The 143800-nt window shown below is 42.9% G+C and overlaps 4 protein-coding genes, 1 long non-coding RNA gene and 1 pseudogene across 16 annotated transcripts in view; 5 read left to right on the top strand and 1 right to left on the bottom strand.

Moving 5' to 3' along the window:
* Positions 1 to 22648: 22648 nt before the first annotated feature.
* ZNF709 (zinc finger protein 709) lies at positions 22649 to 48176 on the top strand. Of its 4 annotated transcripts, none has more exons than XM_054539808.2 (5): positions 25490 to 25782; positions 29272 to 29316; positions 42506 to 42632; positions 42837 to 42894; positions 43789 to 48176. In XM_054539808.2, exons 1-5 carry the CDS (start codon positions 25591 to 25593, stop codon positions 45356 to 45358), a joined length of 1992 nt encoding a protein of 663 aa, XP_054395783.2. In that variant the 5' UTR covers positions 25490 to 25590; the 3' UTR covers positions 45359 to 48176. The 4 variants fall into 4 exon arrangements, with proteins under 4 accessions (XP_054395782.2, XP_054395783.2, XP_063576043.1 ...); XM_054539806.2 differs by having other exon boundaries at positions 25496 to 25782; positions 43621 to 48176; XM_054539807.2 differs by lacking the exon at positions 29272 to 29316 and having other exon boundaries at positions 22649 to 25782; positions 43621 to 48176.
* ZNF443 (zinc finger protein 443) lies at positions 25708 to 78301 on the top strand. 4 transcript variants are annotated; one of them, XM_054538354.2, is made up of 6 exons: positions 42609 to 42632; positions 42837 to 42894; positions 50975 to 51120; positions 74762 to 74888; positions 75522 to 75582; positions 76026 to 78301. In XM_054538354.2, the coding sequence occupies exons 3-6, from the start codon at positions 50977 to 50979 to the stop codon at positions 77848 to 77850; spliced, it is 2157 nt and encodes a 718-aa protein (XP_054394329.2). In that variant the 5' UTR covers positions 42609 to 42632; positions 42837 to 42894; positions 50975 to 50976; the 3' UTR covers positions 77851 to 78301.
* LOC134760691 (uncharacterized) lies at positions 74558 to 76144 on the bottom strand. Its single transcript, XR_010138570.1, has 2 exons — positions 75996 to 76144; positions 74558 to 74992 (listed from the first exon to the last, which is right to left on the bottom strand). It is a non-coding gene; the product is annotated as an uncharacterized LOC134760691 (long non-coding RNA).
* A 23578-nt stretch (positions 78302 to 101879) lies between the features above and the next one.
* Positions 101880 to 113696, top strand: ZNF799 (zinc finger protein 799). Of its 2 annotated transcripts, none has more exons than XM_024237336.3 (4): positions 101880 to 102411; positions 110391 to 110517; positions 111151 to 111211; positions 111608 to 113696. In XM_024237336.3, the coding sequence occupies exons 1-4, from the start codon at positions 102409 to 102411 to the stop codon at positions 113247 to 113249; spliced, it is 1833 nt and encodes a 610-aa protein (XP_024093104.1). In that variant the 5' UTR covers positions 101880 to 102408; the 3' UTR covers positions 113250 to 113696. The 2 variants fall into 2 exon arrangements, with proteins under 2 accessions (XP_024093104.1, XP_054395785.2); XM_054539810.2 differs by lacking the exon at positions 101880 to 102411 and adding an exon at positions 103776 to 103932 and having other exon boundaries at positions 110362 to 110517.
* Positions 113266 to 123999, top strand: LOC103893063 (zinc finger protein 799-like; annotated as a pseudogene).
* Positions 122363 to 143800, top strand: part of LOC103893060 (zinc finger protein 442) — a 31093-nt gene continuing 9655 nt past the window's right edge. Inside the window, exons 1-2 of one of the 5 annotated variants that reach the window (XM_054539812.2) lie at positions 122363 to 122454; positions 130969 to 131087. Coding sequence is in view for 2 of the 5 variants with exons in the window: in XM_063719977.1 (XP_063576047.1) it covers positions 139110 to 139166; positions 141126 to 141149 (81 nt within the window). In the remaining 3 variants the exon portion in view is untranslated. Of the gene's footprint in view, positions 122455 to 122968; positions 123048 to 130968; positions 131088 to 138992; positions 139167 to 141125; positions 141150 to 143800 lie in introns of those variants that run through there. The other 4 variants (XM_054539813.2, XM_063719977.1, XM_054539814.2 and 1 more) reach the window with 4 other exon arrangements.

Here is a 143800-nt window from a genome sequence, read left to right as displayed (position 1 = left end):
CTAATTGTTCATGAGGCAAAGAATGGGAATTTGGAGAGTGTGTGTCTGGCCTTATACATAGGTACACAGTGACATCACCTAAGTTGTAATGGGGAGGGTGTTATTTTGTAGTAGCCTCCTTCTCTAGATCACAGAAGATGGTGGTAGTGGTGGGGTTGCCGTTACCTACAGAACTAAGGTAAAATTCAACATGGTCAGCAGTTTGGTCTTCCATCCACAGAGCTGATTTAGTCAGAGTGTAATTTGTGCAAAATGAGAACATCTGTAAGAGTCAGACACCTTTGGGTTCTGTCTGCTAAAGAAAAGCTTTACGAATTTAAGAGTTTATTTGCGGCCGGGCGTGGTGGCTCATGCCTGTAATCCTAGCACTTTGGGAGGCCGAGGCGGGTGGATCACCTGAGGTCGGGAGTTTGAGACTAGCCTGGCCAACATGATGAAACCCCATCTCTACTAAAAATACAAAAAATTAGCAGGGCATGGTGGCAGGCACCTGTAATCCCAGCTACTGGAGAGGCTGAGGCAGGAGAATCGCTTGAACCTGGGAGGCGGAGGTTGCTGTGAGCCAAGATTGCACCATTGCAATCCAGCCTGGGCAACAATAGCAAAACTCTGTCTAAAAAAAAAAAAAAAAAAGGCCAGGCGTCGTGGCTCACGCCTGTAATCCCAGCACTTTGGGAGGCTGAGGCGGGTGGATCACGATGTCAGAGGTCAGGAGATCGAGACCATCCTGGCTAACACGGTGAAACCCTGTCTCTACTAAAAATACAAAAAATTAGCCAGGCGTGGTGGCGGGCGCCTGTGGTCCCAGCAACTAGGGAGGCTGAGGCAGGAGAATGGTGTGAACCTGGGAGGTGGAGCTTGCAGTGAGCCAAGATCGCACCACTGCACTCCAGCCTGGGCGACAGAGCGAGACTCCGTCTCAAAAAAAAAAAAAAAAGGTGGAAGCTGTAAGGAATGTGCAAGCTCCTTGTAGGGAGTAAGCAAGAGATTGATCTTTTAGCTAAAGTCTTTTTTGGGGCAAGGCATTACCCAATCAGGTATATCTCTTGGAGTTCTGAGCCACTGGGGCAGAGCAGCTTCACACTCATTTTCTTTACAGAATATTGCTGCCATATAATTATAGTTTGCTGAAGCATTCAATAATTTTATTCCATGATTTGAGTGTAAGAGTTTTATTGTCTTGGTTGAAAATCTGGTTGGATTGAGTCATAAGGTCTGAAGAAGCAAAGAGAATTCTGGAAATAAAATACTTATGCTTAGTTTAAATAATAATATAGGCCAGGTGCAGTGGCTCACGCCTGTAATCCCAGCACTTTGGGAGGCTGAGGCTGGTGGATCACGAGGTCAGGAGTTTGAGACCAGCCTGGCCAACATTAGAGAAACCCTGTCTTTACTAAAAATACAGAAAATTAGCTGGGCGTGGTGGTGGGCGCCTGTAATCCCAGCTACTCGGGAGTCTGAGACATGAGAATCGCTTGAACCTGGGAGGCAGAGGTTGCAGTGAGCCGAGATCACACCACTGCACTCCAGCCTGGGTGACAGTGCGAGACTCCGTCTCAAAGAAAAAAAAAAGAAATTATAATATAAACACCCACAGACTCACCACCCAGGTAAATAGGCTGTTGGCAGCACTGGTATGTGATCCTGATCTCACATCCCTTCTGCACCCAGAGGTGACCATGATGGTGATTTGCTGTTGTTATTCTTTATAGATTTACCATCTATTTACATAAAGTAGAGTTTTGGCTATTTTGAGTTTTCACAAGTTAATATTAGTATTACTATTACAATTAATGTTATGCGGAAAGGTTTTTTTTGTGGTTTCTTTGCCTCAGTCTGTTGCACATACATTGCTGTCTGAGGCTTCATTCTATTGGTTGTGGACTAATGTTGTTTCAAGTTTATTTTTTGATCCTGATGACAATGTCATTCTTGTTTATGTCTCCAAGTACTAAATTATAAATTTTTTACATATTGGGAAAAAATTGCTGGTTGTATATTATGGATAAATTCATATTTAGTAGGAAATACTGATGGAGTATATCAATTAACTATTTGACCACTCGTGCATGTGTGTTTATTCCTTGCAATTTGCCAATGCTTGGAATTATCTAACTTATTTATTTGTGCTCCTCTAGTGTTAAACACAATCTCTGTGTAATTATATATTGCTTTTTACTGGTTACCATTGGTGTCGAACTTTCCTATGTGGTCTTTTATCTTCCATGAAATAGTTTTCAGGCATTTTTTATGTGTAATTCATTTGCATGTTTATTGTATTATTTCTTTACCTTTTTTTGTTATTTAGTTTTTATTTCATAATCATAAATTTAACTTGGCAACCCAGCTAGGCATGGAAGGGAATAAGGAAAACATGGAACCTAAAGGGAGCTGTAGCAAGAGCACAAAGATTCTAGGATACTGCAAGCAAATGGAGTGGAGGGGTTCTTTCCTGAGCTATAGAAGGAATGGTCTGGTGGGTGGTTAAGATAAAACACAAGCCAAACTTATTAGAGTTGTCCACAGTGAGCAATGGTGATCTTTTTGCTGGTCTTGCCATTCTTGGACCCAAAACACTCCACGGCCTCCACAATATTCATGCCTTCTTTCTCCTTGCCAAAGACCACATGCTTGCCATCCAACCACTAAGTCTGGGCAGTGGATGTTGTTAATGCTAAGAGAGCCCCTGTTAATGGCCAAGGGCTAGGATTTACTAGATGGTACGCATGGATTTGCTGGGTCATTAAGTATTGTCTTGTAGATAAAGGCTCACTAGTAGTGTAAAAACATATGCTCGGATTAAAGCTATGACGAATTCAAAAATGGTTAATATAACCAAGATATAAATGTGACTGATGCTGTGGGTAGGTTGATTGATGTTAATACTGCATGGTGCCTCCAATTAAATGAACAAGCAGAGGGCCAGCTGTAATACTGGTCACACAGCTAAGGCTATTGGTTAAATGAAGAGGCTGGTGGTTTCTATAATTAGTAGTACGGGAATAAGTAAAATAGGTGTTTTCTGTGGTAGAAAATGGGGTAGGGATGCTTTTGTTTTGTGGTGCAAGCCAGTAATTACTGCTCCTGCTCATAGTGGAATAGCCATACCTAAGTTTATTGACAGTTGAGTAGTTGGTGTGAATGAGTGAGGTAAGAGCCCTAGTAAATTTGTTGAAACAATAAGATCAGTGAAATTAGTATAAGGGAGCAGGTTCAGCTGGGCGTGGTGGCTCACACCTGTAATCCCAGCACTTTAGGAGGCTGAGGTGGGCAGATGCCTTGAGGTTGAGGCTACAGCGAGCCATGATGGTGCCACTGCACTCCAGCCTGGGTGACACAGCAAGACTCTGTCTCAAAAAAAAAAAAAAAAAGGGGGCCGGGCGCAGTGGCTCACACCTGTAATCCCAGCACTTTGGGAGGCTGAGGCGGGCGGATCACAAGGTCAGGAGTTTGAGACCAGCCTGACCAACATGGTGAAACCCTGTCTTTACTAAAAATACAAAAATTAGCCAGGTGTGGTGGTGCACACCTGTAATCCCAGGTACTCAGGAGGCTGAAGCAGGAGAATCTCTTGAACCCGGGAGGCAGAGGTTGCAATGAGCCGAGATCATGCCACTGCACTCCAGCCTGAGTGACAGAGCAAGACTCCATCTCAAAAAAAACAAAAACAAAAACAAAAAAACAAGGGGATCAGGTTTGTCCTTTGATATTATGTATTATCATTATTTTAGTATAAGTTGAATTATTAATAGTCACTATTGTATAGAAATTAGCCAGTTTTTTTTTTTTTTTTTTTTTTTTTGAGATGGAGTCTCGCTCTGTCACCCAGGCTGGAGTGCAGTGGCGCGATCTCGGCTTACTGCAACCTCCGACCCCCAGGTTCAAGCGATTCTCCTGCCTCAGCCTCCCAAGTAGCTGGGATTACAGGCACGCTGTAATTTTTGTATTTTTAGTAGAGACAGGGTTTCACCATCTTGGCCAGGCTGGTCTTGAACTCCTGACCTCATGATCCACCCGCCTCGGCCTCCCAGAGTGCTGGGATTACAGGTGTGAGCCACCACGTCCGGCCAGAAATTAGCCAGTTGTTCATCAGATGGCTAGGTGATGGAAATATTTGGAAACAGGATAATTAGAATAACTATAGGCAGGCTGGGCGTGGTGACTCATGCCTGTAATCCCAGCACTTTGGGAGGCCAAGGCAGGTGGATCACCTGAAGTCAGGAGTTCTAGACCAGCCTGGCCAACATGGTGAAATCCCGTCTTTACTAAAAAATACAAAAAATTAGCTGAGTGTGGTGGTGGGTGCCTGTAATCCCAGTTATTCGGGAGGCTGAGGCACCTGAAGGGCAGAGGTTGCAGTAACCTGAGATCACGACATTGCACTCCAGCCTGGGCAACAAGAGCAAGATTCAGCCTCAAAAAAAAAAAAAAGAATAACTACAGGCAATTCTACTATTGTTGGGGTAATGAAAGAGAGTTCATTTTATTTCTCAAGGGGTTTCATGTTTCTATATTTCAAAAGCTTTTAGTGTTGAGTTTGTTGGGTAGATGAATTTTGAAATTTTTAATTGAAATGATGATAGGATTATGGATATGATAGTAATAAATCATGTGAATGTGTCTAGTTGGGGCGCTTCACTGTGGAAAGATCATAACTCAGTCTTTAACTTAAAAGGTTAGTACTGATTAGCTTTACAGTGATATTACAATATAGATGCTGACCAGTTTTGAAGTGTTTTAGGGGTACTAAACAAGTTCAAGAACAATGGGTATGAAGCTGTGATTATATCCACAGATTTCCGAGCACTGATCGTAGAAAGGCCTGATTGTGTAAATGTCAGGATTGCTTGGTTTAAACATCCTGGCATTGCATCTGTTTTTAGGCCTAATGATGGTAAGGTTCATGAATGTAGGACGTCTTTTGATGAAATTAATATTTGAATTAATGTTTCTATGGGGAAGGCTACTTGATTGTCAAATTCAGGTAGCTGCAGCTCTCCTGGTTTTAAGTCTGTTGTAGGAAATCTGTAGGAGTCAAAATTTAGGTCTTCATACTTTGTATATTCATAGCTTCAATATAATCTATATATATACCTATATTTTTTCAAGATAGAGTCTCACTCTGTTGCCCAGGCTGGAATGCAGTGGCGTGATCTCGGCTCACTGCAAGCTCTGCCTCCCAGGTTCACGCCATTCTCCTGCCTCAGCCTCCTGAGTAGCTGGGACTACAGGCACCTGCCACCACACCTGGCTAATTTTTTGTATTTTTAGTAGAGACGGGGTTTCACTGTGTTAGACAGGGTGGTCTCAATCTCCTGACCTCATGATCCGCCTGCCTCAGACTCCCAAAATGCTGGGATTACAGGCATGAGCCACCGCGCCCGGCCTTTTTTTTTTTTTTTTTCGTTGGGACAGACTCTTACTCTGTCGTCCAGGCTAGAGTGCAATGGAACAATCTCAGCTCACTGCAACTTCCGCCTCCTGGGTTCAAGCGATTCTCCTGCCTCAGCCTCCCAAGTAGCTGGGATTACAGGCCCTGCCACTATGCCCGGCTAATTTTTTGTATTTTTAATAGAGATGGGGTTTCACCATGTTGGGCAGGCTGGTCTCGAACTCCCGACCTCAGGTGATCCGTACACCTCGGCCTCCCAAAGTGCTGGGATTACAGGCATGAGCCACTGCGCCTGGCCAGTATCATCTATAGTTTCCATGGTTAGGGAGGGGTTATTAATTTCATGTTGTATACAGAATATATAACGATGGAAGAGCAATTAAAATAAAGATAATAGGTAGAATAGTTCATACTGCCTCTACTTCTTGGGCATTTATAGCAGTAGATCCTACTGACAGGACATAATGGAAATGTGTTACAACGTAATATGTATCATGTGGAATGATATCTAGCGATAGTATGATTCCAGTTAAACCTCCCACTGTAAATTGGAAAATGAAGCCTAGTGCTCAGAGTATGGCAGCAGATCATTTAATATTGCCTCCAGGTAGTGTTGTTAGTCAACTAAAGACCTTACTCTCTGCAGGGATGGCAATAATTATGGTGGTAGATGTAGATCTGATCCTCCCGCCTCAGCCTCCTGAGTAGCTGGGACTGTAGGTGTGTGCCACCATGCCTGGCTAATTTTTGTATTTTTTGTAGAGATGGGGTTTCGTCATGTTGGCCAGGCTGGTCACGAACTCCTGACCTCAAGTGATCTGCCCGCCTTGGCCTCCCAAAGTGCTGCAATTACAGGTGTGAGCCACTGTGACCGGCCTAATTTAACCTAAATTTCTAGTTTATTGTTGAAAGTATTGGTGAGGGCCAGGCATAGTGGCTCATGCCTATAATCTCAGCACTTTGGGAGGCTGAGGCGGGCAGATAACTTGAGGTCAGGAGTTCGAGCTCAGCCCTGCCAACATGGTGAAACCCCATCTCTACTAAAAATACAAAAATTAGCCGGGCGTGGTGGCACATGCCTGCAATCCCAGCTACTCGAGAGGCTGAGGAGGGAAGATGACTTGAATCTGGGAGGCAGAGTTTACAGTGAGCCGAGGTCACACCCCTGCACTCCAGCCTGGGCAACTGAGCAAGACTTCATCTCAAAAAAGAAAAAAAACAAAAAAGAGAAAGTATTGGTGAGAGTGAGAGTGGTAGGAATAGGGTCCATACAGTAATGAGTGGTGATAAAAAGAGGGCTTGCTTTATAGTTTCTTTTTCTTTTCTTTTTTTTTTTTTTGTGACAGGGTCTCGCTCTGTTGCCCAGGCTGGAGTGCAATGGTGTGGCTTCCTGAGTAGCTGGGACTACAGGACTATTCCACCACACTTGGCTAATTTTTTAATTTTTTGTAGAGACGGAGTCTCACTCTGTTGCCCAGACTGGTCTCAAACTCCTGGGCTCAAGCAGTCCTCCTGCTTCGGCCTCCTAAAGTGTTGGGATTAGAGGTGTGAGCCACCACACCTGGCCTTATATTTTCAAATTGTCATTTTATTTTTATGTTATTAGTTGTTGGGAATATCGCTAGTGATGTGGAGTAAATTAGGCGTATGTAGAAACATTGATTAAATAGCACTATGACAGCTCTATGTGTGGGTATAATAAGGCTATTTTGTTGTTAATTCTTGAATGATAACTCCTTTGGGTATAAATCCTGTAAGGGGGATTAGTCTCAGTAGGGAAAATTGATAAGAATTGTGGAAGTAGTAGTGGTAACTTATTTCATATATAATGTAGTGATAATGTTATAGTACTTGTACTTAGATTAAATAATATAAATACTGTAATTGTTAGGGTTATGTAAATCAATAGATTTAGGATTGTGATAGAAGGGTTGTAGGCTAAAATTGTGATTATTCAGCCTATAGGAGCAACTGATGAGTAGGTGAAGATATTTCGGAGTTGTGTTTGGTTAAGTCGGCCTCAGCCCTCTTCGGGATGGATAGTGCTGCAATTGCCAGTAGCATATTTAGGTCTGTTAAGGGTAGACTTGAAATATGATGGAGACTGGTGCTAGTTTTTGTTATGTAAGGAGGATTATACCTGATGTTAATGAGATCCCTTGTGTTACTTCTGGGATTCAGAAATAGAACGGGACATAGGGCGCAGTGGTTCACGCCTGTATTCCCAGCACTTTGGGAGGCTGAGGCGGGCAGATCACTTGAGGTCAGGAGTTCCAGACCAGCCTGGCCAACATGGTGAAACCCCGTCTCTACTAAAAATACAAAAATTAGCTGGACGTGGTGTCAGGCTCCTGTAATCCCAGCTACTTGGGAGGCAGAGACAGGAGAATCGCTTGAACCCGGAGGCAGAGGTTGCAGTGAGCCAAGATCGCTCCATGCCACTGCACTCCAGCCTGGGCAACAGAGGAAGATTCCATCTCAAAAAGAAAAAAAAAAAAAACGAAGTAGAAGGGGGCTATTCCTAATTTTATCACAAGAGCTATGGTAACTTTAGGAATGCTGCTTGGTTTAGTATTTTTGTGGTTTTCATTGTCCAGAGTACATTATATTGATAATAACAGCTATGATTAGAATTGTAGATGTGGTTGCTTGTGAAAGGAAGTATTGGTTCAATCTAAATACACAGATAGGTCCTGGCCAAGACATGCACTCAGGAGCGCTTTCAGGAGGGATTCAATCCCAAACTCCTGCTCCCAAATGCCAAGGAACTATCCAAACTGCCAACTCAAGTCAGCAGAATGTAGAACCCAGGCCTGGCAGGGCTCAACATGCAACACAGAGCAGCACACTCAGAGCACCAGCTCCCCCAGCCAGCAGCGCTCACCCCACATGCCAGCCACCACCTGGCAGAGCGAGTTAGTAATTCCAGCAAGAGAACACAGACCAATAAGGTGATAAAGGTCTAGGCATCCTGTGCACGGCACCAATTGCCATGGTCACCCCAGAGGCACAGTTCCAATATTGACAGCGATGCCAGTGTGGTTATGGTACACACATGCTGAGAGGGTATGAAAAGGTTTAATTACTAAGATGATTGAGGTCTCTGAGAAAAGCAGGCCAGGCCCCTCAAGCAGGCAGAATGGCTTGAGAGAATAAGGAAAGGAGCCTGGACTGGATGTTTACTGTGATTGGGGGTGGGGCAGTAGGAGAGTTCAGTTCCCCTCGAGGGGAAAAGCTTCTGAGGTGGGACTCTCCAGCAAGGCCCAAGGAGGGAATGCCTCAGCTTTCTCAGCTTGTCCAGGTATTGTAAACAAAAAATAAAATCCAAAGCACCCTCCTGACTGAACAGACCCCTTCTTGGCCAAGGGAACCCCATAAAAACCCTAAACACTGAATTCCCAGGCCAGGTGCAGTGGCTCACACCTGTAATCCCAGCATTTTGGGACTGAGGATGGCTTGAGGCCAGGAGTTTGAGACCAGCCTGGGCAACACAGTGAGACCCCATCTCCACAAAGAAAGTAAAAATTAACTGGGCATGGTGGCATGCACCTGTAGTCCTAGCTACTCAGGAGGCTGAGGTAGGAGGATAGCTTGAGCCCAGGAGTTCAAGGCTGCAGTAAGCTATAATATGACTGCCACTGCACTCCAGCCTGGTTAACAGAGTGAGACCCTGTCTTGAAAGAACAAAAATAATAAAAACTGAATTCCCAGCCATGGGAAGGAAGGTCAGACACACCCTGTTATAACCCCTCCCCTTTGGAGTTTAGGCACAACTGACCAGCATTAATCTTAAACTAGAGACCATAAAACTAACAAAACTCTTTATGACAATAAGATACCAAATTATAAATAAGACCTAAGGCCATGCTCTCCAAGGGTTAAGTCACAAACTCAAGGTCATTCTGACCCAGTGTATTGGTTAACAGATTTTCTTATCTTTTTTTTTTTTTTGAGACAGGGTCTCTTGCTTTGTCACCCAGGCTGGAGTACAGTGACATAATCACTGCTCACCACAGCTTGGACCTCCCCCGGGCTCAAGTGATCCTCCCATGTAGCTGGGAATATAGTGGGAATATAGGCATGTGCTGCCACACCCAGCTAATCGTTTTTACTTTTTTTTTTTTTTTTTTTTTTTAAGACGGAGTCTCACTCTGTCGCCCAGGCTGGAGTGCAGTCGTGCAGTCTCGGCTCACTGCAAGCTCCACCTCCTGGGTTCACGCCATTCTCCTGCCTCAGCCTCCCGAGTAGCTGGGACTACAGGCGCCCACCACCACGTCCAGCTAATTTTTTGTATTTTTAGTAGAGATGGGGTTTCACCGTGTTAGCCAGGATGGTCTCCATCACCTGACCTCGTGATCCGCCTGCCTCAGCCTCCCAAAGTGCTGGGATTACAGGCATGAGCTGCTGCGCCCGGCCTCATTTTTACTTTTTTTTTAGACAGAGTCTCGCTCTGTCACCCAGGCTGGAGTGCAGTGGCGCAATCTCAGCTCACTGCAACCTCCACCTCCTGGGCTCAAGGGATTCTTCTGCCTCAGCCTCCCAAATAGTTGGGACCACAGGCACACACACCACACCTGGCTAATTTTTATATTTTTAGTAGAGACAGGGTTTCACCATGTTGGCCAAGATGGTCTTGAACTCCTGGCCTCAAGTAATCCACCTGCCTTGGGCTCCCAGAGTGTTGGGATTACAGGCATAAGCCACTGTCCCCAGCCTAATGCAATCTGTGTGCCACAGCCTCCCAAAGTGCTGGGATTATAGGCTCCTGAGACCAGCTGACTTCCTTAAACATTCCTTTCTTTCTTTCTTTTTTTTTTTTTTTTCTGAGACAAAGTTTCACTCTTGTTGCCCAGGCTGGTGCGCAATGGTGTGATCTCAGCTCACCACAACCTCCGCCTCCCAGGTTCACGTGATTCTCCTGCCTCAGCTTCCTGAGTAGCTGGGATTACAGGCGCTGCCACCATGCTGGGCTAATTTTGTATTTTTAGTAGAGACAGGGTTTCTCCATGTTGGTCAGGCTGGTCTTGAACTCCCGACCTCAGGTGATCCACCCGCCTCGGCCTCCCATAGTGCTGCGATTACAGGCGTGAGCCACCGCGCCCGGCCCAAACATTCCTTTCTAATGACTCCAAATGTTTAGACACAGCTTTACTCCTTTAGCCAACTGTAAATCAAAGAACCTCTGAATCTACCTATAACCTGTAAGCCCCCGCTTCAAGATATTCTGTCTTTTCAGGCCAAGTCAATACCTCCCTTCCATGTACTGACTTATGTCTGCCTGCAACTCCTGTCTCTCTAAACTGTAGCTGGGTGCTGTGGCTCGTGCCTGTAATCCCAGCACTTTGGAAGGCTGAGGCCAGCAGATCACTTGAGGTCAGGAGTTCAAGACCAGCCTGGCCAACATGGCAAAGCCCCATCTCTACTAAAAATACAAAAAATTTAGCCGGGCATGGTGACGCAGGCTTGTAATCTCAGCTACTTAGGAGGCTGAGGCACAATAATTGCTTGAACCTGGGAGGCTGAGGTTGCAGTGAGCTGAGATTTTGCCCCTGCACTCCAGCCTGGGCGACAGAGCGAGACCCTGTCTCAAAAATACCAAAAAACTGTAACCTGGCTGCCACTGGTGCACTTTCTCAGGACTTCTTGAGACTGTGTTTTCTGGGCCGTGGTCACTCATATTGACTCAGAATAAAGCCTCCTTAAAATATTTGAGAGTTTGGTGTTTCCATTGACAGTGGGCAGCTGTTAGAAAGAAGAGGGGGGTTGGCACTGAATCTGCCAACAGTCAAATACCCAAAAGGGTGGAGTCCAACTGCTCATTAGAAGAGCAAACATGGATGAGAAAAACATGCATTTGCAATTGCTTGTTTTTGTTGTTGTTGTGTGAGACGGAGTTTCACTCTTGTTGCCCAGGCTGGAGTGCAAAGGTGTAATCTCAGCTCACCACAACCTCCGCCTCCTGGGTTCTAGTGATTCTTCTGCCTCAGTCTCCCGAGTAGCTGGGACTACAGGCGCCCGCCACCACGCTCAGCTAATTTTGTATTTTTAGTAGAGACCAGGTTTCTCCATGTTGGTCAGGCTGGTCTCGAACTCCCGACCTCAGGTGATCTGCCTGCCTTGGCCTCCCAAAGTGCTGGGAATACAGGCGTGAGCCACCGCGCCTGGCCAACAATTGCTTGTTTTAATAAAGAAACACTAATAGGATGCACAGGGAATTACCAAAAGTTTTTACGAAGGGCAGGGTGGCTAGAGCAAGAATCCTGGAATGAATCAGGATATGCTAGACAGTGAGTCTTATGTTAGATTTTCCTGTCTCATAGATTTTTTTTTTTAACCTTCACATGTATTATCTCTCTAAAATGAATGGAGGCCTGGTGCAGTGGCTCACACTTGTAATCCCAGCACTTTGGGAGGCCGAGCTAGGAGGATCACTTGAACTCAAGAGTTCAAGACCAGCCCGGGCAACCCTGCCGGTTGGTGAAACCCTGCCTCTACAAAAAATACAAAAATTAGCCAGGCATGGTGGTATGTGCCTGTAGTTCCAGCTACTCAGGAGGCTGAGTTGGGAGGATCACTTGAGCCGGGGAGGCTGAGGCTGCAGTGAGCTATGATCGATCATGCCACTGTACTCCATCCTGGGTGACAGAGCAAGACCCTGTCTAAAAATATATATTAAAAAGGCCGGGCACGGTGGCTCACGCCTGTAATCGCAGCACTTTGGGAGGCCGAGGCAGGCAGATCACCTGAGGTCAGTAGTTCGAGACCAGCCTGACCAACATGGAGAAACCCCATCTCTACTAAAAATACAAAAAAATTAGCTGGGCCTGGTGGCACATGCCTGTAATCCCAGCTACTCGGGAGGCTGAGGCAGGAGAATCACTTGAACCTGGGAGGCGGAGGTTGCCGTGAGCCAAGATTGTGCCATTGCACTCCAGCCTGGGCAACAAGAGTAAAACTCCGTCTCAAAAAATAAATAAATAAATAAAAAAATGAACGAAGATATTTATCTGCACTATATTTTACTATTAAAGTCTTTAAATAATGTAGTTTTTTTTTAAATTTTAAGTTGTCTTCATTAAGATTTAATCCTTTATACACTTTTAAAAGTGTAAACTATACGAAATGTAAAATTTCAAATCTCAAACAAGAGAATCTGCATCATAGCATGTCTGTCCACTATATCTCACACTGAGGGGTATTTTCAGGAAAGAGTAGCATATTATAGACTGGGCGCAGTGGCTCACGCCTGTAATCCCAGCACTTTGGGAGGCCGAGGCGGGAGGATCACGAGGTCAGGAGATCGAGACCATCCTGGCTAACACGGTGAAACCCCAGCTCCACTAAAAATACAAAAAAATTAGCCAGGCGTGGTGATGGGCACCTGTAGTCCCAGCTACTCGGGAGGCTGAGGCAGGAGAATGGCATGAACCCGGGAGGCGGAGCTTGCAGTGAGCCGAGATGGCGCCACTGCACTCCAGCCTGGGCGACAGAGCGAGACTCCGTCTCAAAAAAAGAGTAGCATATTATAACACATTAGGGTTTGGATATAACCATTAAATGTAGTAGAGTTTTTCAAAGAGTACACAAGCTTTGAGGAGTAGTTTTCCTCGTATCAATTAAAACAGGAATCCATTTGCCCTGGGAATAGTAGAGCCTTTGAAGTTTCAAAGTTTTCTAGGGATATGCACACACACAAACTAACGTAAAAATAAAAATGCACTTGAGAAGTTAAAATAGCCATCTCACACCATGAGCTTCTTTTGCCTGAAAGGAATAAAAATTCCATTTGGTTCCAGGATTTGCTTCTCTTACATCATATTTCTCAATCAACTTAAATTTTCAAAGACCAACAAACAAAATCCTACAGACTCATACAGGGAATAAAATTACAAAATGCTAAAGGAAACTGGAGTTAAAGTGCTGCAATATTCAACAGAAAAAGGAATCCAAAGGAAAGAAACACAAACATTGAATCAGCTCAGATAAGCAGCCTGCTTCTCCGCAATTCAGAAGAAAAACCAACATCCAGAAGGTTAAACACATACCAAAGCTTGGGGTCCACACTCTCTCCCTGTTGGGGTATAGTACCTAGAGTGGAATAGTCCCTGGTGACAGTGAGCAGGAACACCTGAGCAGCCACAGGAATGAACTCCGGGAGCAGAGAATGCCCCTTCCCACTCGTTCTCGTAAGTGACGAAACTGTCAGCTGGATTCAGATGAAGGTTCTGACACAAATGAACTCCCAAAGTCATTAACACCCATGTCCAGGAGACAGAACTTGTAACTTTCACAGACTTTTTCAATATGGAAAAATTACACCACGAGTGTACCCTAATGTGAAAGCAAAACTCAAACCTAACGTCTAAAAGTAGACCCAAGGAAACTACAGTTACAACCTAGACAATTACAACCCTCCCAGTTCCCCTAAAACCGCGTGCGGTTCCCAGCATTCCAGTGCTCTGTAGCTTCTCTCTGTATAAAGAGCTCCTTCCTTGGTGGGTGTGAGCAAGTAGGACACTTGCGAGGAAGGCTCCCCAGGAAGACCCATCTGGGCTTTCAATGACCTCCCTTTGCAGGCTCAAGAGTGGTCTTAGCTTGGAGTCACTAGTCTCTGGCTGCTGCTCCCCTGTCGTGTGGCTTTCAACCGCTATTGATGTTTATTTTTTTGAGACAGGGTCTCCCTCTGTCACTGAGGCTGTAGCGCAGTGGCGAGATCATAGCTCACTGCAGCCTCGACCTCCAGGGCTTGGGCTTAAGTGAGCCTCCCACCTCAGCCCCCTGAGTAGCTGGGACTACAAGCACAGGCCATCATGCAGCTAATTTTTGTATTTTTAGTAGAGACGAGGGTTTCACCATGTTGGCCAGGCTGGTCTCGAACTCCTGACCTCAAATGATCCACCCACCTCGGCCTCCCAAAGTGCTGGGATTACAGGCGTGAGCCACCACGCCGGGCTGAAAGACGGGAACTTTCAAAGTTGTTTTTCTGGTAAAAGTTAAAGCAGAGGGGACTTTCCTTATCATATTGGCTAAAACTGGCCTGTTGGGGATTTGACCAGCATCTCTTTCTCTCCTGATAACTTGTAAGGTCAGATAAACAACTTAGTTTCAGCTTGGTAGCGAGGAACGTCCCCGTGGGTAACTCATTTTGGTTTGGTCTGTTGGGTCTAGTGCAGGAGCTCAGTCTAAACTAATGGCTTCCTGCAAATTGTATTTAACAGGGCGAATAATAATATTGTGAATTGGAGAGGGAAAGCTTCATTTGGAATTAAAGAAGGAATTGGCAAATTAGGGATTTCCTGTCAGTCCTAGGAAGAGCTAGGCTGGAAAACGGGGTCGTGGATTTGAGATCCCGTTTTCACACGTTTGTAAAATTAAGAGGCAAACCGGTCCCCCTGGGGAAAAAGAAGAGACGGGGGACCCCACGGACCACCGCTCCTCCCACGCACGAACGCCACACCCGAGCCGGGATTCCTTCTCTACCCTGACCCTCCCGTGATCCTCACACAATCTTGGAAGACGCGGGGCTACGGGCATGGAGCTGCCCACAGAGGGCTCCGGGACCGGGGCCGCAGGAGCCGCGCGGGGACAGGACAGGACTTCCGGGATCCTGGCTGCCGGCCCAGCTTCACTCTGCGGCGGGAGGAGGCCGAGGGCCGAGCTGCGCCAGGGGGACTCGGGTCCACAGACCCAGGAGTGGCCGCGGGCAGGCCGGTTTCCCGCCACAGCCGGTTCCGGCCAGCCGCTCTTCAGGTCTCGGGATTCCAGGCCCCGCACATTCACCATTTCCCGGCTTCCGCGGTGTCCCCACGCCCTAACTACGACTCCCTCTGCCAGTGCGGGTCCCAGAGCGACAGAGGCTGCGGCAGAGCCACCTAGCGACGTTCGAGGCAGGAGAGACACAAACCAGAACTCGCGCCACGGTATCCACGCGCCTTTGTACAGGGCGGCCCCACCCACCGCTCCGGCGGCGTCTCCAGTTGGACAGTTTGTGAGGTTCCACCCCCTGTTGCCTGAGTCACATCTCAGCTGGAGGTCAGGTAGCTGAGCGATCCCGCTTCCACTTTTGTCCCTGAAACTGTCCTGGCAGAGACATTTGCATTATACCAGAACTTTATATGCTAGATATAAAGGCCCTCAGACCGGACACTGGCGTTTACCTGAAGAACCTTCTGAACGGGGACATAGGTGTGCGCACAGGGAATGCCAGACAAGAGTTTCCAGATAAAGCGAACCCCTTGATGACTGACTCTTTCATGAGTAAATCCACAGCAAAAGGGCCCTGGAGGCAAGGCCATACTGGATCAGGAGAGTCAGATATTCTCCAGAGGACAGTGGCTTGGCATCATGCTGCCAGGACACTCAGAGCTGTGACCCCGTAGGTTCACAGAGACCAGGCAATGTTTACATTTTTAATTTTAAATTTTGTTGTGGGTACATAGTAGGTGTATATATTTATGGGTTACATGAGATATTTTGATATAAGCATGCAATGCTTAATAATCACATCATGGTAAATGGAGAATCCATCAACTCAAGCATTTATCCTTTGTGTTACAAACAAGCCGATTATACTCTTTTAGTTCTTTAAAAATGTGCAACCAAATTATTTTTTACTATAATCACCCTGTTATGCTAGCAAATACTAGTTCTCATTCATTCTATTTTTTGTGGCCATTAACCATCCTTACTTCCCCTTCCCCCAACCCCCGCACTACCCTTTCCAGCCTCTGGTAACCATCCTTCTACTTTCTATCTCCATGAGGTCAATTGTTTTAATTTTTTGCTCCCAAAAATAAGTGAGAACATGTGAAGTTTGTCTTTCTGTGCCTGGCTTATTTCGCTTAACATAATGATCTCTAATTCCATCCAAATTGTTGCAAATGACAGGATCTCATTCTTTTTTATGGCTGCATAGTACTCCATTGTGTATTTGGAACATGTTTTTTTTTTTTTTTTTTAATCCATTCATCTGTTGAGGGACAGTTAGGTTGCTTCCAAATCTTGGGGATTGTGAATAATGCCGCAATAAACATAGGAGTGCAGATATCTCTTCAATACATGGATTTCCTTTCTTTGGGGTATTTACCTAAAAGTGGGGTTGCTGGATCAAATGGCAGCTCTATTTTTATTTTTTTTTTTTGTGGAACCTCCAAACTGTTCTCCATAGTGGTTGTACTAATTTACATTCCGACCAACAGTGTACAAAGGTTCCCTTTTCTCCACATCCTCTCCAGCATTTGTTACTGCCTGACTTTTGGATAAAAGCCATTTTAACAGGGGTGAGATGATATCTCATTGTATAATAGTTTTGATTTGCATTTCTCTGATGATCAATGATGTTGGCCTTTTCATGTAACTGTTTGCCATTTGCATTCCTTCTTCTGAGAAATGTCTTTTCAGATCTTTTGCCTATTTTTAATCCGATTATTAGATTTTTTTTTTTTTTTTTTTCTGAGACGGAGTCTTGCTCTGTCGCCCAGGCTGGAGTGCAGTGGCATGATCTCGGCTCACTGCAAGCTCCGCCTCCTGGGTTCACGCCATTCTCCTGCTTCAGCCTCCTGAGTAGCTGGGACTACAGGCGCCTGCCACCACGCCCAGCTAATTTTTTTTTTTTTTTTTTTTTTTTGTATTTTTAGAAGAGACGGGGTTTCACTGTGTTAGCCAGGATGGTCTCGATCTCCAGACCTCGTGATCCGCCTCCCAAAAGTGCTGGGATTACAGGCGTGAGCCACCGCACCCGGCCTATTAGATTTTTTTCTATAGATTTTTTTGGAGCTCCTTATATATTCTGGGGTTTTTTTGATTTTGTTTTTGTTTTTGTTTTTTTGAGATGGAGTTTTGCTCTTGTTGCCCAGGCTGGAGTGCAACGGTGCGATCTCAGCTCACCGCAACCTCCACCTCACGGGTTCGAGCGATTCTCCTGCTTCAGCCTCCCGAGTAACTGGAATTGCAGGCATGGGCCACCATGCCCCGCTAATTTTGTATTTTTAGTAGAGACGGGGTTATTCCATGTTGGTCAGGCTGGTCTCAAACTCCTGACCACGTGATCCGCCCGCCTCGGCCTACCAAAGTGCTGGGATTACAGGCCTGAGCCACTGCGCCCCGTCTATATTCTGGTTATTAATTCCTTGTCAGATGGGTAGTCTGCAAATATTTTCTCCCATTCTGTAGCTTGTCTTTTCACTTTGTTGTACAGAAGCTCTTTACTTAATGTGACCCCTTTATCTATTTTTGCTTTGGTTGCCTGAGCTTGTAGGGTATTACTCAAGAAATCTTTGCCCACTCCAATGTTCTGAAGAATTTCCCTATATTTGCTTTTAGTAGTTTCATAGTTTAAGGTCTTAGATTTGAATCTTTAACTGATTTTGATTTGATTTTTGTATATGGTGAGAAAGAGAGGTCTGTTTCATTATTTTGCGTATGGTTATGCAATTTTCCCAGTCTCTTTATTGAAGAGACTGTCCTTTTCCCAATGTATGTTCTTGGCACCTTTGTCAAAAATGAGTTCACCATAGATGTATGGATTTATCTCTGGCTTTTCTATTTAGTTCCACTGATCTTTGTGTCTGTTTTTATTCCAGTACCATGCCATTATGGTTACTGTAGCTCTAAAGTTAGGTAATATGATTTATAGTCATATTTAAATGATTTAAGTCAGGTAATATGATTCCTCCCATTGGTATTTTGATTGGGATTGCATTAAATCTCTAGATTTCTTTGGTTAGTATGGACATTTTAACAATAGTGATTCTTCCAATGCATGAACATGAGTATCTTTTCATTTTTTGTCTTCTTCAATTTCTTGCATCAATGTCTTATAATTTTCATTGTAGGTATCATTTACTTCTTTGGGTAAGTTAATTCCTAGGTATTTAATTTTATTTGTAGCTATTATAAATGGGATTACTTTATTGACTTGTTTTTTAGATTGTTTGCTGTTGGCATATAGAAATGCTACTGACTTTTGTATGTTGATTTTGTATCCTGGAACTTTACTGGATTGGGTTATCAGTTCTAATGGTTTTTTGGTGGAGTCTTTTTTTTTTTTTTTTTTTTTTTGGAGACAGAGTCTCACTCTGTCGCCCAGGCTGAAGTGCAGTGGTATGATCTCAGCTCACTGCAACCCTGCCTCCTGGGTTCAAGCAATTCTTCTGCCTCAGCCTCCCGAGTAGCTGGGAGTACAGGTGCACGCCACCATGCCCAGCTAATTTTTGTATTTTTAATAGAGACGGGGTTTCACCATATTGGCCAGGCTGGTCTCAAACTCCTGACCTCGTGATCCACCTGCCTCAGCCTCCCAAAGTGCTGGTTGGTGGAGTCTTTAGTTTTTTCCAGATATAGGATTATAATATTTGCAAACAAGGACAATTTGCTTTCTTCCTTTCCAGTTTGGATACCCTTTATTTCTTTCTTTTGTCTGATTGCTCCAGCTAGGACTTCCAGTACTATGTTGAATAACAGTGGCAAAAGTGGGCATCCTTGTTGTGTTCCCGATCTTAGAGGAAAGGCTTTCAGTTTTTGCCCATCCAGTATGATACTAGCTATTGGTCTGTCATATATGGTTTTTTTTTTTTTTTTTTTTTTTTTTTTGAGATGGAGTCTTGCTTTGTTGCCCAGGCTAGAGTGCAGTGGTGCGATCTTGGCTCACTGCAAGCTCCACCTCCCGGGTTCATGCCATTCTCCTGCCTCAGCCTTCCAAGTAGCTGGGACTACAGGCACCTGTCACCACGCCCGGCTAATTTTTTGTATTTTTAGTAGAGACGGGGTTTCACCGTGTTAGCCAGGATGTTCTCGATCTCCTGACCTCGTGATCCACCTGCCTCGGCCTCCCAAAGTGCTGGGATTACAGGCACAAGCCACCACACCTGGCCCATATATGGGTTTTATTATGTTGAGGTGTGTTCGTTCTGTACTCAGTTTTTTGAGGGTTTGTATCATGAAGAGATGTTGAATTTTATCAAATGCTTTTTGAGCATCCATTGAAATGATCGTATGGTTTTTGTCCTTCATTCTGTTGATATGATGTATCACATTAATTGATTTGCATATGTTGAACCAACCCTGTACCCCTGGGATAAATCCCACTTGGTCACGATGCATTATATTTTTAATGTGTTGTCGAATTCAGTTTGCTAGCATTTTGTTGAGGATTTTTGCATCAATATTCATCAGTGATATTGGCCTATAGTTTTCTTTTTTTGATGTGTCTTTGTCTGGTTTTGGTATCAGGGTAATAATGGCCTTGTAGACTGAGTTTGGAAGTATTTTCTACTCCTATATCTGGGTGCTCCAGTGTTGGGTGCAGATATATTTACAATTTTTATATGCTCTTGCTGAATTGACCTGTTTGTCATTATGTAGTGACCTTCTTTGAGAGACCAGGCTGTCATATGTAAGAATTCTTTTTTCCTTTTGTTTTTTGAATAGAGACAAGGGTCTCACTATGTGGCCCAGGCTGGTCTCAAACTCCTGACCTCAAGTGATCCTCCCACTTTGGCCTCCTAAAGTACTGGGATTACAGGCATGAGCCACCACACTTGGCTGCATATGTAAGGATTCTTTTTTTTTTTTTGAGATGGAGTATCACTCTGTCATCCGGGCTAGAGTGAAGTGGCATGATCTCAGTTCACTGCAACCTCCACCCACCCGGATTCAAGTGATTCTCCTGCCTCAGCCTCCTGAGTAGCTGGGATTACAGGCATGCACCACTATGCCAGGCTAATTTTTTGTATTTTTAGTAGAGATAGGTTTTCACCATGTTGGCCAGACTGGTCTCGAACTCCTGACCACAGGCTATCCGGCCCCCTCGGCCTCCCAAAGTGCTGGGAATACAGGCATGAGACACTGCGCCCGGCCTGCATATGTAAGAATTCTTTGCCAGATCCAAGATTATCAATATTTCCCACCTTTCTTTCCTAGGATTATTATAATTTCACCTCTTATGTTTTGGTCTGTGATCTATTTTGGTGAATTACCATATATTGGGTGATGTAGGGTTCCAACTTCATTCTTTTGCATGTGGCTATCCAGTTGTCTCAGCACCAATTTATGAAAATAATAGTCTTTGCATACTCTTGGCAGCATTTTGAAAGTCATTTGAGTATATATATATATATATATATATATATATATGAGTTTATTTCTGGGATTTCAATTCTATTCCATTGATCTCATCTATTTGACATTATAATTTTGCATTTACTGGAGACTGAATGACACAAATTGTAATCAGAAAACCATGGAGTTCTTCCCAGTTTGGAGAAAGGTAACAGTCATCTGCATAGTGCAAACCATCACAGGTTTTTCCGATGAATAGGGTGATATCTATCCAAATCCACAGTGATTTCCCAGTTGACAAATCCAAAAGAACTATGGATGTTTAGAGGGCAATTATCCAAGTTAGAATTGCAGCGAGCTACAGACAGAGGGTATCATTTTGATTTTCATCCCAATTTAGTTAAAAATAAGGTATATGGCCGGGGGCGGTGGCTCACACCTGTAATCCTAGCACTTTGGGAGGTCAAGGCTGGTGATTGCCTGAGCTCAGGAGTTCGAGACCAGCCTAGGCAACATGGTGAAACCCCGTCTCTACTAAAATACAAAAGAAATTAGCTGGATGTGGCGGCGTGCACCTGTAGTCCCAGCTGCTCGGGAGGCTGAGGCAGGAGAATTGCTTGAACCCAGGAGACAGAGGTTGCAGTGAGCCAAGTTTGCCACTGCACTCCAGCCTAGGCGACAGAGCAAGACTCTGTCTCTACCAAAAAAAAAAAAAAGTATATTTGACATTTTCAATCTTTAATGCTTTTTTAAACAAGAGAAGTAGCTGGGTAATTTTTGTTTCAATGATCCACAAAGAACCAAAAGCCCATGAAACTGTCCACAGGTATCATTTCCATATGGTAGATCTCCAGCACACATTAGGGAAGATAGAAAAAAAAAAAGTAACAGCTTTGTGTTTTACTAGAGAGCAATTAAAACCTCATTTTTGTCCAATATTTCAATGACATATATGCATATCACTATATGTCATTGGAAATTAATGTGATATAATCATTAGTATTTCATTTGACTAGCCCCATCCAACCATACGTCCTATATTATGAATGAAAAATTTGAAGTATAGGGAGCACAAGGTCTTGCCTGCATTCCCATAGCCCACAGTGCTAATGGAATCTCTCCGTCTTTTTTTTTTTTTTTTTTTTTTGAGATGGAATCTCACTCTGTCACCCAGGCTGGAGTGCAGTGGCGTGATCTCGGCTCACTGCAACCTCTGCTTCCCAGGTTCAAGCGGTTCTTCTGCCTCAGCCTCCCGAGTAGCTGGGACTACAGGTGCACACAACTGTGCCCAGTTAATTTTTGTATTTTTGGTAGAGACAGGATTTCACCATGTTGGCCAGGCTGGTCTCAAACTCCTGACCTCGTAATCCACCCACCTCGGCCTCCCAAAGTGCTGGGATTACAGGCGTGAGCCATCGTGCCCAGCCCCGTAATCTCTCAGTTTTGAAGTTCAAATGTGTGCCACCACCTGTACTGGGCACTGTCAAAAATAGAAAACTCGCCCGGGCACTGTGGTTCATGCCTGTAATCCTAGCACTTTGAGAGGCTGAAGCGGGCGGATCACCTGAGGTCGGGAGTTTGAGACCAGGCTCACCAACATGGAGAAACCCCGTTTCTACTTAAAATACAAAATTAGCCAGGTGTGATGGTGCATGCCTGTAATCCCAGCTACTCGGGAGGCTGAAGCCGGAGAATTGCTTGAACCCAGGAGGCGGAGGTTGTGGTGAGCTGAGATGGTGCCACTGCACTCCAGCTGGGGCAACAAGAGTGAAATTCTGTCTCAAAAAAGAAAACTCAGAACACTGCAGGTACTGTATCAATGTTTACAAATAAGTTGTCAAATTTGAAAACAGGACTAATAAGACTACTTGGTGTTCCATTTATATTACATTCTGAAAAAGGCAAAGGTATAAGATTGTAAAGGATAATAGTGGTTAAGAGTGGAGGAGTGGGCCGGGTGCAGTGGCTCACGCCTGTAATCCCAGCACTTTGGGAGGCCGAGGCCGGCAGATCACAAGGTCAGGAGATTAAGACCATCCTGGCTAACACGGTGAAACCCCAGCTCTACTAAAAATACAAAAAAAATTAGCCGGGCGTGGTGACAGGCGCCTGTAGTCCCAGCTACTTGGGAGGCTGAGGCAGGAGAATGGTGTGAACCTATGGTCAGGAGTTCGAGACCAGCCTGGCCAACATGGTGATACCCGGTCTCTACTAAAAATACAAAAATTAGCTGGAGTGGTGATGGGCACCTGTAGTCCCAGCTACTCGGGAGGCTGAGGCAGGAGAATCGCTTGAACCCAGGAGGCGGAGTTTTCAGTGAGCTGAGATTTTGCCACTGCAGTCCAGCCTGGGTGACAGGGTGAGAGTCTGTTTCGAAAAAGAAGTAATCAATTGGGAAGAGATCTAGGAATTTAATCAAGATATAGTGTAGACTGTAGGCCTACTGTTTTTCAGGAGATAATTGGAGAATAAGATTTTTTGGGCCAGGCGTGGTGGCCCATGCCTGTAATCCCAGCACTTTGGGAGGCCGAGGCGGGCAGATTACCTGAGGTCAGGAGTTCAAGTCCAGCCTGGCCAACATGGTGAAACCCCGTCTCTATTAAGAATACAAAAAAATTAGCTGGGCATGGTGGCAGATGCCTGTAATCCCAGCTACTCGGGAAGCTGAGGCAGGAGAATCACTTGTACCTGGGAGGTGGAGGTTGCAGTGAGCCGAGACCGTGCCATTGCACTCCAGCCTAGGCAACAAGAGCAAAACTCCGTCTCAAAAAAAAAAAAAAGATTTTTTGGGAGAGGGAGGGGGATCTGCAGGTGTCATACTAAAATAGAAATTATTTCTTTAAGCTGGGCATGCTAGTGCACATCTGTAGTCCCACTTACTTGGGAGGATGAAGCAGTCCAGCCTGGGTAACATAACAAGATTACATCTTAAAAAAACAAAAACAAAAACAGAAAAATGAACAGAGCCTGAGAAATATGCAGGACACTATTTAGTTGACCGATATGTGTGTAATAGAATTTCCCAAAGGAGAGGAGAAGAGTCTGGCAGCTCTTCAAAGATTAAAGATAGAATTACCACGTAACCCATCGATTCCACTCCTAAGTGTATTCCCAAGAGAAATGAAATCCTATGTCTACAGAAAAACTTGTACATGGATGTTTATAGCAATGTTATTAATAACAGCTAAAAGGTGGAAACAAACCAAATGCCTATTAATGGATGAATGGATAAACAAAATGGGCTATATCGATACAATGAAATATTGTTTTACTGTAAACAACAAATGAAGTATTGATACAAACTTCAATGTAAATGTCCCTTGAAACAGTTATGCTAAGTGAATGAAGTTAATCTCACAAAGAACACATAGTATATGATTCCATTCCAAGTCTAGAATGGGAAAGCTATATAGCAACCAAAAGTAAATTAATGGTTGCTTAGGACAGAGGCTTGGAGGAGGAAGATGGGAAGATAGGACAGTGACAGCCAAAGGCTACAGGGGTTTCCTTTTTTTTTCCTTCCTTCTTTCCTTCCTTCCTTCCCTCCTTCCCTCCCTTCCTTCCTTCTTTCCTTCCTTCCTTCTGACAGGGTCTCACTCTGTCACCCAGGCTGGAATGCAGGATCACAGTTGACTGTAGCCTTGACCTCCTGGGTTCGAACAATCCTCGGGCCTCAGCCTCCCCAGTAGCTGGGACTACAGGTGTGCACCACCATGCCCTGCTAATTTTTAAAAAATTTTCTTAGAGATGGGGGAGGGGGGTTCCCACTATGTTGCCCAGGCTGATCTCAAACTCCTGGGCTCAAGCAGCCCTCCCACCTCAGTTTCCTAAAGTGCTGGAACTACAGGTGTGAGCCATCATGCCCAGCCCATTAGTAGTTTTGATCCAATATCTTAAGTATATTGAGTTTCCTGGTACATGCCAAATTTACGTAATCTTTTGCAGTTTTTTAAATAATCTCAGTGAAAATAGGAATTAATTGCCTTATTGATATCATAGCCATTTACATTTCAAGGTTCTCTAGGGGCTGGGTGCAGTGGCTCACGCCTGTAATCCTAACACTTTGGGAGGCTGAGGCCAGCAGATCACTTGAGCCCAGGAGTTCAAGATCAGCCTGGGTAACATAGTGAGATCCTGTTTCTACAAAATAAAAATAGAAAGAAAGAAATTAGTCAAGCATGGTGGCACGCGCCTGAGGTTCCAGCTACTCAGGTGGCTGAGGTGGGAGGATTGCTTGAGCCCAGAAGGTGGAGGTTGCAGTGAGCTCTGATTGCACCACTGCATTCCAGCCTGAGGGACAAAGAAGGGCCCTGTCTCAAAAACAAAAACCACAAACCAAACAAACATAAAGGACCCACACAAGTTCTCTAGGGACATAGTCAAAAACTGGTCCGAAATAAATATCCTTCCAGTGTTCAGTTTTACTGAACACATCTCATGGCTTTGGGTTGAACTGAAAAGAATTCCTCACTGGACACGGTGGTTCATGCCTGTAATCCCAACACTTTGGGAAGCCAAGGAGGATCACCTGAGCCCAGGAGTTCGAGACTAGCCTGTGCAACATAGTGAGACCACCCCACCGCCGCCATCTCTACCAAAAAAAAAAAAAAAGGAACTCCTTCTCTCAGACTAGGGATGTGGGGTCCAAACTTCCCACTAGAGCAAAGTGTGGGGGGAGGGAAGGGATGGGTGACGGCCTAAACCCTGTCAGTTGTCAAAGATTAAAACGTAGTCACTCTTTGTTAGGTATGATGAGGTCACTCTGTCACTCTAAGTGTCTGTATTGTAAACAAGAGTCAGAAATCCATGAATGGCCTCGCAGCCTTATGCTAAGTCTGGGAGCATAAGGCTCCGTTCCAGTCTGGCATGGCCCGGGCGCCCTTTTTCGCTGTGGACAAAGAGCCTTTATCTGGAAACTGACCCTGGAATTTCCTGCGCTGTGCACGCTTGTGTCTCCGCGCTCAGAAGGAGCTGCAGGAAGACACCAGTGCCCGACCCCGGGTACGTTAACAAATTCTGCTTAGATGCAAATATCCGTGGCAGGGGAACAGATTCCTGACCCCGGACGAACGCAGGTTGCTTAGAGACGCGACTTCTCCACTAGCTGTCACTCAGGCAACGAAGGCGGGTCCAAGAGTGCAATGTCCAATCAGGGGCGCCGCCGGGAAGGCGGGCGGAGGGGACGCTGCGCAAACGGCGAGGGCGGCGCTGCCAGCCGCTGCGCTCCGCTTTGGGGTCTCCTCACCCCACAAGGGCCTCAGGTGGAGGTAGCACCTGTACTGGCCGCGGGAGAGGTAGACAGGACACCAGGACATCCCAGAGTCTGGGAAATGGTGAGTGTGCGGGGCTGGGGATCTTGAGATGGGGGAGAGGGGCGGGTTGGAACCGGCCGGATCTGGATGTGGTGGGACCCAGGCCTCCCCGCCGTTGTCTCCCGGGTCTGTGAACCCGAGTCCTCCTGGCGCAGCTCGGCCCTCGGTCTCTTTGGCCGCAGGATGGGGCTGGGCCGGTAGCCGGGACCCCGGGCGTCTTGTCCAGTCCCTGCGCGGCGACTGCGGCCCCAGTCCCGGAGCCCTCTCTGGGCAGCTCCGAGCCCGCAGCCTCGCGTCTCCCCAGATTGTGCGGGGGCACGGGAGGGTCATGGGGGGAATCCCGTCTCGGGCGTGGGGTTCGTGCGTGAGAGGAGCAGTGTTGTGTGGGGTCCTCAGTCCCTCTTTTCTTCCCAAGGGAGGACTCGTTTCTCAAGGTTTCCAAGTGTATGGGAAGCTAGATCTCAAACCCACGACCGTGTCCTCCAGCCTGGCTCTTCCCAGAGCTGGGATTAAATCCCTAAATTTCTAGATCCCTTTCAAATGCCAGTGTCTTCTCTTCAGTTCACAACGTCGTTATTTCAACCAGACGCAGTATTTTAATTATCCTTTTTGTACAGAAGAATGGATGGTTCTTTTTAAACGATTTAACGTATACTTTTGGGTATTTACCTGAGAGGAAAACAGAGGAGAAGGACTTGAAGCTACCTCGTGTAAAATGCTTGTGCCTCTCTTGCCAGTATCTCTCCTGGGACCTGACATCCTATGGGAACTCCTTTGGGTTGAATCTCCTTTTTGGAAACTTTTCTGGGAGATCTGTCCTTTCCAGCGCAGCACTTCCCCTCCCTGGGCTTATCACCTTGAAAAGATTTACTCACTTAATTGATTCTCAAAAAATGTAAAATATACGTAATTAGGAGACCTACAGCCTAGCCAACATGGCGAAACCTCGTCTCTACTAAAAATACAAAAAATTAGCCGGGTGTGGTGGTGCACGTCTGTAATCACGGCTACTCAGGAGGCTGAGGCAGGAGAATCGCTTGAACCCGGGAGGCAGAGGTTGCAGTTAAGATGAGATTGCGCCACTGCACTACAGCCTCGGCGACAGAGACTCTGTCTCAAAAAAATAAAAAAATAAAAAAAAATAAACCTTTAGAGTGGATGTAAAATATTTCCAAAGAGGCAAGAAAGAGATGGGTTTCAGAAAATAATAAAATATCAAGCTAGGAGCGGTGGCTCACGCCTGTAATCTCAGCACTTTGGGAGGCTGAGTCAGGAGGATCGCTTGAGCTCAGGAGTTCAAGACCAGCCTAGGTGACATAGAGAGACCTCGTCTCTACTAGAAAAAAAAAAAAAAAAAAAATTAGCTGGGCGTAAGTGCCTGCACTTGTAGTCCCAGCTACTTGGGAGGCTGAGGCGGGAGGATTGCTTGAGCCCGGGAAGTTGAGGCTGCCTTGAGCCTTGATCATGCCACTGCACTCCAGGCTCAGCAAGTTCTCACACCTTGTCTCAAAAACAGAAAATAATAATAATGAAATATCCCAGTATGATATTGCATTTATTAAAAATTTTTGTTTCTCTTTTTGTCTTCTGAGAATGTGTAGCAAGTTCCTCAGGTCTGTTCTTTCTTTTTGGGTGATTTCAAATGGAATTCCATTCTGGGCTCAAGTCATCCACCTGCCTCAGCCTCCCCTTTGATTTCTTCAAACACTGGGTTTGTCTCATGTAAATATCAGTAGTGGTCCAGGTCACTTGACTGGAGAGCAAAGAAGACTCAGGTCAGTGACTCCAAGCTCTAAGGCCAACCCTTGGGTCTGCCAAGGGATGTAATCGAAGGCCCAGTTGTTTCTTCCTAGGGAGCCTCCCCTGCAGGTGTCCTATCTGCTCATACCTACTGTGGAAGGAGCCCTTTGTACTGAGAGAAGCTGCTGAGCACTGGAAAGCTGGGGATCTGAATGAGCATTGGGGGATTGGCTGAATCCAGTGATGCCCTTCCTGAGGGCATAATTGTGGTTTCCTTGGGCCTATTTTTAGACATTAGGTTTGAGTTTTGCATCTGTTGTGTAGGTGCACTCAGTGTAATTTTTCTATAGTGAGAAAGTCTGTAAAGGCCAGGAGATCTGTCTCCTGGACACAGGATGAATGAACTGGGGAGTTGATTTGGGTCGGAACCTTAATCTCAGTCCAGTTGAGATTTTCCTCACTTATGACAATTGAAGGGACGATTTCCCTGTCACCAGGGGTGAGGGAATGTGTGGAGCTCGCAGAGTTCATTCCTTTGGCTCCTCAGGTGCCCCTGCTGCTGTCTGTCACCAGGGTCTGTCTCACTCTAAGGGTTGTTGCCCAACAGCAAGAATGTGGGCCCCAAGCTTGTGTATGTGTTTAGCTTTCTGAGTGTGGGTTTTCCTTCTGAATTGTGGGGAAGCAGGCTGCTAGTCTGAGCTGACTTGAGAGAGAGAGAGAGAGGGAGAGAGAGAGGGAGAGGGAGCGTGTGTGTGTGTGTGTGTGTGTGTGTGTGTGTGTATTTTAGAGGTGGGTTCTCACTTTGTTGGCCAGGCTGATCTCAAACTGCTGGCCTCAAACAGTCCTCCCACCTTGGCCTCTCAAAGTGCTGGGATTACAGATGTGGCTTTCCTTTCCTTTCCCTTCCCTTCCCTCCCCTCCCCTCCCCTCCTCTCCCCTCCCCTCCCCTCCTCTCCCCTCCCCTGCCCTCCCCGTCCCTTCCCTTCCCTTCCCTTCCTTATTTCTTTCTTTCCCCTTCCTTCCTTCCCTATTTTTTTTTTAAGTCAGTGTCTCGCTCTGTCACCCAGACTAGAGTGCAGTGGTGTGATCATAGCTAACTGTAACCTCCAGCACCTTTCTTGGCTCAAATGATCCTCCCACCTCAGCTTCACAAGTACCTAGGACTACAGGTGTGCACTGTCACACATGGCTAATTTGTAAATTTTTTGTAGATCCTCACTGTGTCCAGGCTGGTGTTTTTTTTTTCCCTTTGGATTCCTTTATTTGCTGACTATTACAGCAGCCGAATTCTAGTTTCTGTTAACACTTTTTAGTGTTATTCCATATGTGAATGTGTTAAATTTTGTTTCTTGGGTTTGAAAATGTAAGTCAATTGAAAGGTACGATGCAACTAAGGCAAGAAAATTCTGAAACCGGGCCGGGCTGGGTGTGGTGGCTCACGCCTGTAATTTCAGTGCTTTGGGAGGCCGAGGCAGAGGGATCACTTGAGGTCAGAAGTTCGAGACCAGCCTGGCCAACTTGGTGAAACCCTGTCTCTACTAAAAATATAAAAATTAACCAGACATGTAATTTTTGGTGGGTGCCTGTAATCCCAGCTACTCAGGAGGCTGAGGCAGGAGAATTGCTTGAACCCCGGGTTGCGGGGGAGGTTGCAGTGAACCCGAGGTTGCAGTGAACCGAGTGAGCCTGGGCAACAGAGCAAGACTCCATCTCAAAACAAAAAAAAAGAAAGAAAACTCTGGAACCAAACAGAATATTTGTTTCTTTTAGGCAAGAGAACCTCAAGATAAGAGATGGATGTATTTACATTCTCAGGTACATTTTTCATTTTTAGATCAGTTTTTGTATGTGCATGTCATAGAGTACTTTGAAATTTAAAAGAGGCCAGGCATCATGGCTCATGCCTGTAATTCCAGCACTTTGGGAGGCTGAGGCAGGTGGATTGCTTGAGCCCAGGAGTTTGAGACCAGCGTGGGCAACATGGCGAAACCCTGTCTCTACAAAAAAAAAAAAAAAAAAAAAAAATTAGCCAGGTGTGGTAATTTTAGCTGGGTGTAGTCCCAGCTACTCAGGAGGCTGAGATGGGAGTATCCCTTGAGCCTGGGAGGCAGAGGTGGCAGTGAGCCAAAATTGAGTCAGTGTGCTTCATTCAGCCTGGGTGACATATTAAAACCCTGTCTCAAAAAACAAAAAAACCAAAAACAAAAAAACCTCAAAGTCCATATGATTCCTATTGCAAATGAATTTCCACTTGAACTGAAAGGAAAATGCAATTGAACTTTTTTTTTTTTTTTTTGAGACGGAGTCTCGCTTTGAGATGGAGTCTCACTCTGTCGCCCAGGCTGGAGTGCAGTGGCGTGATCTCGGCTCACTGCAAGCTCCGCCTCCCAGGTTCATGCCATTCTCCTGTCTCAGCCTCCCGAGTAGCTGGGACTACAGGCGCTCGCCACCACGCCTGGCTAATTTTTTGTATTTTTAGTAGAGATGGGGTTTCACCGTGTTAGCCAGGATGGTCTTGATCTCCTGACCTCATGATCCACCCGCCTTGGCCTCCCAAAGTGCTGGGATTACAGGTGTGAGCCACTGCACCTGGCCTGAACTTCTTTATTTGGTAGAATAACTACTCAAAGCTTATATATATTTGAAAATCCTAACATACTTAAGATAAAATGCTAATGCATTATAATATGCTACTCCTTCCCAATAACACCTCCCAGTGTGAGATGGTAGGACACATAATAATGCACCTTGTCATTATAGTTAGAAAGAGATTTGAAAATTTTTCACTTTTGTAATTGTCAGTGTTTAAAATATTAAGGTTTTTTTTGTTTTTTTTTTAAAGACAGGGTCTCGCTCTGTTGTCCTAGTTAGAGTACAGTGGCACAATCATAACTCACTACAGCCCTGAACTCCTTTCACCTCTGCCTCCCAAGTAACTAGAATTACAGACATGAGCCACCATACCCAGCTAATTTTATATATATATTCTTTTTTGTAGAGACAGGGTCTCACTCTCTTGACCGGATTAGTCTTGAACTCCTGGCTTCAAGCAATCCTCTCAACTTGGCTTCCCAAAATTCCCTGATATAAGCCACCATGCCCAGCTGGATTCAGTCTTTTTTTTTGAGACGGAGTCTCACTCTGTTGCCAGGCTGGGGTGCAGTGGCGCGATCTCAGCTCACTGCAATTTCCTACTCCCAGGTTCAAGCAATTCCCCTGCCTCAGTCTCCCGAGTAGCTGGGACTACAGGCGTGCACCATCACGGCCAGCTAATTTTTTTGTATTTTAGTAGAGACGAGGTTTCACCATGTTGGCCAGGATGGTCTTGATTTCCTGATCTCGCGATCCACCTGCCTTAGCCTCCCAAAGTGCTAGGATTACAGGCATGAGCCATCGCGCCCGGCCTGGATTAAGTCTTAGAATTGTTTCATATGTAAGAAATTTTAAATCAAAATTTAAAAAGCAAAAGTAAGTTGATTAAAAATGAAGATTATTAAGTAGTAAAATATGGCTTATTTAAATTTAGCTGTTTATTTTAAAGAAATCATGCATGTGGAAGTTAGAAAAAAATCCACAATAGTTGAGTCTAATTTGAAAAGACTCACTGCCAGCATATCCTGGTCCACTCCAGCCAGGGCACTTGCTCTAGCCACCCCCCAAATACCCACTTTTGATAATTTTTTATTTTTTTTAAGATGGGGTCTTGTTCTGTTGCCCAGGCTGGAGTACAATGACATGATGATAGCTCATTGCAGCCTCAACCTCCTGGGCTCAAGTGATCTTTCCACCTCAGCCTCTTCAGTAGCTGGGACTACAAGTGTGTGTTGCCACTCCCAGCTAATTTTTAAATTTTTTGTAGTGATGGAGTCTTACTATGTTGCCCAGGCTAGTCTTGAACTCCTGGGCTCAGGCAATCCTCCTGCCTCAGCCTGTCAAAGCACTGGTGTTATAGGTATAAACCACTGTGCCTGGCCTTTTAATAATTTCTTAAGCATACTGTCAGTGTTTCTTTTTATAAAAATAAGCAATTGCAAATGCATGTTTTTCATACTCATGTTGGTTCTGTAATGAGTAGTTGGACTCTGCATGTTTTGATTTTGGCTGTGGACATCATAAGCGTCACCCTTCTCTCTTCTCCTCGTGCTGCACACCTGGGCAAGCTGAAAAAGTCTGAGAGCAGGAAATTCAAACCACAGAAGCTCCTGCCCTTGAGCAGGAGCTCTCTTGTAGCCCCACCCCCAAACTACAATAAAAACCCGGGCCAGGAGGCTTTCTTTGCTCTCTGAAGCTATGTCACACCTGCTTGAGCAGCCTGCTCTGCTTTCCCCAAGACCTCAATGATCACAGTAGTGAGTCTTTTCATACCCTTTGGTGTCTGTTCTCCACGCTGTTATTAGTGTCAACATTGGAACGACATAGGAATTGTTACCATGAGCATGGTGTTCAGACATTGACCGTCACCCCATGGGTCTGTCTTCTCTTGCACTGAATTGCTACCTGCTCTGTTGCCTGATGGCCAGCATGCACTTTCAGCTGCTGCTTTCTGGGAAGCTACTACTTTGAGTTTTGCTACTCTGTGCTGCATGTTGTGCCCTGCCAAGTCTGGGTTCTATGTTTAGCCAACTGGAGTTGGCAGTTTTGATAATTCCTTGGCTTTTAGGAAAAGGAATATGAGATTGGATACTCCTTAAAGTGGTCCTGGGTAGTGTTTCTTGGCCTGGACTTATCTGTGTGTTTTAGAGTAAAGCTGTGACTGCTGCTGACCTGACATACAAGGTGCTCATGGGAAAGACTACCTGCCAGAGCAGTCATTTTTGAAAAAGAGACGAAAGAGAGGGGGAAAGGCAGCTGTTAGACGGTGGGCCGAGTCCACACTCCTAATAGCACAGGGCTCACAAGGACCCTTAAGTGCTGCTGCTGTTGCTCTGTTGCAGCAAGGATGCCGACCCTCAGGATCATAGGGCACACTCATGGTTCCTCTGCAGCATTGCAAAGGGTTCACTCAAAGCCAGCTTAAGGCCCAGGTCCTTAAATTCTATAAAGCAACCATGAGGGACAGGCCCCCAAGCCTGATGATAGTGATTTGTGGCTCTCTGGAGGGAAAAGAACACCCCTCCCCTGTAGAGAGGATTTTGCTGTCAAAACATATCCAGGGACAAAAACAAAAACAAAACAAACATGTTAGGAAGGAAAGGAACAAAAAAAAATGCTGAAAAAGAGGTCCACAATTTGACCCAATTGGAAATTCCAAATAGACTAAAGGAATTTAGACAACAAAAAAGATAAAAGAGCCTCTATATCATAGGCTCTGTATTAATTTTAACATCTTATGTAATGTATTAATTGACACACTATAGGATTAGCCAATACAAGGGCTCAAATTATGGTTATACCTGGGAGACCCACTAAAATTTAAGCAAGGTATCCCCTGATAATCTTAAGGGAGTTACTGAATATAAAATAGAGGACAAATAAGTATGTCTCATCTTAGCCATCATAACTGTGCCTAAATTCCCCATGTTCATGGCACCCAGTGTCCTAAAATACCCCAGAGTGAACAGGTAAACTCTAAGCCAGTGAGTCATAAGTGAAATTTAAATTAAATCTTTGGCACTTACAAATTGGCTTGACAGAATGAGACCCTGTGGAACTTACTCCCCAGTTAAATTAGTTACGATGGCTCAATATAAATTGAACAGGGCCTTGAAGGATTGAAAAGTATTATATAAAACCTATTTAGTGAGGAAGTGATTATTCCCCGTGCTTCTCGTTTTAACAGTACAATTTGGCCTTTCTTAAACTTGGAAAGAGTGAATGGCAACCCACAATGGATTACCGCAACCTTAATGCTGTGGTCCCACCCATTAAGCCCCTATACCAATACCCAACATGGAAATTACTGACACCATCCAGCTGATCTCACAGATTTCACCATCTCACGAATTTGTATATGTCTGTTCTGTTTCTCACCGTCTCACAGATTTGTATATGTCTGTTCTGTTTAGTGCTTATTTCAACAGCCACTTAGCTGTAGTTTGCAGTTTTACCTCTGAAGGCTGATTATACACCTTTACCTAGTTTTCCAAGGGAACCTCAACAGCCTTGCCATTGCACAGTCTTTGCAGGCAAAATCTGAACTGCATCCACCTTTCTATAGGAGCACAGGTATGACATTACATTAATGACAGCCTTGTCTGAGGACATTGTTTTGACATTCATTCAGGACACATAAATACTGAAAAAAAAAAATAGAGCTTACAAAAAGTCCATTGCCCCATATATAAAATAAGAGACCTTTATGTTTTGGTTAAGTTCTCAAAAACCTTTTGGTAAAAGGAGGGCTGCTCCATCCCTGACACTACTATGAAATAGCTATTGTCCCTCTGACTACCCACAGCATCTTCTAGGTTCTTTTGATGTTCTGGAGGCAAATATTCCTTGTTTATAATTTTACTTAAGCCCATTTTATGCTGTTAATTGCAAATTGGCCCACCTTAAATGTGTACCCCTACCGCAAAAGGCTCTAGAGTCTTTTTCATTCTCTTAACATAGAGCTTTCATAGAGGAGGAGCTTTTTCATTTTAATGAAGTCAAACTTTTACTGTTTTATTTTGTATGGATTTTGCTTATATCTAAAAATTTATCACCTAGGGTCACCTAGATTTTCTTCTTCATTAACTTTTAGGTATCCTATAACTTTACTTTTTTTTTTTTTTTTTTTTTGAGACAAGTTCTCCCTCTTGCCCAGGCCGGAGTGCAGTAGTGCAATCTTGGCTCACTGCAGCCTCAACCTCCTGGGCTCAAGCACTCCTCCCACTTCAGCCTCCTGAGTAGGTGGGACTACAAGCGTGCACCACCACACCTGGCTAATTTTTGTATTTTTTGTAGAGATGGGGTCCCACTTAGTTGCCCAGACTGGTCTCAAACTCCTGACTTCAAGCTATCCTCCTGCCATGGCCTCCCAGAGTGCTGGGATTACAGGCATGAGCCACTGCTCCTGGCCTAGATTTTACATTTAGATCTATGATCCATTTTGAGCCAGTTTTTGTTTAAGGTGTAACAAAAGCCAGTTTCTAGATTCGTGTTTTTTTCATTGTGTTTTGCATGTGGATGTTCAGTTTTTCCAACACTGTTTGTTGAAAAAGGCTGTCTTTTTTCATTGAATTGCCGTTGGTCATTTGTTGAAAATCAGATGACTCAGTGAGTCTATACTATACTAATGTGAGTCTGTAAGAAAGCAATTGACTTTTGTATATTAAGATTATATCCTTCAATCTTGCTATGCTTCCTTTCCCCCTAGTTTAAGGAGTTTGTTGTGGATTCTTTGAGATTTTCTACTTAGACAATCATGTCATATGCGACAAAGACAGTGATATTTCTTCCTTCTCAATCTGTGTATCTTCTCTCCTCCCCTCCCCTCCCCCCTCCGCTCCCCTCTCCTCTCATTAGTTACAGTTTGAGTATAATCTGTTGAGTAGGAGTGGTAGGAGGGGACATCTTTGCCCATTTCCTCATCTTACCAGGAAACCATCTAGTTTCTCACTATTAAATATGATATTAGCTGCAGGTTTCCTATAAATACTGCTTCTCAAAAAGAGGAAAGTCTCTCTATCTCCAGTTTCTTCTCATAAATGCATGTTGGATTTTGCCCATAGCTTTTTCATTTTTATTTTTCCCACTTACATTTGTGATATTAGTAATTTCTGTTCTCTCTCTGTTTTTCAGTTAGCTTAACCATACATTTATCAAATATATTGATCTTTTCAAAGAAACACCTTTGGTTTTGTTTAATTTCTCTTTTTACTATTTCTTCTGTTGTGCGCTTACTTTGGGTTTAATTTGCTCATATTTTCTTGCTTTCCTAATGTAGATGCTTAGGTTTTTTTTTTTTTTAGACGGAATCTCACTCTGTTGCCCAGGCTGGAGTACAGTGGTGCGATCTCAGCTCACTGCAACCTCCGCATCCTGGGTTCAAGCGATTCTCCTGCCTCAGCCTCCCGAGTAGCTGGGACTACAGGTGCCCACCACCATGCCCAGCTAATTTTTGTATTTTTAGTAGAGACAGGGTTTTACTACTTTGGCCAGGCTGGTGTCAAACTCCTGACCTCAGGTGATCTGCCTGCCTTGGCCTCCCAAAGTACTGGGATTACAGGTGTGAGCCATTGTGCCTGCCAGGATTTACATGTTTTTAATATTCAGTGTCCATTTTACAAGTTATGGTAGCTATAGTCACTTTATTTTGTTTATTTATTTTTTTTGAGACGGAGTCTCGCTCCGTCACCCAGGCTGGAGCGCGGTGGCGCAATTTCGGCTCACTGCAACTTCCGCCCTCTGGGTTGAAGCGATTCTCTTGCCTCAGCCTCCCAAGTTGCTGGGACTACAGGCACCCGCCACCAGGCCCGGCTAATTTTTTGTATTTTTAGTAGAGACGAGGTTTCACCGTGTCAGCCGAGATGGTCTCGATCTCCTGACCTCGTGATCCCCCCCCTCAGCCTCCCAAAGTGCTGGGATTACAGGCGTGAGCCACCGCGCCCGGCAGCTATAGTCACTTTAAATACTTTCATCTTTTAGCTTTTATACTAGAGTTGAAAGTGATGTTTGTACCACCATTATGTATTAGAATATTCTGGATTTGACTATACTTTTGCCTTTACCCGTGAGTTTTATACTTTCATATGTTTTTGTGTTGCTAATTAGCTTAACACTTTGAATGTATTGTCCCACTCTCTTGACATCCAAGGTTTCTGCTAAGACATGTATTTATAGTCTTACAGGTGTTGGTGAGGATTTGGAGAAAAGGGAACCTTGGTATACTGTTGGTAGAAGTTTAAATTTAAATTGATACAGCCATTATGGATAATAGCATGGAGGTTTATCAGAAAATTAGAAAAGGAATTGCCATATGATCCAGCACTCTGCTTCTCCATATTTACCTAAAGGAATTGAAGTCAACATCTTGAAGAGATATGTGCACTCCCATGTTCACTGCAGCATTGTTCACAACAGCCAAGATATGTAAACAACCTAAATGTGTGTCAACAGATGAATGTGTGATGTATACATAAAATAAAATATGATATAGCCTTTAAAAAAAGGAAATCCTGCCATTGACAACACCATGGATGGACATAGGGGACATTATGCTCAGTGAAATAAGCCAAACAGAAAGGCACATTCTCTGTGATCTCACTTATATATGTAATCTAAAATAATCAAACTCATAGAAGCATAGAGTAGAATGGTAATTTGCCGGGGAAGGGGGAAATGGAGAGATGAAGTTGAAGAATACAAAGCTTCAGTTATGCAGATAAATGAGCTTTGAAGATCTACTATATGGCATAGTACCTATAGCTAACAACACAATGATTTTATAGTTAAACATTCCTTTTAAAAATTTTTTAAAATTTTTATTCATTTTTAAGATGGGATCTTGCCCCATTATCCAGGCTGGAGTGCAATGGCACAATCATGGCTCACTGCAGCCTCAAACTCCTGGGCTCAAGCAATCCTCCTGTCCCAGCCTCTTGAGTAGCTGGGACTACAGGCAAATGCCACCACACCCAGCTAAGATTTTTACTTTTTTTTCTAGAGATGTGATCTCACTATGTTGCCTAGGCTGGTCATGAATTCCTGGCATCAAGTGATCCTCCCACCTTAGCCTTCCAAAGTGCTGGGGTTCAGGTGTGAGCCACCGTGCCTAGTCTTAAAATTTCTAAACTAGATATTATGTTGTATTCTTAACACATAGAGAGACACACAAATAGTAATAATAATGAAGGGAGAAAGAAACTTTTGTGATGAATATGTCTATGTCCTGATGATACTGATGGCTTCATAGGTGTATACTTATCCCCAAACTCATTGAGTTGTATACATTAAATATGTACAGCTTTTTCATGTCAATCATTGCCTCAATAAGTGATTTAAAAATATAAATTTATAGGTGAGCCTTGGTCAGTCATTAATTAGTCACTTGATGTTCTCCTCTGGCTTATCTCCATCCTGCTTCATAGATGGCCACAGTCTTGATTATTTGATTATTCTTTATACCTTTATCTTCTATTATCTTTCACTATGTGATGTTCTTTTAGTTGAGCCTTACTTGAACTTTATATACATGTGTATTAGTGGAATTAACAATGAAAAGGGTTTTGAGTGGTTTTGCCTCTGTGTTTCACATGATAGTGACAGGCTAGGGGAATCCAATTTTATCATCCAATCCATTGATGGTGGTGTTTGGGCTTTTTCAAGTTCATTTTTTGCTCTTGTGAAAAATGCTGATCCTATTGTTTTGGTATCTGTGTCTAAGTACAAATACACAATAACTTCTCTGAATGTTGGAGGAAAATCACTGTGCTATAGATTATGGTCAAGATCAAGTTTACAGGAAATAGCAATGGAGTGTATCAGTTGATCTTTCTTCCCTTCATGCATAACTATTTGTTTATTGGCAGTGGTCATCAATACTTGGGAGTATCTGATTGACTGATTTTCGTCCTTCTAATATGTAAGAAATTGGATCTATTTGGTATTTCATTTGGCTGTATCAAGGAAGGAGAGAGATATGCCTTTTCCTTTTTTTTTTTTGAGACAGAGTCTCACTCTGTCACCCAGGCTGGAGTGCAGTGGTGCGATCTTGGCTCGCTGCAACCTCCACCTCCCGTGCTCAAGTGATTCTCGTGTCTCGGCCACCTGAGTAGCCAGGATTACAGGCCCATGCCACCACACCTGGCTAATTTTTGTATTTTTTGTAGAGAAAGGGTTTCGCCATGTTGGCCAGGCTGGTCTTGAACTTCTAACCTCAAGTGATCTGCCTGCCTCGACCTTCCAAAGTTCTGGGATTACAGGCGTGAGCCACCGTGCCCAGCCAGACCTTTTTTCATATATGGTGTGTCATCCTCTCTTAAATATGTTTTTTTCCTTTTTTTTTTTTTTTTTTTTTGAGATGGAGTCTTGCTCTGTCACTGAGGCTGGAGTGCAGTGGCACGATCTGGGCTCACTGCAACCTCCACCTCACAGGTTCAAGCAATTCTCCTGCCTCAGCCTCCCAAGTAGCTGGGATTACAGGTGCCCACCACCACGCCCAGCTAGTTTTTGTATTTTTAGCAGAGATGGGGTTTCACCATGTTGGCCAGGCTGGTCTTGAACTCCTGACCTCAGGTGATCCACCTGCCTTGGCCTCCCAGAGTGTTGGGATTACAGGTGTGAGCCACCGCGCCCGGCCTATGTTCCCATTTTTAAATCATGTGTTCACTTTTTATTTATTTGGCTATTTTATTACTTATTTATTGACAGAGTCTTGCCCTGTTACCCAGGCTGGTGTGATAGCTCACTGCAGCCTCTAACTCCTGGGTTCATATGATCCTCCTGCCTCAGCTTCCTGAGTAGCTAGGACTACAAGTGTGAGCCATCATGCCTGACTGTTCATTTATTTTTACTCTGCATACTAGTTCATTTATATTGCATGTATGTCAGATGTTTTTTTCCTGCTTTGTGGTTTGTCTTTTAACTTCCTTGATTTTAGTATATTTGAACTTTTCAGTCTCATCCTTTATGGCTTACTCTTACATGAGAAAATTCTCCCTACTCTTGCATTTAAAAAAATTTGCCTGTGACTTTTGAAACAGTTTTAATTATATTATTCACATTTAAATCTACATTAAATTGATTATTGTCTATGGAAAAGAGCTGATGCAATGCTTTTTCCAATTAGATAACAGTTTGTCCCTTCTACATGTATTAAAGTGTTAGTGATCTCTTCCACTACCCTACAATGCTTGCTCTATCATTAATCAATTTTCCTTATAAATGCCAGTCCATTGAAGACACTTTTCCCCTCCCTTGTTCTATTTATCTCTGTGTGTGTCATGCTGTTTGGAGTGTTAATAGTTTGAAAATCCTTGATACATACTAGGCAAGTATTTATGTTGCTCTTCAAAAGACTTTACCCATTGTTTGACATTTATTGTTCCTCTTAGGTTTGGAAAAGTAGTTTTTCTTGACTCCTAATAAGTCTATTTTAGGGATTTGTAGAATTTTATAAAGATATCATTTGGGAGCGATGGCATCTTGTTGACACTGAGTTTGTTCAAAGAACATGTACCAACTTTCACCTTAATTTAATTCTGCTTTGACATTACCCAATAACATTTTTAAAATTAGGATTATTAAATATCCTTCATTAGCCTTATTTAGTCATAGTTGGTGTGGAGGAAAGCAGATGCAAGCAAGCCTTTAAATGTTCTTTCCTCATATAACCACATGGAATGGGACCAATTCCCCAAGCAACAAGTTGTGATATGATATATTGTCTGCTAGGGAAGGTCATTAGAGACCCAGTGCTCACAGTGCTTTTGGGGGCTGATCAAGTAGGCATCCTCTGCCTGGCATGTGAAAAAGTCCAGACTCTGAGAAGGAAAAAAGTAGTTCAATATATACTCTATTGATTCCATAAACCATTTAGGCACGCTAAGCCCCTCTTTTTTTTTTTGAGATGGAGTCTCGCTCTGTCGCCCTGGCTGGAGTGCAGTGGCATGATCTCGGCTCACTGCAAGCTCCACCTCACGCCATTCTCCTGCCTCAGCCTCCCAAGTAGCTGGGACTACAGGCGCCCACCACCACACCCAGCTAATTTTTTGTATTTTTAGTAGAGACGGGGTTTCACTGTGTTAGCCAGGATGGTCTCGATCTCCTGATCTTGTGATCCGCCCGCCTCAGCGTCCCAAAGTGCTGGGATTACAGTGTGAGCCACCGCACCCAGCCACACACTAAGCCACTCTTTATCACTTAGGTTGGTGGGGTCCCTCCCAAATTCTCATTTCCCAGATATCAGTGAAGGACAACAAATGTTTGGAGACCACAGAATAATAAGTGAACTTGAATAATAATATGTGACCACAGAATAATATGTGAATATGAATTGAATATATACCCTCAGGCATTTAAAGATAAGTAGTCTTAGGTTAACATTTTACTAATGTTAACAGTCTTCCACACACTAGGTAGTAGGAATTTCTTTGAACAAGTGCCATAGAACCACTGTACAAGGAACAATTAGAGCTTACCTGATCAGCTCATTTTACCCCTTTGACCCACCAACAAGAAAGGTGTGGATATTCTGTTACTTTACCAAACAGGTAAATTCTAGTATCAGAATTGCTGTTTGGGAGCATTTTTTCTGTCCTTTGCATATGGACATCAGTAGGTTAATGATCTTTTTCAAAGGCCAAGATTTAGGGGAATTATGCCACTGAGGGATTCCTATGCTTTGGTGTCGGGATCTCATGCCACCACATACCTCACGGGAGCCTAAAATGAGAGAAGTTGGGAGGATGGCCAGCACCTAGAGTAGCTGTTTGGGAATCACTTCTTTCTGAAATTGGAGAAAGGGAATTTCATATCCTTTTGGAGGACAGCACTGCTCAACCCTTTGAATTTTGTAATCATGGGCAAATTTAGTATGAAACCGTTGTGGACTTGGGTGAACTCCCTTGCAAATTGCAACTGTTAACCTGTTACTCAAAGTCGGTAAGTCTCAGGGTACACTGTTAGACTTCTGAGGGAAAGAGCTGTTCTGGCATCTTATTATCTCCATCCTGTGTATGCTAACAATGGTCGCAGCCCTGAGGCTCATGAGTGTAGGGATTTTTTGAAGACTTAATTATTTTTTTTTTTTTGAGACGGAGTCTCACTCTGTCGCCCAGGCTGGAGTGCAGTGGTGCAATCTTGGCTCACTGCAAGCTCCGCCGCCCAGGTTCACGCCATTCTCCTGCCTCAGCCTCCCGAGTAGCTGGGTCTACAGGCGCCCGACACCACGCCTGGCTAATTTTTTTGTATTTTTAGTAGAGACAGGGTTTCACTGTGTTAGCCAGGATGGTCTCGATCTCCTGACCTCGTGATCTGCCCTCCTCAGCCTCCCAAAGTGCTGGGATTACAGGCGTGAGCCACCGCTCCTGCTGAAGATTTAATTTTTGTGATCTAAGTTGCCATGCCTTCTTCCTCCTGCCTGTGCTCTAACATCCCAGTAACCTCCTGCCTCCATCAAATGGGACAGGGAGAAAAAAGAAACACTGGGTCTGTGATAAATATTACACAAACAAGTTAAAATTAATATTTCACTAAAAGAATATTTTCACTCAACCAGTTGGATCTGACTAATTCTAATGGTCTGCAGTACTTTGGTACAACATGGCCAGCAGGATGTTGTTGCAAGTTGCACAGGCCCTCTGGCTTTTCAGTGTAATCGTGGGAACAGAAGAAAAAATGTACAGTTCTTCAGTATATACTTTTTCATTAAAATCTCGTGGCCGGGCGCAGTGGCTCACTTCTGTAATCCCAAGCACTTTGGGAGGCCGAGGTGGGCGGATCACGAGGTCAGGAGATCGAGACCATCCTGGCTAAGACAGTGAAACCCCATCTCTACTAAATATACAAAAAATTAGCCAGGCATAGTGGCGGGCGCCTGTCGTCCCAGCTACTCAGGAGGCTGAGGCAGGAGAATGGCATGAACCTGGGAGGTGGAGCTTGCAGTGAGCCGGGATTGCGCCACTGCACTCTAGCCTGGGCGACAGAGCAAGACTCCGTCTCAAAAAAAAAAAAAAAAAAATCTTGTACAGATTTGACCATGTGTTTCATGGGATGCTGAGTGATATAGTACATGATAAGGCAGGAGATAAAAAGTATTTTTCTTACAAGGAATTGTTGGTCTTAAACTGGAAATATTTGCTTCATTTGTATAGCATTTCTCCAAGATGCTGTATATCCTGTCATTGGAGAGCATAAGACTTGAAGTGATCATAGTAAAAATGTAGAAATTATTTCCAAGTATTCATGGCGGTGTTAAATTTATGAAGAAGTAAGTGTGGACAAAGATTTGAGTTCTGATGACAAAGTTACAGGATAAATGGAGAAAAAGGAATTATATATGAACTTTTAATGAACTGAGTATATATCCCCAGTGCTGTCAGTCTCACCCATCCTCCTCTATACATGTGGGATGTTTCAGGACTCAGTGGTCTTTGAGGATGTGGCTGTGAACTTCACCCAGGAGGAGTGGGCTTTGCTGGGTCCCTCTCAGAAGAAACTCTACAGAGATGTGATGCAAGAAACCTTTGTTAACTTGGCCTCTATAGGTAAGAATGAAATTATTCCCTCACTTAGTCAATTAGAAAACAAGTGTTTCTTGCTCATCAACAAGGTTCCAAGGTTTAGAATGTTGAAAGGGAATACTTTAGTAAATAAATCAGACAGGATAACAGCTCATCCTAGATTTAGAATCTAATAATTTTTCTGTAATTTCGAATAGGTTTAATGATTTTTCTGGGCCTGCATTTTAGGGGAAAACTGGGAGGAGAAGAACATTGAAGATCACAAAAATCAGGGGAGAAAGCTAAGGTGAGTTGTACTTACAAAAGAAAATACTGTCTTATGAGAGAATCTTAGCATGCCATTAAGTTTAAAAAATGGGGCATAATTGAAACAAATATGCCCCATTTCATATTTATTTATTTTTTGAAAAATTTTGCCAAGAAAGTTTTCTTAAAAATGGTACAGATGTTCAGTATTTGAAAAATATTTCACCTAGAAACAAAATTAAGAAACTCTATATTATGAATTTTGGCCAGGCATGGTGGCTCACGCCTGTAATCCTAGCACTTTGGGAGGCCGAGGTGGGCAGATCACGTGAGGTGTGGAGGTCGAGGCCAGCCTGGCCAACATGGCAAAACCCTGCCTCTACTAAAAATGCAAAAATTAGCCAGGTGTGGTGGTGGGTACCTGTAATCCCAGCTACTCATGAGGCTGAGGCAGGAGAACTGCTTGAACCCAGGAGACGGAGGTTGCAGTGAGCCAAGATTGTGCCACTGCACTGCAGCCTGGGCAACAGAGCAAGACTCTGTCTCAAAAAAAAAAAAGGAAAGAAACTCTATATTATGAATTTTATTGTTTTGATAATAGCTCTGGTCAAGTACTCTTCCTGAGCATTCATGACATACACTTCCCCTGAAAATGGCAAAAGTGTAATTCTATTACCTACTAATGATTGTGAAATAATCAATAATTATAAAATTATTAATTTTAAAAAGCCACTAATTGTGTGCTTTTTTTTTTTTTTTCTCACAGAAGTCATATGGTAGAGAGGCTCTGTGAAAGGAAACGAGGTAGTCAGTCTGGAGAAACCATCAGTCAGACTCCAAATCCTAAACCAAACAAGAAAACTTTTACTAGAGTAAAACCATATGAATGTAGTGTGTGTGGAAAGGACTATATGTGTCATTCATCTCTTAATAGGCACATGAGATCTCATGCTGAACATAGATCATATGAGTATCACAAATACGGAGAGAAATCATATGAATGTAAGGAATGTGGGAAAAGATTCAGCTTTCGAAGTTCATTTCGAATACATGAAAGAACTCACACTGGAGAGAAACCCTATAAATGTAAACAGTGTGGTAAGGCTTTCAGTTGGCCCAGTTCCTTTCAAATACATGAAAGAACTCATACTGGAGAGAAACCTTATGAATGTAAGGAATGTGGGAAGGCCTTCATTTATCACACAACCTTTCGAGGACACATGAGAATGCACACAGGGGAGAAACCCTATAAATGTAAAGAATGCGGGAAAACGTTCAGTCATCCCAGTTCTTTTCGAAATCATGAAAGAACTCACTCTGGAGAGAAACCCTATGAATGTAAACAATGTGGAAAAGCTTTCAGATATTACCAAACCTTTCAAATACATGAAAGGACTCACACTGGGGAAAAACCCTATCAGTGTAAGCAATGTGGTAAAGCTCTTAGTTGTCCCACATCCTTTCGAAGTCATGAAAGGATTCACACTGGAGAAAAACCCTATAAATGTAAAAAATGTGGCAAAGCCTTCAGTTTTCCTAGTTCCTTTAGAAAACATGAAAGAATTCATACAGGAGAGAAACCCTATGATTGTAAGGAATGTGGGAAAGCATTCATTTCTCTTCCAAGCTATCGAAGACATATGATAATGCACACTGGAAATGGACCTTATAAATGCAAGGAATGTGGGAAAGCCTTTGATTGTCCTAGTTCTTTTCAAATCCATGAACGAACTCACACTGGAGAGAAACCCTATGAATGTAAACAGTGTGGTAAAGCCTTCAGTTGTTCCAGTTCCTTTCGAATGCATGAAAGAACTCACACTGGAGAGAAACCCCATGAATGTAAACAATGTGGTAAAGCCTTCAGTTGTTCCAGTTCTGTTCGAATACATGAAAGGACTCACACTGGAGAGAAACCCTATGAATGTAAACAGTGTGGTAAAGCCTTCAGTTGTTCCAGTTCCTTTCGAATGCATGAAAGAATTCACACTGGAGAGAAACCCTATGAATGTAAACAGTGTGGTAAAGCCTTTAGTTTTTCTAGTTCCTTTCGGATGCATGAAAGGACTCACACTGGAGAGAAACCCTATGAATGTAAACAATGTGGTAAAGCCTTCAGTTGTTCCAGTTCCTTTCGAATGCATGAAAGGACTCACACTGGGGAGAAACCCTATGAATGTAAACAGTGTGGTAAGGCGTTTAGTTGTTCCAGTTCCATTCGAATACATGAAAGGACTCACACTGGAGAGAAACCTTATGAGTGTAAACAATGTGGTAAGGCCTTCAGTTGTTCTAGTTCTGTTCGAATGCATGAAAGGACTCACACTGGAGTGAAACCCTATGAATGTAAACAATGTGATAAAGCCTTCAGTTGCTCACGTTCCTTTCGAATCCATGAACGAACTCACACTGGAGAGAAACCCTATGCATGTCAACAATGTGGTAAAGCCTTCAAGTGTTCCCGTTCCTTTCGAATACATGAAAGAGTTCATAGTGGAGAGTAACCCTATGTATATAAGCAATATGGCAAAGTTTTCAGTTGTCCTATTTCCCTTTTTTTTTTTTTTTTGAGTTGAATTCTCACTCTGTCGCCCTGGCTGGAGTGCAGTAGCGCGATCTCAGCTCACTGCAACTTCTGTCTCCTGGGTTCAAGTGATTCTCCTGCCTCAGCCTCCTGAGTAGCTGGGACAACAGGTGTGAACCACCATGCCCACTTAATTTTTGTATTTTTAGTAGACATGGGGTTTCGCCATGTTGGCCAGGCTGGTCTCGAACTCCTGACCTCAGACGATCCACCTGCATTGGGCCTCCCAAAGTGTTGGATTACAGGTGTGAGCCACCACACCCGGCCCCCATTTCCTTTTGAAGACATGAAATTATTCATATTTCAGAGAAACCCTATGATTATAAGACATGCGAATACCTTCAGTTATTTACGTGTGAATATGAGGAAGCATTCATACTGGACAGGAAACCCTGCGAATGTAGGCAGTGTGGGAAAACCTTCAATAGTCATGTGACCTTTTAAGGACCATGAGAAAGCATATGAAGTGTAAAGAATTTTCATATGCCCTGTAAGTGTAAAGAATTTATAACCTTAAAAATGTAAAGAATATGGAAAACCCTATAAATGTAAAAAATGTGGAAAAACCTTTATTTGTCTTAGTTTACTTGGAAACCATGAATGAACTCACACTGGAAAGCGACTTCTTGAACATAGACATTGTGAGAAAGCCTTCAGTTGGCCCACATACTTACATGTGAGAATGCAGACTGGATAGAAATCCTATAAAAGTGAGAAATAGCAATGTTTTCCATTTTAACAAATGCTCATGTGATACTCCCTTATGTGTGAAACTTCAATCTCATGTTGAAACTCCCACTAAGGAGTTACTGTATAAATGTAGATAATTTGGGAAAGCCTGATGCAAATTAATTCATGTATATTGTTCTAGAAAATTCACAACATGACAGAAATGTTATAAAACATATTATCAGTTACTGATTCTTAAAGTGGATCTCTGAATTTTGGATTTCTATTACTTTCGCAAAAGAACATTGAGATGAGATAATTCTGTAAGCTCTTATACTTGTACACAAGTTGAATTGATAGTATTTTTTCATTAAATCAGTTTCTGAAATTTTGTCTTTCCATATTGAAGTCTGTTAGATTCATGAGTGAATTGAAGTGTATTTATAATAAGCTAGTAGTTTTGATTTTTATATATTCTTTAGTTGTGCTGTAACAGGCCATCAAAAAATGATAATTTGGTAATTTTTAGGATTTCCTACTGGCCTTATGTGGCAGGTACTAGATATCATTATATGTATTTCATCTTTCTTTCTGACCAAAAGAAGCTTTTTTAGAGGAAGACAGAATACCCTTTTTTCTATTTTTTATGCTAAAAAAGAATCATAATAAATTTTTGAGTCTGCAAAGTTTATCATACAATATACTCTCTCATTGGAATTATTATTTTCATCTTCTGTTTGCTATTTGTAATTCCTTCTGGCTGTGATTTGGATAATAGACTTTGCATTAATAAGAGAGATCTGAGATAGAACCATATAACCTATAGCTGGAAATGGCTGTCCTGGATTGTGTTAACATGGGTTATGTTGTGACCTATGTTTTCTATAATCTATCCTTTTATGGCTCCATGGTATAATTCACCAATAGCCTACTTGCAGGAGATATGGAAGGCAGAAGTGAAGAAAGCATTAATCAGGTTTTATAGCCACCATATGTGGAGACAGATGGATGCATAGGGGCTTCAAGGACACCTGCTTCCACCACATTGTCCTGATCCTTTGCTCTGCCAATTGAGAGTATTCTTAGAACCACCACTAACTGCTTGGCTGCCATATTTTCCTTCCTTCCTTCCTTCTTTCTTTCCCTTTCCCTTTCTTTTCTTTCTTTACTTTCTTTTTCCAAGACGTAGTCTTGCTCTGTCACCCAGGCTGGAGTGCAGTGGTACGATCTTGGCTCACTGCAACCTCTGTCTCCTGGGTGCAAGCAGTTGTCCTGCCCCAGCCTCCCAAGTAGCTGGGATTATAGGTGCCTGCCACCAAGCCCAGCTAATTTTTTTTTTGTATTTTTAGTAGAGACAGGGTTTCATCATGTTGGGCAGGCTAGTCTCAAACTCTTGACCTCATGATCCGCCCACCTTGGCCTCCCAAAGTGCTGAGATTACAGGCGTGAACCACTATGCATGGCCCCAGCTGCCATATTTTCAAAGATGTAGTTTTCCACAAATTGTCTTTAAAAGTTCTACTCAAAGATGCACTGCAGTTTGGATTTTCCTAGAAATTCTAATGTGTCCACCAGGCAACTATTTAGACTCTTAAGGTTGGGAATATTCTCTGATATTCTGACTCACCTCATCTCTAGGTTGAATTTATCGAAGGTATTATTTATGTAATAAATACCATGTTTTGTTAACAGTACCAGTGACCGTGTGTTTCTGTTTCCACTATGACAACTACAGTGGTGCAGTCAAAAAGAACTACCTGGGTGTTTGTTCCTCCACTGCACTGTACAGTGAATGCACTTACCTAGTCCTACAGTGTAAGAATAAGCACCTTCCTAATATCAAGCAGATTGTTGGTGTTTCCTATTACAGTTGAATGTCACCTCTCAGTACATTTTCAATTTTGTTTCATTATATGTGATTAAAAACTATGTGTATGTTTTTGTTGAACAAAACTTCTGTAGATGTTTCTTAGAAATATTTTATTAACTGTTTTCAAATAACTTGTATGCTATTACTTGTCTCTTTAATTTTCTGCAAGGATATATTAAAATATTCCATTGCAATTATAGATTTTCAGATTAAGTTTTTTTATTATTATTATACTTTAAGTTCTAGGGTACATGTACACAATGTGCAGGTTTGTTACATATGTATACACGTGCCATGTTGGTGTGCTGGACCCATTAACTCGTCTTTTACATTAGGTATATCTCCTAATGCTATCCCTCCCCGCTCTGCCCACTTCACAACAGGCCCCAGTGTGTGATGTTCCCCTTCCTTGTCCAAGTGTTCTCATCGTTCAATTCCCACCTATGAGTGAGAACATGTGGTGTTTGGTTTCTTGTCCTTGTGATAGTTTGCTGAGAATGATGGTTTCCAGCTTCATCCATGTCCCTACAAAGGACATGACCTCATCCTTTTTTATGGCTGCATAGTATTCCATGGTGTATATCTGCCACATTTTCTTAATCCAGTGATTTTCAGATTAAGTTTTTAAGTTTATTGAGTTAATCCTCATATATTCTGAGTCAATATTATGTGCATTGAAGATTAAGTATTTTCCTTAGGAATTTTTTATTTTTTATTCTTAATATAGTTATGATTTTTTCTCAGAAAATTTCTCATGCATTCATAATACCAAAAACTTAAATCATGGTTGTTTCAGTGCCTTTTTTTCAAAGATCACCAGGATCACACCTGTAGTCAAGAGAAGAGTGTTAAGAATTGTAGTAATAAGAATGATCATAAACCATAAATGACTCTGGGGAGTATCAGTAAGAGGGTGCTCGGCTGGGCGCGGTGGCTGATGCCTGTAATCCCAGCACTTTGGGAGGCCGAGGTGGGCAGATCACAAGGTCAGGAGTTTGAGACCAGCCTAGCCAACATGGTGAAACCCGATCTCTACTAAAAAATATGTTAAAAATAGCCGGGCATGGTGGCGTGTGCCTGTAATCCCAGCTACTCAAGAGGCTGAGGCAGGAGAATTGCTTGAACTCCAGGAGGCAGATGTTGCAGTGAGCCGAGATCACACCACTGCACTCCAGGCTGGGCGACAGAGCAAGACTCCTTCTCAAAACAACTTTTTGGATTTGGATTTTTGTTAGGTGACTTGATTGTTAATCACCAAACTGAGACACTCCTGTGTGTGTTGCCTGCTGTGAGGTGAACTTAATTGTGTCACTGGTAATCATAATTCTCATCTAGAGGCATGAAGAATGAAGTGGAGCTAAACCTAATTCCTAAGAAACCACTCACTTGGATTAGTGAGTAGAGGGCAATTTTGGTCATTTTAATGACTTCAACTCTGTTCTCTTTTACCATTTTTAGAGACATGGTTATTGTTTTTGTCTTGATCCATCATGATTGCTGAGTAGCTTTGTCTGATGAAGGAAGTGTGACATTTTTCTCTTCAACAGGATAAGACTTGGCCTTACCTGAGTGTGAGGTCAGATCCTAGTCCTGTGGAACTGCTCGTAACCTTTCTTATCTAAACATGGAAATATTTCTTATGGTGTATTGGACAATGTTTTCCACAAAATATCTCTATTAAAATATGTAAGTTCACTGAGTCTTTAGCAAACTATATAATACTTTTTTTCTCCTTTGTGCACTAGCAGAGTCCTTTAAGTGTAGATAAGTTTTCAGAGACCACAAACCTAGCAAGGTGCAAAGACAGAATCACTGTTCAAATCAAACCATCTTGCTCTTGATGGTAATTTTTTTAACCTTTCTCATAGGCCTGGCACTGTGGTATCAAAGCATACACAATTCAGCACAAATGATCAAGACATTCTAGGCTATGGATATAGAAACATGAAACAAACAAGTTCTTGCCTTTCTCATGCTTATAGATTTGGGAAAAGAGAGATGGTTAATAAAAGGTAAGGGTTTGGTTTTTAGAAAGCAATTAAGATCTTTGAAGGAAATGAAATAACAACCAACCTGTGAGATTAATAGGGAAGCTACGGTTGTGTTGGATACCTTAGCTTTGGAGGGTAGGGAACCTCCATGAGTAAGAATGTTGTCATTGATCATTTATTTCCATTATCTAACATATCTTTTTTTTTTTTTTTTTTTTTTTTTTTGAGACAGGGTCTTGCTCTGTCACCAGGCTGGAGTGCAGTGGCGCGATCTTGGCTCACTGCAACCTCTGCCTCCCGGGTTCAAGCCATTCTCCTGCCTCAGCCTTCCGAGTAGCTGGGATTACAGGTGCCCACCACCACGCCCAGCTAATTTTTTGGTTTTTTTTGTATTTTTAGTAGAGATGGGGTTTCACCATGTTGGCCAGGATGGTCTCGATCTTCTAACCTCATGATCTGCCCGCCTCAGCCTCCCAAAGTGCTGGGATTACAGGCATGAGCCACCATGCCTGGCCTTCTTTTTTTTGAGATGGAGTCTCACTCTGTTGCCAGGCTGGAGTGCAGAGGCGTGATTTTGGCTCACTGCAACCCCCCCCTCCCAGGTTCAAGTGATTCTCCTGCCTCAACCTCCTGAGTAGCTGGGACTACAGGCATGTGCCACCATACCCAGCTAATTTTTGTATTTTTAGTAGAGACGGGGTTTCACCATGTTGGCCAGGATGGTCTCAATCTCTTGACTTCGTAACTCAGAATCATGGAATCTCTGGATTTTGAAGTCCTAATGTGTGCCACCACCTGTACTGGGCACTGCCAAAAAAAAAAAATTTTTTTTTTATTTTATTTGAGACTGTCTTGCTCTGTCACCCAGGCTGGAGTGCAGTAGTGCAATCTTGGCTCAACTGCAACCTCCGCCTCCTGGGCTCAAGTGATCCTCCCACCTCAGCCTCCCAAGTAACTGGGACCACAGGTGCACACCACCATGCCTGACTTTTTTCTTTTTTTGTAGAGATGGGGTTTTGCCATGTTGCCCAGACTGGTCTCAAACTCCTGAGCTCAAGTGATCCACCTGCCTCAGCCTCTCAAAATACTGGGATTACAGGCGTGAGCCAGCATGCCCAGCCAAAAACTTTAAACTTAGAAGAACATTGCAAGGTTTGTATAATTATATACTTTTAAAATATTCATATTTTAAAACTTATTTTAAAATTTGTTTTGCAATACTTACACACTTTTTCTGCCACATGGGATGGAGGTGAGAACAATTCACTCTTTTTTTTTGAGACGGAGTCTCATTCTGTCACTCAGGCTGGAGTGCAGTGGTGCGACCTTGGCTCACTACAAGCTCCGCCTCGGATTCACGCCATTCTCCTGCCTCAGCCTCCTGAGTAGCTGGGACTACAGGCACCCACCACCACGCCCGGCTAATTTTTTTGTATTTTTAATATAGATGGGGTTTCACCGTGTTAGCCAGGATGGTCTTGATCTCCTGACCTCATGATCCACCCATCTCGGCCTCCCAAAGTGCTGGGAATACAGGCATGAGCCACCGCGCCCGGCCTAACAATTCACTCTTAAGATAAGTGGATGTGGCCCTATAATGAGGTGTGTGGGTGTGTGTGTATGTGTGTGACAGAGAGTCCCAATAATTCAATATGTATTAAACTCTTCTATGTAACAGGTCCTTTGTAGGTTTCATAGTGAACAAACCTTAGCTAATAGTGTTCCCTTGAAGCTGACATTCTAGGAGGCAAGAAATGAGATACAAGCAAAATTACATGATGTATCAGATGGTGGTTAGTCCTAAAGAGGGAAAGGAAGCTGGGGAACATTGCAGAGGGCCTGGGCTGTTGATGTCTCTGGGGGCATCCGTTGGTGTCTCTGGGGCTTTAATCACTGCGGGTTTGTAAGTTTGGAAGTTTGTGTGTCTGTGTCTGGGTTTGTCCACCTGTATGTGCAGTGATCAAGTCTGTGCAATGTTGTATGTCTGTCTGGGGGGGCTATGTATGTATGCCCTTTAATATCTGGAGTGCTTTCATTTCATTTTCTTACCTGATTGCCCTGGTAGCACCTTCTTTAACATGTTGAATAGAAATGATAAAAGCAGACACTCTTCTTGATCTAAGATAAAAAGCGTTCAATCTTTCACCATCAAGTATGATGTTAGCTGTTTCTCATAGCTGCCTTATAGCACATTGAGAAAGTTCCATCCTATTTGTACTCTATTGAGTATTTTCATTGTAAAATGGTATTGGCCTTTGTCATATTCATTATCTGGCCAGGTGTGAGCCACGCCTATAATTCCAACACTTTGGGAGGCTGAGGCAGGAGGACTACTTGAGGCCAGGAGTTTGAGATCAGCCTGGGCAATATAGCAAGACCTCGTCTCTACAGAAAAATTTAAAAATTAGCTGAGTGTTGTGGTGCATGCCTGTAGCCCTAGCTAGTCAGAAGGCTGAAGTGGGAGGATCACTTGAGCCCAGGAGTTCAAGGCTGCAGTGAGCTATGATTACACCACTGCACTCCAGCCTAGGTGACAGAGCAAGACCCTATCTGAATAAAAAAAAAAAAAATCATTTTCTGTGCCTTTTGGGATGACCCTGTGATAATAGATCCCTTATTCTGTAAATATGGTATATTAATATATATTTATATGTGAAACCAACATTGCTTTTCTGAGCTCAATCCAACTTGGTCATGTTGTATAGGTCTTTTTATATATTGCTGGATTCAATTTGCTGGTATTTTGTTGGGCCTCTGCAGCTATATTCAAAAGAGATATTTCTGGACCATTTTCTACTATATAGTATAGCATTATCTAGTATAGCCTGTAGTGTGTTTACATGTACATTTATAGATATATTTGTATATATAATATGTAATATATTGTATAATGATATATAATTGTATATATAAAACATATAACTGGTATATGTTATGTATAACTAAAATATATAATTACTATTATACTATACTGCATAATACAGTTTTATACTATTATAGCATAGTTATATAGTCTTTGTCTCTTGTATAAGGGGTTTCAGATCCTTGCTAACCCACACATTATTCAAAGAAGTGAATCACATCCTCCCAAGAAAACCAAGGGGTACCTCACCCTTTTGATACTACAAAGCCTGTTTCCCACAGCCATGTTTGGGCCCTCTGCTCCCAAATGCATTTTCTTTGTGGATCTGCATGACTTATGGTACCCTCCTTATCTGGGCTGTGAATATATATGACTAATAAACTGTTGTCAGTTGCATTTGTCCAGTGGTGGATATCATGTGTTAGGCTACCTAAATAGCCCTAGGGCCCTAATTCCTCTCTCACCAATGGGGTGAGTGGGAGGCTATTGAAACATGCACATCCATGATACCCCATGGTCAGGCACTGATGAGGAAAGAAAAGAAGGTACATTTGGTAGCAGTCCTTTCCAAAGCATGAGAGGATGTAACTCAACTGTTCTCCCAAAGCAAAACAAGTAGCCAGGGTGCCTATATTATTTTCTGTAGTACTGCTGCTTACCAGCATGTCAAAGGGATAATCTTGAGATCGTAAGGCTGCTGGTTCCCACCAGAGTCTTAGGCAAAATTACCTTGTTGGATATGGGTGCTAATCTCAGAAAGATTGAGTGGCAATCCCTGGAGTCAGAGGTGGTCCCATCCAATGTAGGTTGCTGGTGTCCTGAACTTTTCCCCATAATCACACAGATGGTCCATAATACAGGTGATCAGTCAGAGCCAACCAACCTGAAACTCGCAACTTTATATGAATTCTGAGGGATTTTTTACAGAAAGAAAAGGGAAAAGCAATGATTAGGTGGCATGCTCAGGTCCATAAACCTAATAGCAGATAGAAGCAAATTTCTCTCACTTGATAAAGAACCTCTAAAAAGAAGCCAAAGCTAAGATCATACTTAATTTTGATATCTAGATGCTTTCCAACTAAGATCAGGAACGAGGTAAGGATGCCTCCTCTCACCACTGCTATTCATCATCATCCTAGATGTCCTCACTAATGGAATAAAACAAGAAATGTTTTCTTCAATTAATTGAAGTTCCTCTAACAGCATTTACTGTTTAAGTTAGAATCACCTCGTAAGGTAGAAAAGAGGTGAGACATAGCATAAGTAGGGATGCCTAAATTGGGACAAATGCAATTAATGTCTCCGAATAATTTTTGAAAATTATTTAGTCTTTAAATTATCTCTTCTAATTTGAACTTTTTGAGGCTTAATAGTACTTTGTTTTACTTTCATTCCTAAATACTGAAAGGGAGTAGAAGTCTGGATTTTATCGGGGGCTATGATTAACCCTGCTGCAGTTACAGCCTTTTCTAACTGTTTGTAGCATAGCATTAATTCCTCCCTAGTTTCAGCTGCACATAAAATATCATCCATGTAGTGGATAATATAACATTTTTTGAATTGTTCTCTAACTGGCTTAACAGCTTTTCCAACATAAGTTTGACAAATGGGCAATTTAACATGCCTTGTGGCAGTACTTTTCAATGGTATCTGTCCACTGGTTCTTTGTTATTTATAGTGGGAACAGTAAAAGCAATTTTTTCATAATCTTGAGTAGCTAAAGGAATGGTAAAAAATCATGTTTTAAATCTGTTACTATGAGAGGTCAGTATTTTGGGATCATTGTTGGAGAGGGCAGCGCTGGTTCAGTGCGCCCATGGGCTGAATTATAGCATTAACAGCCCTCAAATCTGTTAACATTCTCCATTTCCCTGATTTTTTCTTAATAACAATTCCAAGGGGAGAAAGTAGGCTCTATGTGTCCCTTTTGTAATTGTTCCTGCACTAATTCTTTTAAAGCCTCCAGTTTTTCCTGTTTCAGCGGCCATTGCTCCACCCAAACTGGTTTGGCAGTTAACCAAACAAGCAGAATGGGAGCCGGAGGCTCAGCAATTGCAGCTCCTAAAAATGATACCCTAATCCAGTTTGATCTGTTTGCCCTTTTAGTTCTAAAGGTTCTGGTTGGCCATTTTTATTTTTTTTTCCCGGTCCCTTCCCCGGCAGATATCCCATTTTTCTCATCATTTGTTTACTGTTATTATTATACTGATCCATAGGAATAGATATTTTAGCACCCCATTGTTATAATAAGTCTCTACCCCATGGATTGACAGGAATAGGTGTAATAATAGGTTGAATTGTCCCTTCTTGGCCATCCGGCCCTTGGCATGGCAAAATTAAAGAACTTTAAAAAATTCTGAAGCAGCCCCTACTCCAACAATACCAATGGATGCCTTTTGCTTAGGCCAATGCCGGGGCCATTGATTTAAACCAATAATAGAAACATCAGCTCCAGTATCTACTAACCCTTCAAAGTCCTTTCCTTGAATGGTTACTGTACAAATAGGTCTCTTATCAGACACTTGATTAACCCAATATACAGCTTTTCCTGCTGGATTCGTACCACCAAATCCTCCTATTATTATTATTATTTTTTTTACTGTGCTGCTTCCCAGTTTTGCATAAGGTAACAGTAACAACTGAGCAATTCTTTCTCCTGGGAAAGCAGACCATGGAATTGAGGAACTAATAACTAATTGAATCTCTCTGGTATAATTAGAATCAATTATTTATGTACAATGACACCTCTTAAATTTAAATTAGACCTTCCAAGCAATAGACCAACTGTTCCTGAGGGTAAAGGGCTCCCAACTCCCATGGGGACCTTCTTTGGTGGCTCCCCAGGAAGTAGGGAAATGGGAATTGTGCTGCAGAGATCCACGGCAGCACTGCCTGCTGTGGCAGGGGACAATTGTTGTATGTTTGTAAGGGCACTGACTGTGCTCGATACGCCTTGGTTTGTTGAGGAGCCCGAGGTGGGCCCCTCTTCCTGTTTCCTGAAAGAGGTTGCCCATCTTTGCTAAATTTAGAATTACACTGATTTGCCCAGTGATTGCCCTTCTTACATCGGGGGCATACATTGGGACTTTTCTGTCGATTGATGGTAATAGTTTTTGCCTTTTGATTTCCTTTTCTACATTCCTTTTCTGTGTGTCCAAATTGCCCACAATGAAAACAAGAGCCTGAGAAATGGGGCATATTTTTTCCCACGTTTAGTCCAGCCATAGCTTGAGCCAAAAGAGTAGCCGTATGTAAATTTCCCCCCAATGCCATCACAAGCCTTAATATATTCAGTCAAATGAGCCTTCCCTCTCATAGGTCTAATGAGAGAAGGATATTTTTTCCCTGTGACATTTTTTTTCCATGCCTGTAAGCACACAGTGCGTAACTGAACAATGGCAACATTTTTCATTACTGTTTGATTGTCTAATTGGCCCCAATTAGGGCCCAACCCCATTAACTGTTCAAAGGAAACAGGCACAGGCGGCTGTACTTGTGTGTTTTCTCTTCTCTGAGTTTGAGCTTCATCAGCCCACCAAGTTTTAAACTCCAAGTACTGAGATGGAGTGAGAACAGATTTTGTTAAAGTATTCCAGCCATATAGTATTAATCTATTATCAAGAGCCACATTTTTTAGTAAAGTTTGTATAAAAGGAGAATTTGGCCTATATTGACTAATGGCTTGCTTGAATTCCTTTAACAACTTAAAAGGAAAGGTGGCCCAACTAGCTATATTCTGTCCTCCTCTCTGGATTATAGTAACGGGAAATTGCCATGCTTCTAGGTCTCCTTCAGCTCTAGCCTTCTGAATAAAATTTTATATAGCACCACCAGTTGCTCCAGGTTTTAATGTTGCAGCTACCGGAGCGGTAAGTTTTACAGCTAATTCATCTTCTCACCCATTAGCAGGAGAGGGAGGAGGTGGCCATTCACTTAATTCAGCAGATGGAACCGAAGGGCTAGTAAAATATACCTTTTTCAGTTTCCATTTCTTTTCTTTAATTTCTTCCGGTTGCTGTTCCTCACATTCAGAATCTGAAGTTAATTTTTTACACTTGTCTACCTCTTCCTCATCTGAATCTGCCTTGTCATCTGTTTGAAATGGCTCAAGAGCTGCCTTTATCAATGCCCACACTGACCAAACAGAAACTGGAATTTTGGCTCCTTCTTTATATGCCTTTTTAAAATTTCTGCCAATTCTTTCCCATTCATCTAGCTCCATTGTCCCTTGTTCTGGGAACCATGGGCAAAACTGCTGTATTGTATTAAAGAGTGTTAATAAGTTCTGAGTACTTTCACTCCCCCTCTCCATAATAAATGCCTTAAGAAATTTAAATAAGCAAAATATTTACTTGCATTCTGTTCCATTGTTACCTGGTTCTTCTGAGTGCCCAGCTTACCCACCAAGCTTCTTTTAGTCATCCTCAGGTGTCCTCTGATAATGTGTCCTCCGCTTCCGCACGCTCTAGTGTTCCTTCACCGGAGTGTTCATAGCCCCACGTTGGGTGCCAGAAATGTTGGGGTGATTAGACCCAACACGAGGCCGTGGGGGCTACAAACTCCAGCGGAGTCAAAGGAATGAGAAAAGACAAGTTAAGAGTGCATAAGGTGGGTCCAGGGGGCCAACGCTGGTATGGAGGCTGTGAAGGCCCTGAGCACTGGGAGCCCACACTATTTATTGGTGATCAAACAAAGAAGCAGGTCATGAGGACGTGGGGGTAAACAGGTGAGGGCGTGAGGATAGAAAGGTAGCGGTGCATCAAGCGTATCTGTGATGGTTTAGCATTTTCTTTGATGCATATATAATATGCTCTGCTGCTTGGAGATAATAGAGAACATGTTTACGAGCCTGGGAGAGCAACCAACAAGTCTGTGCACATTCCAGAGGCTATGAGGGGTTTTATGCCCTGAGCCCTGGATTCCATCCAAGCCACAAGGGGTTTTATGCCCTGGGCTTAGATTTGTGGTGCGGCAGGGCAGCCTTCCACCCTTTGGCACAGAGATTGGTGTTCCAAAGGCCACGAGGGGTTTTAGACCCTGGACCCCAGACATCTTCCAAGACTCTTTTATATTATGACAGACAAGCCAGTCCTGCCTCAGCTCTTCTACCAACAAGTAGAAAGCAAAACCAGGCTGAATTCGGCTGATGCCCACGCACAGAGGGAGCATTTAAATCAGCTCTAGTGGCTGGTAAGGTGGGCTGGACCTTCCTGCCCATTCTCTTAAAAAACTTGAGTTTTGGCCGGGTGCGGTGGCTCACACCTGTAATCCCAGCACTTTGGGAGGCCAAGGCGGGCGGATAACCTGAGGTCAGGAGTTCGAGACCAGCCTGACGAACATGGAGAAACCTCGTCTCTACTAAAACTACAAAATTAGCTGGGTGTGGTGGTGAATGCCTGTAATCCAAGCTACCTGGGAGGCTGAGGCAGGAGAATAGTTTGAACCCAAGAGGCGGAGGTTGTGGTGAGCCGAGATTGCACCATTGCACTCCAGCCTGGGCAACAAGAGCGAAACTCCGTCTCAAAATAAATAAATAAATAGCTCTAGTCAGAGGGGAATTACCCATCCCAGTGGCTGGAACTTGAGTTCCAGTGAGCCTCACCACTGTGGGCTAAAATGCTCTGGAATCCTAAATAAACTTGAAAGGCAATCTAAGCCACAAGGACTGCAACTCTGAGGCAATTCCTAGTACTGAGCTGGGCTCAGAGCCAGTGGACTTGGGGGGCGTGTAACCTAGTAAGACAACAGTTAGGGCAGCTAAGGGAGTGCTTGTGCTACCCCTCTCCCAATCCCAGGCAGCACAGCTCACAGCTCCAAAAGAGACCCCTTCCTTCTGCTTGAGGTGAGGAGAGGGAAGAGTAAAGAGAACTTTATCTTGCACTTTGTATACCAGCTCAGCCACAGTAGGATACGCCACCAGTCATAGTCATTAGGTCCCTTTTGCAGGCCCTAGCTCCTGGATGACATTTCTAAACACATCCTGGGCCAGAAGGAAACCCACTGCCTTGAAGGAAAGGACTCAGTCCTGGAAGGACCCATCACCTGCTGACTGAAGAGTCAGCCCTGAATAACCAGCAGCAACACCCTGGTAGTGCACCATAGGCCTTGAGTGAAACTCAGAACATTCTCAGCTGTGGTGGCTACAGGGAGAGACTCCTTCTGCTTGAAAAAAGTGGAGGGAAAAGCAAAAGAGACTTTTGCATGTTCGGTACCAGCTTGTCCACACTGGGGTAGGCACCAAGTGGGCTGTTGGGATCCCTGATTCCAGGCCTTGGATCTTGGATGGTATTTCTGGGCCTTCCCTGAACCAGAGGGGAGCCCACTGCACTGAAGGGTGAATCCCAGGCCAGGCAGCTTCACCACAAGCTGACTCAAGAGCCTTTGGTCTCTAAGAGAACATTGCCAGTAGCCTGGCAGTACTCCCCATGGGCCTTTGGTGGTGGTGGCCATGGGGTGAGGCTTCTCTGCCTGTGGAAAGGAAAGGACTGCATCTCATGATTTGAGTGCCAGCTCAGCCACAGTACAATTAGAACACCAGGTAGACTTCTGAGTTTTTTTACTCCAGTCACTGGCTCCTGGATAGCACCTCTTGACCCACACAGGGCCTGGGGGAACCTGCCACCCTGAAGGGAAGGAAACAAGTTGGCTGGTATTGCCACCCACTGGTTGTAGAGCCTCAGGGCCTTGAGCAAACACAGGTGGTACCAGGTAGTGGTTACAGCAGGCCTTGGGTAAGACCCACTGCTGTGCTCACTTCAGGTCTGACCCGGCACAGTCTCAGTGATGGTGGCCACCGGGGTGCTTGTGTCACCCCAGCCCCAGCTCCAGGTGGCTCAGAACAGAGCAAGAGAGAGACATGCTGTTTGGAGTAGAGAAGAGAACAGGCCAGGCACAGTGACTCATGCCTGTAATCCCAGCACTTTGGGAGGCCGAGGCAGATGGATCACCTGAGATCAGGAGTTTGAGACCAACCTGACCAACATGGAGAAACCCCATCTCTATTAAAAATACAAAATTAGCCAGGTGTGGTGGTGCATGCCTGTAATCCCAGGCACTCAGGAGGCTGAGGCAGGAGAATTGCTTGAGCTCGGGAGATAGAGGTTGCGGTGAGCTGAGATCGTGCCATTGCACTCCAGCCTGGGCAACAACAAGAGTGAAACTCCATCTAAAAAAAAACAAAAAAGAAAGAAAAGAAAAGAGAACAGAACAAGCATCTCTGCCTGGTAATCCAGAAAATTCTTCTGGATCTGATCCAAGATAATAAAGGTGGTACCTCTAAGAGTCTGCAAGAACCACACTGTTACTGGGCTTGGGATGCCCCTTAATGTAGAGATGCCTTAGATCACAAGACCTAAGTCCTTTCAAATATCTAAAATCTTTCCCAAGAAGGGTGAGTACAAACAAGCCCAGATTGAGAAGACTACAATAAATACCTAACTCTTCAATGCTCAGACAGGGATAAATGTCCACAAGCATCAGAACCATCCAGGAAAATGTGACCTCACCAAATGAACTAAATAAGGCACCAGAGACCAATCCTGGAGAAATGGAGATTTGTGACCTTTCAGGCAGAGAATGCAAAGTAGCTATTTGAGGAAACTCAAAGAAATTTAAGATAACAGAGAGAAGGAATTCAGAATTCCATCAGATAAATATAATGAAGAGATTGAAATAATTTAAAAGAATCAAGGCCGGGCACAGTCACTCATGCCTTTAATCCCAGCACTTTGGGAGGCCAAGGTAGGTGGATCACCTGAGGTCAGGAGTTCCAGACCAGCCTGGACAACATGGTGAAACCCCATCTCTACTAAAATATAAAAATTAGTCAGGCATGGTGGCACATGTCTGTAATCCCAGCTACTCGGGAGGCTGAGGCATGAGAATTGCTTGAACCTGGGAGGCAGAGGTTGTGGTGAGCTGAGATCACGCCACTGCACTCCAGCCTGGGTGGACAGAGTGAGACTTCATCTCACAAAAAAAAAAAAAAAAAAAAAGAAGAATCAAGCAGAAATCCTGGAGTTCAAAATGCAGTTGACATACTGAAGAATGCATGAGAGTCTCTTAATAGCAGAATTGATCAAGCAGAAGAAATAATTAGCTTGGGCCAGGCTCAGTGGCTCACACCTGTAATCCCAGCACTTTGGGAGGCCGAGGTGGGCAGATCATGAGATTGAGATTGAGACCATCCCAGGAGATTGAGACCATCCTGGCTAACACGGTGAAACCCCATCTCTACTAAAAATACAAAAAATTAGCCGGGTGTGGTGGTGGGCACCTGTAGTCCCAGCTACTCGGGAGGCTGAGGCAGGAGAATGGCATGAACCTGGGGGGCAGAGCTTGCAGTGAGCCGAGATAGCACCATTGCACTCCAGCCTGGGAGACAGAGTGAGACTCCGCCTCAAAAAAAAAAAAAAAAAGAAAGAAAGAAATAATTAGCTTGAAGACAGACTACTTGAAAATAGTCAGAGGAGGCAAAAGAAAACAGAATAAAAAACATTGAAGCATGTCTACAGGATCTAGAACATAGCCTCAAAAGGGCAAATCTAAGAGTCATTGGCTTTAAAGAGGTGGTAGAGAAAGAGATAGGAGTATAAAGTTCATTCAAAGGGATAATAACAGAGAACTTCCCAAACCTAAAGAAAGATATCAATATCAAACCACAAGAAGGTTATAGAACACCAAGCAGATTTAACCCAAAGAAGACAACCTCAAGGCTTTTAGTAATCAAACCCCCAAAGGTCAAGGATGAAGGGATTCTAAAAGCAGCAAGAGAAAAGAAACAAAACAAACAATGGAGCTCCAATACAACTGGCAGAAGACTTTTCAGTAGAAACCTTACAAACCAGGAGGGAGCAGCATGACATATTTAAAGTGCTGAAGGAAAAAAACTTTTATCCGTGAATAGCATATTCAGTGAAAATATCCTTCAAACATGAAGGAGAAATAAAGACTTTACCAGACAAACAAAAGTTGAGGGATTTCATCAATACCAGTCCTGTTCTACAAGAGATACTAAAGGAACTATATCAATCACAAAGAAAAGGATATATAATAAGAAATCATCTGAAGATACAAAACTCACTGGTATTAGTAAGTACACACAAACAAAAATAATATTGTATGCCGAGCTCGGTGGCTGACGTCTGTAATCCTAGCACTTTCGGAGGCTGAGGCAGGTGGATCACCTGAGGTCAGGAGTTTGAGACCAGCCTGGCCAACATGGCGAAACCCGGTCTCTACTAAAAATACAAAAATTAGCCAAGCATGGTGGTGTGTGCCTGTAATCCTAGCTACTAGGGGGGCTGAGGCAGGAGGATCGCATGAACATGGGAGGTGGAGGTTGCAGTGAGCTGAGATCATACCATTGCACTCCAGCCCAGGCAACAGAGCGAGACTCCATCTCAAAAAAAAAAAAAAAAGAAAAAGAATATTGTAACACTGTAACTGTGGTGTGTAAATTATTCTTTTTTTTTTTTTTTTTTTCCTGAGGCAGAGTCTCGCTCTGTCACCCAGGCTGGAGTGCAGTGGCGTGATCTCGGCTCACTGCAAGCTCCGCCTCCCGGGTTCATGCCATTCTCCTGCCTCAGCCTCCCGAGTAGCTGGGACTACAGGCGCCTGTCACCATGCCTGGCTAATTTTTTGTATTTTTATTAGAGACAGGGTCTCACTGTGTTAGCCAGGATGGTCTCGATCTCCTGACCTTGTGATCTGCCCGCCTTGGCCTCCCAAAGTGCTGGGATTACAGGCTTGAGCCACCACGCCTGGCCGTAAATTATTCTTAAGTAGACAGATTAAATGTAGAACAAATCCAAAATAATAACTACAACAACTTTTCAAAACACAGACAGTACAAGCAATATATAAATAGAAACAAAGAAAAGTTAAAAAGCAGGGGTATGACGTTAAGACATAGAGTTTTCATTAGATTTCTTTTTGTTTGTTTCTTTGTTTATACAAACAGCATTAAGTTGTTATAAGCTTAAAATTATGGGTTATAAGATAGTATTTGCAAACCTCATGGCAACCTCAAGTCAAAAAATATACAACAGATACACAAAAAATAAAAAGTAAGAAGTTAAATCATACCACCAGAGAAAGTCACCTTCACTAAAAAGAAGACAGGATGGAAGGAAAGAAGGGAGAGAAGATGAAAAAACAACCAGAAAACAAATAACAAAATGGCAGGAGTAAGTTCTCACTTACTAATAATAACACTGAATGTAAATGAACTAAACTATCCAATCAAAAATCATAGAATGGCTAAATGGATTAAAAAACAAGACCTAATGATCTGTTGCCTACAAGAAACACACTTCACCTATAAAGAAACCCATAGACTGGAAATAAAGGAATGGAAAAACATATTCCATGCCAGTGGAAACCAATAAAGAGCAGGAGTAGCAATACTTAGACAAAATATATTTCAAGACAAAAACTGTAAGAAAAGTCAAAGAAGGTCACTATGCAATTATAAAGAGGTCAATTCAGCAAGACGATGTAACAATTGTGAACATATGTACACCCAACATTGGAGCACTCAGATATAGAAAACATATATTATTAGTTAAAAAGAGAGAGGGCCGGGCATGGTGGCTTATGCCTGTAATCCCACCACTTTGTGAGGCCAAGGCAGGTGGATCACCTGAGGCCAGGAGTTGAAGACCAGCCTGGCCAACATGGCAAAACCCCGTCTCTACTAAAAATACAAAAAAATAGCCAGGTGTGGTGGCGGGCACCTGTAATCCTAGCTACTTGGGAGACTGAGGCAGGAGAATTGCTTGAACCTCAGAGGTGGAGGCTGCAGTAAGCCAAGATTGCACCACTGCACTCCAGCCTAGGCAACAAGAGTGAAACTCTGTCTCAAAAAAAAAAAAAAAAAAAAACAAAAAAAAAGGAGAGAGACAGAGATAGACACCAATACAATAATAGCTGGAGATTTTAACACCCCATATTCAGCACTGGACAGATCTTCCAGACAGTAAATCAACAAAGATTATTTCAATATACACTGAAAAATCAGACAAAAGAAAGATTAAATGGGATTTAATCTACACTATAGATCAAATGGACCTAATAGATATTTACAGAACATTTTATCCAACAGCTACAGAATACACATACTTTTCCTGAGCACAGGAATCATTCTCAAGGATAGACCATATGTTAGGTCAAAAAACATGTCTTAAAACACTCCGAAAAACTGAAATAATATCAATTGTGTCACAGAATAAGTGGAATAAACTAGAAACCAATGACGAGGAATTCTGGAAACCATACAAACGTGGAAATTAAACAATATGCTCCTGAATGACCAGTGGGGTCAATGAAGAAATTAAGAAGAAAATTGAAAAGTTTTTTCAAACAAATGGTAATGAAAATGCAACATACCAAAACCTATGGAATACAGCAAAAGCAGTACTAAGAAGGAAGTTTATAGATATAAGCACCTACATCAAAAAAGAAGACCTTCAGGCTGGGTGCAGTGGCTCCCACCTGTAATCCCAGCACTTTAGGAGGCCAAGGGGAGTGGATCACCTGAGGTTAGGAGTTCGAGACCAGCCTGGCCAACATGGTGAAACCCTGTATCTACTAAAAATACAAAAAATTAGCCAGACATGGTGGTGGGTGCCTGTAATGCCAGCTACTTGGGAGGCTGAGGCAGGAGAATTGCTTGAACCCAGGAGGCAGAGGTGGCAGTGAGCTGAGATTGCGCCATTGCACTCCAGACTGGGCAACAAGAGTGAAGTGAAACTCATCTCAAAAAAAAAAAGAAAAAAAAAAGAAGAAGAAAACCTTCAAATAAACAACCTAAGAATGCATCTTAAAGAATTAGAAAAGCAAGAGCAAACTAAACCCAAAATCAGTAGAAGAAAAGAAATAATAAAAATCAGTAGAAATAAATGAATTTGAAATGAAGAAACAATAGAAAAGAACAATGAAACAAAAAGTTGGTTTTTTGAAAAGACAAACAAAATTGACAAACCTTGAGGTAGACTAAGAAAAAAACAGAAAGGCCCAAATAAATAAAATTAGAGATGAAAAAGGAGACATTACAGTTGATACTGCAGAAATTCAAAGGATCATTAATGCAACTAAGAACAATTATATACCAATAAATTGGAAAACCTAGAAGAAATGGATAAATTCCTAGGCAGATACAACATAGCAACATTGAACCATGAAGAAATAAAAAACCTGAACTGACCAATAACAAATAACGAGATCAAAGCCATAATAAAAAGTCTCCTAGCAAAGAAAACCCCAGAACCCAGTGGCTTCACTGCTGAATTCTACCAACATTTAAAAAAGAACTAATACCAATCCTACTCAAACTATTCCAAAACACAGAGGAGAAGGCAATACTTCCAAACTTATTTTACAAAGCCAATAGTACTTTGACACCAAAACCAGACAAAGACATGTCAGAAAAAGAAAACTATAGGCCATTGTCACTGATGAATATTGATGCAAGAATCCTCAACTCAATACTAGCAAACTGAATTTAACAATACACCAAAAAGATCATTCATCATGACCAAGTGGCATTTATCCCTGGGATGCAAGGATGGTTCAATATATGCAAATCAATCAATGTGATGTATCATTTCAACAGAATAAAGGGCAAACACCATATAATCATTTCAATATGTACTGAAAAAGCTTTTGATGATATTTAACATCCCTTCATGATAAAAACCCTAAAAAAAAACTGGGTATAGAAGGAGCATACCTTAACATAATAAAAGCCATATATGGCAGACCCACAGCTAGTATGATAATGAATGGGGAAAAACTGAAAGCCTTTCCTGTAAGATCTGGAACACAATAAGAATGCCCACTTTCACCACTGTTGTTCAACACAGTAGTCAAAGTCCCAGCTAGAGCAGTAAGACAAAAAAAAAAAAAAAAAAAAAAAAAAAAAAGAAGAAGAAGAAATAAAGGGCATCCATATTGGGAAGGAAGAAATCAAATTATCCTCGTTTGCATATAATATGATCTTATATCTGGAAATACCTAAAGACTCCACCAAAAAAGTATTGGAACTGAGAAATAAATTCAGTAAAGTTGCAGGATACAATATCAACATACAAAAATCAATAACATTTTTATATGCCAACATTGAACAATCTGAAGCTACTTGAGAGGCTGAGGCAGGAGGATTGCTTGAGCTTGGGAGGTAGAGGTTGCAGTGAGCCATGATGGCCCCACTGCACTCCAGCCTAGGCAACAGAGCAAGACCCCATCTCAAACAACCAAAAACGTGTAGAAGGATGGTCACCAGAGGCTGGGAAAAGTAGTATAGCGAGGAGTAGTTATGGGGGAAGTGGGGATGGTTAATAGGTATAAAAAATAGTTACAAAGAATGAATAAGACCTAGTATTTGCTAGCACAACGGAGTGACAATAGTAAAAAATAATTTAATTGTACATTGAAAAATCTTGAAAAATTTCATTGAAAAAGAGTATAATTGGAGCCAGGCGCAGTCGCTCAAGCCTCTAATCCCAGAACTTTGGGAGGCCAAGGCGGGCGGATCACGAGGTCACGAGTTCGAGACCAGGCTGGATAACATGGTGAAACCCAGCCTTTACTAAAAAATACAAAAATTAGCCGGGTGTGGTGGCGCGTGCTTGTAATCCTAGCTACTCGGGAGGCTGAGGCAGGAGAATTGCTTGAACCCACCCAGGAGGCGGAGGTTGCAGTGAGCCTCGCACCATTGCACTCTAGCCTGGGAGACAGAGCAAGACTCCCTCTCGAGAAAAAAAAAAAAAAGTATAATTGGTTTGTCAGTCCGTGTCCAGGAGGAAGAAGCAGGAGGTCCTGTTGAGTACAGGCAGGAAATTCCGCTTAAGTGCAAATATACCCCGGGAGGATTCAGATCAAAGTGCAGGGAGGAAGCCCGCCCTGCCAAGAGCTGTGTCAGAAACTTGCTCATCCGGCTCCACTCAGCTGTGCAAGATCGCTTCTTCTGTCAATCAGCCTGCAGGGGGCGGGACCTGACGCCCTATCCAATCAGGGCCGTGGTTCGGGTTCGTGGGAATTGTCAATCAGGCGCGCTGCCCAGAGAAGTGTGTGTGGTTGAAAAAGCCCGCGGCGTCTTCTACACCCACCTACGCTCGGCGCTGGGCTCTGTAGCTGAGAGACGACCTAGAAGCTCTGTGGTATCCTTTGTCCCGCTGGAACCCGCATTGGCATCGGGAGCCGTCGGGAAGACCTGGGACACCGCGGAAGTCGGGAAATGGTGCGTGTGCGGGACCGGCGTCCCGAGGCGGGGGAGGGGCTGGTGGAACCGGCCGTAATCGGCTGTGGCTGGACCCGGGCCTCCCCGCGGGCGACTCCGGGATCTACGGACCCGGGTCCCCCTGGCGTAGGTCGGCCCTCGGCCGCAGGTTGGGGCTGGGTCTGCAGCCGGGACCCCGGGCGTCCTGTCCCGTTCCTGCGCGGCGACTGCGGCCCCGGCGCCCTCTCTTGGCAGCTCCGCGCCCGCAGCCCCGCGTCTCCCCAGATTGTGCGGCTGTAAACACAGGTTTGCGGCCCAACTCACTGCACCGAGACGCTGAGGGCTGCAGCAGAACAGTTTAATAGCCAGAGAGGGGAGGACACCCCAGATCCGCCTCCCTGAGGGATTTGGGGTCTGGACAGGGGCGGCTGGGTGTAGGGTCGTTGGTTGGTGGGGAAGTGAGGGGTGAATCCTGGGACAGGAGGTGAAGAAACCGCATTGTGCTGAGTGGGCTCCCTCGTGGGGTCTTCAACCTGGTTGGCGCCAGCCTTTCCGCTGGGATGATCTGAGACAGAACTCTGGAGACTCTTGAGCAGCTCTCGGAGATTTTATCCCCAGGCACAATGGGGAAGCCGGCGGTCAGCGTCTGCTGTGACCTGACTCTCAGGGAGGCGGCCCCGTGAGGCAGCGGGGCTGAGGGCACCTGGTTAATATCTAACTGCAATCTCGCCTCCAGCCTGGCTCGCAGTTCCTGTGAACCCGGTGAGGAGGCTGCACGGTGACGACGAATCACCAGGCGGAATCCAGACTCGTGTGTGGGGTTTGTGTGTGGGAAGAGCTGTGGTCTCTGTGGTCCTCACTCCCTTCTTTCTTTCCAAGGGCGACCGTTTCCCCTCTGAGTCTTCCAAAGATGTGGGCAGCAGGGTCTCAAATCCACCACTGTGTTCTCTCATCCTAACTCCTAGGGCTGGCAGCAAATCTCTTGGTTTCCAGAGACTTCCCCAGGCTTTCTGTCCTTAATTCACAGCAACAGTATGAACTGTTTGGCCCCCAGGCGATATTTCATTAGTTTGTCATCTTGTTTTCAGCTAGCAATGTATGGCTTTTTCTTGAAAGAATTGTTTTGGGTTCCTGAACACGTTGGGTCATTCCTGTAATTTCAGCACCTTGGAAGGCTAAGGCGGAGGTATTGCTTGATCCCAGTGGTTCCAGACCAGCCTGGGCAACATGGCAAGACCTTATCTCTAGTATAAATGATAATAATAAAATTAACTGGGCTTGATAGCTGGCACCTGTAGTCGCAGCTACTCCTGAGGCTGAGGTGGGATGATGGCTTGAGCCCAGGAGTTTGAAGTTGCAGTGAGCTGTGATCGTGCCTCTGCATCCCAGCCTGGGCAACAGAGGCCGACCCTGTCTCAAAAAAAATGGATGTCCACAGCTGCCAAGTCTCTTGGAGGGTCTAATGAATATCATCCCCTGGGTCACTCCTCCCAGGGGACAGCCTGAGATGGGGGATGGGTCCCCCCTGGTGAGCAACTGGATCCACTGGGATGGGAGGAATCTTCTGGTATATAATTCCTGTAAAAAGCTAACCCCTGGGACACTCACCTTTTCTTCCCAACCCTAGTTTCCATTCCTTGGAGACACATGACCGAACAGCCAATTTCATGGTCATATTCCACAGGAAAAAAACCAGAAATGATTTCTGCCTTCTGGACTCTCTCAGACTTAAAAGGGAGAAAGTTCTATCTAAGGACTGGAGAACCTGCCCGTTGAGGTAGTGCAAGATCCTGAAAAGCACACAAGGCAGTGTCTCCTGGGAGGGTGGTGACCAGAATAGGGTTAAGGGATGTCCCAGGTGATAGGATGACCCGCCCTGATTCTTGCATTAGAGTTTTCTGTGTTCCAGTCAGCACTGCTCATTCCTGAGTTTGTTAGCTTGAAAAGATATGTTTACTCTTTTCAGCCTAAATTTTTGATTAACTGTAAAATACATCCTGTGATTAGAGATTGTTATTGTGTACTTTGAAGACAAAGTATACCCAAAGTTGGAAAGAGTCGGACTTCAGAAAATAAATTGTATATGTAATTCTAGAAAGAGTTGGATTTCAGAATATAAGTGGTATATGTAATCTTCTATTCCATTATTTAAAAGCCTTTATTTATTTTTTTTGCCCCAGAGCTTGTGTAGTGTGTTTCTCAGGTGTGTTTGTTTTTTGGATGATTTCAGATGGAATTTCAGGACTTAGTAGTATAACTACTACCAAGGAAAACACCTTCTTCCATTATGGCTGCAAAAAAGGAATACATTTTTACAAGAAAGTGTAGTAGGTACATTGAATTAAAAAGATTTAACAAAAGTTCAGTTCTCCTTTTTAGGGTGGAGATTTTGGGACAATGGAGAAATCTGTTCTATTCCTGTTATATGGGTTTGACAGATGAATGCTAACTTCTGTGGGACAGGACTTTCCAACAGCTAAAGAAGTAAAATATAATTATTTTTTACTATATCACTTACTATCATGGAAATAGTAATTAAATGACATTCATTGTCTGGAAGGGATAGGTATTTGGGCTTTTCCTGTTGAGCTATAAAATGTAAGTGCCTTACAATTTCCTTCCCACCCATAGACATAAACACTGAATTTGAGTGATTTTCCTGGATTCATCAAACATGAGTATTTTGTTTTTAAATATCCATGTAAAGCATAGAAGGGTAAGAGAGTAGCTTTGACTATGGCAGAGAGGCCTGAGGCCAATGCCCCCACCTCCAGCTAAGACCAATTTTTTTTTTTTTTTTTTTTTTTTTTGAGACAGCGTCTCTCTCTGTTGTCCAGGCTGGAGTGCAGTGGCACGATCTCAGCTCACTGCAACCTCTGCCTCCTGCGTTCAAGCGATTCTCCTGCCTCAGCCTCCCGAGTAGCTGGGACTACAGGCACATGCCACCATGCCTGGTTAATTTTTTTTTTTTTTTTGGTATTTTTAGTAGAGACGGGGTTTCACCATATTGGCCAAGCTGGTCTTGAACTTCTGACCTCAGGCAGTCCGCCAGCTTTGGCCTCCTAAAGTGCTGGGATTACAGGCATGAGCCATCATGCCCAGCCCCATATGGCTTTTGATTAGGGCTAGAATGGCGTATATTTATTCATACCTTTATATTTAATGTACCTGTTTCTTTCTACTTAAAATAGTTTTCTTGAGAGAATAAAAAAAATAGTTTTCTTGCACACATTGGTGGGTCTTGTTTTTTTTATTCTACTCTGTCAGTCCTTGTCTTTTTTTATTGGTATATTCATATAATACACATTTAAAGTGGTTATTGATATACCTGGATTCATATGTACATATATAATTGTTTTATGTTTGTTATACTTGTCTTTTTTTTTCAACTTCCTTTCTTTTTCTGTCTCCTTTTATTTTAACTGAGGAGTCTATATGATTGTGTTTTCTTCTAATAGTATAGCAAGTCTACTTGTTTCTTTCTTTCTTTTCTTTTTTTTTTTTTTTTTGAGACAAGGTCTTGCTCTATCACCTAGGCTAGAATGCAGTGGAGCAATCATAGTTAACTATAACCTCCAACTCCTGGGCTCAGGAGATCCTCCCTACTTGCTTTCCTGAGTAGCTGGGACTACAGGTGCAGGCCACCACGCCTGGCTAATTTTTTTTTTTTTTTTTTTTTTTTTTTACACGTTTCATAGAGACAGAGTCTCATTGTGTTGCCGAGTGTGGACTCAAAGTCTTGATCTTAAGCAAACCTCTTGTCTTGTATCTCAAAGTGTTGGCATTACAGGGGTGAGCCACTGTGACAGGCTGTTGTTTCTTTAAATTTTATTATTGAATTCCCTAGCATTTGGAGTAAACCATTCACAACAAATGGACCTTCAGTTTTAAGTAACACCGTACTGGCTTATGGGGTAATGCTCATATAACCCAGTGTTCAGCATTCCTCCCTCCCGCCCAATTTAACATCACTGTCATCCATTTGCCCTATCATAAACTATAACTGCCCAATACATTGTTGATATTATTTTTTGAACAAACCTTTATGAGATCCAATAGGAATAAGAAAAGGAAATAAGTTTTGTGCCTTCATTGAATTATTTTCTAATGCTCTTTATGTATATGCATATGTATATATTTGTGTGTATGTGTATGATCCGAGTTTCTAAACTGTATCATTTTTCTTCTCTCTGATGAACTTCTTTTAACATTATTGGCAAGACAAGTACACCGGTCACACGTTCTCTCAATTTCATTCCTTTTTTTTTTCCCCATTAGATTAATTTCAATTGGTTTATCATCATTTTAACTGAATTTTTTTTTTTTTTTTTGGCTGCTCACACCTGTTGAACACTTGTGATGATGTCTTCATTTTAGTTGTACCTTGCAGCTGCATAAATTCTATATGGCTAAATTTCTACCCCCTTTTTTATTTGAGACAGAGGTTCGCTCTTGTTGCCCAGGCTGAAGTTCAGTGGCACGATCTCGGCTCACTGCAACCTCCACGTCTGGGTTCAAGCGATTCTTCTGCCTCAGCCTCCCAAGTAGCTGGGATTATAGGCATGCACCACCATGCCCAGCTAATTTTGTATTTTTAGTAGAGATAGGGTTTCACCACGTTGGCCAGGCTGGTCTCAAACTCCTGACCTCAGGTGATCCACACACCTCAGCCTCCCAAAGTGCTGGGATTACAGGCGTGAGCCACCACGCCCAGTTTATTTCTACTTTTTAATAGATATTATTTTATCTCTACATCTATATTCTGGTTTTCTTTTAGTTATTTGTTCATCATTGCCTTTACTTCATTGAACATATTTAAGATAGTTGCTTTAACGTTTTTATTCAGTGAGTGGTGTCTGAGGTTTCTCAGAGATGGCTTATCTCAATTATATTTTTTCCAATTGATGAAGCATATTTTCATGTTTTTCTGTATTCATAATTTTGTGTTGAAAAGTAGACATCTGAATGTTATAATGGGGTAATTCTGAAAATTGGATTCTTCTTCTTTCCTCACTGTTTTCTATGTATGTGTGTTGAAGACTGTAATTGTTCATTTGTTTAATAACATTTTCAAAGTATGTTTGCACAGACTGTATTCCTTATTTGCTGTAGAAACTGACATCTCTGTTCTTTAGTGTGTGTTCATCCAGTGTTCTGGCAGAGATTTCCTGAATGCTAGAAGCTAGTAAAAAAGATAAAGCATACAAAAGCCTGACCTCTTCCAGTCTTTGTGGATGGCTCTGTGTCCGGGGCATCCCTTGAACTCTTAGCCAGGCTGTTTAATACTCTACTTATGCTTTATGTTCTGCTTAACTAAACCTACAGATCAGCCAGAAGTGAAGATGAGGGTTTCTTCTCCGATGTCTTTTGTCAAAATGTGTTATTTACTGCGCATGCATGGGGCTTTCTCAATTCCCCAGGATACCTGGGTGCTTTTGAGTACCCTGATATCTGGGGGACATTTTCTCTTCAGCTCTTTTTCTCCATGACTTAGTTGGTCTACTGTATGTCTTAATCATAGTCTGTTCTTCCAGTTGGTTACAGGGTTTTTGGGTATTTTGCAACATTTTCATGCAGTTCCTGCCAAATTTGACCCCGATCGTGTTGTATTGTAGATAAAGTAGAAGAGAGGGCCTTGGCTGTGTGTGGTGGCTCACACCTGTAATCCTAGCACTTTGGGAGGCTAAGGCAGGCGGATCATTTGAGGTCAGGAGTTTGAGACCAGCCTGGCCAACAGGGTGAAACCCCGTCTCTAGTAAAAATACAAAAATTGGCCGGATGTGGTGGAGCACACCTGTACTCCCAGCTACTCAGGAGGCTCAGGCAGGGAGGAATAACTTGAACCCGGGAGTCAGAGGTTGTAGTGAGCCAAGGTTGTGCGTCTGCACTCCAGTCTGGGTGACAGAGCAAGACTCTGTCTCAAAAAAAAAAAAAAAAAAAAAAAAAAAAAAAAGCAGCCTTGTTTCAGACCTTTGGATAGTGCTTATACAGATTGGAAAATGCAAGGCAATAATTTGCAAATAAGATCTGATCTGCTGTCTCTAGAATTAGTGTCCAGGGTTCTATACTGGGAACTCGGGCTGCTGTGTTCAAGACTGGCATTGATAGGGGAAGGGATTGGGCCAAGGACAAATAAAAACTCTACAAGACTTTTGTACCAGTTTTCATTTTTCTGCATATATATATATATATATATATATTTGTCTCTCTGTTAATAGTATGGGGAGCGAAATATTATAGTTTCAAAATTCTTTGTTTTTGGAAAGCTGCACTTTCTTGGTGAGAAAGTTTTCAGCACTTTTTAGATACTGTGAATTCTATTAGACTTGGTAATGTAATTTTTGTTGGCTACTAAAAGGTCTGTTTTAGTTATTTAGGAAGTATTATAAATATTCATGAGAGATGACATTGAGTTCTTTCTAAGAATATATGCAGTCTTTCCCCTTCTTTCCTTCTCCTTTTGGCATTACTCAAGAAAATGTTTAAAATTTTTCCATTGAGATGGTGAAATATCTTTTATCAGTCTCTTGTCATACTTCACTACATTTGATCTAAAGGAAACTAGTTGCCAGCTTCCAAATATTCTCTGCAAGTATAATCACATAGGATGGGCTAAATCCCCCAAATAACAAGTTGCAACAAAACATGTGAAATGTTATCTACCCAGAAAGCTCATTATAGACCCAATGCCCAGAGTGTTTCTTTGTAGCTGTCTTAGCGTGTTTCTTGTTATTCATAACAGGATTACTGAACCTCGGTAATTTATAAGAAACAGTATTTAATTTTTACATTTCTGGAGGCCGGGAAGTCCAAGGTTAAGGCTGAGCATCTGGTGAGAAACCTTCTTGCTGGTGGGGACTCTGCAGAGTCCCTAGGTGGCATAGAGTATCACATGGTGAGGGAGCTGAGTGTCTAGCTCAGATCTCTTTCTCTTCTCAGAAGGACATGAGATAGCTCATTTATTCATTCACCCATTATGGACTAATCTATTCATGAGGTCCAAACCCTTAGGACTAAATCACCTTAAAGCCCTTCCTTTTTTTTTCTTTTTTTTTTCTTTTTTTTCTTTCTGCCACTTTGGAGATTAACATTCAGTGTGCATTTTGGAGGGGACAACCATTCAAACCTAGCAGTGGCTGATCAGTGCACTCCGTCTGCTGAGTATGTAACAAAATTCCAAACTCTCAGAAGGAAGGTGGGAGTTAAGGAAATACTATCTTTTTTTGCATGAACAATTTTGGCATGCTCCACACCTGTTATTTCGGTCATGGGGCCCTCCCCTAAATACATTGTCTAGACACCATGAAAGGCCCAACCTTGTGAACAAGCATTTGTAAGGACATGCAGTCTCAGCACTGCTAATGGTAACTCCCTTTTGCACAATAAGTAGTAGGACTTTATCATACCAAGGACTGCAGACCCACTGTGGAAATAGACATTAGGGGTGATCCAGGCTATGTGATTCACTCACTTAGTTCGCCAACAAGTGGCATGTTTCTATTCCACTGTTAATTTACCAAACATGTTTAACTGTAGCTTCAGAGTTACTGTGTAGGAGAAAGTGAGTGTAGACAGAGAATAAGAGTGGGTTTACCATGTCATTGAATAAAATGGTTGGAAACCACAGCATCATGTGAAATTTATGAAGTGAGTATAGATTCTCAGTACTGTGATTTTCACCCTTCCTCCTCTGTACATGTGGGATGGATCAGGCCTCAGTGGCTTTAGAGGATGTGGCTGTGAACTTCACCCGAGAAGAGTGGGCTTTGCTGGGTCCTTGTCAGAAGAATCTCTACAAAGATGTGATGCAGGAAACCATCAGGAACCTGGATTGTGTAGGTAAGGATGACATCGCATTTCCACTTATTTAATTGGAGACATTTGTTTCTTGGTCATTCATGCTGTTCAAAGATTTGGAATATGGAAAGGGGATATGGTTGGCCCTGGAAAAAAAAAAAAAAACAGGGTTTGGGGTGCCAGCTCCTGTAGCAGTTGTACATCTTCATATAACTTTTTGTCCACATCTTAGGCTACTATTGATGGGCAGCATTATCAGTCACATGAGCAGTGGTTAATACATATATTTTATGTCGTATTATTACATCCTATATTCTCACAGAAAAGTAAGCTAGAAACAGAAAATGTTAAAAAGAATCATAAGGAAGAGAAACTATATTTACTGTTCATTAAGTGGAAGTGCATCCTCAGAAAGGTTTTCATCCTCATTGTCTTCACATTGAGTAGGCTGAGTAAGAGGAGGGGCTGGTCTTATGTCTTGGGTAGCAGAGACTGAAGAACATTCATATATATATGTATATACAAATGGACTTGTGCAGTTCAAACCTCTGTTTTTCAAGAGTCAGCTGTACTTCAGTGAATGCATTTTTCATGATTGCAGTGTACATCAAAATCTTACTGTTGGTCTATAATTTTGTAAAAATGTATAATGATTTTTCTGGGTATACCTTTTAGGAATGAAATGGAAAGACCAGAACATTGAAGATCAATACAGATATCCCAGGAAAAATCTAAGGTAATTTACACTCAGAAGAGAAAGATATGTCCCTGGAGCTGTTCTGAGAATGACATGAAAATTTAAAAACAAGCAAAGAAAATGAACAAGCCTAGCTTAAATTTATTTATTCTTAGAAAATTTTCTCCAAAACATATACTTAAATGTGCCATAGCTGTTCAGTGTTTGTAAAATAATTCCCATGGCAACAATATTATGAATCCACATATGAATGTGATTGTCTTGAGAACACCTGGGTTGAGTTACCTTGCACAGCATTCCATCCATTCAAGTTCAAGCAGGACATGAAGCCTACACTTTGCATGATGTACATCCAATACTTATTAATACTTATAATGTACATCCAATTTATTAATACTTAAAAATGTACATCCAATACTTATTAATACTTATAAGATTATTTATAGACCAACCTTTAGTGATATATTTCCCATTTTTTACAGATGTTGTATGTTAGAGAGATTTGTTGAAAGTAAAGATGGAAGTCAATGTGGAGAAACGTCTAGGCAGATTCAAGATAGTATTGTGACCAAGAACACTCTCCCTGGAGTAGGTCCGTGTGAAAGCAGTATGAGTGGAGAAATCGTCATGGGTCATTCATCCCTTAATTATTACATCAGAGCTGGTGCTGGGCACAAACCACATGAGTATCATGAATGTGGAGAGAAGCCAGATACGCATAAACAATGTGGGAAAGCCTTCAGTTACCACAACTCTTTTCAAACACATGAAAGGCTTCACACTGGAAAGAAACCATATGATTGTAAAGAATGTGGGAAGTCCTTCAGTTCTTTGGGAAGCCTTCAAAGACACATGGCAGTGCAGCGTGGAGATGGACCTTATAAATGTAAGTTGTGTGGGAAAGCGTTTTTTTGGCCCAGTTTGTTATATATGCATGAAAGAACACACACTGGAGAGAAACCATATGAATGTAAGCAGTGTTCTAAAGCCTTTTCTTTTTACAGTTCCTATCTAAGACATGAAAGAACACATACTGGGGAGAAACCGTATAAATGTAAACAGTGTTCTAAAGCCTTTCCTTTTTACAGTTCCTATCTAAGACATGAAAGAACACATACTGGGGAGAAACCGTATGAATGTAAGCACTGTTCTAAAGCCTTCCCTGATTACAGTTCTTGTCTAAGACATGAAAGAACTCACACTGGAGAGAAACCCTATACATGTAAACAATGTGGGAAAGCCTTCAGTGCTTCCACTTCCCTTCAAAGACATGAAACCACTCACAGTGCAGAGAAACCCTATGCATGTCAGCAATGTGGGAAAGCATTTCATCATCTGGGAAGCTTTCAAAGACACATGATAAGGCACACTGGAAATGGACCTCATAAATGTAAGATATGTGGGAAAGGCTTTGATTGTCCTAGTTCACTGCAAAGTCATGAAAGAACTCACACTGGAGAGAAACCCTATGAATGCAAGCAGTGTGGGAAAGCGTTATCTCATCGCTCAAGCTTTCGAAGTCATATGATAATGCACACTGGAGATGGACCTCATAAATGCAAGGTATGTGGGAAAGCCTTTGTTTATCCCAGTGTATTTCAAAGACATGAAAGGACTCACACTGCAGAGAAACCCTATAAATGTAAACAATGTGGCAAAGCCTACCGTATTTCCAGTTCCCTTCAAAGGCATGAAACAACTCATACTGGAGAGAAACCCTATAAATGCAAACGTGGGAAAGCCTTTATTGATTTGTGTTCCTTTCAAAATCACAAAACAACTCACACTGGAGAGAAGCCACATGAGTGTAAGGAATGTGGGAAAGCATTCAGTCGTTTCAAATACCTTTCTCGACATAAAAGGACTCACACAGGAGAGAAACCTTATGAGTGTAAAACATGTAGGAAAGCCTTCGGTCATTATGATAACTTAAAGGTACATGAAAGAATTCACTCTGGAGAGAAGCCCTATGAATGTAAGAAATGTGGGAAAGCATTCTCTTGGCCCACTTGCTTTCTACGACATGAAAGAATTCACATGAGAGAGAAATCCTACGAATGTCAACAATGTGGTAAAGCCTTCACTCATTCCCGTTTTCTTCAAGGACATGAAAAAACTCATACTGGAGAGAACCCGTATGAATGTAAGGAATGTGGGAAAGCATTTGCTTCTCTCAGTTCCTTGCATAGACATAAAAAGACTCACTGGAAAAAAACTCACACTGGAGAGAACCCGTATGAATGTAAGGAATGTGGGAAAGCATTTGCTTCTTTCAGTTCCTTGCATAGACATAAAAAGACTCACTAGCATTCTCTCTAAATGTATGGAATGTGGGAAAGCATTTATTAATTTTATTTCATTTCAGAAACTTGTAAGAAACACATTGGAGATAGACCCTGTGAATGTAAGCACTTGGTAAAGCCTTAAGTAGTTTCAGTTTCTTTCCAGTACAGTCATCCCTTGATACCAGCTGCGTACTGGTTCCAGCACTCCATGAGCCATGTCAAGTCCCTTTTATAAAATGACATATTTGTATTTAACTTACCCACATCCTCTTGTATACTCTCAATTATGTCTAGATTACTTAAAATACCTCATTCATTGTAAAAGGTATGCAAATATTTGTTCTATTGTATTGTTTAGGGAATCATGATAAGGAAAAGCGTCTATGTATTTTCAGTATAGATGCAGTAATTGTGAGTCTATCAACATAGTATATGTCAGCCAGAACATTAAAGTTTCTTTGTTTCAGCTCTCACATATTGCTTTTGTTTAATGTGTTAACACTTACCAAAACCCTGGGTCTTCTGTCTTGATAACCCAAGTATAGTGATTATGACAATGATGATGATTCTGTGGCGCCCAATGTTTTGATGTGTTGAGATGACTAGATGTATGGCATTGTGGGTAAGTATTGAGACGTCAGGTTAACTTGAATCTTGACAGGCCATCAGGACTATCGTCTATGTTGGAAGAACCAACTTATGATTATAGATGTGGACTCATTTGAGGAGGCTATGTAATACTAATGTTAGGATCTGTTTGGCTTGAGGGCTGAAGATCTGTAACCATTGAATGTTCCATCTTCTTTGCAGATGCTTAGTTATAGGAAGCTAGTTCTTCTTTTCCTTTGCTTCATTAAAAAAAAAAATCTTGTGGTGCTTATAGGCATGTTGTTATTTCTCAGGTAGATTGAAAGCTTTGTTTCATCGTAGGATCTTTGAGGATCATACCTCTTTTTCACTTTTGCCTACTGAAAAACTGTGGCAAACTTTTCAAGTGTCCAAATCTATGGCTCTGTGTCTTCAAAATTTTCTAGCTCATCATCATCTGTAGTGGATTTCAGCAGACTTTGAAGTTCCTAGTTGTTAAGGGTTTCTCTTTGCTCTTCGGTGTGTTCCTTAATGTCATCCTCAGTCATTTCAGACAGCGTTCCCCACCAACTTTTTTTTGCAACATTTCACATATTCTTAATAACTGCATTAATAGTGGGGAAGCCCTTGAAATCATTGACTCCCTTACCCCATGATGGCTTGTAACATGCATTGGCTGTCCTGGGCTTTAGGGCATCTGTAGCCTTCCCAATAAGCACAGTTTATCTGTAATTGTGAAGCTCTTCAATAAAACCACTGTGGTACATTCAAGGTTAGCATCAAGACTCCAAGAAATCAGCCAAGGTCAGGTGGATATAAGTCACTTGAATGCACTTGATGATGCCTTGATCTAGTGACGCAGCAGTGATGTAGTTTTAGGAGGCAGAAATATCACTTACATGTTCTTTTAGGCAAAACAAAGAGATTGGAGAGATGGCCCGGAGTGTTGTCAATTCTGAGGAAGACCTTGAGTGGCAGTCCCTTCTCTTTGAGGTATTCCATCACATCAGGAGTGAAGCATTGGTAGAAGAAAGCCTTCTTACGTTCTTGCCAGGGCACAGGCCAGCAAGTTTTGCTTTTGTCCTAAAGAACCTGGTGATTGCTCAGTAGACGAAGCCTCGCTTGTTCTCGTGAAGTGATGCATGGCCTGACAGCACCAGAATAAGGTGGTCTTTCCAGGCATTGAATCCCAGTACCTACACTCATGGATGAAGGTACCATTGGACATCTTCTAGAACATGCCTGATTCATGACAATAGAAGATTTACTCTGGAAGATAGTGTCTTTTTTCTGTTTTATGAGCTCTTCTAGGAATGCTGTTGTTTCCCTGGCATCAGCCGATGCCAATTGTCCTGTGGTCTTCAAGTTCTTGGGCTGCGCTGTGTTGCATAGTTAGCCTAACTTACTGGCTTCAAACTCCTTCCTCTTGCTCTCCTCAGCCCCCTCACAGTGATGCTCATAGAGGCTAAGTGTTTTTTCTTTTCTTTTCTTTCTTTCTTTCTTTTTTTTTTTTTTTTTTTTTTTGAGACGGCGTGTTGCTCTGTTACCCAGGCTGGAGTATAGTGGCGTGATCTTGGCTCACTGCAACCCCCACCTCCCGGGTTCAAGTGATTCTCCTGCCTCAGCCTTCTGAGTAGCTGGGATTACATGTGCACGCCACCACGCCCAGCTGTATTTTGAGTAGAGACTGGGTTTCACCATGTTGGTCAGGCTGATCTCGAACTCCTGAGCTCGTGATCCACCCGCCTTGGCCTCCCAGTGTGCTGGGATTACAGGAGTTAGCCACTGCGCTTGGCCTGGCTAAATGTTTTTTCAAGTATGATGTTACCTTCAGTAGGGCTGTGGTTCTGTGACGTGTCCTCTAGCCACACACTTAATGCTTATCCTTAGTTTATCATGAACTAGAGGGATCATTTTTGCCACTGTAGGGGCAGCTCGAAATAACACTTTGAGGAACTTCACCTTCTCTCTGCTTTAGTGTGTGATTTCTTGGTTTGTTCTTACCTGATGACGAACTTTCCAAGGTGATAATGCCACTTTTCAAAACATTTTAGGTTTGTATTTTCTTATTGAGAGATACCACTTTTTGTCCCCTGCTAGCCTTTTAGGGATAGGTTTGACTACTTGATTCCTTCTTAGGAGCCATTTTTGAACATTTTTTTTTTTTTTTATATATATGACATCTCAAGAGTCTCTGAATGAACAAAAGTCTTCAAAAGCCAGAACAATGGCCAGATGCGGTGGCTCACATCTGTAATCCCACCACTTTGGGAGGCCGAGGCAGGCAGATCACAAGGTCAGCAGTTGGAGACTAGCCTGACCAACATGGTGAAATCTCATCTCTACTAAAAATATAAAAATTAGTTGGGCGTGGTGGCGCGTACCTGTAATCCCAGCTACTCAGGAGGCTGAGGCAGGGGAATCACTTGAGCCTGAGAGGTGGAGGTTGCAGTGAGCTGAGATCATGCCACTGCACTCCAGCCTGGGCAACAGAGCGAGACTCTGTTTCAAAAAAAAAAAAAAAAAAAAAAAAAAAATGCCAGAACAAAGTTGGTGAACTCACATTTCCTGATTTCAAAACTTATTACAAATCCATACTAACAAAAACTGTTTGGTACTAGTGTAATAACACAGAAATAGACAATGCAACAAGATAGACAGCACAGAAAGTCTAATAAAGTCTAATAATTTACATAAAATCTAACAATTTCTGAAAAGTCTGCTCTGACTATTCAATGGGGGATAGCTTAGTGTTTCTGTAGAATGATGCTGTTGGGCAATGCACATCCACATGCAACAGGATGACATTGTACCCATACCTAACATATACAGAAGTTAAAATGAATGAAATACCTGAGTGTCCATCTTAGATCTATAACTGTTAGATGAAAATACATGGCAAAAGCTGTATTACAGTGAATTTGGCAATGATTTCCTAGATTTGGCACCAAAAGCATGACCCACAAGGGAAAAAATAATTTGGACTTTGTGGACCTTTGGCATCAAAAGGCAATATTAACAGAGTAAATGGGTAACCCACAGAATGGGAGAAACCATTTCCAAATGATATATCTGATAAGGGATTAACATGAAGAGTATTTAGAAAATGATAAAAAGCTACTAATCACTTGTTATGGAATAAATGTTTATATAAAATTTTATTTATTTTTCCACTTCCCTGATGTGGCAGTATTAGGCAGTGGTTTCTTTGAGATATGATAAGGATTTTGAGAGTGGAGCCTCAAAAATGAAAGTGGGCTGTGCATGGTCGCTCATGCCTGTTATGGCAGCACTTTGAATGGCCAAGATGGGAGGATCGCTTAAGGCTTGGATTTTCCCCCTTCCCCTTCCCCTTCCTTTTCCCCTTCCCCTTTTCCTTCCCCTTTCCCTTCCCTTCTCTTCTCTTCTTCCTCCCCTCCCCTCCTGTCCTTTCCCTTCCTTCCTGGAAATGGGGCTCTCAATTTGTTGCCCAGGCTGGAGTGCAGTGGCGTGATTATAGCTCATTGCCACCTCCGACTCCTAAGCTCAACAGAACCTCCTGCCTCAGCCTCCCAAGTAGCTGGGACTTAAGGTGTGTGCCACCATGCCCAACCGAGGCCTGGATTTCAAGACCAGTCTGGACAACATGGTGAGACCTCATCCTTACAAAAAAAGAAAAAAGAAAAATTTAGCTAGGCTTGGTGGTATATGCCTGTAGTCATAGCTACCAGGGAGGCTGAGGTCACCAGATTACTTGAGCCCAGGAGTTCGAGGCTGCAGTGAGCTAGGTCATGCTACGGCACTCCAGCCTGGGCTGGAGAGAGAGCAAGACCCTGTCTCTGAAACAAACTAAAATATATGTAAAAAGAGAACTGAGGTTAATGTTATTACACAATGGAGAAAAGTTGATTTCTTCTTATAAAGTGGCAGAGAACTTGGTGTATCGTGGTCCTGTGCTAGTTTTGTGGAAAGTAGAACTAGGAAGTGATGAAATTGGATATTGAGTTGATAACATTTCTAAGAAGTGTTGAAAAAGGCAGCTTGGTTCCTCTTGACTGCATATAGTAATGTGAGGAAAGACTTGACTGGAGATGGAATTATTAAGATGGAAATGAAACAAAAAGATTTGGAAAATTCTCAGTCTATCCATATTACCAAGATGAAAAATCATCTTGGGAAGAGAAAACTCTAAGGGTGTGTCCAAGGACCATTTGATAGGAATAGTAGTTTAGAGGACTTACTCAGCCACCCCAGTAGTAAGACAGCCAGTTTGGTTTTTGTTTGTTTGGTTTTTGTTTTGTTTTGCTTTGTTTTTGAGATGGAATCTCATTCTCTCACCCAGGCTGGAGTACAATGGCATGCTCTTGTGGCTCACTGCTTTCTCCGCCTCCCGGGTTCAAGTGATTCCCCTGCCTCAGCGTCCCAAGTAGCTGGGATTACAGGCGCCCACCACCACATCCAGCTAATTTTTGTATGTTTAATAGAGATGGGATCTCACCATGTTTGTCAGGCTGGTCTCGAACTCCCGACTTCAGGTGATCTGCCTGCTTCGACCTCCCAAAGTGCTGGGATTACAGGCGTGAGCCACTGCACCCAGCCTGTTTTGCTTTGTTTACGGATTCAGTGATCTGGACAGGCACATGCTACCATGCCATTTTAATTTTTTTGTAGAGATGGAGTCTTGCTGTGTTGCTCAGGCTGGTCTTGAACTCCTGGACTCAAGCAGTTCTCCCACCTCGGCCTCACAAAGTGTTGCGATTACAGGCGTGAGCCACTGCACCCAGCTGGACCTTTATTTTTTTGAGACGGAGTCTCACTCTGTCGCCGAGGCTGAAGTGCAGGGATGCGATCTTGGCTCACTGCATTCTCCGCCTCCTGGGTTCAAGTGATTCTTCTGCCTCAGCCTCCTTAGTAGCTGGGACTACAGGTATGCGCCACCACGCCTAGCTAATTTTTGTGTTTATAGTAGCGATGGGGTTTCACCATGTTGGCCAGGCTGGTCTTGAAATCCTGACCTCAGGTGATCCACCCACCTCAGCCTATCAAAATGCTCAGATTACAGGCGTGAGCCACCACACCCGGCTGTACCTTTCTTAATGAGCCAATATGTTGATTGCAAACACATTTATTATGACTAAATAAAGTATTTTCCATTCATTTGGAAAGACATTATTTGCTCAATATAAGATTCTTTGTTGATATCCTTGTTGTTTTAGTTCTTTAAGGATGTTACTCCATTTTCTTCCTGTTTGCATTGTTTCTGATAATAAGTATGTAATCAATGTTACATTTGGTTGTCTGTTGTTAAGGTGTCTATTTTCTCTGGTTTCTTTAAAGAATTTTTTATTATACCTGGTTTTCAGCAATTTGATGCTGTGTCTTGGTGTAGATTTGTTGATATATATTGTGCCTGTGGTTTGTTGACCATTTTGCATCTCTAGGTTCATAATTTTTATCTGTTTTGGAAAATATGCAACAAATATTTGTTTGTTTTGAGACAGGGTCTCACTCTGTTACCCAGGCTGGAGTACTGTGGCACGAACATGGCTCAGTGCAGCCTCGTCCTCCAAGGCTCAAGTGATCCTTCCACCTCAGCCTCCTGAGTAGATGGGACCACTGGTGTGAGCCACCATGCCTGGCTAATTTTTTTTTGTTTTGTTTTTTTGCGACGGAGTCTCACTCTGTCGCCCAGGCTGGAGTGCAGTGGCACGATCTTGGCTCAATGCAAGCTCCGCCTCCCGGGTTCCCGCCATTCTCCTGCCTCAGCCTCCTGAGTAGCTGGGACTACAGGGGCCTGCCACCAAGCCCAGCTAATTTTTTTGTATTTTTAGTAGAGACGGGTTTCACCGTGTTAGCCAGGATGGTCTCGATCTCCTGACCTTGTGATCTGCTCGCCCCGGCCTCCCAAAGTGCTGGGATCTGGGATTACAGGTGTGAGCCACCGCGCCCAGCAACCTGGCTAATTTTTAATTTTTTTTGTAGGGATGGGGTCTCACCATGTTGCCCAGGCTGGTCTCAAACTCCTGTGTAAAACATATTGTTACTGCTAGCTTTGTTGTTGTTGTTGTTGTTTGTTTGTTTCAGATGGAGTCTTGCTCTGTTGCCAGGCTGGAGTGCAGTGGCGCAATCTTGTCTCACTGAAACCTCTGCCTCCCAGGTTCAAATGATTCTTCTGCCTCAGCCTCCTGAGTAGCTGGGACTACAGGCGTGTGCCACCACGCCCAGCTAATTTTTGTATTTTTAGTAGAGACAGGGTTTCACCATGTTGGCCAGGATGGTCTCAATCTCTTGACCTCATGATCTGCCTGTCTTGGCCTTTTAAAGTGCTGGGATTACAGCAAATATTTTCCAAATTAGGTAAAAACTATAAACCTAGAGATCCAAAAAGCTCAACAAACCCCTGAGCCATTGTGCTCAGCCTGAAATATTTATGGAAATATTTTTTGTTTGTTCTGTTTTTACTCCTGTCTTTCAAGGAGTCCTTGTACAATTGTCCCATTACACAGCTCACTGAGGTTCTGTTCATTTTTTTGTCATTTTTTTTCCTGAGTGCTATATTTTAAATCAGTTATACTCCTAGTTTTTGAGGTTCACTTATCTTTATTTCAGCAATATCTCCTCTGCTGTTTTTTCCATTTAGTGCATTATTATTATTATCATCATTACCATTATTATTATTTTTTAAGAGACAGGGTCTCACTAGTTGCCCCTATTGGGCTTGAATTCCTGAGTTCAAGCAATCCTTCCACCTCAGGCTCTGAGTAGCTGGGACTAGAGGCATGTGCCACCACATCAACCTCCATCCAGTGCTTCTAGATATTGTTGTGTTCATTTATAGTAGCTTGAATTGTGTCTTTTCTTTTGTTCATAAGTTGTCTTGAAGTAACATGTACTAACATAAAATTTCCACTTTAATCATTTTTAAGTGTGTCATTCAGGAGCATTAAATACATTTATAATGTGTTATAGCCATTACAGCTAGTTATCTCTAGATTTTCATCGCTCCACACAGAAACTCAGTACCCATTAAAAAACAACTTCCCTTCTCTACACTCAATCCCTGATCACGTCTAGTCTACTCTCTTGCTCTGTGAATTTGACTAAGTAGAGCATCTAGGGCTAGGCATGGTGGCTCACACCTGTAATCTCACCACTTTGGGAGGCTGAGGCAGGTGGATCACAAGGTCAGGAGTTTGAGACCAGCATGGCCAATATGGTGAAACCCCATCTCTACTAAAAATACAAAAATTAACCGGGTGTGGTGGTGCACGCCTGTAGTCTCAGCTACTCAGGAGGCTGAGGCAGAAGAATCGCTTGAACCAGGGAGGCAGAGGTTGCAGTGAGCTGAGATCGCACCACTGCACTCCAGCCTGGGTGACAGAGTGAGACTCTGTCTCAAAAAAACAAACCAAAAAAATAAATAAATAAGTGGAGCATATAATATTTGTCCTTCTGTGTCTGGCTTATTTCACTTAGCATGTTTTCACCAGATGCTAGTACCTTTATCTTGGAATTCCCAGTATCCAGGATTGTGAAAAATAAATTTCTTTTCACTTTTTTGAGATGAAGTTTTGCTCTTGTTGTCCAGGCTGGAGTGTAATGGCGTGATGTTGGCTCACTGCATACTCTGCCTCCTGGGTTCAAGTGATTCTCCTGCCTCAGCCTTCTGAGTAGCTGGGATTACAGGCATGTGCCACCACGCCTGGCTAATTTTGTACTTTTAGTAGAGACAGGGTTTCTCCATGTTGGTCAGGCTGGTCTCGAACTCCTGACCTCAGGTGATCCACCTACCTCGGCCTCCCAAAGTGCTGGGATTACAGGCATGAGTCACTGCACCCGGCCAATATCTATTCCTTATAAGTTACCCCGTCTATAGTATTTCATTATATCAGCAGAAACACAAAGATACCCTTCACTGACAGTTAATAGATTTTCAGCAAATAGGCCAAGATACATGAATGGGGAAAGTCTTTTCAACAAGGTGCTAGGAAAATTGGATATTTATTGGGGAACCAGCCCCCAATATTTCAACGTAGGTTCTTTTCTATTTTCCCTAAGTGTCGGCCGGTCTGAGAAATAAAGAGAAAGAGTACGAAGAGAGGAATTTTACAGCTGGGCCTCCACGGGTGACATCACATATTAGTAGGACCGTGATGAAGACCCTGAGCTGCAAAACCAGCAAGTTTTTATTAGGGATTTTAAAAGGGGAGGGGGTGTACAAACAGGGAGTAAGTCACAAAGATCACATGCTCCAAAGGGCAATAAAGATCACAAGGCAAAGGCAAAATTAAAATTACTGATGAGGGTCTGTGTCCCCCTGTGCACGTATTGTCTTGATAAACATCTTAACAGGAAGCAGGGTTCGAGAGCAGAGAACCGGTCTGACCAAAATTTACCAGGCTGGAATTTCTCAATCCTAGTAAGCCTGAGGGTACTGCAGGAGACCAGGGCGTATTTCAGTCTTTATCTCAACCGCATAAGACAGACACTCCCAGAGTGGCCGTTTATAGACCTCCCCCCAGGAAAGCATTCCTTCCCCAGGGTATTCCTTTCTGGGAAAATAATTCAGCGATATCTCTCCTACTCGCACATCCGTTTATAGGCTCCCTACAAGGAGAAAAATATGGCTCTACTCTGCCTGACCCCGCAGGCAGTCAGACATATGGTTATCTTCCCTTGTTCCCTGAAAATTGCTGTTATTCTGTTCTTTTTTAAGGTGCACTGATTTCATGTTTTATAATCAATTTGTGCAATAGTGATCCTGAGGTGACGTACATTCTCAGTTTACGAAGATAATGGGATTAAGAGATTAAAGTAAAGACAGGCATAAGAAATTATAAGAATATTATTTGGGAAGTGATAAATGTGCATGAAATCTTCACAATTTATGTTCAGACATTGCAGTGAAGACAGGTGTAAGAAATTATAAAAGTATTAATTTTGGGAACGGATAAATGTCCATGAAATCTTCACAATTTATGTTCTTCTGTCACGGTTCCAGCTGGTCCCTCCATTCAGTGTCCCTGACTTCCTGCAACAGATATTGACCTGCAGAGAAGAGCAGCTGAGACCCTTATAACAGCGTGCATTAAAATGAAGTCACACTGAAATGGTGAAAATATAAAGATAAGTTTAGTAGCACATTTAGGAAGATATCTCTATGAATGAGAAAGATTTACAGTTGTGGGGAAAGATTTATAGTTTTCTTTCTGAAATGGAGTCTCGCTCTTGTTGCCCAGGCTGGAGTGCAGTGGCGTGATCTCGGCTCACTGCAAGCTTTGCCTCCTGGGTTCATGCCATTCTCCTGTCTCAGCCTTCTGAGTAACTGGGAGTAGAGGTGCCCGCCACCATGGCCGGCTAATTTTTTGTATTTTTAGTAGAGATGGGGTTTCACTGTGTTAGCCAGGATGGTCTCTATTTCCTGACCTTGTGATCCACCCACCTCGACCTCCCAAAGTGCTGGGATTATAGGCGGGAGCCACTGCGCCTGGTCTACAGTTTTCTTTTTTAAAAGAAAACCAAAAAGAAACACCCTACCTTAAAAAAAACCATTATGCTGCCATAGAGGTAACAAGAATGTAACCACAGTGTTTCCCGTAGTATATTTAAACTGCCACATATAAATTTTGGTATTTTCCATGAGTGACCTTTTCCACCAAAATGTGTTCTCTCAGGGATCACCTCTAGTCATTTACTATAGACTTCCTAGCTTCTTTTAGGATTAAAAAAAGTGGTTTCTCAGAGGAATCGAGGAGTCACCATTCCTGAGTTTTTCATCATGGTAATGTGAACATTTATTTTTTTCCTAGAGCTTTTGTAAGAATCAACACAGTAGGCCGGGCGTGGTGACTCATGCTTGTAATCTCAGCACTTTGGGAGGCCGAGGCAGGTGGATCACTTGAGGTCAGGAGTTCGAGACCAGCCTGGCCAACATGGCGAAACCCCGTCTCTACTAAAAACAAAAAACAATAAGCTGGGAGTGGTGATGCATGCCTGTAATCCCAGCTACTTAGGAGACTGAAGCAGGAGAACCACTTGAACCTGGGAGGCGGAGGTTGCAGTGAACTGAAATTGCACCACTGCACTCTAGCCTGGGCAACACAGCGAGACTCTGTCTAAAAACAAACAACAAACAAAAAACTACATAGTAATCAACTACTTAATTAGTGCAGTTTGTAAAAATATACAACATCTGTACATAAACCCCTAACAATCATGTAGTTTGACACACTGAACCCTCTTTTTATACCCGTTTTGGAACAAATAAATATAATATGCTAGCAGCAGTTAATGTGGAGTGAAGGGTGGAGCATCTTGCAGAGCAGTAGTTTATCCTTCAAGGAGGGAACAGAATCCTGTGATAATAGACTCTGTGTGTGTGTATGTCTGTCATTTTTTAAGACACGAAAATGATTTGTTGATGAGTTATAATCGGACATCACTTATTTCTTATTTTCCAAACATGCCTATTTTCCCTGTCAGGAAAAGCTACAGTTTTTAAAAATAGAAGATTTCATTTAATCTAATGACACCTCTTTTTTTTTTTTTTTTTTTTTTTTTTTTTTTTTTTTTGAGGTGGAGTCTCGCTTTGTCACCAGGCTAGAGTGCAATGGCTTAGTCTCGGCTCACTTCAGCCTCCGCCTCCTGGGTTCCAGCGATTCTCCTGCCTCAGCCTCCCGGGAAGCTGGGATTACAGGCACGTGCCACCATGCCCGGCTAATTTTTATATTTTTGGTAGAGACAGGGTTTCACCATGTTGGCCAGGCTGGTCTCGAACTCCTGACTTCAGGTGATCTGCCTGCCTTGGCCTCCCATAGTGCTAGGTAGGATTATAGGCATAAGCCACTGTGCCCGGCCTCACAATGCTTTCATGTCTGGTACTTAAAAACATGGCAAAACTCATGTTTTCAGATTCAAAGTCTAATGTCTCAGGTTTTGATTGGAGCGTTTAATTCTTTAATATTTAAAGTGTTGAAGAAAGCAGTGTTTCCACAGTGTGCAAGCAGGATAGGAGGGCGAGTTGAGTGCCAAAAGTTAAATCCTTTCACGTCCCTGCCTCATCACTAGATTGTTTCAGGAGTCAGAGTTTGGCTCCTAAGCTTGGGAATCTGTTTGACCTCCTGAAAGGGAGTTTGCTTGTGAACTGTGGGTTCAGCAGGCTGCTTCTTTGAGCTAGTTTATGTTTTTTCCTTTCTTCTCTTTTCATTCGTTTATAGAAGACTGTTACCTTATAATTGCAGTTTTTCCATGCATGTAACAGTTTTATTTCATTGTTGATGTGCTTTTATGAGCTGAAAATGAATAGATTGAGAGATAAGGTGGGAGCAAGGCTTGGCCATGTCGCCAGCAGCCTCATCCCAAATTCCTTATCCCTGGAGGACATCAGGCCCTCCCTCCTGCTGCAGGGTGGCCTGTGTGTCCTGGGCTCCCCTCCTGCTCTGAGGCTAGGGAATGGCTCCACTGGACAAGTGGTCTGGGATTCCCAGCACAGACTTGTGATCTGTCCAGGGGAAGAGGTAGTAAGAGCTCACTGAGTACAGGCGGAAATTCTGCCTACTTGCAAATGTCCCCTGGGGCGGGATAAGGTCACAGCACTGGGAACCACTGAGCAAGAAGATCACTCTGTGACAGCCTGGGTCTGGAACCTGTTTTCCCACCTCCACTCAGCACCACGAGATACCTTCTTCTGTCACTTAGTTTCCCAGGGAGCGGGACATGGTACACTACTCAATCAGGGACGTGGGATGGGGTCGTGAGAACTGTGAATAAGGGAGCTGCCGCAAGGAGGGTGCGAGGTTCCAAGAGCCCAGGGCATCTTCTCCACTCCTTGCGCTTGGTTCCCGGCTCTGTTGCTAAGAGACGCCCTGAAAGTTCTGTTGCAGCCTCTGGCACGGTGGGACCCGCACAGGCCGCAGGAGCCGTAGACAGGACCCCGGGACACCGTGGAAGCCAGGAAATGGTGCCTGTGTGGGGCCTGGGGGTCCGGAGACGGGAGGAGGGGTTGGTTGGAACCAGCCATTACCAGCTGGGGCGGGACCCAGACTTCCCTGCGGGCGACTACCGGGTCTGCGGACCCTTCCCCTGGACAGCAGAGTCTGAAGTCCACGATCCTGTCTAATCCACCGTCCTGTCTCCTCAACCTAACTCTTTATAGGGGTCACAGTAAGTCCCTTGGTTTCCAGAGCCTTCCCCAGGGGTAACTTTCTCTCCTCAATATTCCCACTACTCGTGGTAGATTACGGATGAATTTAAGTTTTCTAGGAAATTCTAATGGCATGTGTACATTACCTGTCTGACCGTGTACGCATGTGTGTTTATTCCTTACAAAGACTTATCTTTTATTTATCTCCATATGAGTATATATTGGTTTTTACTGATTAGCATTGGTGCGGAACATTTTTCCTTGTGGGCTTTCATTTTCTGAAATTGTGCCTTTCTGAGAGCCTTCTGTTGACCTGAATTAAGGCCATTGAGGTAGAAATCATTTTATGTAGGTTTATTGGCCAAATTTGAGGATTGACCCAGGAAGACACACCAACAAATTTGGATGTGTTCCAACCTCCATTACAAATCAGACACTTTCCTAAGAACCTTTAGGAGAAGGGAGGGGGACTCCTCATTGGTGAATTGTCCTTTTCATTGGAGGGTACAATTCAGAGGTTATAAACATTGGTTACACATGACAACATACAGGCTAAAAGGTTCTACATGGAAGACAATCAGCAAAACTTCATGATTTGGAAACAAATCAGGATCCTTTTTGATGTCAGTAGCTTAGATATTAATGAGAATATCAGCAGTTTGAAGAACTCACGACATGATTTGAGGGACTTGGGATAAGATTTTTTTTTTTTTTTTTTGAGACGGAGTTTTGGTCTGTGGCCCACACCAGTGTGCAATAGTGTGATCTCGGCTCACCATAAGCTCCACTCACCGTCACCTCTGCCTCCCGGGTTCAAGCGATTCTGCTGCCTCAGCCTCCTGAGTAGGCAGGCACGCACCACCATGCCTGGCTAATTTTGTATTTTTAGTAGAGATAGGGTTTCTCCGTGTTGGTCAGGCTGGTCTCAAACTCCCGGCCTCAGGTGATCCGCCTGCCTCGGCCTCCCAAAGTGCTGGGATTACAGGTGTGAACACCACCCCCGGCCCAGGATAAGATTGTTTACTCAGGGACAGGATGTGGGTGGTGGATCAGAAGACCTCCCCCAGGTGGATTAATTTGGAAGCCAGCCAAATGTGACCCTTTAGGTTTTTCTTTTCCCTGGTCGGGGCCTAATAATGCCTAAATGTCAGACTAGTGACCAAGGGTTCGTCTTCAAGAACACTTGTTTTTGCTGACATTTTGTGGGTTTTTTTTTTTTTTTGACCAATTTTTATTTTATTTCTACCAAGACAGCCGCAGCCAAGACAATCCTACTAAGAGAGCTTTGACCTGGATAGAACTTAGGTTCAGATGTGTTGGTCAGGTGCGACATAGAAGAGGCAACTCAACAAAATACAGGAAATAATAGAAACAGTGCATTTATGTAGACATCCTAGAGAGAAGAGATTAGCATGCCTCGAATACCAAGAGTTACTGGTCTTGAGTTACATGGACACTTGACCAGTATGTGCGGAACAAGAGAGGGAGGGGGACTCATGAGCTGAAGACTTTATTGGGGCCCAGGGGTTACCCAACCAGGTTTCTCTTGGGGAGTTCTAATTGGTGTGTTTAAAAGGAAGTATGCATAAGTTCCCCAGAGTCAGGCTTTGACTGAGAGGTGGTCACTGCTACACATGTCTGCAGTCCATGTGGGCTGTGGGGGGTGAGTCGGGCAAGTTGTATTTAGCTGTCCCATAGGGACATCGGGACAGAAAGATGGTTACGTTAAGGGAGGTATCTGGATCAACCACATTGAGGAAGGAGGAGGAGGTAGAGAACAAGAAAGTGTATCTGGGATTACAAACCCATTTTCTGCTTGGAGAGCATTCAGAGCAAATTCAAAATGGAAGCTGGGCCGGGCACAGTGGCTCACGCCTGTAATCTTAGCACTTTGGGAGGCCGAGGCTGGCAGATCACTTGAGGCCAGGAGTTCGATACCAGCCTGACCAACATGGTAAAACCCTGTCTCTACTAAAAATACAAAAATCAGCTGGGTGTGGTGGTGCACATCTGTAGTCCCAGCTACTCAGGAGACTGAGGCAGGAAAATTGCTTGAACCTGGGAGGTGGAGGTTGCAGTGAGCTGAGATCGAGCCACTGCACTCCAGCCTGGACAACAAGTGAGTGAGAGTCTGTCTCAAAAAAAAAAAACAAAAACAAAAAAATGGAAACTGGGGCAATATCAAATGAATAAGAATTCACAAAACAGGCAGGTGTATAGTTAGTTGATTATTGCATGTGAACATGATGAGCAGAAAATGGATTTTTCTCTTGAAGATAACCATTTGTCCCTGTCTTTTGTGTTGAAATGTCTCCCATTTATATCATTGCCTGCTAATACCTGCGTGTCATAGGTTCTTGTGTCTTAAATTGGTGATCTTGTTTTAGAATTGGCTATTTTCCATTGGTTTCTCTTTTAGTCATTGTGGTTAATACCATACTCTCCTCATTACTATAGACTTCAAAGCCTTGATGTATGGTCACTTGAAGCTGTTATAACAGATTACCACAGGCTGCGTACTATAAACAACAAACATTTCTCAAAGATATAGAGGCTGGGTTTCCAAGTTCAAGCAGATGAAGTCTCTAGTAAGGGCCTGCTTCTTGGTTTGCAGATAGCAGTCTTCCTTTTACATTCTTACATGGAGGAGATATGTCTGTAACATCTGTCTAGTTGCAGTGTAAGGGCAATGTTGGCCTTATAACATGATTTCTCTCTGCTTCTCTTTTTCAGAAGAGATTGTAGAAAATTGGTGTCATTTCTTCCATAAGTGTTTGCCAGAGTTCACCAGTGAAACCATCCTGGACTGGTTCCTTTTTCTTGGGACATTTGTTATTTAGTGATTCAAATTTTTAAATAGATTATTCCCGTTCGCATTACATGGGTCTAGTTTTGTGAGTTTTGGTAGATTTTGTCTTTCAGGGAATTGGCCCATTCATGTAATTAAACAAATCTGTAGACATGAAATTGCTCTGAGTAGTCCCTTTTGGTCACTTTAATGTGCATAGGAATAGTAGTGACGACCCCCTTTTTTTTTTCTGAGTTGGCTTGGCTGTGGGTTTAGCAGTGTTCTTGGTCTTTTTAAAGAACTAGCTCTTGATTTTATTGATGTTTTTAATTGATATCTTGTTTGCAGTTTCATTAATATATTCTCATTGTAATTTTCCTCTGAGTGATTTATCTTGGAGTTCTTTCTTTAGTTTCTCAAAATGGAACTTAGAGCATTGATTTTAGATCTTTATTTTCCAGAGTTTGCATTCAATTCTTTGAATTTCCCTCTAAACACTGCCTTTGCTACATTTCAAACATTTCACTAAGGCTGGGCATTATGGTTCATGCTTGTAATCCCAACACTTTGGGAGGCCAAGGTGGTAGGATCACTTGAGCCCAGGAATTTGAGACCAGCCTGGGGAATATAGATCTCATCTCTATGAAAAGTATTTTTTGCTAAGATATATATATATATATATATATATATATATATATATATATATACACATACACACACACACACATTGATATATACATAGACACATATATATATGTGTCTATGTATATGTATGTATATGTGTGTATATATGTGTATATATATTTGTTTGTTTGTTTTTTGAGACACAGTCTCACTCTGTTGCCTAGGGTGGAGTGCAGTGGCATGTTCAGCTCACTGCAACGTCCACCTCCCGGGTTCAAGCAATTCTCCTGCCTCAGCTTCCCGAGTATCTAGGACTACAGGTGTGCACCACCATGCCCAGCTAATTTTTTGTATTTTTAGTAGAGACGGGGTTTTGCCATGTTGGCCAGGCTGGTCTCCAACTCCTGACCTCAAGTGATTCACCCACCTTGGCCTCCCAAAGTGCTGGGATTATAGGCATGAGCCACTGTGCCTGGCCCTAAGATATAGTTTTCTCATCAACTTCAGAATATTTAAATTTCTCTTGACAGTTTGGTTTGAACTTCATGTATTTTGGATGTTTGTTGTTCGAATGTCGACTTTCTGGAAGATTTTCAACTGTGTTTCTGTTACTGGTTTCTAGATTAATTCTAATACGGTTAGATTGCATACTTTATAGAATATCTATTTTAAATTTGTTAAGGTAGGTTTTATGGCTCAGAATATAGTCCATCCTGGTGAATATATTATGTAGTTTGGAGAAGAATGTGTACTCTGGTGTTGAGTGAAGTATTCTATAAATACATATGAATTAAATCCAGTTGATTAATGATGCTGTTGAGTTCAGCTATGTCCTTAGTGATTTTTCTACTGAATTGATCAATTATTGATAGAGGGGAATTGTTCTCCTTCACCTATAATTATGGATTTGTATATTTGCCTTGCAGTTTTATAAATTTATGCCTTATGCCAGGAGTTGCCAACCTCCAGGCTGTGGACCAGTACTGGTCTGTAGCTGGTTAGGAACTGGGTGGCACAGCAGGAGATGAGCGGCAGGCAGTAAGCATTACTGCCTGCGCATCCTGTCAAACGAGTGGCAGTATTGGAGTCTCATAGGAGCGCGAACCCTGTTGTGAACTGCACATGCCAGGGATCTATGCTGCGTGCTCCTTATGAGAATCTAATGCCTGATGATGTGAGGTAGAACAGTTTCATCAGAAACCATTCCCCTACAGCGCAATTCCTTGGGAAAATTGTCTTCCACAAAACCAGTCCCTGGCGCCAAAAAGGTTGGGAACCGCTGCCTTATGCATTTTTTTTTTGAGGTGGAGTTTTGCAATTATTGCCTAGGCTGGAGTGCAATGGCGCGATCTCGGCTCACTGCAACCTCCGCCTCCCGAGTGCAAGTGATTCTCCTGCTTCAGCCTCCCGAGTAGCTGGGATTACAGATACCTGCCACCACGCCCGGCTAATTTTTTGTATTTTTAGTAGAGATGGGGCTTCACTATGTTGGCCATGCTGGTCTCGAACTCCTGACCTCAGGTGATCCACCCACCTTGGCCACCCATACTGCTGGGATGACAGGCATGAGCCACCGCGCCCAGCTGCCTTATGCATTTTGATGCTCTATTTTCTGGACATAGATATCAAGGATTATTATGTCTTTAGGATTGAGCATTTTGTCATTATGAAATATCTCTATCTCTTGATCTACAACCTGATTTCTCTGAATCTAATGTAGCCTGTTCCATATTCCTTTTGATTAGGGCTAAAATGGCATATATTTCTTTATACCATTGTATTTAATATATCTGTGTCTTTCTATTTAAAATAGTTTTCTTTATACATTGATGGGTCTTGTTTTTTTCCTTCTACTCTATCAATCTTTGTTTTATATTGATATCTATAGATAATACATGTTTAAATGGCAATTGATATAGTTGGATTACTATGTACATATGTAATTGTGTTATGTTTGTCTGTTTTTTCAACTTTTTTTCTGCCTCCCTTCCTTCCAACTGAGCATTTAATATGATTCCATTTTCATTCTTTCTTCTATTTGTATAGTAAGTCTACTACTATATGAAATGAAATTTTATGAAAATGGAAGTAGAGTAAGTAGACCTACTATACTATACTACTTGTTTCATTTTCTTTTTTTTTGAGACAGAGTCTTTTTTGTTTTTGAGACAGGGTCTCTCATACATGCTGGAGTGCAGTGGCACAACCATAGCTGACTGTGATCTCAAACTCCTGGGCTCAAGATCCCACTGCCTCAGCCTCCCGAGTAGCTGTGACTACAGTATGTGCCACCATGCCCAAGATATTTTTAAATTTTTTATAGAGACAGGGTTTCACTATGTTGCTAATGCTGGTCTTGAACTCCTGGGCTCAAGTAGTCCCCCCACCTTGGCCTCCTACAAGTCCTGGGATTACAGACATGAGCTACCCAACTAGCTATTGTTTCTTAAATGTTATCAGCAAATTCCCTAGAGTTTGAGTATTCCATTCACAATGAATGGACCTTTAGTTTTACATAACACCATACTGGCTTCTGGTATAATGTCTGTATAACAGGGTGTTCCAAATTCCTCCCTCGTATCCCAGATAACATCACTGTCATTCATTGGCCCTATTATAAGCTAAACTACCCAGTACATTGTTGATATTATTAGTTTGAACAAACATCTATTACATCAGATAGGAACTAGAAAAGGAAAGAGTTTTTTTGTGCCTTCATTTAATTCTTTTCATATATTTTATGTAGTTCACATATGTATGTATGTATGTATTTGTATATATATGTTTGTATGTGTGTGACCAGAATTTGTTCTAGTTGTTTTTTCTTTCTCTCTTTTTTTTTAGATAGGGCCTTGCTTTGTTACTCAGGCTGGAGTGCAGTGACAGGAATATAGCTAACTGCAGCCTCCATCTCCTGGGCTGAAGTTAACCTCCTGTCTTAGCCTTCCAAGTAGCCTGTATCACAGATGTGCACCACCATGCCTGGCTAATTTTTTATTTTTTATAGAGATGGAGTTTCACCATGTTGCCCAGGCTGGCCTTGAACTCCTGGGCTCCAGTGATCCTACCATTTGGGTCTTCCAAAGTGCTGGAATTATAGGCATGAGCCACTGAGCCAGCCCAAATTTCTAACTTGTATCCTTTTTTGTCATTCTGATGAACTTCTTTTGACATTACTGGCAAGGCAGGTATACCAGTCACACATTCTCTCATCCTTGTTCCTTTTTTCCCGTCTCAGACTGGGTAATTTCAGTTGTTTTTCTTCATTTTAGATGATGTTTTTCTTTGGTCAGTCACAACGGTTGAACACCTGTAGTGATGTTTTCATTTTAGTTGTTGTACCTTGCACCTGCATAAATGCTATATGGCTCAATTTCTTTTTTTTTTTTTTTGAGACGGAGTCTCGCTTTGTCGCCCAGGCTGGAGTGCAGTGATGCGATCTCCGCTCACTTTAAGCTCCGCCTCAGGGGTTCACGCCATTCTCCTGCCTCAGCCTCCCCAGTAGATGGGACTACAGGCGCCTGCCACCACGCCCAGCTAATTTTTTGTATTTTTAGTAGAGACGGGGTTTCACTGTGTTGGCCAGGATGGTCTCAATTGCTTGACCTTGTGATCTGCCCCCCTCGGCCTCCCAAAGTGCTGGGATTACAGGCCTGAGCCATCGCACCCGGCCCTAAAGTTTTAATTCAGTAAGTCCAGTGTCAGATTTCTCAGAGATGACCTATCTCAATTAAACTTTTTCCATCAATGAGCCACATTTTCACGTTTCTCTGCATTCTTCATAATTTTGTTGTATCGAAAAAAAATTATGCTTACTGTTTGCTATTTATGTTTGTTGAAGGCTGTAATTTGTTTAGTAACGTTTTCAAACTGTGTTTGCAGAGACTGTAGTCCCTATTCATTGTAGACACTGATGTCTCTTCCTCTGTGTTCATTCAGTGTTCTGACAGATTTCTGGAATGTTAGAAGCTAAAAGTAAAAAAGAAGATGAAACAAACAAAAACTTTACCTCTTTCAGTCTTTGTGGATGGCTCTGTACTGGGGCATTCCTTGAAAACCCAGTCAGGCTGTTTAAAACCCTACTTTAGTATTTATTTTCTGTTTAATTAAACCTAGGGATCAGCCAGAGCTGAAAATGAGGGTTTTATCATGTGTTTTGTGAAAATGTGTTCTTTCCTGTGCATGCATGGGGCTTTCTCAATTCCCCAGTATACCTGAGTGCTTTTGAATACTCTAGTTTCTAGAGGAAATTTTCTCTCCAACTTTTTTGCCCCAGGATTTAGATGGTATATTAGTCAGGGTTCTCTGGAGGGACAGAACTAATAGGAGATATATATATAAAGGGGAATTTATTAAGTATTAACTTAGACGATCACAAGGTCCCCCAATAGGCTGTCTGCAAGCTGAGGAGCAAGGAGAGCCAGTCCAAGTCCCAAAACTGAAGAACTTGGAGTCCAATGTTCGAGGGCAGGAAGCATCCAGCACGGGAGAAAGATGTAGGCTGGGAGGCTAGGCCAGTCTCTCCTTTTCATGTTTTTCTGCCTGCTTTATATTCACTGGCAGCTGATTAGATTGTGCCCACCAGATTAAGGGTGGATCTGCCTTCCCCAGCCCAGGGACTCAAATGTTAATCTCTTTTAGCAGCACCCTCACAGAGGCACCCAGGATCAATACTTTGTATCCTTCAATCCAATCAAGTTGACACTCTGTATTAACCATCAGAGATGGTATGTCATAATCATAATCTGTTTTACCAGGTGGTTGCAGGCTTTTGGTGTATTTTGCAACATTTTTAGGCAATTCCTGCCAAATTTGACCGGACTGAGTTATTGTAGATGATATAGAACAGAGAGCCTTGTTTCAGACCTTTGGAAAGTCCCCTTACCAATTGGAAAATACAAAGATGATAATTGAGTGAGTAGGATTTTATACTGGGATCTCGGGCTGCTGTCTTTAAGACTGGCACTGAGGGCCGGGCATGGTGGCTCACGCCTGTAATCCCAGCAGGCAGGAGAACTGCTTGAACCTGGGAGGTGGAGGAGGCTGCAGTAAGCCAAGATTGCAACATTGCACTCCAGCGTGGGCAATAAGAGCGAAACTCTGTCTCAAAAAACAAAATAAAAATAAAAATAAAAAATAGAGAGACCAATACAATAATAGCTGGAGATTTTAACACCCCATTTTCAGCACAGGACAGATCTTCCAGACAGTAAATCGACAAAGATTATCTCAATATATACTGAAAAATCAGACAAAAGAAAGATTAAGTGGGATTTAATCTACACTATAGATCAAATGGATCTAATAGATATTTACAGAACATTTTATCCAACAGCTACAGTATACACATATTTTTCCCGAGCACATGCATCATTCTCAAGGATAGACCATATGTTAGTTCAAAAAGCCTGTCTTAAAACACTCCAAAAAAATTGAAATAATTTAAATTGTGTCAGAGAATACATGGAATAAACTAGAAATCAATGACAAGAGGAATTCTGGACACCATACAAACATATGGAAATTAAACAGTCTGCTTCTGAATGACCAATGGGTCAGTGAAGAAATTAAGAAGGAAATTGTAAAGTTGCTTGAAACAAATGATAATGAAAATGCAACATACCAAAACCTATGGAATACAGCAAAAGCAGTACTAAGAGGGAAGTTTATAGATATAAGCACCTACATCAACAAAGAAGAAGACCTTCAGGCTGGGTGCAGTGGCTCATACCTGTAATCCCAGCACTTTGGGAGGCCGAGGTGAGTGGATCACCTGAGGTTAGGAGTTCGAGACCAGCCTGGCCAACATGGTGGAACCCTGTCTACTAAAAATACAAAAATAAGCCAGACATGGTAGTGGGTGCCTGTAATCCCAGCTACTTGGGAGGCTGAGGCAGGAGAATTGCTTGAACCCAGGAGGCAGAGGTGGCAGTGAGCTGAGATTGCGCCATTGCACTCCAGCCTGGGCTGCAAGAGTGAAGTGAAACTGATATCAAAAAAAAAGAGAAGAAAACCTTCAAATAAACAACCTAAGAATGCATCCTAAAGAATTAGAAAAGCAAGAGCAAACTAAACCCAAAATCAGTAGAAGAAAAGAAATAATAAAAATCAGAGTAGAAATAAATGAATTTGAAATGAAGAAACAATAGAAAAGAACAATGAAACAAAAAGTTGGTTTTTTGAAAATACAAACAAAATTGACAAACCTTGAGGTAGACTAAGAAAAAAACAGAAAGGCCCAAATAAATAAAATTAGAGATGAAAAAGGAGACATTACAGTTGATACTGCAGAAATTCAAAGGATCATTAAGGCAACTAAGAACAACTATATACCAATAAATTGGAAAACCTAGAAGAAATGGATAAATTCCTAGGCAGATACAACATAGCAACATTGAACCATGAAGAAATAAAAAACTTGAACAGACCAATAACAAATAACGAGATCAAAGCCATAATAAAAAGTCTCCTAGCAAAGAAAACCCCAGAACCCAGTGGCTTCACTGCTGAATTCTACCAACATTTAAAAAAGAACTAATACCAATCCTACTCAAACTATTCCAAAACACAGAGGAGAAGGCAATACTTCCAAACTTATTTTACAAAGCCAATAGTACTTTGACACCAAAACCAGACAAAGACATGTCAGAAAAAGAAAACTATAGGCCATTGTCACTGATGAATATTGATGCAAAAATCCTCAACTCAATACTAGCAAACTGAATTTAACAATACACCAAAAAGATCATTCATCATGACCAAGTGGGATTTATCCCTGGGATGCAAGGATGGTTCAATATATGCAAATCAATCAATGTGATGTATCATTTCAACAGAATAAAGGGCAAACACCATATAATCATTTCAATATGTACTGAAAAAGCTTTTGATGATATTTAACATCCCTTCATGATAAAAACCCTAAAAAAAAACTGGGTATAGAAGGAGCATACCTTCACATAATAAAAGCCATATATGGCAGACCCACAGCTAGTATGATAATGAATGAGGGAAAACTGAAAGCCTTTCCTGTAAGATCTGGAACACAATAAGAATGCCCACTTTCACCACTGTTGTTCAACACAGTACTCGAAGTCCCAGCTAGAGCAATAAGACAAAAAAAAAAAAAAAAAAAAAAAAAAAAAGAAGAAGAAGAAATAAAGGGCATCCATATTGGGAAAGAAGAAGTCAAATTATCCTTGTTTGCATATAATATGATCTTATATCTGGAAATACCTAAAGACTCCACCAAAAAAGTATTAGAACTGAGAAATAAATTCAGTAAAGTTGCAGGATACAAAATAACATACAAAAATCAATAACATTTTTATATGCCAACAGTGAACAATCCGAAGCTACTTGAGAGGCTGAGGCAGGAGGATTGCTTGAGCTTGGGAGGTAGAGGTTGCAGTGAGCCATGATGGCCCCCCACTGCACTCCAGCCTAGGCAACAGAGCAAGACCCCGTCTCAAACAACCAAAAACGTGTAGAAGGATGGTTACCAGAGGCTGGGAAAAGTAGTAGCAAGGAGTAGTTATGGGGGAAGTGGGGATGGTTAATAGGTATAAAAAATAGTTACAAAGAATGAATAAGACCTAGTATTTGCTAGCACAACAGAGTGACTATAGTAAAAAATAATTTAATTGTACATTGAAAATTTTTGAAAAATTTCATTGAAAAAGAGTATAATTGGAGCCAGGCACGGTGGCTCACGCCTCTAGTCCCAGAACTTTGGGAGGCCAAAGGCAGGCGGATCACGAGGTCGGGAGTTCGAGACCAGCCTGGCCAACATGGTGAAACCCAGCCTCTCCTAAAAAATACAAAAATTAGCCGGGTGTGGTGGCGCGCGCCTGTAATCCCAGTTACTCGGGAGGCTGAGGTAGGAGAATTGTTTGAACCCACCCAGGAGGCGGAGGTTGCAGTGAGCCTCGCACCATTGCACTCTAGCCTGAGCGACAGAGCAAGACTGCCTCTCTCTCTCGAAAAAAAAAGAAAGTATAATTGGTTTGTCAGTCCGTGTCCAGGAGGAAGAAGCAGGAGGTCGTACTGAGTACAGGCAGGAAATTCCGCTTAAGTGCAAATATCCCTCGGGAGGATTCAGATCAAAGTGCAGGGAGGAAGCCCGCCCTGCCAAGGGCTGTGTCAGGAACTTGCTCATCCGGCTTCACTCAGCTGTGCAAGATCGCTTCTTCTGTCAATCAGTCCACAAGAGGCGGGACCTGACGCCCTATCCAATCAGGGCCGTGGGGCGGGTTCGTGGGAACTGTCAATCAGGCGCGCTGCCCAGAGGAATGTGTGGTTGAAAAAGCCCGCGGAGTCTTCTACACCCACCTGCGCTCGGCGCTGGGCTCTGTAGCTGAGAGACGACCTGGAAGTTCTGTGGTATCCTTTGTCCTGCTGGAACCCGCATTGGCATCGGGAGCCGTCGGGAAGACCTGGGACACCGCGGAAGTCGGGAAATGGTGCGTGTGCGGGGCCGGCGTCCCGAGGCGGGGGAGGGGCTGGGTGGAACCGGCCGTAATCGGCTGTGGCTGGACCCGGGCCTCCCCGCGGGCGACTCCGGGATCTACGGACCCGGACCCGGGTCCCCCTGGCGTAGGTCGGCCCTCGGCCGCAGGGTGGGGCTGGGTCTGCAGCCGGGACCCCGGGCATCCTGTCCCGTTCCTGCGCGGCGACTGCGGCCCCGGCGCCCTCTCTTGGCAGCTCCGCGCCCGCAGCCCCGCGTGTCCCCAGATTGTGCTGCTGTAACCAACACAGGTTTGCGGCCCGACTCACTGCACCGAGACGCTGAGGGCTGCAGCAGAACAGTTTAATAGCCAGAGAGGGGAGGACACCCTATATCCGCCTCCCTGAGGGATTTGGGGTCTGGACAGGGGCGGCTGGGTGTAGGGTCGTTGGTTGGTGGGGAAGTGAGGGGTGAATCCTGGGACAGGAGGTGAAGAAACCGCATTCTGCTGAATGGGCTCCCTCGTGGGGTCTTCAACCTGGTTGGCGCCAGCCTTTCCGCTGGGATTCAGGATCTGAGACAGAACTCTGGAGACTCTTGAGCAGCTCTCGGAGATCTTATCCCCAGGCACAATGGGGAAGCCGGCGGTCAGCGTCTGCTGTGACCTGACTCTCAGGGAGGCGGCCCCGTGAGGCAGCGGGGCTGAGGGCACCTGGTTAATATCTAACTGCAATCTCGCCTCCAGCCTGGCTCGCAGTTCCTGTGAACCCGGTGAGGAGGCTGCACGGTGACGACGAGTCACCAGGCGGAATCCAGACTCGTGTGGGGTTTGTGTGTGGGAGGAGCTGTGGTCTCTGTGGTCCTCAGTCCCTTCTTTCTTTCCAAGGGCGACCGTTTGTTTCCGCTCTGAGTCTTCCAAAGATGTGGGCAGCAGGGTCTCAAATCTACCACCGTGTTCTCTCATCCTAACTCCTCCTAGGGCTGGCAGCAAATCTCTTGGTTTCCAGAGACTTCCCCAGGCTTTCTGTCCTTAATTCACAGCAACAGTATGAACTGTTTGGCCCCCAGGCGATATTTCACTAGTTTGTCATCTTATTTTCAGCTAGCAATGTATGGCTTTTTCTTGAAAGAATTGTTTTGGGTTCCTGAACACGTTGGGTCATTCCTGTAATTCCAGCACCTTGGGAGGCTAAGGCAGAGGTATTGCTTAATCCCAGTAGTTCCAGACCAGCCTGGGCAACATGGCAAGACCTTATCTCTAGTATAAATGATAATAATAAAATTAGCTGGGCTTGGTAGCTGGCACCTGTAGTCGCAGCTACTCCTGAGGCTGAGGTGGGATGATGGCTTGAGCCCAGGAGTTTGAAGTTGCAGTGAGCTATGATCGTGCCTCTGCATCCCAGCCTGGACAACAGAGGCAGACCGTGTCTCAAAAAAAAAAAAAAAAAAAAAAAAGGATGTCCACAGCTGCCAAGTCTCTTGGAGGGTCTAATGAATATCATCCCCTGGGTCACTCCTCCCAGGGGACAGCCTGAGATGGGGGATAGGTCCCCCTGGTGAGCAACTGGATCCACTGGGATGGGAGGAATCTTCTGGTATATAATTCCTGTAAAAAGCTAACCCCTGGGACACTCACCTTTTCTTCCCAACCCTAGTTTCCATTCCTTGGAGACACATGACCGAACAGCCAATTTCATGGTCATATTCCACAGGAAAAAAACCAGAAATGATTTCTGCCTTCTGGACTCTCTCAGACTTAAAAGGGAGAAAGTTCTATCTAAGGACTGGAGAACCTGCCCGTTGAGGTAGTGCAAGATCCTGAAAAGCACACAAGGCAGTGTCTCCTGGGAGGGTGGTGACCAGAATAGGGTTAAGGGATGTCCCAGGTGATAGGATGACCCGCCCTGATTCTTGCATTAGAGTTTTCTGTGTTCCAGTCAGCACTGCTCATTCCTGAGTTTGTTAGCTTGAAAAGATATGTTTACTCTTTTCAGCCTAAATTTTTGATTAACTGTAAAATGCATCCTGTGATTAGAGATTGTTATTGTATACTTTGAAGACAAAGTATACCCAAAGTTGGAAAGAGTCGGACTTCAGAAAATAAATGGTATATGTAATTCTAGAAAGAGTTGGATTTCAGAATATAAGTGGTATATGTAATCTTCTGTTCCATTATTTAAAAGCCTTTATTTATTTTTTTTGCCCCAGAGCTTGTGTAGTGTGTTTCTCAGGTGTGTTTGTTTTTTGGATGATTTCAGATGGAATTTCAGGACTTAGTAGTATAACTACTACCAAGGAAAACACCTTCTTCCATTATGGCTGCAAAAAAGGAATACATTTTTACAAGAAAGTGTAGTAGGTACATTGAATTAAAAAGATTTAACAAAAGTTCAGTTCTCCTTTTTAGGGTGGAGATTTTGGGACAATGGAGAAATCTGTTCTATTCCTGTTATATGGGTTTGACAGATGAATGCTAAATTCTGTGGGACAGGACTTTCCAACAGCTAAAGAAGTAAAATATAATTATTTTTTACTATATCACTTACTATCATGGAAATAGTAATTAAATGACATTCATTGTCTGGAAGGGATAGGTATTTGGGCTTTTCCTGTTGAGCTATAAAATGTAAGTGCCTTACAATTTCCTTCCCACCCATAGACATAAACAGTGAATTTGAGTGATTTTCCTGGATTCATCAAACATGAGTATTTTGTTTTTAAATATCCATGTAAAGCATAGAAGGGTAAGAGAGTAGCTTTGACTATGGCAGAGAGGCCTGAGGCCAATGCCCCCACCTCCAGCTAAGACCAATTTTTTTTTTTTTTTTGAGACAGCGTCTCTCTCTGTTGTCCAGGCTGGAGTGCAGTGGCATGATCTCAGCTCACTGCAACCTCTGCCTCCTGCGTTCAAGCGATTCTCCTGCCTCAGCCTCCCGAGTAGCTGGGACTACAGGCACGTGCCACCATGCCTGGTTAATTTTTTTTTTTTTTTTGTATTTTTAGTAGAGACGGGGTTTCACCATATTGGCCAAGCTGGTCTTGAACTTCTGACCTCAGGCAATCCGCCAGCTTTGGCCTCCTAAAGTGCTGGGATTACAGGCATGAGCCATCATGCCCAGCCCCATATGGCTTTTGATTAGGGCTAGAATGGCGTATATTTATTCACACCTTTATATTTAATGTACCTGTTTCTTTCTACTTAAAATAGTTTTCTTGAGAGAATAAAAAAAATAGTTTTCTTGCACACATTGGTGGGTCTTGTTTTTTTTATTCTACTCTGTCAGTCCTTGTCTTTTTTTATTGGTATATTCATATAATACACATTTAAAGTGGTTATTGATATATCTGGATTCATATGTACATATGTAATTGTTTTATGTTTGTTATGCTTGTTTTTTTCAACTTCCTTTCTTTTTCTGTCTCCTTTTATTTTAACTGAGGAGTCTATATGATTATGTTTTCTTCTAATAGTATAGCAAGTCTACTTGTTTCTTTCTTTCTTTTTTTTTTTTTTTTTTTTTGAGACAGGGTCTTGCTCTATCACCTAGGCTAGAGTGCAGTGGAGCAATCATAGTTAACTATAACCTCCAACTCCTGGGCTCAGTAGATCCTCCCTACTTGCTTTCCTGAGTAGCTGGGACTACAGGTGCAGGCCACCACGCCTGGCTAATTTTTTTTTTTTTTTTTTTTTACACGTTTCGTGGAGACAGAGTCTCATTGTGTTGCTAAGTGTGGACTCAAAGTCTTGATCTTAAGCAAACCTCTTGTCTTGTATCTCAAAGTGTTGGCATTACAGGGGTGAGCCACTGTGACAGGCTGTTGTTTCTTTAAATTTTATTATTGAATTCCCTAGCATTTGGAGTAAACCATTCACAACAAATGGACCTTCAGTTTTAAGTAACACCGTACTGGCTTATGGGGTAATGCTCATATAACCCAGTGTTCATCATTCCTCCCTCCTGTCCAATTTAACATCACTGTCATTTGCCCTATCATAAACTATAACCACCCAATACATTGTTGATATTATTTTTTGAACAAACCTTTATGATATCCAATAGGAATAAGAAAAGGAAATAAGTTTTGTGCCTTCATTGAATTATTTTCTAATGCTCTTTATGTGTATGCATATGTATATATTTGTGTGTGTGTGTGTGTGTGTGTGTGTATGATCTGAGTTTCTAAACTGTATCATTTTTCTTCTCTCTGATGAACTTCTTTTAACATTATTGGCAAGACAAGTACACTGGTCACACGTTCTCTCAATTTCTTTCCTTTTTTTTTTCCCCATTAGATTAATTTCAATTGGTTTATCATCATTTTAACTGAATTTTTTTTTTTTTTTGGCTGCTTACATCTGTTGAACACTTGTGATGATGTCTTCATTTTAGTTGTACCTTGCAGCTGCATAAATTCTATATGGCTAAATTTCTACCCCTTTTTTTTTTTTGAGACAGAGGTTCGCTCTTGTTGCCCAGGCTGAAGTTCAGTGGCACAATCTCGGCTCACTGCAACCTCCACCTCCTGGGTTCAAGCGATTCTTCTGCTTCAGCCTCCCAAGTAGCTGGGATTACAGGCGTACACCACCATGCCCAGCTAATTTTGTATTTTTAGTAGAGATAGGGTTTCACCACGTTGGCCAGGCTGGTCTCAAACTCCTGACCTCAGGTGATCCACACACCTCAGCCTCCCAAAGTGCTGGGATTACAGGCGTGAGCCACCACGCCCAGTTTATTTCTACTTTTTAATAGATATTATTTTATCTCTACATCTATATTCTGGTTTTCTTTTAGTTATTTGTTCATCATTGCCTTTACTTCATTGAACATATTTAAGATAGTTGCTTTAACATTTTTATTCAGTGAGTGCAGTGTCTGAGGTTTCTCAGAGATGCCTTATCTCAATTATATTTTTTCCAATTGATGAAGCATATTTTCATGTTTTTCTGTATTCATAATTTTGTGTTGAAGAGTAGACATCTGAATGTTATAATGGGGTAATTCTGAAAATTGGATTCTTCTTCTTTCCTCACTGTTTTCTATTTATGTATGTTGAAGACTGTAATTGTTCATTTGTTTAATAACATTTTCAAAGTATGTTTGCACAGACTGTATTCCTTATTTGCTGTAGAAACTGACATCTCTGTTCTTTAGTGTGTGTTCATCCAGTGTTCTGGCAGAGATTTCCTGAATGCTAGAAGCTAGTAAAAAAGATAAAGCATACAAAAGCCTGACCTCTTCCAGTCTTTGTGGATGGCTCTGTGCCCGGGGCATCCCTTGAACTCTTAGCCAGGCTGTTTAATACTCTACTTATGCTTTATGTTCTGCTTAACTAAACCTACAGATCAGCCAGAAGTGAAGATGAGGGTTTCTTCTCCGGTGTCTTCTGTGAAAATGTGTTATTTACTGTGCATGCATGGGGCTTTCTCAATTCCCCAGGATACCTGGGTGCTTTTGAGTACCCTGATATCTGGGGGACATTTTCTCTTCAGCTCTTTTTCTCCATGACTTAGTTGGTCTACTGTATGTCTTAATCATAGTCTGTTCTTCCAGTTGGTTACAGGGTTTTTGGGTATTTTGCAACATTTTCATGCAGTTCCTGCCAAATTTGACCCCGATATGTTGTATTGTAGATAAAGTAGAAGAGAGGGCCTTGGCTGTGTGCGGTGGCTCACACCTGTAATCCTAGCACTTTGGGAGGCTAAGGCAGGCGGATCATTTGAGGTCAGGAGTTTGAGACCAGCCTGGCCAACAGGGTGAAACCCCGTCTCTAGTAAAAATACAAAAATTGGCCGGATGTGGTGGAGCACACCTGTACTCCCAGCTACTCAGGAGGCTCAGGCAGGGAGGAATAACTTGAACCCGGGAGTCAGAGGTTGTAGTGAGCCAAGGTTGTGCGTCTGCACTCCAGTCTGGGTGACAGAGCAAGACTCTGTCTCAAAAAAAAAAAAAAAAAAAAAAAAGCAGCCTTGTTTCAGACCTTTGGATAGTGCTTATACAGATTGGAAAATGCAAGGCAATAATTTGCAAATAAGATCTGATCTGCTGTCTCTAGAATTAGTGTCCAGGGTTCTATACTGGGAACTCGGGCTGCTGTGTTCAAGACTGGCATTGATAGGGGGAAGGATTGGGCCAAGGACAAATAAAAACTCTACGAGACTTTTCTACCAGTTTTCATTTTTCTTTATATGTATATTTATCTCTCTGTTAATAGTATGGGGTGCCAAATAAAATCCTTTATTTGTTTTTGGAACGCTGCACTTTCTTGGTGAGAAGGTTTTCAGCATTTTTTAGATACTGTGAGTTCTATTAGATTTGGTAATGTAATTTTTGTTGACTACTAAAAAGTTTGTTTTAGTTACTTAGGAAGTATTATAAATATTCATGGGAGATGACATTGAGTTCTTTCTAAGAGTATGTGCAGTTGGCCGGGCGCGGTGGCTCACGCCTGTAATCCTAGCACTTTGGGAGGCCAAGGCGGGTGGATCACGAGGTCAGGAGATCGAGACCATTCCGGCTAACACGGTGAAACCCTGTCTCTACTAAAAAAATACAAAAAAAATTAGCCGGGTGTGGTGGCGGGCGCCTGTAGTCCCAGCTACTCAGGAGGCTGAGGCAGGAGAATGGCATGAACCTTGGAGGCGGAGCTTGCAGTGAGCGAGATCGTGCCACTGCACTCCAGCCTGGGTGACAGAGCGAGACTCCATCTCAAAAAAAAAAAAAAAAAGAATATGTGCAGTCTTTCCCCTTCTTTGTTTCCCCTTTGGCATTACTCAAAATGTTTAAAATTTTTCCTTCGAGATGGTGAAATATCTTTTATCTGTCTGTTGTCATACTTCACTACATTTGATCTAAAGGAAACTAGTTGCCAGCTTTCAAATATTCTCTGTAAGTATAATCACATTGGATGGGCTAAATCCCCTAAATAACAAGCTGCAACAAAACATGAAATGTTATCTACCCAGAAAGCTCATTATAGACCCAATGCCCAGAGTGTTTCTTTGTGGCTGTCTTATCGTGTTTCTTGTTATTCATAACAGAATTGCTGAACCTTGGTAATTTATAAGAAACAGTATTTAATTTTTACATTTCTGGAGGCTGGGAAGTCCAAGATTAAGGCTGGGCATCTGGTAAGAACCTTCTTGCTGGTGGGGACTCTGCAGAGTCCCTAGGTGGCATAGAGTATCACATGGTGAGGGAGCTGAGTGTCTAGCTCAGATCTCTTTCTCTTCTCAGAAGGACATGAGATAGCTCATTTATTCGTTCACGCATTATGGATTAATCTATTCATGAGGTCCAAACCCTTAGGACTAAATCACCTCTTAAACCCCACTTTTTTTTTTTTTAACTGCCACTTTGGAGATTAACATTCATTGTGCATTTTGGAGGGGACAGCCATTCAAACCTAGCAGTGGCTGATCAGGTGCACTCCCTCTGCTGAATATGTAACAAAATTCCAAACTCTCAGAAGGAAGATGGGGTTAAGGAAATAACTATTTTGTTTTGCATAAACAATTTAGGCACACTCCACCCCTATTATTAGTTACGCTCATGGGACCCTCCCCTAAATACATTGTCTAGACACCATGAAAAGCCCAACTTTGTGAAAAAGCATTTGTAAGGACACGCAGTCTCAGCACTGCTAATGGTGACTCCCTTTTGCACAATAAGTAGTAGGACTTTATCATACCAAGGACTGCAGACCCACTGTGGAAATAGACATTAGGGGTGATCCAGGCTATGTGATTCACTCACTTAGTTCGCCAACAAGTGGCATGTTTCCGTTCAACTGTTAATTTACCAAACATGTTTAACTGTAGCTTCAGAGTTACTGTATAGGAGAAAGTGAGTGTAGACAGAGAATAAGAGTGGGTTTACCATGTCATTGAATAAAATGGTTGGAAACCACAGCATCATGTGAAATTTATGAAGTGAGTATAGATTCTCAGTACTGTGATTTTCACCCTTCCTCCTCTGTACATGTGGGATGGATCAGGCCTCAGTGGCTTTAGAGGATGTGGCTGTGAACTTCACCCGAGAAGAGTGGGCTTTGCTGGGTCCTTGTCAGAAGAATCTCTACAAAGATGTGATGCAGGAAACCATCAGGAACCTGGATTGTGTAGGTAAGGATGACATCGCATTTCCACTTATTTAATTGGAGACATTTGTTTCTTGGTCATTCATGCTGTTCAAAGATTTGGAATATGGAAAGGGGATATGGTTGGCCCTGGGAAAAGAAAAAAACAGGGTTTAGGGATGCCAGCTCCTGTAGCAGTTGTACATCTTCATATAACTTTTTGTCCACATCTTAGGCTACTATTGATGGGCAGCATTATCAGTCACATGAGCAGTGATTAATACATATATTTTATGTCGTATTATTACATCCTATATTCTCACAGAAAAGTAAGCTAGAAACAGAAAATGTTAAAAAGAATCATAAGGAAGAGAAACTGTATTTACTGTTCATTAAGTGGAAGTGCATCCTCAGAAAGGTTTTCATCCTCATTGTCTTCACATTGAGTAGGCTGAGTAAGAGGAGGGGCTGGTCTTAGTGTCTTGGGTAGCAGAGACTGAAGAACATTCATATATATATGTATATACAAATGGACTTGTGCAGTTCAAACCTCTGTTTTTCAAGAGTCAGCTGTACTTCAGTGAATGCACTTTTCATGATTGCACTGTATATCAAAATCTTACTGTTTGTCTACAATTTTGTAAAAATGTGTAATGATTTTTCTGGGTATACCTTTTAGGAATGAAATGGAAAGACCAGAACATTGAAGATCAATACAGATATCCCAGGAAAAATCTAAGGTAATTTACACTCAGAAGAGAAAGATATGTCCCTGGAGCCATTCTGAGAATGACATGAAAATTTAAAAACAAGCAAAGAAAATGAACAAGCCTAGCTTAAATTTATTTATTCTTAGAAAATTTTCTCCAAAACATATACTGAAATGTTTCATAACTGTTCAGTGTTTGTAAAATAGTTCCCATGGCAACAATATTATGAATCCACATATGAATGTGATTGTCTTGAGAACACCTGGGTCGAGTTACCTTGCACAGCATTCCGTCCATTCACGTTCAAGCAGGACACGAAGCCTACACTTTGCATGATAGTGTTAAAAATGTACATCCAATACTTATTAATACCTATAAGATTATTTATAGACCGACCTTTAGTGATCTATTTCCCATTTTTTACAGATGTCGTATGTTAGAGAGATTTGTTGAAAGTAAAGATGGAAGTCAATGTGGAGAAACATCTAGGCAGATTCAAGATAGTATTGTGACCAAGAACACTCTTCCTGGAGTAGGTCCATGTGAAAGCAGTATGAGTGGAGAAATCGTCATGGATCATTCATCCCTTAATTGTTACATCAGAGTTGGTGCTGGGCACAAACCACATGAGTATCATGAATGTGGAGAGAAGCCAGATACGCATAAACAATGTGGGAAAGCCTTCAGTTACCACAACTCTTTTCAAACACATGAAAGGCTTCACACTGGAAAGAAACCATATGATTGTAAAGAATGTGGGAAGTCCTTCAGTTCTTTGGGAAACCTTCAAAGACACATGGCAGTGCAGCGTGGAGATGGACCTTATAAATGTAAGTTGTGTGGGAAAGCGTTTTTTTGGCCCAGTTTATTACATATGCATGAAAGAACGCACACGGGAGAGAAACCATATGAATGTAAGCAGTGTTCTAAAGCCTTTTCTTTTTACAGTTCCTATCTAAGACATGAAAGAACACATACTGGGGAGAAACCGTATGAATGTAAGCAGTGTTCTAAAGCCTTCCCTGATTACAGTTCTTGTCTAAGACACGAAAGAACTCACACTGGAGAGAAACCCTATACATGTAAACAATGTGGGAAAGCCTTCAGTGCTTCCACTTCCCTTCGAAGACACGAAACAACTCACACTGAAGAGAAACCCTATGCATGTCAGCAATGTGGGAAAGCATTTCATCATCTGGGAAGCTTTCAAAGACACATGGTAACGCACACAAGAGATGGACCTCATAAATGTAAGATATGTGGAAAAGGCTTTGATTGTCCTAGTTCACTGCAGAGTCATGAAAGAACTCACACTGGAGAGAAACTCTATGAATGCAAGCAGTGCGGGAAGGCATTATCTCATAGCTCAAGCTTTCGAAGACACATGACAATGCACACTGGAGATGGACCTCACAAATGCAAGATATGTGGGAAAGCCTTTGTTTATCCCAGTGTATTTCAAAGACATGAAAGGACTCACACTGCAGAGAAACCCTATAAATGTAAGCAATGTGGCAAAGCCTACCGTATTTCCAGTTCCCTTCGAAGGCATGAAACAACTCATACTGGAGAGAAACCCTATAAATGCAAATGTGGGAAAGCCTTTATTGATTTCTACTCCTTTCAAAATCACAAAACAACTCACGCTGGAGAGAAGCCATATGAGTGTAAGGAATGTGGGAAAGCATTCAGTTGTTTCCAATACCTTTCTCAACATAAAAGGACTCACACAGGAGAGAAACCTTATGAGTGTAAAACATGTAGGAAAGCCTTCAGTCATTTTGGTAACTTAAAAGTACATGAAAGGATTCACTCTGGAGAGAAACCCTATGAATGTAAGGAATGCAGGAAAGCATTCTCTTGGCTCACTTGCCTTCTACGACATGAAAGAATTCACATGAGAGAGAAATCCTATGAATGTCAACAATGTGGTAAAGCCTTCACTCATTCCCGTTTTCTTCAAGGACATGAAAAAACTCACACTGGAGAGAACCCATATGAATGTAAGGAGTGTGGGAAAGCATTTGCTTCTCTCAGTTCCTTGCATAGACATAAAAAGACTCACTAGCATTCTCTCTAAATGTATGGAATGTGGGAAAGCATTTATTAATTTTATTTCATTTCAGAAACTTGTATGAAACACATTGGAGATAGACCCTGTGAATGTAAGTACTTGGTAAAGCCTTAAGTAGTTTCAGTTTCTTTCCAGTACAGTCATCCCTTGATACCAGCTGGGTACTGGTTCCAGCACTCCATGAGCCATGTCAAGTCCCTTTTATAAAATGACATGTTTGTAACCTACCCGCATTCTCTTGTATACTCTCAATTACGTCTAGATTACTTAAAATACCTCATGCATTGTAAAAGGTATGCAAATAGTTGTTCTATTGTATTGTTTAGGGAATCATGATAAGGAAAAGCATCTATGTATTTTCAGTATAGATGCAGTAATTGTGAGCCTATCAACATAGTATATGTCAGCCGGAACATTAAAGTTTCTTTGTTTCAGCTTTCACATATTGCTTTTGTTTAATGTGTTAACACTTACCAAAACCCTGGGTCTTCTGTCTTGATAACCCAAGTATAGTGATTATAACAATGATGATGATTCTGTGGCGCCCAATGTTTTGATGTGTTGAGATGACTAGATGTATGGCATTGTGGGTAAGTATTGAGACGTCAGGTTAACTTGAATCTTGACAGGCCATCAGGACTATCATCTATGTTGGAAGAACCAACTTATGATTATAGATGTGGACTCATTTGAGGAGGCTATGTAATACTAATGTTAGGATCTGTTTGGCTTGAGGGCTGAAGATCTGTAACCATTGAATGTTCCATCTTCTTTGCAGATGCTTAGTTATAGGAAGCTAGTTCTTCCTTTCCTTTGCTTCATTAAAAAAAAAAATCTTGTGGTGCTTATAGGCATGTTGTTATTTCTCAGGTGGATTGAAAGCTTTGTTCCATTGTAGGATCTTTGAGGATCATACCTCTTTTTCACCTTTGCCTACTGAAAAACTGTGGCAGACTTTTCAAGTGTCCAAATCAATGTCTCTGTGTCTTCAAAATTTTCTAGCTCATCATCATCTGTAGTGGATTTCAGCAGACTTTGAAGTTCCTAGTTGTTAAGGGTTTCTCTTTGCTCTTCGGTGTGTTCCTTAACGTCATCCTCAGTCATTTCAGACAGCGTTCTCCATGAACTTTTTTTGCAACATTTCACATATTCTTAATAACTGCATTAATAGTGGGGAAGCCCTTGAAATCATTGACTCCCTTACTCCATGATGGCTTGTAACATGCATTGGGTGTCCAGTGCTGTAGTTTTAGGAGGCAGAAATATCACTTGCATGTTCTTTTAGGCAAAACAAAGAGATTGAAGAGATGGCCCAGAGTGTTGTCAATTCTGAGGAAGACCTTGAGTGGCAGTCCCTTCTCTTTGAGGTATTCCATCACACCAGGAGTGAAGCATTGGTAGAAGAAAGCCTTCTTAACGTTCTTGCCAGGGCACAGGCCAGCAAGTTTTGCTTTTGTCCTAAAGAACCTGGTGATTGCTCAGTAGACGAAGCCTCGCTTGTTCTCGTGAAGTGATGCATGGCCTGACAGCACCAGAATAAGGTGGTCTTTCCAGGCCTCGAACCCTAGTACCTGCACTCATGATGGAAGGTACCATTGGGCATCTTCTAGAACATGCCTGATTCATGACAATAGAAGATTTACTCTGGAAGGTAGTCTTTCTTTTTTCTGTTTTATGAGCTCTTCTAGGAATGCTGTTGTTTCCCTGGCATCAGCCGATGCCAATTGTCCTGTGGTCTTCAAGTTCTTGGGCTGCGCTGTGTTGCATGGTTAGCCTAACTTACTGGCTTCAAACTCCTTCCTCTTGCTCTCCTCACCTCAGCCCCCTCACAGTGATGCTCATAGAGGCTAAGTGTTTTTTTTTTCTTTTCTTTCTTTTTTTTTTTGAGACAGAGTGTTGCTCTGTCACCCAGGCTGGAGTACAGTGGCGTGATCTTGGTTCACTGCAACTCCCACCTCCCGGGTTCAAGTGATTCTCCTGCCTCAGCCTTCTGAGTAGCTGGGATTACATGTGCACGCCACCACGCCCAGCTGTATTTTGAGTAGAGACTGGGTTTCACCATGTTGGTCAGGCTGATCTCGAACCCCTGAGCTCGTGATCCACCCGCCTTGGCCTCCCAAAGTGCTGGGATTACAGGAGTGAGCCACTGCGCTTGGCCTGGCTAAGTGTTTTTTCAAGTATGATGTTGCCATCAGCAGGGATGTGGTTCTGTGACATGTCCTCTAGCCACACACTTAATGCTTTCTTAGTCTTTATCCTTAGTTTATCATGAAACAGTGGGATCATTTTTGCCACTGTAGGGGCAGCTCTAACACTTTGAGGAACTTCACCTTCTCTCTGCTTTAGTGTGTGATTTCTTGGTTTGTTCTTACCTTATGATGAACTTTCCAAGGTGATGTACCACTTTTCAAAATATCTTGGGTTTGTATTTTCTTATTGAGAGATACCACTTTTTAACCCCTGCTAGCCTTTTAGGGATAGGTTTGACCACTTGATTCCTTCTTAGGAGCCATTTTTTCATTTTTTATTTTTTTATATATGACATCTCAAGGGTCTCTGAATCAACAAAACAGTCTTCAAAAGCCAGAACAGTGGCGAGATGCGGTGGCTCACGTCTGTAATCCCAGCACTTTGGGAGGCTGTGGCAGGCAGATCACGAGGTCAGCAGTTGGAGACTAGCCTGACGAACATGGTGAAATCGCATCTCTACTAAAAATAGAAAAATTAGTCGGGCGTGGTGGCGCGTACCTGTATTCCCAGCTACTCAGGAGGCTGAGGCAGGGGAATGACTTGAACCTGAGAGGTGGAGGTTGCAGTGAGCTGAGATCATGCCACTGCACTCCAGCCTGGGCAACAGGGCGAGACTCTGTCTCAAAAAAAACAAAAAGCCAGAACAAAGTTGGTGAACTCACACTTCCTGATTTCAAAACTTATTACAAATCCATACTAACAAAAACTGTTTGGTACTAGCGTAACAACGCAGAAATAGACAATGCAACAAGATAGACAGCACAGAAAGTCTAATAAAGTCTAATAATTTACATAACGTCTAACAATTTCTGAAAAGTCTGCTCTGACTATTCAATGGGGGATAGCTTAGTGTTTCTGTAGAATGATGCTGTTGGGCAATGCACATCCACATGCAACAGGATGATGTTGTACCCATACCTAACATATACAGAAGTTAAAATGAATGAAATACCTGAGTGTCCATCTTAGATCTATAACTGTTAGATGAAAATACATGGCAAAAGCTGTATTACAGTGAATTTGGCAATGATTTCCTAGATTTGGCACCAAAAGCATGACCCACAACGGAAAAAATAATTTGGACTTTGTGGACCTTTGGCATCAAAAGGCAATATTAACAGAGTACTGGGTAACCAATAGAATGGGAGAAACCATTTCCAAATGATATATCTGATAAGGGATTAACATGAAGAGTATTCAGAAAATGATAAAAAGCTACTAATAAATCACTTATTATGGAATAAATGTTTGTGTCCTTATAAAATTTTATTTATTTTTCCACTTCCCTGATGTGGCAGTATTAGGCAATGGTTTTTTTGAGATATGATAAAGATTAGATTATGAGAGTGGAGCCTCAAAAATGAGAGTGGGCTGTGCATGGTCGCTCATGCCTGTTATGGCAGCACTTTGAATGGCCAAGGTGGAAGGATTGCTTGAGGCTTGGATTTTCCTTCCTCCCCTTCCCTTTCGCCTTCCCCTTCGCCTTTCCCTTCCCCTTCGCCTTTCCCTTCCCTTTCCCCTTTCCCTTCCCCTTCCCCTTTCCCTTCCATTCTCTTCTCTTCTTCCTCCCCTCCCCTCCTCTCCTTTCCCTTCCTTCCTGGAAATGGGGGTCTCAATTTGTAGCCCAGGCTGGAGTACAGTGGTGTGATTATAGCTCATTGCCATCTCCAACTCCTAGGCTCAACAGATTCTCCTCCCTCAGCCTCCCAAGTAGCTGGGACTTCAGGTATGTGCCACCATGCCCACTCAAGGCCTGGATTTCAAGACGAGTCTGAGCAACATGGTGAGACCTCATCTATGAAAAAAAAAAGGAAAAAAGGAAAATTTAGCTAGGCTTGGTGGTATATGCCTGTAGTCATAGCTACTAGGGAGGCTGAGATCACCAGATTACTTGAGCCCAGGAGTTCGAGGCTGCAGTGAGCTAGGTCATGCCACTGCACTCCAGCCTGGGCTGGAGACAGAGCGAGACCCTGTCTCTGAAACAAACTAAAATATATGTGAAAAAAGAATTGAGGTTAATGGCTGGGTGTGGTGGGTCATGCCTGTAATCCCAGCACTTTGGGAGGCCAAGGCGGGTGGATCACGAGGGCAGGAGATCGAGACCATCCTGGCTAACACAGTGAAACTCCATCTCTACTAAAAATACAAAAAATTAGCCGGGCATGGTGGTGAGCACCTGTAGTCCCAGCTACTGGGGAGGCTGAGGCAGGAGAATTGCGTGAACCTGGGAGACAGTGCTTGCAGTGAGCCGAGATCGCGCCACTGCACTCCAGCCTTGGCAACAGAGTGAGACTGTCTCCAAAAAAATATATATATGTATATATATCTATATGTATATATATATATATATGTATATATATATAGACTGGCACTGAGGTGGGGAGGGATTGGGCCTAGGACAAACAGAAACTCCATAAGGCTTTCCTTCCATTTTCACTTTTATTTTTATTTATCTTTATCTTTCTGTTAATTGTATGGGGTGCTGAATATTATAACTTAAGAATCCTTTATCTGTTTTTATAATGCTGTCACTTAATGAGGAAGTTTTAAGCATTTTTAGACATTTTGGACTTTTAGATTTGGTAATGTCATTTTTGTTGACTACTAAAGGTCTGTTTTAGGAAGATTTATGGAATATTATACATATTCATAAGAGATGACTTTGAGTTATTTCTAAGAACATGTGCAATCCACCCTTTCTTTCCTTCTCTTTTGACATTGCCTAATAATAAGTTTAAGATTTTTCCCTTGGGATTGTGAAGTATATTTTATTAGTCTTTTGTCATACTTCACTGCATTTGATCTAGTGGAAACCAGTTGCCAGCTTCCAAATATTCTCTTACTGTAATCGCACATAGGCTGGGCCAGATCCCCCTAATCACAAGTTGCAACAAAGAATATGAAATGTAATCCACCAGGATTGTTCATTAGACTCAGTGCCCAGTGTTTCCTCATGGCTGTCTTTCTCTTGTTTTTTTTTGCTTATAACAGAATAAGTGAACCTGGGCAATTGATAAGAAATCATACTTAGTTTTTACAGTTCTGGAGACTGTGAAGTCTCAGGTCAAGGCTGGGAATCTGGTGAGAACCTTCCTGCTGGTGGGGACTCTACAGAGTCCCTAGGTAGCACAGAGTATCACATAGTGAGGGGATTGAACGTCTATCTCAGATCTTTTCTTCCTCTCATGACATGACCACAGTGTCACTCCTGAGATAACCCATTTATTCACTCAGCCATTATGGATTAATCTATTTATGAAGTCCAAACCCTCAGGACCCAATCACCTCTTAAAGCCCCACCTTTTATTACTTTCACTTTGGAGATTAACTTTCAACATGTGTTTTGGAGGGGACAGACATTCAAACCTAGCAGTGGCTGATCAGGTGCACTTCCTCTGCTGAGCATGAAACAGAATTCCAATTCTCAGAGGAATATAGGAACTAAGCAAATGCCTTATTATCTTGCATAAATAGTTTAGGTACACTCAGTCCCTTTTACTAGCCACATTGGTGGGGACCCTCCCTAAATCCAGTGCCTAGACACCATAAAAGGTCCAACATTGTAAACAAGCATTTGTAAGGATATGTAGTCTCAGGACTGCTAATGTTAACTCTTTTGCACAATAAAGAGTAGGACTTTGTCGTGATAAGAACTGCAGATCCACTGTAGAAATAGCCATTAAGGTCCATGTAATAATACTGAGTTCATTTACCAACAGGAGACCTGTTCCAATTCAACTTTTGCCTTAGCAAACACATTCAATTCTAGCATCAGAATTGCCATGTGGGACACAGTGAGTGTAGACAGCAAATGAAAGTGGATTTACCATGTCATGCTTAGAAACCACACACCCTGGCCGGGCGCAGTGGCTCACACCTGTAATCCCAGCACTTTGGGAGGCCGAGGTAGGTGGATCACAAGGTCAGGAGATCGAGACCATCCTGGCTAACATGGTGAAACCCCGTCTCTACTAAAAATATAAAAATTAGTCGGGCGTGGTGACGGGCGCCTGTAGTCCCAGCTACTCGAGAGGCTGAGGCAGGAGAATGGCGTGAACCCGGGAGGCGGAGCTTGCAGTGAGCCGAGATAGCACCACTGCACTCCAGCCTGGGTGACAGAGCGAGACTCCGCCTTAAAAAAAAAAGAAACCACACACCCTGGAAATTTAAGAGGTAAGTATAGATTCTCAGTACTGTCAGTCTCTGCTTTCCTCATCTACATATGTGGGATGTTTCAGGACTCAGTGGCCTTTGGGGATGTGGCTGTGAACTTCACCCAGGAAGACTGGGCTTTGCTGGGTCCTTCCCAGAAGAATCTCTACAAAGATGTGATGCAGGAAACCATCAGGAACCTGGACCGTTAAGGTAAGGATGATGTATCTCCACTTAGTCAATTAGAGACATTTGCTTCTTGATCTGCAATGCTGTTCAAAGATTTGGAATATGGAAAGGGGGTATGGTTGACCATGGAATAACAAAGCATTTAGGGGTGCCAGCCCCCCAAGCAATTGTACATCCTGATATAACTTTTTTCCACCACAGCTTAACCTAATGTTCACTGGCACCCTTATCAGTCACATAAGCAGTTGATTAATACATATATTGTATGTCATATATGTTATATATTTCTCACAATGACATAAGCTAAAGAAAGAAAATGGCAATATGGGCCAGGCATGGTGGCTCATGCCTGTAATCCCAGCACTTTGGGAGGCTGAGGCGGGCGGATCACTTGAGGCCAGGAGTTTAAGACCAGCCCAGCAAACATGGCGAAACCCCATCTCTACTAAAAATACAAAAAAATAAGCTGGGCATGGTGGCACATGCCTGTAATCTCAGCTACTTGGGAGGCTGAGGCACAATAATTCGTTTAACCTGGTAGGTGGAGTTTGCAGTGAACCGAGATCGCACCACTGCACTCTGTCCTGGGTGACAGAGCGAGACTCTGCCTCAAAAAAAAAAAAAAAAATGAAAAAAATAAAATGGTGATATGAAAATCATAAGGAAGAGAAACTGTGGTTACTGTTCATTAAGTGGAAGTAGATGCTCATAAAGGTTCTCATCCTTATTGTCTTCACGTTGAGTAGGCTGAGTAAGAGGAGAGATTGGTCTTGCTATCTCAGGGATAGCAGAAACTGAAGAAATTTTGCATATAAATGGACTTGAGCAATTCAAAACTGTTTTCAAGAGTCCACTGTAGTTTGGTGAATGAATCCTGCATGATTGCACTATATATAATATCTTACAGTTTTTCTATAATTTTGTAAAAATTTTTTCTGGGTCTACCTTTTAGGAATGAAATGAGAAGACCAGATCAGTGAAAATCAATACAAAAGTCCCAGGATAAATGGAAGGTAATTTGCAATCACAAGAGAAAGATATGCCTCTGGAGTCATGCTTCAAATGATAGGAAATTTTACAAAGAAGCAAAGAAAACGAACAAACCCAGCTTAAATTTATTTATTCTTAGAAAATTTTCTCCAAAAGCATATACTGAACTGTTTCATAGCTATTCAAGTGTTTGCATAATAAGTTCCATGGGAGCAATGTTAAGAATCCCCATATGAATATCATCATTGGGAAAGCACCTGATGTTTAGTTATCTTGCACAGCATTCAGTCCATTCACAAGCAGGCTTCACATGAAGCCTATGCTTTGCATGATAGTGTTAAAAATGTACATCTAATACCTATTAATACATGTAAAATCATTTATAAACAAACCTTTAGGCCAGGCGCAGTGGCTCATGCCTGTAATCTCAGCACTTTGGGAGGCCGAGTTGGGCAGATCACGAGGTCAAGAGATTGAGACCAGCCTGGCCAACATGGTGAAACCCTGTTTCTACTAAAAATACAGAAAATAGCTGAGCATGGTGGTGTGTGCCTGTAGTCCCAGCTACTTGGGAGGCTGAGGCAGGAGAATCGCTTGAACCTGGAAGACAGAGGTTGCAGTGAGCAGAGATGGTGCCACTGCACTCCAGCCTGGGTGATAGAGCGAGACTCTGTCTCAAAAAAAAAAAAAAAAAAAGAAAGAAAAAGAATCCCCATATGAATATCATCATTGAGAAAGCACTTGGGGTCAAGTTATCTTGCACAACATTCACTGCATTCACATTTAAGCAGGCGTCACATAAACCTGTGCTTTGCATGATAATGTTAAAAATGTACATCTAGGCTGGGCACGGTGGTTCATGCCTGTAATCTCAGCACTCTGGGAGGCCGAGATGGGCAGATCACCTGAGGTCAGGAGTTCGAGACCAGCCTGACTAACATGGAGAAACCCCGTCTTTACTAAAAATACAAAATTAGCCTGGCGTGGAGGCACATACCTGTAATCCTAGCTACTTGGGAGTCTGAGGCAGGACAGTTGCTTGAACCTGGGAGGCGCAGGTTGCAGTGAGCCAAGATCACACCATTGCACTCCAGTCAGGGCAACAAGAGTGAAACTCCGTCTCAAAAAAATAAAAAAGTACATCTAATACCTATTAATACATATAAAATCATTTATAAACAAACCTTTGGTAATATACTTCCCATTTTTTACAGATGCGATATGGTAGAGCGCTTCGTTGACAGTAAAGACAGTAGTCATTGTGGAGAAACATCTAGCCAGATTGGAGATACTGTTGTGAACAAGCACACTCCTCCTGGAGTAGGTCCGTGTGAAAACAGAATGAGTGGAGAAGTCGTCACGGGTCTTTCATCCCTTCATTGCCACATCAGAGTTGATGCTGGGCACAAACCACATGAGTATCAGGAATATGGAGAGAAGTGTAATACACGTAAACAATTTGGGAAAGCCTTCAGTTATCGCCACTCTTTTCAAACACATAAAATTTCTCACACAGGACACAAACCATATGATTGTAAGGAACGTGGGAAGTCCTTCAGTTCTTTGGGAAACCTTCAAAGACATATGGCAGTGCAGCATGGAGATGGACCTTATAAATGTAAGTTGTGTGGGAAAGCCTTTTTCTGGCCCAGTTTATTTCGTATGCATGGAAGAACTCACTCTGGAGAGAAACCATATGAATGTAAACAGTGTTCTAAAGCCTTTCCTTTTTACAGTTCCTATCTAAGACATGAAAGAACACATACTGGGGAGAAACCGTATGAATGTAAGCACTGTTCTAAAGCCTTCTCTGATTACAGTTCTTGTCTAAGATGTGAAAAAACTCACACTGGAGAGAAACCCTATACATGTAAACAATGTGGGAAAGCCTTCAGTGCTTCCACTTCCCTTAAGAGACGTGAAACCACTCACAGTGCAGAGAAACCCTATGAATGTCAGCAATGTGGGAAAGCGTTTCATCATCTGGGAAGCTTTCAAAGACACATGATAAGGCACACTGGAGATGGACCTCATAAATGTACGGTATGTGGGAAAGGCTTTGATTGTCCTAGTTCACTGCAAAGTCATGAAAGAACTCACATTGGAGAGAAACCCTATGAATGCAAGCAGTGTGGGAAAGCGTTATCTCATAGCTCAAACTTTCGAAGACGCATGACAATGCACACTGGAGATGGACCTCATAAATGCAAGGTATGTGGGAAAGCCTTTATTTCAGTGGATTTCAAAGACATGAAAGGACTCACACTGGGGAGAAAATCTATAAATGTAAATGTGGGAAAGCCTTTAGTGATCTTTATTGCCTTCAAAATCATGAGACAACTCACACAGGAGAGAAGCCATATGAATGTAAAGAATGTGAGAAAGCATTTGGTTGTTTCCAGTACCTTTCTCTTCATAAAAAAATCACTCAGCAGAAAAACCTTATGAGTGTCAAACATGTAGAAAAGCCTTCAGTCATTTTGGTCACTTAAAACAACATGAAAGGATTCACACTGGAGAGAAGCTGTATGAATGAAAGGAATGCAGAAAAGCATTCTCTTGGCTCACTTGCCTTCTATGACATGAAAGAGAAACCTTATGAATGTAAACAATGTGGTAAAGCCTTCACTCATTCCCGTTTCCTTCAAGGACATGAAAGAACTCATACCGCAAAGAAGCTATGTGAATGTAAGGAATGTGGAAAAGCATTGGGTTCTCTCAGCTCCTTGCATAGACAGAAAAGGACTCATTGGAGAGATACTCTATAAATGTATGGAATGTGGGAAAGCATTAATTTTATTTTACCTGAGAAAAATTAAATCACATTAGAAATAAACTCTATGGCTCAGGCGCAGTGGCTTACACCTGTAATCCCTAACACTTTGGGAGGCCGAGGTGGGCAGATCACGAGGTCAGGAGATCGAGACCATCCTGGCCAACATGGTGAAACCCTGTCTCTACTAAAATACAAAAACTTAGCCAGGCATGGTGGTGCGCACCTGTAGTTCCAGCTACTCTGGAGGCTGAGGCAGGGGAATGGCTCAAACACAGGAGATGGAGATTGCAATGAGCTGAGATGGCGCCACTGCACTCCAGCCTGGCAACAGAGTGAGACTCCATCTCAAAAAAAAAAAAAAAAAGAAATAAACTCTATGAATGTAAACCATGTGGTGAAGGCTTACGTGATTTCAGTTTATTTCAAATACAGTTTTCCCCTGACATATGCAGGGGATTAATTCCAGCACTCCCTGATCATACCTAAATCCACACATGACAAGTTTCTTTTATAAAATGACATATTTGCATGTTATCTACCCACATCTCCCTGTACACTCTAAGTCATCTCTGGATTAAATACCTCATGCATTGTAACAACTATGTAAATAGTTGTTTTATTGTATTGTTTAGGGAATCATGATAGAAGTCTATACATGTTCTGGACAGACCCAACCATTGCAGGCCTACCTGCATAGTACATGTCACCTATAATATTATAGTTTTTTGTTGTTGTTGTTCAACACTGGCAGATTGTTTTTGTTTAATTTTCTTCAATTTTGGTTAATACTCACCAAAATTCTAATCCTTCTTGCTTGATTACCCAAGTATAATGATTATGATAATGCTGATTGCTGTATGGTGACTAATATTATGTGTAGAGGTGACTAGATGTGTGGCATAATAGATAAGCAGTGAGACATCAGGCTAACTTGAATCTTGACAGGATGTCTGGACAGTCATTTGTGTTGGAAGAACCAGGTTCTGATTGCAGATGTTGACACTTGGAGGAGGCTAAATAATACTAATGTCACAATCTGTTCAATTTGAGGGCCAACGATCTGTAAGCATTGAAGGGTCTGTCTTCATATTTGCAGATATTTAGTTAGAAACAGTGTTGTAGAAAACCGGTTCTTCTTTTCCTTTAAATCATCAAAAAATCCTTGCAGTGTTTGTTGGCATGTTATCCCTCAGGTGAAATGGAGGCTTTCTTCCATGGAAGGATCTGACTTGAGGATGGTAATCTTTAATACTTGCACCTTGCAGAGGCTGTAGATGCCCCAAAAACTGCTGCAAGCTTTTCAAGTGTCTACATCTCTGGACAGCCTCTTCTAAATCTTCTGCATCATCATCATCCTTATCTGTAGAGGATTTCAGCATACCTTTGAGTTCTTTGTTAGTAAGGATTTCTGTATGCTCTTCTATGCTTTCCTCAAGATTGTCTTCAGTCCAGTCAGAGATAATCTTCCCCACTAACTTGCCTTGTAACATTTGGGATATTCCTGACTACCGTATCAATACTTGAGAAGACCCTGAAATCGTTGACTCCCACACTCCATAATGGCTTCCAGCATGCTTTGGCTGTCTTGACCTTTAGGACATCTACACCCTCTGTCATATGCACAATGGCATCTGCAGTTGTGAAGCTCTTCCATAAATCCACTATAGTACAGTCATGGGTAGCATCAGGACAACATGAGTTTGGGCCAGGCGCAGTGGCTCACCCCTGTAATCCCAGTGCTTTGGGAGGCCAAGGCAAGAGAATCTCTTGAGCCCGGGAGTTTGAGACCAGCCTGAGCAACATAGATTCCATCTCTAAAAAAATAAAAAGACAACATGAATCCTCCTACAGGTGAGAAAGGAGAAAGTCACCTTAATCTTCCTGATGCCTTGATTAAGTGGTTGTAGCAGTGATGTAGTTTTAGGAGGCAGGAACATCACTTCCACATTTTTTATCAGCGTAAAGAGATGGCCAGGAGTATTGTCAATTATGAGGAGGCTCTTGAGTGGCATCCCCTTTTCTTCAAGGTAGTTTTTCACTTCAGGAATGAAGCATTGGTAGATTCAAGCCTTCTTGTGTTCTTGCTGGCACACAGGCAACAAAGTTTTGCTTTTGTTTTAGAGAATCTAGTGATTGTTTGCTCAGTAGATAAGGCTGGCTTATTCTTGTGACCCGATGCATTGCCACATAGCACCAGAGTAAGGTGATCTTTCCTGGTCTTGAACTCCAGGGATTGCTTGACACTGTTTGTTTGTTTTTTGAGACGGAGTCTTGCTCTGTGGCCCAGGCTGCAGTGCAGTGGTGCGATCTCGGCTCACTGCAACCTCCGCCTCCCGGGTTCACGCCATTCTCCTGCCTCAGCCTCCCAAGTAGCTGGGACTACAGGCGCCTGTGTCCACGCCTGGCTAATTTTTTTTTGTATTTTTAGTAGAGACGGGGTTTCACTATGTTAAGCAGGATGGTCTCGATCTCCTGACCTCATGATCCGCCCACCTCGGCCTTCCAAAGTGCTGGAATTACAGGCGTGAGCCACGGGGCGCCCCGCCTTGGGATTTTTTTTGTTTTGTTTTTTAAAGAGACATGATCTCGCTCTGTTGCCCAGGCTGGAGTGTAGTGGCATGATCATAGCTCACTGCAGCCTCAACTCTTCAGGTCAAGCAGTCCTCCTACCTCAATCTCCTGAGTAGCTAGGACTGCAGGTGCATATGACCACACCCAGTTAATTTTTAAATTTTTTGTAGAGATGGAGTCTTGCTGTTACCCAGGCTGGTCTTGAACTCCTGGGCTCAAGAGATCCTCCCACCTTGTCACCACCCAGTGTCAATTCTCCTGTGGTCCTTAAGTTCTTATGTCTGTAGTGCTTTGCCTAGCTGACCCAGCTAGACTTCATGGGCCTGAAACTCCTTCCTCTTGCTCTTCTCAACTGTCTCACAGTGGTGCTTATAGAGGCTAATTTTTTTCATGTATCATTTTACTACCAATAGAGATGTGGTTCTGTGACATGTCCTCTAGCCACACTCTTAATGCTTTCTAATTCCTTATATTCAGTTTATCATGATCCAGAAGGATCATTTTCACCATTATAGGAGCAGCTCTAACACTTCCAGGAACTTCATTTTCTTTTCTGTTTTTCTGTTTTTGTGTGCGAATGCTTAGTTTGTTCTTACTGAGCCTACTTTCCAAAGTTAAATGCCCCTTTTCTAAGAATCTAAGATTCTTACTTCTCATTGAATAATAGCACTTTTTACTCTCTGCTGTCCTTTTAGTTATAGTTTTGACCTCTTGATTTATTTCTAGGAACCATTTTTCCCCATTTTTTCATTTTTTACATTTGGCATCTCAAGGGCCTCTGAATAGACAAAACAGTCTTGAAAAACAAGAACTAGGTTAGTAGGCTCTAACTTCTGGATTTCAAAACTTAACTGCAAATCTATGCTAATAAAAAGTTTGGGCCAGGCACGGTGGCTCATGCCTGCAATCCCAGCACTTTGGGAAGCCGAGGCGGGCGAATCATGATGTCAGGAGATGGAGACCATCCTGGTCAACATGGTGAAACCCTGTCTCTACTAAAAATACAAAAATTAGCTAGACATGGTGGCACATGCCTATAATTCCAGCTACTTGGGAGGCTGAGGCAAGAGAATCACTTGAACCCGGGAGGCGGAGGTTGCAGTGAGCTGAGATTGTGCCACTGTACTCCAGGTGACAAAGCGAGACTCCGTCTCAAAAAAAAAAAAAAAAAAAGTTTGGTACTAACATAATGACATAGAAGTAGACTAGTGCAGCAAAATAAACAGCACAGAAATGTGTCTTTGCAATTCAAGTCCAATAATTTTTGACAAGTGTGCTAGGACCATTCAATGGGGGTATAGATTAGTATTTATATTAGTATTTTGTTTTAGTAGCCCAAGCTGTGTAAAACACAATCCCATTAAAAAATAGGTAAAGGACTTACTCTAATGAGCATATACAAATAGACAATAGTTACATAAAGATCTTTAGCATCACTCATCATGAGGGACATGCAAATCAAAGCCACAATGACAGCCAGGCATGGTGGCTCACGCCTGTAATCCCAGCACTTTGGGAGGCCGAGGCAGGTGAATCACGAGGTCAAGAGATCGAGACCATCCTGGCCAACATGGTGAAACCCCATTTCTACTAAAAATACAAAAATTAGCTGGGTGTGGTGGCACACGCCTGTAGTCCCAGCTACTCGGGAGGCTGAGGCAGAAGAATCGCTTGAACCTGGGAGGCAGAGGTTGCAGTGAGCTGAGATTGTGCCACTGCATTCCAGCCTGGCGACAGAGTGAGACTCGGTCTCAAAACAAACAAACTCACAATGACACACAGATTGTACACTGTGGGAATGCAAAATAGTACAACCACTGTTGAAAACTGTATGATAGAACATAAAGAAATCCAAAATTGAAACAGCAAATGATCTGTCATTTCTGCTTTCTGGAATCTACCCAAAATTATTAAAAGAAGGGTCTCAAAGAGGTAAGAATGGTTTTATGTGCCAGGTGTGCATAGAGCATTTTCTTTCTGGCCTTCCGTGAAGCCTGGTGGGCCCTCATCGGAGAGGGTTGGTGGCAGGCAGAAGGTCTCAAATGTTTTTCCAAGGGGGACAAATGGACTAGGCCATGTAAAGAAATACTTTTACAAGAAGGGTCTCAAAGAAAGTAAACCCATATTAATAGCAGCATAATTTACTAACAGGTAAACTGTGAAAGCAGCCATCATGTTTATTGACAGATGGTGCTATATGCATACAATGGAACATTGGTCAGTCTTCAAGGAAGGAAAATGTGACATATGCTACAGCGTGGGTGAACCTTGCAGATATTGTGCTAAGTGAAATGGGCCATTCATATAAAGAAAAATATAGTCAGCTCACCTAATTCCTCCCACTTTCTTCCAGATATGGACTCTTTGAAATATAGAAAATTGAGAAAATACAATGCAAACTTAGAGATAATTGACTTGTAATTCTGTTCCTGGGCTGCAAGTTCAAGAAATGGATGGAAAGAGATCATGATCTGCACAAGAAATAATTTTCTGATTTTAATAGCAGAGTCAATGTTGAAAAAGAGATATGTGACTGGGCGCAGTGGCTCATGCCTGTAATCCCAGCACTTTGGGAGGCCAAGGTGGGCAGATCGCCTGAGGTCAGGAGTTCGAGACCAGCCTGACCAACATGGTGAAACCCCGTCTCTACTAAAAATTAAAAAATTAGCTGGGCGTGGTGGCAGGTGTCTGTAATCCCAGCTACTCGGGAGGCTGAGGCAGGAGAATTGCTTGAACCTGGGAGGCAGAGGTTCCAGTGAGCTGAGATCACACCATTGCACTCCAGCCTGGGCGACAAGAGCAAGACTTCGTCTAAAAAAAAAAAAAGAGAGAGAGAAATAAGCGATATAACATGGAAATTTCCAAGTTGGATGAATGCAGGAAGTCTTGGGGCCATGATCTTATGGAATGGATGTAGAGTCAATGTTTAATTAAGGAAGGACAGTAAATTCTGATTTCACATAATATGTCTTCGCAATGTAGGGGATGATCTATTTTTTGTTATACTTGTGAGATTTTGTAGTGATTATTCGAATGTTTATCATGTAAATGATAATATCACAATCAGGGGCAGTTTTCCAGTGATTTATGGATAAATTCTGGTGATGTAAAAAACGTATTTATCCACCGGGCGCGGTGGCTAACACCTGTGAATCCCAGCACTTTGAGAGGCCGAGGCGGGTGGATCATCTGAGGTCAGGAGTTTGAGACCAGCCTGACCAACATGGTAATACCCCATCTCTACTAAAAATACAAAAATTAGCTGGGCTTGTTGGCGCATGCCTGTAATCCCAGCTACTTGGGAGGCTGAGGCAGGAGAATTGCTCGAACCCAGGAGGCGGAGGTTGCAGTGAGCTGAGATCGCACCATTGCACTCCAGCCTGGGAAACGAGCAAAACTCCATCTCAAAAAAAAAAACAAAAACAAAAATATATTTATCCTGTATAGCTCTATTATATTTTTGCTTCGTTTCATGTGTTCGTTTCATGTGTAACAACTCTTAGGGTTGCACATCCAACAGTACTTTCTTATAATTATTGCTTTCCCCTTGGTAGTCATTTAGTTAGCTCCGGTTTTGACAGTGTTATTTGTAAATATAAAACGTACATTACATTTTTATGTGTTCTAGGCCCAAGAATTCACCAACTAGTTATTATTTTACACAGTTGCTTTGTAAATCCATGAGGAGAAGAAAGGTGAGGAAATATACATTTAGTCTGGATTTTATATTCATATAATGATCTTTAATGGTGCTCTCTCTCTTTTCTTGCGGATTTTGCCATCCTTTGGTTTCAGACATAAGGACTTTCTTTCATCTTTCTTGTAGGTTTGGTGTGGTAGGAACAAATTGTCTCAATATGTATGTTTTTATTCTTGAAAAAGTCATTGTTTTGTCTTTCATTTTAAACATGAGCTTTGCTTGATGTAGGATTCTTGGTTAAGGTATGTTTCAGAGCACAGCATGATGAGAAACTGTTGTGTGACAGGCTTCCCACTGAAAGGAGGATCATAAACTAACAAAAGCAAACATAGCCAGGCACAGTGGCTCATGCCTGTAATCCCAGCACCTTGGAAGGCCAAAGCGGGATGATAACTTGAGCCCAGGAATTCAAGACCAGCCTGGGCAACATAGTGACACCCCGTCTCCAGAAAAAATTTTAAAATTAACTAGACATGGTGTTTTTAAACTGTAATCCCAACTACCCAGGTGGCTGAGGCGGGAGGATTACTTGAGCCCAGGAGGTCAAGGGTATAGTGAGTCATGATTGCAACACTTTACTCCAACCTGGGCAACAGAGTGAGACCATGTCTCAAAAAAAAAAAAAAGTTCCATTTCATTCCTCTCACCATTACAGTAGTCTATAAAACTTATTTTACAGTCAAAAATCAATAAACAATATAAAAACTAGGATGGAAAAATTATTGTGTTTAGATATGATAGCCACATTTGGTTGGGAAACTAAAGACAAAACATTTAAAAGTATTAGAAAACTATTAAAACTTGGGAAGGAGTGAATTTCCTACTTATGGAGTAAACGTATACTGCATTTACAATAACATGTACTGTATGCTATTGAATTACAATCACATTTCTTGCAAAAATATATAAATTTCTGAGGAATAGGGCTAATTTCTTTTTTTTTTTTTTGAAGGTTTTTAAAAAATGTTTATTTTATATACAAAGAACTATCCTGGTTTTTCGTTGGGTAGATGCCTTGGATAATCCTTTGAAGGAAGGTCATTTAGTCCAACTTAATGAAGCCTATATCCTTCGCATACTTACAGAAACACTGGTGGCACATATTGAGACCATGTTTCCGGATCAGACCATGCTGGTTTGAACAGATGCGACAAGAGTGAGAACCGGTGGCTCCAGTACAGCTGGTGACCCATCTTGCGCTCAGGTAAAAGCCTTTCTTTCTTTTATTTTTAAAGACAGAGTCTTACTCTGTCACCCAGGCTGGAGTGTAATTGGGGGATCATGGCTCACTGCACCCTCTGCCTCCTGGGCTCAAGTGATCCTCCCACCTCAGCCTCCCAAGTAGCTGGGACTATAGGTGTGCACCACCATGCCTGGCTAATTTTTTTTGTTTTTGGTAAAGGCAGGGTTTTGCCATGTTGCCCAGGCTGGTCTCCAACTCCTTAACTCAAGCAATCCACCCACTGTGGCCTCCCAAAGTGCTGGGATTACAGGCGTGAGCCACTCACTGCGTCCAGCCTAGGGCTAATTTCATGTGCAGCATCTGTCTGTGTTTCCTGATGAAATGATGTAAGTGTCAATTGACGTAAGTGTCACCTCCATGGATATATATATTAATGCAACTTTGGTAGATTGACGATTCCTTATCATAACTCACACTGGCCAGATATGCTATAAATGTAATTTAGAAAACTCAGATCCAGCCGGGTGTGGTAGCTGACACCTGTAATCCCAGCACTTTGGGAGGCCAAGGCGGGCAGATCACGAGGTCAGGAGATCAAGACCATCCTGGCCAACATGGTGAAACCCTGTCTCTACTAAAAATACAAAAATTACCTGGGCATGGTGGCATGTGCCTATAGTCCCAGCTACTCGGGAGGCTGAGGCAGAAGAATTGCTTGAACCCCGGAGGCAGAGGTAGCAGTGAGTTGAGATCGTGCCACTGTACTCTATCCTAGGCAACAGAGCAAGACACCGTCTCCAAAAAAAAAAAAAAAAAGAAAAAAAACTCAGATCCAAATTCACTCATGCAAAATGTGCCAGAAAATTTGGATCATCAAAGAATTGTCATAAAAGGTATAACTCTATTGTCCTTATCAGTGCCTCCTGCTTAAAGTGGATCTGGACTATGGATTCCTATGTCTTACTTTCAGAAAAAGGCAAATCGAGGTGAGAATTCTGTAAATAAGTTCTCTTGACACATAAATTCATGAGTTGAATAGGTAGTGTTTTTTGGTGAAATCAGTTAATAAAAATTTGTCTTTTATATTCCTCTAGATGATTGCATTGATTGAAGTGTTATTTCTTTTTTCTCTTTTTTTTTCTTTTCTCTCTTTTTTTTTTTTTTTTTTGAGATGGAGTCTCGCTCTTGTCACCTAGGCTGGAGTGCAGTGGCGCTATCTGGGCTCACTGCAACCTCCACCTCCTAGGTTCAAGCGATTCTCCTGCCTCAGCCTCCCAAGTAGCTGGGATTACAGGAGCCTGCCACCATGCCTGGCTAATTTTTTTGTATTTTTAGTAGAGATGGGGTTTCACCATGTTGGCCAGGCTGGTCTCAAACTCCTGACCTCAGGTGATCCGCCCACCTTGGCCTCCCAAAGTGCTGGGATTACAGGTGTGAGCCTCACCCCTGGCCTCTCCATGTATGTCTTCTTTGGGAAAATGTCTCTTCATTTCCTTTGACTATTTTTTAATGCTGTTGTTTGTTTTTCTCTTGTAAATTTCTTTGTTTCTTATAGGTGGTGGATATTGGACCTTTGTCAGATGTATAATTTGAAGATGTTTTCTCCCATTTTGTAGGTTGTCTGTTTACTCTGTTGCTAGTTCTTTTGCCGTGCAGAAGCTCTTAAATTTAATTAGATCCCACTTGTCAATTTTTTCTTTTGTTGCAATTGCTTTTGTTGTCTTTGCCATGAAATCTTTGCCTGTTCCTGTGTACAGGATGGTATTGCCTAGGTTTTCTTCCAGGGTGTTTATAGTTTGAGGTTTTACATTTAAGTCTTTATCCATCCTGAGTTGATTTTTGTGTATGGTGTAAGGAAGGGGTCCAGCTTCAGTCTTCTGCCTATGGCTAGCCAGTTAACCCAGAACCATTTATTGAATAGGGAGTCTTTTCCCCATTGCTTGTTTTTGTCAGCTTTGTCCAAGATCAGATGGTCATAGGTGTGTGGCCTTATTTCTGGACTCTATTCTATTCTGAATTTTTTCCTCATGGTTATATGAGTGTTTATTTTTGTCTGGAAGCTTTTGTAAGAATTTAAATCAACACAGTAATGAACTAGTTAATTGCTGCAATTTGTAAAAATATGCAAAATCTGTACATAAACCCCTGACACCACCTTTGACCCACTGCACCCTGTTTTCACAACTGTCTAGGAAAAAGTAAGTATATAATATTACTCCAAAGGCAGTTAATGTGAAAGTTTGATGAAGCATCTTACAGAAAGATAGTTGATCCTTCAGAGAGAGAACAGAGTCTTGTGATAATAGATTGTGAGTGTGTGTGTGTGCATGTGTGTGTAATTTTTAAAGGCATGAATATCATTTATTCATTAGTTATAATCAGACATCATTTTTTTTTCTTCAAACTTGCCCATTTGTCTTGTCAGGAAACACTGCAATTTTCACAAGTTGATTCAAGATTTTATTTCACTGAATTACACTTGATGTTTGGCTTCTTTCTTTTTAGCCGTGGGTTCCAGCTTCCAGTTCATAATGCCTTTATATCTGGTACATTTGTTACTGGGCCAGTCCTGGAAAAATAGCTGAGAAAGCAAAACAGCTGAAATGGCTAATTATTTTCTTTTTCTTTTCTTTCTTTCTTTTTTTTTTTGAGACGGAGTCTCACTCTGTTGCCCAGGCTGGAGTGCAATGGTGCGGTCTCGGCTCACTGCATCCTCCGCCTTCCGGGTTCAAGCGATTCTCCTGCCTCAGCCTCCCGAGTAGCTGGGATTACAGGCATCCACCACCACACCCAGATAATTTTTGTATTTTTAGTAGAGACGGGGTCTCACCATGTTGGCCAGGCTGATCTTGAACTCTTGACCTCGTGATTCACCCGCCTCGGCCTTCCAAGGTGCTGGGATTACAGGCGTGAGCCACCATTCCCAGCCACTAATTATTTTCTGAAAAAGTGGATAACTTTTTTTTCCTAGTCTGTTTATCTTTAGGTATGCTAGCTTACTAGGACTCCAGATGGCCTGGGAGCTTCAGGACCCTTTGCCAATTATCAGAATAAGATAAGGCCTGCTCAAAACCATAGTAAACCAGAACCAGTGACCCTTTGTCGCCTTTAGATCAGGGATCCCCAATCCCTGGGCCATGGATCGGTACCAGATCGTGGCCTGTTAGGAGCTAGGCCACACAGCAGAAGGTGAGCAGCGGGCGAGTGAGCAAAGCTTTACCTGTATTTACAGCCACTTCCCATCACTCACATTACTACCTGAGCTCTGCCTTCTGTCAGAACAGAGGCAGCATTAGATTCTCATAGGAGCACGAACCCTATTGTGAGCTGCGCACGTGAGGGATCCAGGTTGCATGCACCTTATGAGATTCTGGAAGATCTGTCACTGTCTCCCATCACCCCCAGATGGGACCATCTAGTTGCAGGAAAACAAGCTCAGGGCTCCCACTGATTCTATATTATGGCGAGCTGTACAATTACATCATTATATATTACAATGTAATAATATTTAAGTTCAGAATAAATGTACTTGAATCACCCCAAAACCATCCCCATTCCAGTACATGGAAAAATTATCTTCTAAGAAACCTAGTCCCTGTGCCAAAAAGGTTAGGAACTGCTGGTTTAGATCATTGATACCTTATTGTAAGATGAAAATCCCCACCCATAGAAGAAAGTCATGGCAGCTTTCTCGTTGTGTTTTTTTTGTTTTGTTTTTTTGTTTTTGTTTTTAGATGGAATCTAGCTTTGTTGCCAGGCTGGAGTGCAGTAACATGATCTCAGCTCACTGCAACCTCTGCCTCCTGGGTTCAAGTGATTCTCCTGCCTCAGCCTCCCGAGTAGCTGGGATTACAGGCATGCGCCACCATGACCAGCTAATTTTTATTTTATTTTATTTTTTTAGTAGAGATGGGGTTTCACTATGTTACCCAGGATGGTCTCTATCTCCTGACCTCGTGATCCACCCGCCTCAGCCTCCCAAAGTGCTGGGATTACAGGTGTAAGCCACCGCACCTGGCCTGTTGTTTTGTTTTGAGATGGAGTTTCGCTCTTGTTGCCCAGGCTGGAGTGCTCACTGCAACCCCTGCCTCCCGGGTTCAAGTGATTCTCTTGCCTCAGCCTCCCAAGTAGCTGGGATTATAGGCGTGCGCCACCACGCCTGGCTAATTTCATATTTTTAGTAGAGATGGGGTTTCTCCATGTTGGTCAGGCTGGTTTCAAACTCCCAACCTCAGGTGATCCACCCACCTCGGCCTCCCAAAGTGCTAGGATTACAGGCGTGAGCCACTGCACCCGGCTGGCCTTTTGAACGTGTGTGGTATAAAGAGACATGTTTATGATTTGTGCCTGCACATCTGAAGTTCCTTTCTGCCCATATTACAAACGTCCCCATCCCATATCTAGCTGCTTAAAATTCCCCAGCTTCCCACAGCTCTAGGAGGAGGAAGTGTCTTCGGAGCAAGAGCTGACTCTGACCCCTTCTCCTTCTCTGGCCTGAAAATAAATCCTGCTTGCCTTTTTTTTGTTCCATTAGGTATTCTTTCTTTGTGACTCATACAAACTAGAGAAAGAACTCAGTTTTCCAGTGACACTTGTATTTCATACAAATATGGGAAATCTTTATATTTTCAAATTCTAATGCCTTGGCTTTTGATTGGAGCATTTAATTCATTAATATTTAAAGTCTTGAAGGAGAGAGCATTTCCACACTGTGCAGAGGACACAGGAGGGCAAGTTGAGCTCCCTCATCCCTAAATCCTTCAGTGCCCCTGCCCCATCACCAGGTGCTGATCCCACTTGTAACTGGCAAAAGGGTCTGGCTGCTCACCACGTGTGGAAAAAAGTCAAAATAATAACGAGTTGTGATAAGAGGGAACAAGATTTCTTTATTATCTGTCCTAGCAGGGGAAGAGCAAAAAGCAATTCCACTGTTCAATTTTTGGAGAGAACCCAGGGGTTTTTAAAGAAAGGGTTTGGAATGCAGAAGAGGCAAGCGGGGCTAGAGGTACCAGGTGGCGTGACTTGCTCTGGTTGCCCCTCTTGAATTATTGTCCCATTTGGTGAAGGGACTACTCCATCGTGGATCCTGCCAGGTTATAAATTAGTCACAGTCAATCTTGTAATCTGTTGCGGGAAGTAAGGGACCCCAAACGGAGGGACCAGCTGAAGCCACGGCAGAAGAACATAAATTGGGAAGATTTCATGGACATTTATCAGTTCCCAAAATTAATACTTTTATAATTTCTTACGCCTGTCTTTACTGCAGTCTCTGAACATAAATTGTGAAGATTTCATGGACATTTATCAGTTCCCCAAATTAATACTTTTATAATTTCTTATGCCTATCTTACTTTAATCTCTTAATCCTGTCATCTTTGTAAGCTAAGGATGTATGTCACCTCAGGACCCTGTGATGATTGCATTAACTGTACAAATTGTTTGTAAAACATGTGTATTTGAATGATATGAAATCAGTGCACCCTGAAAAAGAACAGAATAACAGCGATTTTCTGGGAACAAGGAAAGATAACCATAAGGTCTGACTGCCTGTGGGGTCGGGCAGAATAAAGCCATATTTTTCTTCTTGCAGAGAGCCTATAGACGGACGTGTGAGTAGGAGAAATATCGCTGAATTCTTTTCCCAGCAAGGAATATTAATAATTGAGACCCTGCCGGGCACGGTGGCTCACGCCTGTAATCCCAGCACTTTGGGAGGCTGAGGCAGGTGTATCACAATGTCAGGGGATTGAGACCATCCTGGCTAACATGGTGAAACCCCATCTGTACTAAAAATACAAAAAATTAGCCGGGCGTGGTGGCACGCACCTGTAGTCCCAGCGACTTGGGAGGCTGAGGCAGGAGAATAGCATGAACCCGGGAGGCAGAGGTTGCAGTGAGCCGAGATCGTGCCACTGCACTCCAGCCTGGGGGACAGAGCATGAGACTCTGTCTCAAAAAAAAAAAAAAAATAATAATAATAATTGAGACCCTGGGGAAGGAATGCATTCCTTGGGGGTAGGTCTATAGACGGCCGCTCTGGGAGTATCTGTCTTAATGCAGTTGAGATAAGGACTGAAATAAGCCCTGGTCTCCTGCAGTGCCCTCAGGCTTACTAGAATTGGGAAGTTCCAGCCTGGTAAATTCTAGTCAGACTGGTTTTCTGCTCTTGAACCCTGTTTCCTGTTAAGATGTTTATCAAGACAATGCGTGCACAGCAGGACACAGACCCTCATCAGTAATTCTAATTTTGCCTTTGCCTTGTGATCTTTTATTGCCCTTTGAGGCATGTGATCTTTGTGACTTACTCCCTGTTCATACACCGCCTCCCCTTTTAGAATCCCTAATAAAAACTTGCTGGTTTTGTGGCCCCATGGTGGGCATCATGGAACCTGCCGATATGTGATGTCACCCCCGGAGGCCCAGCTGTAAAATTCTTCTCTTTGTACTCTTTCTCTTTATTTCTCAGACAGGCTGACACTTAGGGAAAATAGAACCTACGTTGAAATATTGGGGGCTGGTTCCCCCGACAGTAGTCACTCTTCAGCTCGGTGTGGGTTCCATCTTTGAAGTAATCTTTTGTTGGAGAGAGAATTCCAGAGGTGCCTGGTACCTATCAAGATCCAACCCCTGAAGCTTCTAAGGAAATATATGACCAAATAAGAGAGCATGGTGTGTGCTTAATAAGTATTTAGGTAAATAAATGTGCATAGGCCAGGCGTGGTGGCTCACGCCTGTAATCCTAACACTTTGGGAGGCCGAGGCGGGTGGATTGCCTGAGCTCAGGAGTTTATGACCAGCCTGGGCAACATGGTGAAACCCTGTCTCTACTAAAATACAAAAAAATTAGCTGTATTCCAGCGTGCTACTCGGGAGGCTGAGGCAGGAGAATTGCTTCAACTTGGGAGGCGGAGGTTGCAGTGAGCCAAGATTGCGCCACTACAGTCTGTCCTGGGTGACAGAGTGAGACTCCGTCTCCAAAAAAATAAAAATAAATGTGCATAAGGCATGGCAGTGTAGTATGGGAAAGGAAAGGGAGTGGAGGTTCACAGCACATTCTGAGGCTATATTTTAAGATGAGAGGTAACATCTATGCAGTTTATCTCGAAGTTATTATCTTGAGATCGGGAGGGGAAAGAGGAAAAGGGAAAGAAGCAGCAGAAAAAAAGGTTTAAAACGTGGTTTGAGACTCAGCTGCTAAGCTGCTGGTTACACACTCTGGGACTCAATTTCAGGAGTCAGAATCTGCCTTCTAAGCTTGAAAATATGTTTAACCTCCTGAAAGGGGATTTCCTGCTGAACTGTGGCTGCAGTTTCTCTGAACTAATTCAGGTTTTTTCTTTTCCCTTCTTTTGATTCCTTTATAGAAGATTGCTGCCATATAATTCCAGATTTTCCATGCATTTAACAATTTTATTTCATTGTTGATGTGTTTTTATTTTCTGGTCTGAGAATGAGTAGATTGAGAGATAAGGTGGGAGAAAGGCTTGACCATGGAGCCAGCAGCCTCATCCTAAATTCCTGATCCCTGGAGGACACCAGGCCTTCCCTCCTGCTTCAGTGTGGTTTGTGTGGCCTGGGGCTCCCCTACCGCTCTGAGGCCAGGGGATGCCTCCACTGGGCAGTGAGTCTCGAATTCCCAGCACACACTTGTGGGTCCCTGTCCAGCAAGAAGAAGCAGGAAGAGCCCATTGAGTACAGGCAGGAAATTCCGCTTAAATGCAAATGTCCCCTGGGAGGGGTCAGGTCACAGCGAAGGGAGGAAGCCCACCCTATCAAGGGCTGTGTCTAGAACCGCTTCATCTGGCTCCTCTCAGCTGTGTAACATCGCTTCTTCTGTCAATCAGTTCCGGGGGGGGTGGGGGGCGGGGCGGAACTTGGAGCTCTACCCAATCAGTGTTGGGGGCGAGTTCGTGGGAACTGCCAATCAGGCGCCCTGCCGGGAGGAGGGTGGAGCTTTCTACACCCCTCTGAGCTCCCGCTCCTGGCTCTGTAGCTGAGAGAAGCCCTGGCAGGTCAGTGGGAGGCACTGTCACCCTGAGTCCTATGCTGGCAGCGGGGATCCTTGGGGAGAACCCGGGATACCGCGGAAGCTGGGAAATGGTGAGTGTGCGGAGCCCGGCGTCCTGAGGCAGGGTGAAGGGCTGGTTGGAACCGGCCAGAACCGGCTGTGGCGGGACCCAGGCGTCTCCGCGGCGAATGCGGGGTCGTGGACCCGAGTTCCCCTGGCCCAGCCGGCCCTCGGTCCCCTCGGCCGCAGGGTGGGAGGTGGGGGCTGGGCCGGCAGCCAGGACCCCGGGCGTCCTGCCCCGTTTCTGCGCGGCGACTGCGGCCCCGGCTCCGGCGCCCTCTCTGGGGCAGCTCCACGCCCACAGCCCCGCGTCTCCCCAGATTGTGCGGCTGTAACCGGCACAGGTTCGCGGCCCGAGTCACTGCACCGAGACTCCAAGGCCTGTAGCAGAAACAGTTTAACAGGGGGATAGGGGAGAAGACCCCAGTTCCGCCTCCATGAGAGGTTTGGGGATGGGGGTGTTTAGGGATCTGGACAGGGGCGGCTGAGGTGTGGGGTCGCTGGTTGGTGGGGAAATGACGGGCGAATCCTGGGACGGGAGGTGAAGAAACCGCATTCTCCTGCTGAGTGGGTTCCCTCGTGGGGTTTTCAGCCTGCTTGGCGCCAGCCTTTCCGTTGGAATTCAAGATCTGAGAAAGAACTTGGGCAACTCGAGCAGCTCTCCGAGATCTTATCCCTAGGCACAATGGGGAAGCCTGCGGTCAGCGTCTTCTGTGACCTGACTCTCAGGGAGGCGGCCCCCTAGAGGCAGTGGGGCTGAGGGAACCTGGTTAATATCTAACTGCAATCAGAATCCAGATTCTTGCGTGGGGTTTCTGCACGGGAGGAGCTGTGGTCTGCGGGGTCCCCAGTCCCTTCTTTTCTTCCCAGGGTGACTGATTCCTCTTCGAGTTTTTCAGAGATGAGGGTAACAGGGTCTCAAATCCACTACCCTATTCCCTCATTCTGACTCCTCCTAGGGGTGGTAATAACTCCCTTGGTTTCCAGAGCCTTAGGCAGGCTAACTTTCCCTCCTCAATTCACAGCAACATCATGAACTCCTCCCTCCACTGCCCCACCGGTGCTAAATTTCAGAGTCCCAGTATTTTAATTTTCATTTTGTTTTCAGAGAGCAATGGATGGCTTCTTTTTTTCTTTCTTTCTTTTCTTTTCTTTTTTTTTTTAAGATGGAGTTTTGCTCTTGTTGCCCAGGCTGGAGTGCAATGGTGCGATGTCGGCTCACCGCAACCTCCGCCTCCCGGGTTCGAGAGATTCTCCTGTCTCACCCTCCCGAGTAGCTGGAATTACAGGCACCCACCACCACACCCGGCTAATTTTTTGTATTTTTAGTAGAGACGAAGTTTCACCATGTTGGTCAGGCTTGTCTCGAACTCATGACCTCAGGTGATCTGCCCCACTCGGCCTCCCAAAGTGCTGGGATTACAGGTGTGACCACCGCGCCCGGCCGGCTTCTTAAAAGATTTGTGTTCCTGAACATTTCACATGTGAGGAAGCAGAGAATAACCTGACATTCCGCTGTAATAAACAAACAAACAAAAAAACCTTTGTGCCTCTCCTTCTTTCTTTCCCCTGGGTACGGATACCTTCTCAACATTGAGAGTCCTCTTTGGAAATTTTACGGGGTGATGTGTTCTCAGCCCACTCTCTGTCTTTTCTTGGTTCTGTTTCAGAACTGCCTGGGGTTGACCCAAGATACACACAGCTGCCCTGTCTCTGGGAGGGTCTAGTGAATATCAGCCCCTGGATCATTTCTCCCAGTGAGCAGCCTGAGGTGTTGGGGTGGGGCCTCACAGAGAACAGCTGGATGCCCTGGGTGGGATGGGAGAAATCTTCTGGTATACCATTTCTATAAAAAGGTAACCCTTGGGAAAATCACCTTTTTCCTCCCCAACCCCAGTTTCCATTCCTTGGGAACACAAGGCTGGTCAGCCAGTTGAATGATCATATTTGGGGAAGAAGACAGAAATGATTTCTTCCTTCCTGACTCTCAGACTAATGAAGAGAGAAAACAATATGTAAGCACTGGAGAACCCACTCATTCCGGTTGTGCAAGAATCTCCCATTCAGGTCAGGTGTGCGTGAGCCTGAAAAGCACAAGTGCAGTATCTCCTGGGGTGGTGGGGGGTGGTCACTGAGCACTTTACTGAGCAGATGGGGGTGAGTAATGTCCTAGGAGATGGGATGACCTGACACCTGAGTTAGACTTATTTGTGTTGCAGTCAGCACTGCCCATCCCTGAGGTTGTCACATTGAAAAGAGATACTCTTTTCAGCTTCAACGTTTTATTAACTATAAGATGCATCCTATCATTAGAGATTGATAGAGAAAGTATTTCCATAGAGGCCAGAAATAGTTAGATTTCAGAAAACAGGTCATATATGTAGCCATCTATTCCTTTTTTTTTTTTTTTTTTTTTGAGACGGAGCCTCGCACTGTTGCCTAGGCTGGAATGCAGTTGCGCGATCTCAGCTCACTGCAACCTCTGCCTTCTGGGTTCAAACGATCCTCCCACCTCAGCCTCCCGAGTAGCTGGGATTACAGGCCTGCACTACCACGCCTGGCTAATTTTTTTTTTTTTGTATTTTTAGTAGAGATGGGGTTTCACTATGTTGGCCAGGCTGGTCTTGAACTCCTGACCTCAAGTGATCTGCTGCCTCAGCCTCCAATTTTTGTAAAAACAAACCCTTCATTTACTTTTTTTTTCCCCAGAGCCTGTCAAGTAAGTTTCTCTGATTATTCAAATGGAATTTCAGGGCTTAACAGTGACAGTATGACTAAGGAAAAATGTTTGGTCGTACTTTCTTTATGGCTGCAGAAAAAGTGAACACATATTAACAGAAAATGTGGTAGTTATTTGATTGAATTATAAAGATTTACCAAAACTTTAGTTTCTTTCCTTTTTAGGGTGGAGAATTTAGGACAGTGGATAACTGTTCTATTCCTGTTATGTATACTTGACAGATTAATGCTAAATTCTGTGGCACAGGACTTTCCAACAGCTAAAGAACTCAAATATTATTAATTTACTAAATGCTTTATTATTATGAAAGTAGTAATTAAATGGTATTTGTTGTCTGAAATGGATAGATACTTGTGCTTTTCCTATTTAGCTTTATTTTTTATTTTTTTGAGATGGAGTTTCACTCTTGTTGCCCAGGCTGGAGTGCAATGGCACAATCTCAGCTTACTGCAACCTCTGCCTCCCGGTTTCAAACGATTCTCCTGCCTCAGCCTCCCGAGTAGCTGGGATTATAGGCATGCACCACCATGCCCGGCTAATTTTGTATTTTTAGTAGAGATAGGGTTTCTCCATGTTGATCAGGCTGGTCTTGAACTCTCAGCCTCAAATGATCCTCCCACCTCAGCCTCCCAAAGTGCTGATTACAGGCTTGAGCCACCGCTCCCAGCCTACCTTTATTTTTTATTTATTTATTTTTTTGAGATGGAATCTTGCTGTGTTGCCTAGACTGGAGTGCAATGGCACAATCTTGGCTTACTGCAAGCATCACCTCTCAGGTTTATGTGATTCTCATGCCTCAGCCTCCTGATTAGCTGAGATTACAGGCGCCCACCACCACCACAGGCGTGGCGGCCCACACCTGAAGTCCCAGCTACTTGGGAGGCTGAGGCAGGAGAATCACTTGAACCTGGAAAGCATAGGTTGCAGTGAGCTGAGATCGCGCCACTGCACTCCAGTCTGGGTGACAGAGTGAGACTTCATCTCTAAATAAATATATACTAACTAAACTAACTAATAAATAAATAAATGCTAACTAAACCAAGTAACTTCCCATGTAAGGCATGGGAGGGAAGTGAATGGCCTTGAGTGGGGTGGAGAGACCTGAGGCCGGTGACTCCCAGTTGAGGCCAATCTTGAGCCTGCAAAGGGAGGTTATTGAAGGCCCACTTAAATTGGTTCTTCCTGGGAGCCTCCTGATCACTCCAGCCATGGGAGAAGCCTTTTATACTTAGAGAAGCTACAGAGCATTAGAAAGCTGAGGCGGTTGGGGTGATTCCCTGTTTGAGGTTGTATTTGTTACTGTTGTGGGGCTGTTGCTAGACATCCTCAATTAAAATAAATCTGGATTTAGCTAAGAAGTGACTTCATTCTAAAGGAGTACTGCAAAACGGGAAAGCATCAAGTATAAGATCTGAGGCATCCCAGCCAGGCGCGGTGGCTCACAAGAGTGAAACTCAGTCTCAAAAAAAAAAAAAAAAAAAAAAAAAAAAAAAAAGATCTGAGGCATCTCTAAGGTTGGGCAGAAAAGTTCTTTTCTTGCTAAGGGAAGCGCAACCAAGATTAGAAGGAAGATGCGAAGGGGAGAGCAGGATGGAAGGTGAGAATCAGATTTTTTTTTTTTTGAGATGAGAGTCTCGAGAGCTCTGTTGCCCATGCTGGAGTGCGGTGGCATGATCTCAGCTCACTGCAACCTCCACTTCCCGGGTTTAAGTGATTCTCCTGCCTCAGCCTCCCGAGTAGCTGGGACTACAGGCACATGCCACTACGCCCGGCTAATTTTTTATATTTTTGTAGAGATGAGGTTTCACCATGTTAGCCAGGATGGTCTCGATCTTCTGACCTCATGGATCTGCCCGCCTCGGCCTCCCAAAGTGCTGGGATTACAGGTGTGAGCCACCACGCCAGGCTGAGAATCAGATTCTAGAT

The sequence above is a fragment of the Pongo abelii genome, chromosome 20 (genome assembly GCF_028885655.2).
Source record: "Pongo abelii isolate AG06213 chromosome 20, NHGRI_mPonAbe1-v2.0_pri, whole genome shotgun sequence".
Lineage (NCBI taxonomy): Eukaryota > Metazoa > Chordata > Mammalia > Primates > Hominidae > Pongo > Pongo abelii.
Note: the sequence above shows the minus strand (reverse complement) of the source record. Positions and strands in the feature narration are given on the sequence as shown.

Coding starts and splice junctions, on each gene's coding strand:
- ZNF709 (XM_054539806.2), top strand. CDS start 25,591: ATGTCCAATCAGGGGCGCCGCCGGGAAGGCGGGCGGAGGGGACGCTGC. Junction 25,783..29,271: donor ATCCCAGAGTCTGGGAAATG/GTGAGTGTGCGG, acceptor TGTTTCTTTTAG/GCAAGAGAACCTCAAGATAA. Junction 29,317..42,505: donor GGATGTATTTACATTCTCAG/GTACATTTTTCA, acceptor GGGATGTTTCAG/GACTCAGTGGTCTTTGAGGA.
- ZNF443 (XM_054538355.2), top strand. CDS start 50,977: ATGGGGTTTTGCCATGTTGCCCAGACTGGTCTCAAACTCCTGAGCTCA. Junction 74,889..75,521: donor CAGGAACCTGGATTGTGTAG/GTAAGGATGACA, acceptor TATACCTTTTAG/GAATGAAATGGAAAGACCAG. Junction 75,583..76,025: donor TATCCCAGGAAAAATCTAAG/GTAATTTACACT, acceptor CATTTTTTACAG/ATGTTGTATGTTAGAGAGAT.
- ZNF799 (XM_054539810.2), top strand. CDS start 103,776: ATGATCGTGCCTCTGCATCCCAGCCTGGACAACAGAGGCAGACCGTGT. Junction 110,518..111,150: donor CAGGAACCTGGATTGTGTAG/GTAAGGATGACA, acceptor TATACCTTTTAG/GAATGAAATGGAAAGACCAG. Junction 111,212..111,607: donor TATCCCAGGAAAAATCTAAG/GTAATTTACACT, acceptor CATTTTTTACAG/ATGTCGTATGTTAGAGAGAT.